Consider the following 121896-nt stretch of genomic DNA (forward strand, 5'->3'; position numbering starts at 1 on the left):
AATAGTCAAGAACAGATAGGTACTGTAAGTAGAGATACAAATATTTTAAGGAAGAAGCCAAAAGAAACAAACTAGAGTAAAAATATTATCTCGTTTGGTGGGCTCATTAGCGAGCAGGATATAGTTAATAAAATAATCTCTGTGCTTGAGATTTTATCAATGCAAATTCCAAATCCAAAAAGCAAAGAAAAAGTAATTGAAAAAGTTTGAACACAATATCTAAAGAAAAGATTAGACATAATACCCTGTGACGCCATCGGCTAGATCCCACCATATACAAAAGGCAATTACGGGTAGATTAAAGGTGAAATATGAAAGGAAAAGACTTCCGGGCAAAAATAAAACTAAGCATTTTTGATATCAAGTTTGTGTAGGTTTCTTAAGAGAAATAAATATAAATGTAAAGGAAACGATGAATATGTTCAATATCAAGACAATAGAAAACATTCCCATCAAAATAGGTCATAAAAATAAAAATAAGTCAAAAATTGCAAAAAATAATTATCAGAAATGACTGTAATTAACCAAAGACTACCATTAACTAGTAATGCAATAGTAAAAGACAAATAACCTCAAACAAAAACGGGCAAAATACTTACTATGCACTGCACAAAAGTGGGAAGCATAGCCAATAACTTTTAAAAAGATGCTCCACTCTATTAAAAAATCAGAGGAATAGTCTAGGAGTTTGGCCTAGTGGTAGAGTGCTTGCCTAGCATGCACGAAGACCAGGGTTCAATTCCTCAGTACCACATACATAGAAAAATGCCGGAACTGGTACTGAGGCTCACTGGTGCACTGTCCTTCAGAAAGTCCAAGGATAGTGCTCAGGCCCTGAGTTCAAGCCCAGGAATGAACATTAGATCATAACACATATTTACCACCAGCATATTCACACAGGTGAAAATGTTTGATAAACCAATTCTTGTTGAGTGTATGAGTCTACAAAGACAGCTATAACACAATATTATAGAGTAGGAGAGAGTGACATGTATTTGTTTTAGTTCTAGATGCTAAACACAAGATATTTATATTTTCCATAAAGTTATTTACATCTCTCTAAAATTTAATATCAAGTGCCCTGTATTTTATTTGACATTTCTAAAAACTCATGTGTATGTGCACAGAAACATGTATTGGATTAGAAAAAACCAAACACACGGGAATCAACAGACATTTATCAAATGGAGAGGGAGCAAATCCTCTGTGTGATAATTAGAAGTCAACTCTTATGCAGCCCTTGTTATATGTGTGCTTTGAGACAAGTATCATAAATGTGACACTGAGAGGAAATACACAAACCTCACATTTGGAGTGACTCATATGTAACAGATATAAATAACATACGTACACATGGAACTTCAAAATGACCAGAAAGTAAAGAATTTATTTTCAAATATTTGCAACAAAGCAAAGGGAAGATGAGTGGAAAATTCAGCAGTGCTTACTTTGTTGGCAAAAAGTACATGCTGGGGAAAAACAAAGTAAGCATTACTTTGGATATCTTATTTCTCTGGTTAAATGAGTTTTTGTAATTTAAAGTTTATATTGTATTATTTACAATGTATATTTGTACATATAAATATGTATAGTCACATCATTATGTATGAGTGTAACATACACAGACTTTTCAAAGTTTGAAACAATTTTACAGTAAGAGACCCATGAGATTCTGTTTAACCAGAGCTGGAAAAAAATGATTCATATTTAGCATATTTTACTCCATTTTATTTTGACATATGTATTACAGACCATTTCCTATGATTCATCATATTCCATCTGAGCAGCCACCTTCTCAATTGGCATTACTTTTGTAGCCTTAGTGTGTGTGTGTGTGTGTGTGTGTTATTGAAGGAAATTCTGTGAGAACTGGATGTCACGGTTGTGTATCTCTGAGGGTCAAGCTCATTGTCACAGGCAGCATAATCAATAAATTGTGAGTCCAGCATTAACCTTCACTATGATTTCAAGTATACAACATCCTGTACATTTTCCTGTGAAAACTCTTCCATTCTAAAGAACAAAATCTTCTTAGAGCACTCCTTGTTACTCCTTGTTAAGTTGATTTTTTTATATTCACAATCATTAAATGTACTATCTTGTGAAGATATAATAAAAAATAGAAAGGAAAACATCAGCGGGCATAGTACATAGTGAAGCTAATTGCTGTTTGTGGAGTTTTTGTTTTCATTTCTATGTATCTGTGTATTTTGCTGTCAAGTGTAAATTTTGCCTTGGGTCGCAGTTAAACAAAAAAGGCTCTGAAACAAGCAGTTTGTTTTTCCTCCTACTTGGACTTTTCCCAATGTCTTCCTATTTGAACTTTAAACAAGTCTAAGAAATATGAATCACAACTGTCCATCACCTTTATACTAACAATAAAGAAATTTAAAAAAAGCAACTTTCTAAAGGGCACATTTGATTGTGTGCTTCTGTGCTTACAACTTTCAATGGTTATCCTTATATTGATAATGGAGCACTAATCCTTTGTAAATAGAATCCAGCACTTTGTCACTTCTCCTGATTTGCTCCCAAAGTACGAACACACATAGTAAAGGTTCAGTCCACCACTGTGCCCTCCTCTATCTGTCCTCTTCATCACTTGCAAACAATACTGGACTAGGAACCTCTGTTTCTTTTTATATTTAATAACAGCCCCCTGCTTTTTTAATGTTTGGGTTTTTTTTACTTTTTAATATCTATTGCCACTTGCTTGAAAGTTATCTGGGGGTAAAAGATGTATTCATTAATGTCAACACCACATAGCTCAGTTTTGCAAAATAATTGATTTGGGGAGGGGTGATTGAAAAAGTATGTAGGCAAATAAGTGCAAAAGACATTACAAACTATTAATTTCGAAGATTTTGGATCAGATCCTCTCTAACTAGTTATGAAAAAACTTATCTCTCTTTAGGTAACTTCCATGAATATGCACCCTTCAGTGGTAACAGCAGTTCTGAAATGGTTCTTAGAAGTATATAAATAAACAACGAAATTACTCAGTAGTAGGTTATTTAATCTTTTTCCAGAATCATACTGATTCCACCAGTAATGGAGAACTTTCTCCATGGTAACATTCCCTTGAATACAAAAGCCCCTCATACTCTGAAAGCAATCAGTCAGGGGCGTTATTCCTGCCAACTCCAAATCCTGATTAGCTAGGAACTTGGAACTGAAAGAGAGCTGATACCACATGTTCTGTTTATTAATGAAATAAAAAGACAATTCAAGCTGACCCTGGACCAGGTCAGTTTAGTCATTGCGTTGTAATCATTGTCACAAAGGCTTACACATGATACTTTCTCCCAGCAAGAAACCAAATATTGACCTTATGTTCTTATGTTTACATAATGAAATAATAGTAGAACCAATTGACTCATGTCCTTTTGCCCATCTGCTTTCAAATAGCCTATGAACTTATAACGTACAAGAATAATAACCCAGAACTATCCAAGCACTAAGCATTGATATAATTATGGAAAGGCAGAAAAACAAGATAGCAATAGTAAGATATTGAAACAAGATAGCAATAGTAAAATATTGCTGCAGTTTTAAGTCACAGAACATGATATGAGACACAGGACAATCCAGCTGAGATGATTAAAACTGATTATTTAAATGTTTGCTTTTAGACATATACAGCTTAGAATTTCTAATTTTAGAGAAATTTACATGCAACCCAAGAATAGCAAATGAATAAATAGAAGGATAGTTTTGACTCTAATTTTCAATGTTTTAGAAATGATTAGCAGAAATCATAACTTTAATTCTCTACCTGTGGAGGGATATCAAATTTTACATTCTTTTTGTCAATTTGGTAAACTGTGAAAATGAAATAAATTGAAATTGTTCATACAGCAAAAATACATTGAGTATAATATTCAGATACTCAAGGTTATTGACATGATCTTGGAAATATAAATATAACTACATAGACATAAAAATCTATGATGGTTTCTATACTCTATAGACATAATGTTACATTATATAGATCGATGTGTATCTATGAAATACTGTCTGGGTCCTGCGTCCCGGGACCTGCTCTACTAATAGGGGGAGGGGAAAAACACACCCCGACCAGGCCAAGCCGCGAGAGGAAGGGGCCCAATGTTCTCCTGCATCTGACCTTCTTATCCCAGAGCACGAACACAGACGCCACGCAGCTTCATCAAGGCAGGAAGATCTGTCTCTCTTTATTCCCTAAGTCCCTCCTCCTTATTTTGGGTGAGGGAGCCTATCAGGATACAAGATGGACAGGACAAAGAGATCCACGTGTTTTATCCCTACTACAAGCCTCAGCAGAAAGTTATTAGACAAGGCCTTACTTGGCCCCCAACAAAATACAAATTCTCAGCTTAATTTTAATTTTGTTCTTAAATTTGTGCCAGTGATTGCATACAGAGATCCCATTCTTGAATATGTATTTCTTAAACGTGACATTTGAATATTACGTAAAAATCAATGTTAATAAAATCTGAAAAAAAGTAAAGTGTAGAAAAAAAATACATTGAGTGCTTTCTGTATATCAAACAATATTGTCACTGTCTTCAACCCAAAGTTCTCAACTCTAGGGAGTATATATTTTAGTAGGGGAGGAAAGGCAGTTAATCCACAAGAAACAAAGGAAGTGAAAATAAGTAGAAGAGTGTAAATCAGGAGAATAGGTGATGGGATAATATTTTGAACAAACTGATTGAGTAGGCTCCATGGAAAATAAGAGGTAAGCGAAAAATAGATGAAGGTAAAGTCAGCCACTCAGACATCCGGAAAGTAGCATTCTGGACAGAGTGAATGGTCATTGTTAGCAATATTATTTTGTTCAGGGAATGAGGACACCAGAATGACCAAGATGGTAATTAGTTTGTTGGTCAGGTGATCAGAATAGAAATTATTTCTGTTGTATAAAGTCCAATGGGAGGGAAGGCAATAACTCTGCTTTATTAAAAAGCCAGGGCTAATGAGAGCTCTGTTATCTTCAACATGCAACTTTTAAAGTCACTTGGACATTGATCTCCAGCCCATGGGAGAAGACAGTGTGAAGAATTAGGAGGTTTTAGTAAGTTGTTAGAGCAACTAAGACTCCCAATTTGGCCAGGAATGAGTGATTGCCCAGTGCATGAGTTTAAACGTAAGCAAACAGGATGGCTGGTCACCATCGGGCAGGTCTATAGTGCATTGTGTTAGGTCACCATTGAACCCTAAATTTTTAAAATACCACCATCAATTAAAAACACTGCTGCCAACTCAGAAAAGCAGGGCAAGGGATCCTTCATTATTGCAGGACTATGCCACACTAGTCAGATAGAATGTAGTACCTTCCTACATAGGGTAAGGGAATTTACACACAGACACTGGCCCAAATGCTAACCAATTATTTTCTCATTGATCTTATTTGGTGCCAGGAGGAAAATTAAAAAAAAAAAACCACATAGTCATATCACACTCAGGGTGGCCAATAGTTTTACACTATATAGTCATCTAGGCAGCCAATGGCTGTGCGGCAACAGTACAAGTGGACCTATCATTGTGAGAGTTAACATTTACACAAACAAGCGGAATTAGTGGTTAAGCGATTACAACAATTCATCTCCTTGATTGACCTTCCCTTCAGCTAGAACTTGTGACTGGTGTAATTGAAATCTTTCTTCTTCAGGACTTTCGGGACTTCCTCTTTTCTCCTTTGCAAAGGTCAACTTGGCCTTGGCTATGCTGCTTAGGTTTCTGCCAGCCCTGTTTCTAGGCTCAGAACATAATTTCAACATAATTTTAGATCTTTCTCATCCTGACAGGGCCTAATGGTAGTGGTGGTGGGGGGGGGGTTGTCCCCACAACATCTCCCAGAACTTTTATATTTTGATAGGGCTTTCTGGGGGGTTCCCACATTCCCTGATCCTGCCTGCAAACAAGCTGGTTCACAGAACTGGAATAGGTGTAGGGCCAGGACAGGCCACATCACCTAATTTGGGGGAAAGGCTGAGGGTCTTTAAAAAAAAAAAAACACTATATCTAAAACTGGGTTCTTACATTCAGGCCATGACCGGAAGTCAGTCACATGACCTCGCACAGGTTGGGTCATGACCTCACACACGATTCAAGGCTTGGACCCTGCAATTGAAGGGAGGGTTGAGCACTCACTCACACGGTGAGAATTACTCTGTAGTCAGAATAGAGAATTGACCACAGGCAAGGGACTGCTGGAACATCTTTGAGTGAGATCAGAAAAAATATTAAAATATTTTAGAGATGAGTGACATTTTAGAGATTTGGCTTTTTAATCTAATGAAACCCCATTAAAAATACTAGGCACTGTGGTAAGCATTCAAAAGTATACATATTTTAGTTCTTACAATAACCTCACAAAATAAGCACCCCTGTTTCTCCCATTTTAGACAGGAGAAGACTGAAGTCTGGTGACTTGTTCAGAGTCATTGAGCTGCAAGGCAATGAAGTTGCCATTCCATCCAGCAAATTCAGCTAAAGCTCCTGTGCTTTTAGCCACTTACAATAATCACTGTGGAGGCCTCACGTTTGACAATAAATACAATGAAGATCAGAATACATTTTATTAGTGTATTTTTACCAGAGAATAACAGAATTAGGATGTATTCATATAATTTATTATATTCATGAGCTTCATGTAACATGAAGTTACAGGTGGCCTTTACTAATCAGGCACAAAAATTTTTTAAATAGGAGTTAATCAATTTGGTTTAATTTCCTTATTTCACAATTGAATTATGAAATGCAATTAAAAATATGTTTTAGCCTAATGTTAGTAGTGTCTCTTGCCTATAAGCCTACCTATTCAAAGACTGGAACCTAGAGGATCATGGTTTAAAGCCAGCGGGGGAAGAAAAACAGAAAAGTCTGCAAGATTCAATCTTTATGTAACCAGCAAAATGCCAGACTGAAGGGACGGCTTGAGTGATAGAGCACCAGCTTTGAGCAAGCAAACCAGGAGAGACCCTGAATACACACCTGAGGACTGACATAAAGACAAAACAATAAATTATGCTTCAAATAATCATCAAAATCCTAATCTCCAGAGTATGTCAGATATTATTTTTGGGAAAATATGATCAGAACTTCTATGAATATTTATTTAAGCCTCTTTCAAATTATTATGTGTATTACATTTCCATATTCAGTAACATGACAGTTTTTGCAGGTAACTTATAAATAATGGAATATTTACATAGTTTAGTAGTTCTTGTACATATTTCACAAATACTGAATACTTGGATTGAGTTCTGAACATTTTTTAACTGATAGTATATAGAATCTAAAAAGTGTGGGCCACAATGTCATGCGATTCTTTTTCTCTTCTGTACCTTGGTCTCTTCCAGTACTTTGGAGAATAAAATCATCATTTATGATGGTTTAGGGAAGTAAAGCATCGTGAAAGGAAGAAGAGAAGAATAGTGGAAGTAGAAAATTTCTGGCTCAATGGGATAATGTAGTTGTGTTTCTTTCTGTATTACATGGTCTTAGTGCTTCAGTGTGTTCCTTCTTCCCTCCTCTGACTCTCATTCTTCCCTAAAGTAATTTTCACTTAGACAAAGGAAACAATTTGTTTCAATTAAGTGTCTACATTAAGTGTAAGTTTTTATTACAGAGTATATGTAGACAACTAGTGGACATTCTCTGGTTTAATGGTTGATGCTACTTCCTGTTCTGGTTTTTGATGGCTTCAGGAGTGGGGAGGGTGGGACAAGATTTCTAGAACTCTCACTAGGATGCCTTTGAAACTCAAATCCTTCTACTCTTAAGCTCTAATTACAGGTGTAAGCCACTAGCACCTAGCTCCAGCTAAGCTTTCAATGATGACATTAAACTCTCAGTCTTTCATAATTAAAAAGCTAGAATTGCAATGAATAGAAAGCATCACTAACTTTAACAAAACACTAATGAAGCACTCTGAATAAGCCTAGCAATTGAACCCATTGTAAAAATCAAACCACTTGATCACGTGTGCACGTGCTACAGGCTCCCAGCATGACCCTGTTCTGTCCTCCCTTTTCCCTGGAGAACATGTTCTAGATGCCAGAAACCACAGGCAGTCCTGAATCGGATATGTAATACACAATGTTTTCTAAAACACTCATTTTTAAGGTAAATTTTCTAAATTCAGTATAGGGAGAGATTAATAAAAATAATAATGAAGTAGATGAATTATAATAATGTACTGCAATAGAAGTTATGAGATTTAGGTACCTCTCTTTCCTGAGCTATGTTGTATGCTGTTTTGTATTTTTGGACTGTGGTGAACTATGCGTGTCACTAGAATATGAAAAGTGAAGCCATGGATAAATTGAGACTACAGTATCTGTCAATCTTAGCTCACCCCAATGGCACTTTTTTATTGTATTTTTTGTTGGGGTAACATTTAGATGGGTTGCAGTTACGTTCGTCAGGTAGTGTGTACATTATCTCTTGAGTGTTGATATCCCTTCCAATGTCTTTCTTAAAAGTGACTTAATTTTTGTGACTTATATTTTTAATCCTAGCAACCTGGGTGGACAAAAATTGAGAAGATTATGACTCAAGGCCAGCCCAAGAACAAATCCCAATGATCTGAGGATCTTTCCACAAATAAAAAGGATGTGGTCGTGTAATCCTGCTATCACATATAATGGCAGTCCAGGCTGGGTCAGTTAAGAAAAGAAAATTTCTTTCCTTGAAATTTAACTGAAATTGACTACAAATTAATCTGAAAATTAACTGAAGCAAAAATGTCTGGAGTCATAGCTCAAGTGGTAGAGCACCTACCTGTCAAGAATAATGCTCTGAGTTCAAATCTTTGTATCAAAAAAAGGGAGTTAATGATAAAAATCAACAACTCTAGATACACTAGCTGGTAAAAACTGAGCAGAGAATCTCTGTGTTGTGTCAGTTTTCAGCCTGATCTACACACAGCAGTAAGGGCTGCTTCCCTTTACTTTTATAATTACTGACCTTTAGGTACAGTAGAACTTCCAGGCCCCTCAAGTTTCGTAGCCTCATTCATAAAAGAGATGATGTTGGTTGAGGTTTTCTGTCCTTCTTTTTCATTTTTATATTTTCAGGTGAGTGGGCTCCTCTTTTTTTCTTTAGTAAGTTGTACTTGGTCTGTCTTCATCCATAAGCTTATTACCAAATGCTCCTTGGACTTCGGTGTAGTAATACTTTGTGTTTGAACTCAGTCTTGAGCTTGCAAGGCACACACTCTACTCTTTGAGTCACATCTCCAGCCTGATTCCCTTTTGTGAACTTTTGGATAGGGTCTCACCTTTTACCTAAATTGAGCTGAATCACAAAGCAGTTATCCTTCCTCTGTATCTAGGATGATAGGTATACAACTGTGTCCAATAGTTTTTTGATCTGGGGGGTCTTTGAAACCTTTTTCCTGGACTTGGCTCAAATGATAATCCACCCTCCCCCCTACCACCTAGTAACAGAGATTATAAAACTTAAGCTGCTATTCCTGGCTATTTGATGGCACTCTTTTCATAGAGCTTATTATTTTGGGAGGATCCAGTGGAAACAGCACAGTGAAGAAGCCACAGTGAATAGAAGGCCACAGAGCCCCACACAATGTATGCTATCTGGCCTAAGTGTATTTTATATTTGCACCTCAAAGCATCTAAATCTAATCTAATCTAAGAGTCTATTTAGTAATGAATTCGGGTCTTAGAAGCCTCCACTCACTGTGAGCAGTGGTAGATGTCAGATAGGATGTGGCAATCATCACAAAGCCTTCCTGTGGAGTGTGTGTGTGTGTGTGTGTGTGTGTGTGTGTGTGTGTGTGTGTGTGTGTGTGTTGTGTGTGTGTGTGTGTGGTGTGCTGGTCCTGGACAGCTCAGTGCCTTCATTATGTTTTTTGTTTTCTGCTTTTTATTTTTCCCTCAGATTAGTACCACTCAAACCACAGCTCTATTTCCAGCTTTGAGTGGTTAGTTGGAGAAAAGTGTCTCATGAATGTCCCTGCTCAGGCTGGCTTCTAATCAAGATCCTCAGATCTTAGCCTCCTAAGTAGGTTGCAGAATCTTTGAATGTAAATATCTCTTGGGAAGGGTAGTTTACAAGGATCTTGTGAAAGAATCGCCCACCCCATGAAGGCAATTTGACAGAAGGTATATTTAAGCCTGTCAAATTTTTACTCTTTTTGCTTATTTCAAGTGTGAAAGTGGTGTTTCTGCATAGTTCTCAACATCAAGGTATTGGCTCACATGCTGACATGCTGACATTTTCATCATTTTATTAATTAGCAATTAATGCTAAGAGTGAGAAGCAGGCATTCACAAAGAGGCCAATTAATTATTACACCGTTGTCAAAATGCCTAAAAGCCATAAATTCAGCAAGCAGGAGAGTTGTGGCAAGCAATATCCCACAGAGTGATTCTTCTTGTTCAAATCCAACAAGAAAATTTGTCAAACAGCCCTGAAAATACTGTTTTTCTAGATTTGATACTGGCAGAATTAATATAATTTCCACCAAGTTCATGTGAAAAAAAGTAAAAAAGCAAAAGCACTTATTATACACATCTGTAGTTCAGTGTAGGCAAAGCTGAGAAAGTTTCTGGACTTGTGATTTAAAAATAGATACAATTTAGATCCAATTAGATGCTCAAAATATATTCTAGCTTTCTATAACATACACTAGTTAATAATGAAATGTTACCAGTTTGTGTGTACATTTTGAATTCAGTAAGACCTAGAATTACATCCCTAGTCTGCTACTTAATGGGTGTACAATATAAGAAAAATACTGTATTTTTAGTTACTCTGAATTCCATTTTGCTATTTAAAATTGAGGTGTGAACCCTTGTTACATTGTGCTGACTTGTAACTTTCCTTGCCTTTTCCTCCTCCTCCCTTGCGGCTATTCTGAGTGGTGGATTCCTTTGACTTAGCTCAGTGAGGTGCTAGGAAAGGTATGAAGCAAATGTAGCCTGTACTCTATCTGGGTTTGATAATTCTGAAACCTAAGGTCATAGAATTTATTGAGGTTTTTTTCCCCATCTTAAATTATCAATATGTAATTGTGCAAAGGAATTGCCATTTAACAAAGTAGTTTATGAAGACAATGCATCTTGATCAGTGTCATTCATTCAACATGCTTACCTATCTTCCATCTGATTCTTTTCATTTTTAAAAGTATACATTGCATTCTTGACTACATTCTTCCTATCCCTTCTCTTCTTAATTCATCTTGCTATATCCGCTTGGCCTTACCCCCACTTGCAAGTACTATTTCTGGTGTTTAGTGTTGGGCTTAACTTTCCATTTCTAAGGAATTACACTGGGTTCTCCTTTGAATCTACTATAATTCACTTAATACACTTGCAATCACTTTCATACTACTCAAGTGTTTATTTATAGTTTTGTGGGGGATTTTTTTTGGCTAGTCTTGGGCTTGAGCTCAGGGCCTGAGCACTGTCCTTGGACTTTCTCAAGGCCAGAGCTCGACCACTTGAGCTGCAGCACCACTTCTGGCTTTTTTCTATGTATATGGTACCAAGGAATTGAACCCGGGTCTTCGTGAATGCTAGACAAGCATTCTACCACTAGGCCAAACTCCCAGCCCTGCAGGTTTATAGGCTAATTCTAGCTACCATATGTGAGAGGAAACCATTCAATCTTTGTCTCTCTATGCCTGACTAACTTCATTTAATATATTTTTATTATTTATTTAATATCATTTTTCTAAGTCTTTCCATTTCTTTACAAATGGTACAATATTGTTCTTTATAATGGATGAATAAAATTCTTATATATATATATATATATAAAACATTTCCTTGATCTATATGTCTACTGAGGGACATTTGAGCTGATTCCCATAACTTAGCTATGGTAAATATAGTACTGCAATGAACATGGTTGTGCTAGTGGCTTTACAGTAGCCTTAAGGGGTTTTATCTGTGTTAGTCCTGGTCCTATGGCTTGAACTCAGGGCCTGGGTACTATCCTTGAGCTTTAGGCTCAGGACTGGTGCTCTACCACTTGAGCTTCAGCTCAGTTTTGAATTAGAGATAAGATTCTCATAGCCTTTCTAGGCTTTGAACTATGATCTTCAATTCTAGACTCATGAGTAGCTAGAATTATATAGGCATGAGACATTAGAGCCCAATACACTTAGAGGTTTCATATGAGGAAGATAAGAAACATAGAAAAAATATGGAAGGAGAAGCTTTCATTTTTCCCTCTACAGAAATATTTTGAGATTGCCAAAGATACCAGGCAATGTTCTCTGGGTTGTATTACCAGATAGTCAGGTTACTTCTTAGATTATATCATTCAGAAAGATTCATTAGTATTGTACTAAATTAATAAGGTAATATTTGTCACTAATTACTGCTGGGAAACTTTTTTTCTGTTTTAGGGTACTAAAACCAAATTTTAACTTTGTTTAATCAACAAATACATTCATTTGTTCATTTGGAAAGCTCAGGAGTGTCCCAGGCAAAGTTATCTATTCATGTCCAATTAATATGCTCATGTCTATTTGATCCTTAGTCACCTCTTCCTTCTCTATCTCTCTCCTGTATTCTTCAGTTCTCGGGCTCCTTCTTTCTGTAGGCAAAGATGACTCAGCTTCAGTTTCACACACTGCTTAGATCTTATAATCTCATGAGTCTCATGTCACATACTATGTGCTCATAATTTCTAAGTATCCTAGGCATGAAATGCTTTGATTGAGATCCTAGATAGTATGTTCACTTTTAGGGGAGATACACATGCCCCCAGTAGAGCCACAATAAATAAGTCCCAGTGGTTGTACAAGGAAGAAGGTGGGTGTCTTCCCAGAAGGGGAAAAATATTGGACAGGCTAAAAACTAATTACGGATTAGAAGTAATGATTTACCATTCAGAATTATCAGCAATTCAGCACTTGAGAAGAAATAATACAGCAGGCTATCTATTAAAGCCAGATCATGACACATTCTTGTGTTCCATCTGCTCATATATGCTTATATTTTATATTTGCCATGCAGAAGAAATGTGACCACACAATCCAGAGCTAGCATGAAGTGCTCAAGCCCTAGCTTGAGTGCTCAAGCCTAGCTTTGAGCATAAAGGCTTAGGAACAGTGCCCAGACTCTGAGTTCAAGCCTCAGGACTGGCCAAAAAAGGCGTTAAAAACAAATAAAAACTCTAGTGGGGATGTTTGGGGTGCATCACTGAAGAATATAGAAAAATAGAAAGCTGATTTTTTTTAAACAGTACTGGGGTTTGAGTTCAGGGCCTTGTGCTTGTTAAGCAGGTACTTGGAAAACTGATCATTCTTGGAACAAGATAATACAGAAAGGAGAGTTTATTATAATATTCTACTTTATTTGTAAATGTTTGAAATTTTCTTAATAAAGGATTACAACTTCACAAAGCAATATAGGTTGTCAGTTAAAAATGAGCAGAGCACACTTGTTCAAGCACAGCTAGAAGTAGTTGAATCCATATATCATCAAACAATGGGCTTGATATGGAAATCAAAAAGGAAATCTGTGTTAGGCTATCACTGCCTATATCCACCTATATATTGGAGTCAAAGAACAGGGTAAAGTTAAAAAGAAGCTCGCAAAGCACTTTCTAATTAATTTCTAAAATTAATTTCTAAGGAATTTACTGAGAAAGTAAATTCCTCTAAAAGACAGAGTTGTGTGCATTCGTTGTCATTGTGGAATTGCCAGGCAGTAGGCTTGAACACTTCCTGGTGAGAATAAGCAATAAGCAAGTCCAGGACTCAATAAGCAAGTCCACAACTGCCATCTTTTAAGAACTGGATGCTAAATTTCAAACAGAATGTATTATGTTATTGGGTTTAACATCTTGGCAATATGCAAGATTTCCTCATATGGAAAAAATAAGGGAGACTATAAACCATAGGATGGAAAGAAGCAAGAGAAAAAAAAAAGAAGTCCTGGTATCAGTTTTCCCACTAGCAGTTCCTGGGTGTTCATGGGATGAGTGCATTTTTCTCCTTATTTAGCTTAAGCATTATAATCTACTACAGTTACCAATGGCCAGATCCAGTAAGGAGTTGAACAAAGTATTCATGGCTTTTAACCTTGGATTATAGAACTGGGAGTATAAATTTCCATGGTGTCAACTAAGAATAATGTAAGCATATCTATGACATTACTCACTAACTGTACCTTATATAGTTACGTTTTCATACTATACCCAGAGGTCAAACTCATTTACTCTGATGAATTTTATTACTAATAAAAAAAAGACTTAAGTCACAAGAGTTTTTGCCACTACATTTCAGTTTTAATAAGCACAAAAAGTTCCTGTTTTTTACATTTTGTATGCCACGTTAATAACTTGATCATGGTACATAAATGTGTGTGTGTTTGTGTGTGTGTGTATGTGTGCGTGTTTGCTGAAAAGAAATGTGGTAAAATAATGCTTAGTAGGATATCAACATGTTACGGGTTTTGTTTTCTCTATTTTATCAGAACCATTTTCCTTCAAATGTTTCTGTTGGTCTGAATTCATCTGTATAAAAGAAATACTATGAAAAAAAGATATGCCATTGTGATTTACCTTTGCTGCCCAACTTTTGTATGAATCCAACAGGGAAAAAAAGACTCAGGAACTGTCCTCTGAATCTTAGCCAGATGGCTGACCTTTCTGCTCATTTTTAATTCTTCCATATTGATTTGGAATCACCACCTTAGAGGAAGAGGTTCTGAGGTATTTATCATTTACTGTCTTACTTCCTTTGTCCTTTGTTTTTGCTGGATAATTGATATGGTTCGTAGGCCCAGGGGAACTTTTGAGCACTGGGCACAGATTTTTCACATCTAAAAATAAGCAGAGGTTCTAGCCAATTCTACTGAGTATAGATGCTCAGTACAGCTAAGTGGGCTGGAGCCACACAATGGGCATGTGCAAAATAGATGAATGTATCTCTGTACTGATGCATTCGCTCTGTGCCACATTTGGCACAAGGCCTTCCCAACTTAGCAATTTTGATTCCTTCCATTAAACTCTCTATGTTCATCTCTTTTGTTTTTCTGACCATCTGTGCTCAGAGTTTTCTACCAAAAATTTTGTAAACATCTTTGCAAAACTGAACAAATCATTTCTTCCTTAAACCAAAGAGACCCTTTTTCCAAGCCCCTCAACCCAATAGAATGAGAGCAAGAGTAGAAAATGTTAATTTATTCCCTTGAATCTATATTGAGTTTCATCAAGTATACATACAAATTTTTAAAATACTAATTCTTACCAATTTCATAGACATTTCTTCCTATACTTTAAAACTTACAAAAAGATTGCAGCTCATTTAGGAACATGAAGAATTTTATGTTCCTAATAGTTCCACAAAGTCAAAGATTAAGTCCTCCTTCCCATTAAAAAAGTATGCATTAGGCAGGCATGGTGGCTTATGCCTGTAATCCTAGGTACTCATGAGGCTGAGATCTGAGGATTGCTGATCAAAGCCAGCCCAGGCAATAAAGTCCATGAGACTCTTCTCTCCAATTAACAGCTAGAGAAATGGAAGTGGCACTGTGGCTCCAGGAGTAGGGTGGTAGCCTTGAGCTGAAAAGCTCAGGGATAGCAGCCAGGCCCAGAGTTCAAGCCCCTCCATGACTGACAAAAAAGAAAGAAATTTACGTATTGAAGACATCTACCAGTAAATTAATTGAATAAATTAGTAAATGAATGTTATACATAACAATGAATTGCTTAACAACACAGGCAGAGAAAGAGAAATAGAGAATGTTAGTGTGATTGCAGAACAATCTTGAGTATGTGTGTAAAATACTACATGGAAACCCCTTTGAAATTTAATGACAGGAATTTAAACCCAGGTCTTATCTTGAGGTAACTATTAAGAGGAGTGGAGAAAGTGAGCAGAGAGGGAGAAGGAGGGTGAATGTGATAGAAATGCTTCATACATATGCACCAAAATAGAATGAAGACATTTGTTGAAATTGTTTTAAGAAAGGGAGAGAGAATGATGGAGAATTTGAATAAGCTATATTGTTTGCATGTAACCCTTTTACAGCTAATTTATGCTGGCAAAATATTAAAAAAAGAAAATTATAAGTGGTAATATTAAAGCTAGAATGTGTGGTAGGCTAGTGAGATATTGTTAAATTTACTTAAAATTAGTCATCTGAACCAAGTATTGGTGGATCACACCTGTCATCCTAGCTTCCCAGAAGGCTGAGATCTGAGGATCACAATTCAAAGTCAAATTTGAATTGAAACAGCCAGAAGGGAAACTGTGGCTCAAAAGTTCTAGCATTGAGCAAACATTCCCAGGGACAGCACCTAGGGCCTGGATCCATGCCCCAGGACTGGAACAAAAATCTATTTATCTGGTTATCAAATTTAGAAGATAAGTGATGAGAAGAAATTTGTATTACTGAAGAAAAACAGTGATCTCTCCAGGTTGAGTTGGAGACATGAAAACACTAAAGTCCACACATATAGGGTGGGAAGACCAGATTGTGTACAATTCTACATTCTCTGACATCACATAAATAGCATGTTTATAACAGAGAAATTGGCAAGTACTGCAAATGTGAGCCTTTCTCCAGTTGTTATCACTTACCAGTACATCACTTGTTGGAGAGGAAGGTCAATGATTAGGTAAGGATGATAGTGGTTGGAGATGGTGAGAGATTTTATTTGCTTAGTTAATGACCCAGCCATTTCAACCTTCAATTATTAATTCCAGCTACCTATGAATCTACCACGATTCACTGACTTAATAGCTTTTGTATATAATTTAACCACTTGAATATTTTTTAATTGCTGGCATTGTATTAATATGACAATATGTTTTCTGTGACATAAGGGTTTTTCCCCCTCTTCTTTGCTACTATAGTTTTCCTAGTTTAAAACTACCATTTTCATTCATGAATCAAAATATCAGAATTAGAATAAGCAAGAAAACAAGAGGAGCTTGGGAAACAATCAGATAACACAGTGTTCGACTTTAAGAATTTTGTGCCCCACTCCAATCTATATATTGAAATTTGAGGGCCAATTCTAATAGCATTATGAGTTTGTACTTTGGGGAAGTAATTAAGTTGTCAAGGCTTCACCCTCATGAAAGGAGAAACTCGCTTACTTTTTTCCTCTTTATCCTTCTGCCATGAGAAGACACAATCCTCTTCAGAGGACATATATATGCCATTTTGGAATCATAGAGCAAGCTCTCACCAGATCATGATCCTTTTAGTAATACCTTGATCTTGAACTTCCAGTTTTCAGAACTGTAACAAAACAAATTTTATGTTAAATATAAATGAAGCAACAAAGAAAGAAGACAGATCTACTCTTGAGCTGCTCTGTTATGTGAGGTAATGCCTTTTCTTCCTCAAAAATTAAAAAAAAATCAATTAAGGCTATTACTAAGTAAATGAAATGAAAAAAAGGAAATGAAAAGAAATAGGAGCTGGTTGTTTGGCTTAGTGGTAAGAGTACTTGCCTAGCATGTGTGAAGACCTGGGTTCGATTCTTCAGTACCACATATGTAGAAAAAAACCTGGAAATGGTTCTGTCACTCCAGTGGTAGAGTGCTAGCCCTGAGAAAGCCCAAGGACAATGCTCAGACCAAGTTGAAGGCCAGGACTGGGGATAGAGCTCAGTGAAAGAGTGTTTGCCAGGCATATGGGGAGCCCTGAGTTAGATCTTCAGTACCGTTAAAAATAGTTTTTAGAAATGCTACTGTTTGAGGTTCAGTGGCCATAATATATGTCCTACTAGTTAGAACAAAGACTAACAGAGAATAGATACTCATTAAATTATTTCATCAATGTATAGAACTTAATATTTACCTTTATAAGTAAACTAGCGAGGTGAGATACTACAGGAGTGGCAGTATTTTATCCTGGTCACTGCAAGGAAACTATACCGAGAAGCCTGGCTGTGTTTACAAGCTCACTAAGAGACAGTGTACTGCCTGTAAGTCTGAAGCGTGCTATCTTCCTAATAAAGATTATGGTGCTAACAGGATTCCAGACATGTAAGCCAGTACTAACCCTGTTAATGTTGGTTTCTCACTTTAGCAGTTCAGGGTGGACATAAAATAAAGCAAACAGAATTCAATTATCCTTAAAGAAAACACACAAACACACTCAATGTTATTAGCACTAAATATCAGCACAGGTTCTATTTCAGGGATTTTAACTATAATCCTAAAATTATGGTGGGAAAATAAGTGAGGGTGTATGAAAGCATTTTTTAATTTGTTGATTTTTAGGCAACTAACCATAAGCATTTTGATGGTGAAGTTCTTTGTTGACCTTTTGGTTTTTTAATTGTATTTTATAGTCAGGATAATGCAAAGAGGGGTTACAGTTACATTCATCAGGTAGTGGGTACATGACTTCTCGAACACTGATACCCCTTCTCATGTTTGTGTCCCCTCCCTCTTCCTACCCCTCCCAAACATCTTGTTTTCCCCCTTCCCTTCCCTATTTCAAATAAATATGCACTATATATCAAGTAACAAAGTCAGATACAGAAACAACATGTGATAAACCATGAGGGAAAAAAAAAAGAGAAAAGAAATAACTTCACATAGCACATTAAGAACAACAATCACAAAGAAAAACCTCTTGTTTCCAGACCCTAGAGTTCATTTCACTTAGTTTCATCCTATATATGGTCATATGTACATAGCTTTTGAGCTATTGTGCTCCTCTGCTAGGAAAATCCTAGATGTGTCTTTTTTAGCATGAGGCATTGTACTGAGAAATTTCAGGAGTCATAACAATGACCATCCCTACAGGGGATAAAAAGCCAGGATGTTATCATATGCATATCAAGTACCTTACTGGTTGCTAGGAAACACACACACACACACACACAGACACGCGCACACACGGACACATGCACACACACACGCACTCACACACACACACACACGCATGCGCACAAATTGGTTGTTAAAGAGTTCTATAATTATGGAGAGAAATCTTTCTAGTGGAAGAAATTAGCAATTATTTTTAAAAATTCAACTTTAGCCATGAAAGAAATAAATCAAAATGACATTGAAGCTTAAACACCAAATGCATGTGTCAGCAAGGATGGCTGGGGTGGGGGGGAAGAAGCTTGTACACGGTTGGAGGGATGTAAATTAGTACAACCAACTTGGAAATCCTCAGTATATAAAACTATGATACCATTCCTGGATTCAAATCAGAAGTAATGTAAATCAGCATATAATCAAGATACCTGTACACTAAATTACATAGCATCACTCTGCACAGTGGCCAAAACTGGGGATCATCCCAACTTCCTATTAGCCAGTGAACAAATAAAAACTATGCCACGTGAACACATAATGGAGTATTATTCCACCATAAAGATGAGTGGAGTTAGAGCATTTGCAGGAAAATGGATGAACTAGAGATCATCAAGTTAAGCAAAATAAGCCACAGTGAGGGTAGATACTACATGGTCCCTTATATGTATAGAACCTAGATCTTAAAACTAAAAGTCAGAAATATAAAATGGGGAACTGTTTAGAGTGGGGGCTAATGGAAAGGGGGAAGGCAAAAGGAGAGGACAGAAATGGGACAGATATGATTAAAGTACTTTATATACCTGTATGAAAATAGAATAATGAAACCTGTGAAAACGTCCAAAAAGAAGGAGAGTGATGGGGCCGGGAGTTTGGCCTAGTGGTAGTGTGCTTGCCTAGCATGCACGAAGACCCGGGTTCAATTCCTCAGTACCACATACATAGAAAAAAAGCCAGAAGTGGTGCTGAGGCTCAAGTGGTAGAGCTCTAGCCTTGAGAAAGTCCAAGGACAGTGCTCAGGCCCTGAGCTCAAGCCCAGGACTGGCAAAAAAAAAAAAAAAAGAAGGAGAGTGATGCGGAAGAGTAGTGTGTGGGTGAATTTAATCAAAACAGGCACATATGGAAATAATCACCATGAAACTCCTTTGTAGAGTTGATACATGCTTGTTAAAACATATATGCATACTTTGTTTTTACAAAGGAATTAGTTTTAATGTCTTTAATTTTTTGATTCAGTATGTCATTATGATACCGAAAAGATTTCTCAAAGAACATTGAAATGACATGTAAAATGAAGCCCAGTTATATATTATATATATTATGTATAGATAACATATATGTACATATATTATAATATATTATATATTATGTATATACATATATAATATATACAGCAAAGATATATTTTGCTCTTAAACTCATGAGCCATGATTCCCTTTTAGTTAAAAGCCAAACCCAGTGGCAACATTGCCTCTGCTCAACAGCAAAATAAATCATTTACTAATCACTTTTTAAATACTTAGGTATGAACTCATGGTAACCCACACTCTGCTAAGCAGGCACTATTCCACTTAAACCACTCCTCCAATCCAGTTTTTGCCTGTTGCTAATTTTTGAGATAGGGCCTTGTTTTAACCGTGGTCTGGCCTGGACATTTGTCTATTTGCATTTCGCCTTGTCCCTGTGATGACAGGCATGTGCCACTGTGTCCAGCCATTGTGTACCACTCTGCTCAGATACTGAGGTAAAGTTTCTTGAACTTTTATGACTAGGCTGCTTTGAGCCATGTCTCCCCCATCTTTACCTACAAGTAGCTAAGACTATAGACTTTAGCCACCATGCCTGGTCCACATGACATTAAATCATTTCCCTTTGCAACTATCTACAAGGCTGTTTTGAAAAAATAAGCAAGATTTTAATTTGCCTGGTACCTCTGAGAACATGAAGTTGAGAGTAATTGAAGCCTCAGAAAGTGGCTGAATATTGACTTCAGTGGCTCTCCTCCTGTGCCATTACTGTGGGACCACTTTGGGGTTTCTGCTGTTCCCTGTAATCCAGACAATTCATGGACATAGATTTTTGCTTTTCTAATATGTCTAGCAGTGGGAGCATTGGGCAATTTTCCCTTTTTGGAAAATTCCTTTTTGGAACACTTTCATTTCATATTTCATTATTTAGAATACTAACCTCCATTTCTAAAGATAGCTTCAGTAGCAAACCTTTAATAAGGATGAAATGGGGAAGAAGAGGCTTTGTTAGGCTTCACACGGGACTGAATGCTCTAAGGGCTGCTTCTGTCCCAATAAACACTTTCATGATTAAGGATTACAATGTCATAAACAACCATATGACAAACTTGTATAAATGAGACTGGAAAAGTGTTCCAACTAAAAAGAAGAGTCTTGATTTATGTAAAAATGCTCTGATGGTTATCATCAATGATGGCAAAAAATACAGGGGAAAACAAGTACATTATGTTTTAACAGGCAATTGGAAAACACTTTTAACAGTTCGTTTGAATTTATGTTAGTGTTCTTTGAAAACTGAAAGAACATTGATTAATAGGGATGTTTAATAAAATTAAATAGTAACCAATTTTGAAAGAACAATATAATATTTTATAGAAAATGATTGCCTATCTTTTCTGCAGTGTGCAACTCTATGTAGGGCCCAAGATTAATGACAAAAGTGTAGAAAGTGGGAACGTGTATCTCACAGAAGGCTGTAAACTATTCAGTCTCACAATTCCTAAAATTAAGGACTAGACATGTATCAAGGATCCAGAGATATGCCTGAGAAATAGTTGTTCTTGATACTATTTATAGGAATGCTGCATACATACATACATCCACTGTTGTATTGACCATAAAAGACAACAATTTAATATCGATGCAGCTTGTCATGTAAGCATTTAAATAAAGGAAATTTTAAGTTCAATCAAGACACTGAATAATAAAATTAATTTTAAAAAATAACCATGTCATATTCTGGGGCATTTTAGACATCACAACCATAACTTTGTTTTCAATGGCACAGTTATCCATTTAGATTCTCCATTAGTCATCACATACTATTTTGAGACTCAACTATCTACAAAAATTCTACACTGGTCAGTATCACAGTGAGCAAGTTAGATATGGTTCTTCTCTGCCCAGTGCTTATATTTTGGTGAAGTAACAACCAAATAACCAAATGAAAAGGAAAAAAAGAGAAATGAGGGTGTAAGTATAGTACATATACTGAGGAAAAATGAAAAATCCTTTGAGAAAGAGACTGAGAGAAAGATTCAATTTTGGATGAGATAATCAATCAGGAGACATGAGTGCTTACACCCAAAGAGGGTCTGGGAGTTAGCAACCATTCCAGGAAGAAGCCATGGTAGGGGAGATGAAAGAAGAGAGGCCAGGAGGAGCAGCTCTTACAGAACGATGTTAACCGTGATGGCTGGAGGGGTATCTGAGGCCAATAGAGTCTTGAATGATTGGCTTGAAAAGGGAGATACTGAAACATATATGCTCAGGGAATGGTCTTAAAGAAATTAAGGATGCAAAAGGATGAACATGTAACAGTGGGAAGCCAGCAAAACCACTCAAGTGATCAGAAAGTGGCAGAGATGTAGGAACTGGGGGAGAGATGGGGTGTGAATTGTATAGTGTTATTGGAAGGAAGACTGGCTGGTCTGCTGGTTTCTCTTGCTCAATGGATTACAGAAGGAGGCCATCAACTGTGAAGAACAAAGAAGGAAAGAAATGTGAAACCACCTGAGCCTCCCAGACAAACAATATATTATCACAGCTTAAGATCCAATGCATAACAGAGCTTCTAACTGCTTAAATGGTACTCTCCTCTGGATCTTGATTGCTCACTTAGCAGCAACTTCAGTGTAGAAACCATGTCATGTTTCCTGATTACAAATTAAGCCCCAAGTCTCTTTCTCTCTTGTACTGGGTTGCTAAACTCTAGAATTTGGTAACTAAAGAGACATAGGAGGCTTGAACAGAATATATTTACTAAGAAATCAGCCTAACTGCTGTGAGCATGACCACTCTGCATTCTTCAACGAAGAAGGGCTCCATTGCATTCCTACAGACTGTGTTAAGATGCACCAGAGAAAATACAAAACTATTGGCACACACACACACACACACACACACACACACACACACGCGCGCGCGCGCGCCTGTCAACGGAGGGGAAAAGGAACTGACTAAATACATCTGAATTTTCCCTAAACTGGGAAGAGAAAAGAAGCCAGAGTTGCAGATCTGAGAATGCTCCTGAGACTCAGACCTCCAAATGGTGGCTCCAGAAGGAAGCTGGTTCTATGATCAAAAGGGAGGAGAGATCACCACAGCATCATGAAGCCACTGAGAGTCTCTGTCAAAAATAGCGACAGCCTAAACTCAGGCAGAGATTGGACACTTTGATCCCGAGATTCCAAGATGGTCTCACTATAGACAGAAAGGAACTCTCAACTGACTGAGCAAGTCCCCAGTCCTTGGTGAAAGGGGAGGGAGCATGAAAGAGTCCACATTTTAGAAAATCCATATAATGTTCTCATTTTTTTTTTTGCCAGTCTTGGGCTTGAGCTCAGGGCCTGAGCACTGACCTTGGACTTTCTCAAGGCTAGAGCTCTATCACTTGAGCCTCAGCACTACTTCCAGCTTTTTTCTATATATGTGGTACCCAGGATTCGAACCCGGGTCTTCATGCATGCTAGGCAAGCACTCTACCACTAGGCCAAATTCTGGCCCAAATGTTCTCATTTTTTAATGGGATGTAGAATGCTACAGAAAACCATCATCTCTCTTGAACAATTAGAACAGATCTTTTCTTATATTCCTTGGTTGGGGTAGCAAATCATACAGAAACCTTTATCCCAGTAAGTGACAATTTTCCAAGAAGAAATGGGATATTCAGTTTCGCACACCAAGTCTCTTACTTATCTGTAGGTGAAGCTGAACTATATACAGACTTTGATCTGCTGGAAATAAGGCCTGCCTTTACTTCTTTGTGTCAGTTAGGAATTGATGAATACCAAGTTGGAATTATAATCCTAGTAATTAGAGAATCCAATTATGTAATAACATCTACCATTTAGGTAGCACAGATTGTGAATTTAAACTCTAAAACAATCCCATGAGAGAGGACCTATTATTATTCTCATTTTATACATGAGAGTCATGAGTCCTTTTCCAGAATTGATGCTCTTATCTACTATCATGTGATCTGCAGAAAGCTATTTATGCACATTTTGATTCATAGGATCTATCTAGCCTGTGAATCAATAGATCCTGATGGATAAAATCTATCAGAATCATGTCTGTGCCTTTTCTGAAGAAATATACACTATCATAAAACCACAGACTTTATAATCTTGTACTACAACTAGCTAGCTCATACAATAAATCACCTAACTGATGCATAAATATTTATTGTGTGCTTGCCAGACACTAGCAAGCATTTGACACTTGATAGGATACAATAGGATCAAATCATGTCTAGTGAAAGAAACAGATACTAATGAACTTATTTTTATAGTTATCTGGTTGAAACTGATTACAATAGCTTGAGAGGAATATTCATGATACATTGACAATAATAATGGGGGTTAGTAGTTTAGAAGGATTTATTTGATAAGGCCAAACATGAGGAAATATATGTAATAGCACAAGATAGAAACCCAGTGTTGAATAACTATTAGCTTACATGACAAGACTATATACAAATCAGAAAAGTTAAATAGTTTAACCTATGAAACCTTTTTTAGTTGAGATTTAGCAAAGCATAAGTTTTCATTTTTGAGATACCTCATGCCACCCGTCTCTTAGAACACAAATTGTGTAGTTGACTTTTCTCTGTCTTTATTAGTCTTGAGATTTCAAGATTGAGAGCAAGATATGTTTTAGGGAACTCCAATTGTGGCTGTTCCACTCTAACAAGTTTATCTTAACATTGACTAGTTTCTCTAGTGCTATTCTTGCTCTTCAAGCTACATGAATCTAGAACTTACAGATGGCTCAAAGCTTCACTGAGAGCTATAGAAGTTTGAAAAAGGTACCTGGTGATATAGGCAGACAGCTTGATAGGAGGAGTACAGGATGATTTCAGTGAATTTATCAACACAAGGAATAAATAGGTCATTGGCCTTGCTGATCCAGACAATATTACTGGAGTCCTAGAAATATAACTTATTAATGGACAATGAGATTTTAGGGTTTCTTTCTCTTTTTTTTTTTTTGCCAGTATGAGAGCTTGGAATCAAGGCCTTGTTTACTTTCAGATTTCTTGCTCCTGGATGTTGCTCTGTCACTTGAGCCATACTAGAAATAGCCCTGCTCTTTGGTAGTTATTTTAGAATGGAGTTTTTTAGAATTTTCTGGACTTTTTTGTCTTATCTGGCTTCAAACCATCAAACTGGACTGGTGGCCTGAGCCATTGGCACCCAGCTAATAAGTTTTATGATCTAAATACAGTAGTTACCTAGACCTGAGTATTTTCATTTGATAAGAACTATATAATCTGTGGATGGGGATGGGAGAAGAAAACTTAGAGAGAATGAGGGAAGGGGTGAGAGTGTTCAAAAAGAAATGTACTCTGTCTGACATATATATATATAACTATAACTCCTCTGTACAACACTTTTACAATTACAATAAACTGAAAAATAAAATATGTAAAGAAAAAATTAAGAAACCAAAATTTAACATGATAATAAAGAACATGATAGAAAAGCACAGAGATGCAAGAAGTTAAATATTCACATGATATTGAACTTAAAGCTTCCATTTTGCACTGCATGGCACATCGATTTTACATGCCACTGGCCAGAATAAGTTGGATGGGGGAAGGGCAAAGTCAAGAACCAGTGGGATAGGAAAGCATATTTCTCTTACCATTTTTAACAATAATAACATTGCACAATTGCTTATCTAAGCACCACTTTAGAACATTTTAATTCAGAAATGTTCTTAGCCTGTCAAAGTCATAATATAATTTTGTTTTATGTGTATGCCATTTTAGGTTTAAAATATTTGCTTTATAGTACATTTCTTATAATTATATTTAAAAGCTATATAATATTGCACTAAATTAAAGAATCATAGATACTCCATAATTTGATCATTTATATTTCTCCCAGTCTTTTGTTCTTTATAATAACCATTACTGGTATTATGAAAACCTTTGTAAATTTCTTTCTGGACATAAAATTCTTTCTTTTGACTAGATGCCCAGAAGAATAATAACTGGGTCAAAGAGTGAGAATATTTTTAGAGTTCTTTAAATAATTTGACAAATTGCTTTTCAAAAGGGTGGTAACAATTTTGACTCCTATTTGCAATATGTAAGAAGGCTCATTTGTACCAAATTCTTACTGAAGGTGGCATTATAAATGATAGGAAATATTTCTGAGACAACTTCTTGTCCAGGTATATTTACCTTCCTTTTGTTTTTTTTTAAATTTCTTTTCTCTATCTGAGTCTGATTTGACTCAAATAGTCCCTGCCAGGGTCTGACATCTTACAGAGTACAGGGATTCTGAATATCTAGTAACTAAATTCCTTATTTTCTACATGCCTACTTAGTAAAGGAGACATGAGAAAACCATCCACTGAGGAAGTAGATAAATAAATTCATATGGGATTTAATATTTATTTCTTTGATTTGTTCAAGGTGAATCATTTGTTATATTGGTATAAACTAGGTGTGTTTTCACCTCTGTTACTTGAGCTTTCTTGCCCTTGGCTCATTTGCCTATCTTGACACAGTACTTTTCTTATCAAAGTAGGTTAACTCTTGGGGCTAGGGCTATAAATCACAGGTACAGCTCATGCTTATTATTTGTGGTGGAGCTTGGTTTGACCCCCCAGGACTGAAAGAGAATAAAAGGGTTAAACATCAACTGCTAATGTAACAAAAACAATATTCCTTTTTGGTATAACCAATATCTATCTATCTCCAATATACTGTTTGACTTCTAAGTACTATTAAATTGTGACTTTGGGACATTTACACTATTTTCTAATGTAAATCTGTCAGTTTCCGCAAGTTCTCTTCCTCGGTAAAATGGTGAGCTGATTGTTTTTCCTAAATAGTTGATGAATTTGTTTCCTCTAGAATTCATAAGCTCCTGTGTTAGGTGATTCTGAATGAAGCTTCTTTCTAATGAACAAATTCAAACAGGTATTATGTATTTTATATCTAAAATTACTTAAACTCTTACCATTTCATGTATGATTCCAGGGTCACTTAACAAAGGTAAATTGCCCTTTGTTCTTTTTGATCATTACACTATATTCTCCACCTCAATTTAGTCTAATTATTTTTCTGTTGAGTGCAAAAGAAACTATATAGATTAGGATAAATCAATCATTCCAAACAGGAAAACAACTCTTAGAAAGTGCCCCGGTCTCAATGAATAAGGAGAGCCAACTTCATAACTGAAGGAAATGTTTAGCTCAGAATTACGTAATTCAAGCCCACTGTAATTTGACTTGCTAGGGTCGTGGCCAGATGGCACACAGCATATATGAGGTAACTGGTTACTGTGGATGAAACATTATTCTTAAGGGCCACGCTGGGGTCATTAACCTCTACCTCTTCAGGATGACTTCACCTAGCAAACAAAGAAAAGCCGGCTTGGTGACAAATGGCTGATTCAGAAACACAGCAGTGGCCTTTTCATGGCTAGTAGGTCAATCTGGCCTCTACAGGGAAGAAGACAATACCCTTCAAGAAATCGCTATAAAATCTGACACAGGACATTGTTAACAATATTACATTTTTTAGTGGATGGATCTCATGTTACTTACTCTTACCACAGTAAAAGAAATTTTAAAAAAAATCTAAGAATCAAGAGGAAACTTCTGGAGGCATGTTTGCTACTTTGATAGCTGTGATGATTTCACAGATACTTGCATATATCAGATTTATCAAAGTGTATCACTTAAATGTGTGTGTGTGTGTGTGTGTGTGTGTGTGTGTGTGTGTGAGTCTTACTTTAGTAAAATTGAGTTTTGCTCTTTTACTGGTCCTAGAGGTTGAACTTAGGACATGGTGCTGTCCCTAAGCTTTTTCCCTCAAGACTAGGTCTCTATCACTTGAGACACAGCTTCACTTCTGGCTTTTTTGGTGGTTAGTTGGAGACTAATTAGTGTCCAGCTAATTTTATCATTAAAAAAATAATTGATCCCCAGTTTGCTGGTGGTTCACACCTGTAATGCTAGCTACTCAGGAGGCTGAGATCTGAGGATCAGGATTCAAAGGTAGTTCAGTCAGGAAAGTCTGTGAAACTCATCTCTAATTATTTACCAAAAAAGGGAAAAGTGGAGCTGTATGTCAAGTAGTAGAGCTCAAGCCTTGGGGTAATGCTTAGGCCCCAACTTGGGTACACATACACACACGCACGCACACATACACACGCACAAAGGATCCTTGCAAACTGTTGAATGCTTCTAGAAAGAAGCATCCCAGGTGAGTGTTAGGACTGCTCAGTGGAAATGGCCCTTTCCCTGTGGACCCTAGAAGTCCCGGGGCCAGCACTGTAACTCAGGCAATGATGTGGCTGGGCTAGCGGGAGGTCCGCCAAGCTCTCATTTCCCTCTCCCCTCCGGTCACCACCCCATCTGCTCTGGCCACACCCCCCTCCACATGCCCCCACCTTGTGCGGGTGGGTGGCCGTTTGGCTTCTCCCTCTCCATAAACCGTCCTCCCCGGATCCGCGTGGAAGTTTTCTTTTGGAAACCCTTACATGTGGTGCCATGAGGAGTGGATCAGCAGTCGCTGGATCGCTTTCCTAGGGCCAGTCTGCCCCCCATCCCCTGGCCCCTGCTCCCCTGGACCCAAACTGCTGAGGGAAGGAGGAACCCCACTCAGTTCCTCTGCCTTTACCACTGCTGGCTGCGCAGTTGCTATGCTGTTCCCTGTCTGCTCCTGGTGAGTGACCCCCACTACAAGCCCTCCCCCTGTCTCTTTTGACTTCTTCCCTTCTGGTGAGAGACTCCTTACCTATAGACCCTCCTGTCTATCTCTTTCAAATCCTCCCAACCCCTCTATAGGCTCTAGTCAGACTGGATCCCTTCCCCCACCCCACCCCAGTCCCGTCCTCTGCCCTCCACTCCACTCAACTGCTTTAGGTCCTCACTGACCCCACCCTCCCTTCATCACTGGCTCTGCCCCCCACCCCCACCATCCTCACTGACTCCAACCCCCATCCCCTGTCCTCACTGACTCTACCCCAATATGTCTTCTCTGGCTCCACCCCTCGCCTCTATTGGCTCCACCCCCCACATCATCATCTCCAGACTTCTTATTCCAATGGGGTCTCATCAGCCTCACCTCTCCCCAGTCAGCATACCCCTTTGGGATGTCTTCTATACTCTTTAGCTATTTTTTTACTCAAGGATTGCATAAAGCCCAAACACCTTATCCTTACTGCAATTGAATCTGGCCACAGTATAAGCTAGATAGTCAATCTCAACAGCCCCAAATAGGACTTTTGATTATAATATTCTCAGGAATATGGACAACTTCTGTCAATGCAATGGTAAATGATCAGAGGTTCTATCCCTGTTTGTCCTTCTCTGCCAATCCTGCCCAACATTCCTATCCTCCTGGACTAGAGAGGCACCCTGCCCTGGTCAAATCACCTAAAAGCCTGGAGCCTCTTCCTGTATTTGAAGGACCCAGTCCCCTATTCAACATTGAGAACTCTGCTCCTCCTCCCAATGCTAAACCTTCTGTGCCTTCTCCTTTTCAGTCACCTCCCATGGCACACACCCAATCTCATACTCCAGTATGGGATTGGCCTCCCCCTTATATCCTCTGCAGAAGGTGGCAGAAGCAAAGGGAATTTTTCATGCTCATGCCCCCTTCTCAATGAGAGATCCATTCCAGATCAAGAAGTCACTGGGATCCGATGCCCAAGCCCCTAATAATTATAAGAGTTTAAAATACCTTGTTCAGATGTATGACTTCACTTGGCATGAATTATAAGCTCGTGAGCTTAGGTTAAGCTTTCCAGTCTGTGGCGATTTGAAGGTGACTGTAATACCTTGGTGGTTTATTACTAGGAAAGCCATGAAGCATTTACAAGTGTGAAAGTATTATCCTATCCAGAAAAAAATAATATTGTTTAAACCAGTCAATAAATATTTAGTACCTGTTATGCATGAAAGTACTGCGACTACAGCTGTGAACAAAATAGTCACAGCTATCCCTCTCATTTTGTTCATAGCCTAAGGGAGAGACATCACACCAGTGGGTGTAAATAAGAAACTGAACAATCACAGTAAACGAAGTCATCTTTATGCACTGGAGACTGGTTCAGATGCCTCTTCTTTTCTGGGTGTTTTCAGTTTGTCCTTTCCTGACAATGTTGGCCAGTGCGGGGTGCTCTTTTGTTTGACTTCTTGAAAAACAGAAAGAAATTCAGCCTAATAACTTTCTTTCTTAAATCTTCAGTTTCAAGCTATTCTACCCAAGTTTCCTGAACTTCCCATACATGGCACATAGAAAAGTGGCTATCAAAATTTCCAGGTCCTAATTCCCAGACCTGTGATGACATGATGTGATGGTTCTCTAGGTCCTGCACTGTAGATGAAATTAAGTTTTCTAAGTAGCTGGCTTTAACATGCAGAGATAAGTCTGGGATGTCCAGGTGGGTCAAACATAGCCATGAAGTTTGAAAGGGGGACGCAGAAAATTTAGCATCTGTAGCATATAGTATAAGGAAGATTCATCCAAATTAGTGGCTTTTAAGATGAAGAAATAATCAAATCATCACCCCAGACCTATAAACTCAAGAAGTTGGAAAAGGCAAACTGATATGACCTATGTCACTTTCACCCAGAAAATTGAGATTTCCTCTGCTGCCCTCCCTTCCCTTCCTCTCCTTTTTACCTCTCTTCCCCTCCCCTCCCCTCCCCCATTCTCTCTCTCTCTCTCTCTCTCTCTCTCTCTCTCTCTCTCTCTCTCTCTCTCTCTCTCTCTGTCTCTCTCTCCCTCTGTCTCTCTCTCTCTCTGCCTCTCTCTCTCTCTCTCTGGCTCTCTCTCTCTCTGGCTCTTTATCTCTGTCTCTCTGTCTTTGTCTCTGTCTCTGTCTGTGTCTCTCTCTCCATTTAAAAACCAGTGGAATTTTAAGAAAATTGAGTAAATAATGGAAGGATGAGTTTATGAAACTGTAGTAGGAGCTTTTATATTGAGTAGCTAGGTTTAGACTTGAGCCACGAGTTCCCAGCTTCTTCATGAAACTCTATACTTTTCTTCCCTGGAGGAGTAAGACAGGCTGACACACAGCTAGCATGGTGAAGAAATTTGGATCACATTACTTCCAAAGGCCTTTCAAATTGGCATCATTATGAATCTGTTATTCTCCTAACTTTCCTGGACTGTTGTAAATGCATTAGAGTTACATAAAATTGATGATCATATTACATAACCCTTGAAAGTAAGAAATATAATCTACTATACTTAAATGTAATGAAAATATGTACAAAATATTAGTGAATTAGAAAGATAACCCATGTTGATGAATAATGTTTGGCTGCTGAGTTAAAAGTATCTGCTAAATGTCATCAAGGAAGAGATCATTTAGTTAATATGCATACAGGCTAATTTAGTATTTCAAAAGTACCCAGTTTTTCCTATTTATACTTTGTATAAAATCTTACAGAAGGGGCCAGGAGTTTGGCCTAGTGGTAGAGTGCTTGCCTAGCATGCACGAAGACCAGGGTTTGATTCCTCAGCACCACATACATAGGAAAAAAAAAGCCAGAAGTGGTGCTGAAGCTCAGGTGGTAGAGCTCTAGCCTTGAGAAAGTCCAAGGACAGTGCTCAGGCCCAGGACTGGCAAAAAAAAAACTTGACCCTTTGGACTGGGAGTTTGGCCTAGTGGTAAGAGTGCTTGCCTAGCATGCATGAAGACCTGGGTTTGATTCCTTGGTACCACATATATAGAAAAAGCCAGAAATGGTGCTGTGGCTTACGTGGTAGAGCACTAGTCCTGAGAAAGCCCAGGGACAATGCTCAAACCCTGAGTTCAAGCCCCAGGACTGGCAAAATAGAAAAAAAATATCTTGCAGAAGGAATTCCTAGTACCAAGGTGATTTTTAGTAGGTCTAACCCTTTACAAAGCAAGCTGAGTCTGTCATATACTGTCAGTTCTCTATCCAGGAAAATTTTGAAGAAGGACAAATAATAATAACATACACAATAGAAATATTTCTAAAGGTATCAATTCCTGTAATATTTATGAGACATCTATTTTTATGTAAGAGTTTCATGAGGCATTGAAGCTGCAAGTCAGTAAGACTCCTGGGATTACAATGGATGAGAGGTTGTCCTTGATAAAGAGCCAAGAGTTTAAAGTTGTAAGGCAGATCTTTTTGCAACTGTGTCTGATTCTCACCTAATTCTGCAACTTACATGCTGGCACATGTATTCCATATACATTCATCAGACAGAATAAACTTTGTCCTCTACTACCCAAACTCACTCAGCAAAAAATATTGCAAGAAATGAGAATAGTTTCCATATCAAAAATTGGTCTGAGAATTTCTCAGTTGCTTTATATAAGAAATTCTGTGTATTCCCTGTTCTGTTAAACTGGTACTGAACAAAGGAAGCAATAAGGCCATAGCTTGAAATGCATATCTAAATATTGTTTTTCAAAAAAATATTGTAAAGGTGATATACAGAGGGGCTACAGTTACATAGTAAGGTAATTAGTACATTTCTTTTTGAACAGAGTTAACCCCCTTCATTTTCTTACACTCCCCTCTAACTCTCATCCCCCACACTGAAATCAAGTCCACTTCCAAGATAGGGTCTTTTTTTAATCATTGTTACATTAGTTCACACTTTGTCCCTCTGTTTCTATGAATCCCCTTCTGTTCCCCAAATCAGATAAGCTTATAGACAAGACAATGGATACAGAAATCAAAAATAGTATCAACAGGGAATAAACCAAAGCGGTGTGGGGAAGAGAAAGAAAAAAAAGAAAACTGCAAACAGCAAACTATTTTTTTAAAAAAAAAAACCTCCTAGTTTCATTTCTTGGAGCTCATTTCAATAAGCATCATTTCATATGGTCATATGCACATAGATATTCAGCCATTGTGATCCTCTGCTAAAATATCTTATTTTGAACTGGAGAAACCATGCAGCCTATGTTTCTTTGGATCTGGCCAACTCTGCTTAATATAGCCTTTTCCAAGTCTTTCTATTTCCTTACAAATAGGGCAACATCATTCTTTCTGATAGAAACATAATGTTCCAGTGTGTATATAGATGAAACGGTCACATCTTAAGTCATTCAGCATAAGATCTATTTCATTGAGGTCTCTCCTCCTTCTAGGAATGTATTTCAATCCTAAGAGTGCCCAACAAAGAAACAGAATTACTCATTGGTACTGGGTGCTGATGTGTTGTGGGAAAGTTAAGGAGGGGCTTTAGGGAATTCGGGGAGCTGTGATTACAAAGGGTTCCTGTGTGATGGTGGCATTGCTGACATAACAAGCAGGGTCACTGGAGTATCCTGCAAGATAGTTCACACAGTCATGTCCACTGATTTCAATACAATGCCAGCTTTCTTGGTTTTATTATCAGATTTATGATGATCTCAGGGATTCATCTGACAATAGAGTATAAAGGAAATAGAATCTAAAGGGCATTGGCAAGGCTGTGGTTCTGTTTTTGTTCATGCACATCACAAATCGATGTCTCTGGAACTCATCTACGTGCTCAAGTGATACATTATGAAACCATCCAGATTTAAGGCTTGCTGAGGCTTAGTCACCTGAGCACATTATCCCACATCTTTTTTTTCCTATGTAGAGGAGTATTCTTTATGTGGAAAGGTGACACAGACCATAGGTGGCTCATGTCTGTAATCCTAACTACTCAAGAGGCTGAGATCTGAGGATCGCAGTTCAAAGTCAACCCAGGCATAAAAGTCCTTGAGACCCTTATCTCCAGTTAACCACCAGAAAACTGGAAGTGGCACTATGGCTCAAGTGGTAGAAGGCTAGCCTTGAGCTGAAGAGCTCAGGAACAGTGCCCAGGCCCACAGTTCAAGCCCCCCTGACCAACTGACAAATAAAAAGGTGACAACATTCATCATTTTCAAAGGTGTAGCCTCAGTCAAGACCAAAGTTACTTTTTCTGTTACAGGTTGGAATATTTCCTTTTGTAGGGATCTTATTTCTTGCATGCAAGAGCCTTTACTAAAAAAAAAAAAAAACATTTTGTGTCAGTCATAGAGCTTGAAACCAGGGATATTGTCCCTGAGCTTTTTCACTCAACTGTGATAATCAGATCTGTTTCTTGCATAGCTGCATAGCTAGAATTATAGACAAGAGTCACCAGTGTCCAGATATCTTCACAATTTGAGCTTCTGATTGGCTTTTTAATTGCTCGGTTCTCTTAAACTCTTGAATGTTTCCAAGTGTGCTATGATCATATCTGTGAACATGAGACCTACATAAAGCATAGCAGGTCGTTAAGACATTACCTCTTGTAGTTCTCTGAGTACTTATAGTACTGAGAGACTCAAACCTGTGGCTACAGCTAGACTGTAGACATGTTTATCCAACAGATACATTTATTACCATTGTTTTGAAGATTGTTCAGATAGCCACTTCCTCTTTTATTTTGAAATGTTGTTCTTTTACAGTTATGTTGAGATATGATTTTTAAGACCTTCATATATTTAATGAATACAATTAGATGCATTTGTACTTATAAATGTACCTGTGATACTATCTCTGGCCTTTTGTTGTGGTTGTTTTCCTTCTCCTACTCCTCTGCCTCTTCCTCCTCCTGCTCCTCCTCCTCCTCTTCCTTCTCCTACTCTTCCTAATGTCCCCCTTTATTCTTGTTTATCGTGATAAGAATGGTTTGAAGGAGATATGTCATCTTAATAAAATGTTAGTTTTATTATGAGTTATAAGCACACTGTGTTTTACACCATATCTACGGAACTTACTCATCTTGTGAAATTATAGCTGTATATCTATTGAACAAAATATCCCACTCTTTAATTCCTAGCCAATAACTCTTCTATTTTCTGCTTCTGTAAGCTTGACCATTTTAACTACTTTATACAAGTAGAATATAGAATCATGATCACATGTTAATATATACTAAGACACAGAGAAACAGAAACTCTTTCAAGCACTCGTGGGAATGTACAACAATATGTCAGCAAGAGGAGCCTAAAAAAATATAAAACCAGGACTATATGATGTAGTTATTCTACTCTGGTATGCATCTAAAAGAAAAAAACATAGATCTTGAAGAGAAATCTAAACTCCCATGCTCATTTCAGCATTATTAACAATAAGCAAGAAGTATAGACAACATAAACGCTCCTGGACAGATCAGTGGGCAGATAGAATGTGATATACAGCAAGCTGACTCATTCACAGATATATTGCATGGGTTTTCTCTAAATATTGTCAAACAAAAAGATATTTGAAAAACAAAAATATTTAACTTCCACATATGAATTAAGTACCCCAGTTGCTGTGGAGAAACTTCTGGTACCAAGTAATTGTGTTTGCGTTCAATCCTGGTGCTGGGAAGGTGAACACAGACATAATTCACTGCATAGATGTGAAAACGGAACTAGGAAAATCAAGGAGATGGTGGAGCTGGAAGAGACGGAGGCGAATGATGAAAGTGACATTGATCAAGAAGCATTGTACTCATAAACTGACAAGTTGAACTGAAGTCCCTTTGTACAAGTACTTAAAGGAAATATAAATATAAGTAAACTAAACTTGTATTCAAGGAAAAATAAATCACTGATGCACCTGCTGAGTGTTTTTCTTCTCCCTCTCCCCCTGACTTTTTGGGGAACCTGTGCCTTTCCCATGGCAAATAGTAGTCAAAAGTCAAGGAAAATGTGAATATGGCTAACTTAAATGATGAAAATTTGAAATTGTTTAAAGGAGAAATGGCATGCCTTTAGAACAAGCTGGGCCGTGTAAAAAAATAAGTATCTACAGCACAGGACTGTACAATGCATTCCAAGCACTTGTAGATTTTTCTCTACGGTGATCTCCTTGGTGATATCAGCAAATAGTAGCAAACACCAAAGGTCAACTGTCTACAGGCAATGAGATAGTTCACCAATTCAAAAAATAAATAAAAGAGGAGCACCAGTGACTCATGCTTTTAATCCTAGCTACTCAGATCTGGGGATTGTAATTTAAAGGCATCCTGGGCAGAAAAGTCTATGAGACCCAGTCACCATCATAAAGCTGGAATTTGAGCTGTGGCATAACTGGTAGAGCACTAGCCTTGAGCAAAAGAGTTAAAGAACCTAGACCCTGAGCTAAAAAAAAAATCCTGTGCCTGAAAACCTAGATGGACCTGGAACACATTTTCTAAGTGAATTATGCCAGGAAAGAACCAACACACAGCTTTTTAAATTTGGAAGAATATTTTAAAGATAAGCATATTTATGAAAATCTACATTGCTGGTTTCTCTCAGTCCAAACTTTTTATTAAAAATTTTTGAATGCAATATTTCCGTGCCCTGCCTCCCTGGCCTTTCTCATTCTCTCCTTCCTTCTCTTCTGTTTTCTTTTTGGTAGTGCTGGAGTTTGAATTCAGGACTTCATATTGGCTAGAAAGGTGATGTATCTCTTGAGCCTCACCGCCAGTCATTTTTTCTGTTAGTTATTTTCAAAATAGGGTCTCATTTTATGCCCTGCCTTGACAGGACTGTGTTCTTCCTATTTTGCTTCCTTTTTTAAGTTTTTAAATATGTTTTTATTTTTATTTTTTCTGCCATTCCTGCACTTGGGCTCAGGGCCCGAGCACTGTTATTGGGTTTTCTCAAGGCTAGAGCTCTACCACTTGAGCCACAGCACCACTTTTAGCTTTTTTCTACATATGTGGTACCGAGGAATCAAACCCAAGTTTTCATTCAAGCTAGGCAAGCGCTCTACCACTCAGCCAAACTCCTGGCTCTTGCTTCCTTTTTTTTCTGAAATGATGGGTATGTGACATCCTACCCAGCCATTTGATTGAGATGGAGTCTTGTGAACTTTTTCTTCCAAGACTAGCATTGAACCATGATCCCCAGTAACCACGTTGCTATGATTCTAGGCTTGAGCTACCATACTTGACTCTAGTCCAGTTTCTATTTCCAGCTTAACATAGTTTGTCTTATAAATAGCACATGAAGAACCTATGCAAGGGAATCTCTGAAGTCTTATGTGGCTAATTCTGATAGTTGTCTTTGTCACAGATCTACATTTCATGTGTTTTCGTTTTTTGTTTGTTTGTTTTTCCTTCTGGGAGATGTTGCCACTCCTGCAGGTGATCACTTAGTCAATCTACCCATCACCTACTAAGGGGCTCAGCACGTATTTCAGAGGAGCGAGCCCTGGGATATATACCACTTGCAATGTTAAAATGACCTTTGGAAGTAAACTAGAAAGTAGGTACAATTGGTAGTCTTTTACTCTGTCTTGGTCTGTGTTACTTTATAGCAAATAGCTCATCCAGAAACAGGTAGAATTTAAATGAATTAAAAAAATCTCATATGTCATAAATTCTAAAGTTAAAGTGGTGCAATCAGCATCAGTGGTGTAGCTCCTGAAGAAAATTTAGCTGTGAGAGCCCTTAGGAAATCTGATTGTACTGAATCCCAGTAAATCAGCTCCACTTAGGATGATCATTCAAGGGCTTTCTGTCAGTTTCACCTGCTAATCAGTTGAAAAGAGGAATGTAAGTGGCAGAAAATGAATGAAGTCCAGCTGCCAAAAGACCACATTATAACATATTTTCCCAGCAGCAAATAAAGGAAAACTATATCTTAGACCTCAATCTCACTTCCCCCTAGAACCATACAAAGGCTTTTTTTTTGACAGTTCTGTGGCTTCAACTCAGGGCCTGAACACTGTCCCTGAGTCTTTTTGAGTTCAAGGCTAGCACTCTATCACTTGAGCTGTAGCACTACTCGCAGCCTTTTCTGCATAGTTTATTGGAAATAAGAGTCTCACAGACTTGCCTGCCCAGGCTAACTCTCAACAGTGATCATTAGATCTAAGCCTCTTGAATAGCTAGGATTATAAGAATGAGCTACTGACCCTTTGCCTCAAAGATAGGCTTTTGTGATAGGTTCCTGTGATATCTAAGTTTCCAGTGCTAATAAGTGATAGTTAATTCAGCTTTATTTATACAATCCCCACCCTCACCTTCGCATTACATTTAATATTCAGGTTCTTTGTGATAATATTCTGCTTTGCTGCCCACATATTTATTTTGCAAGGTAATGTCTAAGCCAGTGTCTGGTAGAGTTCCTCATGGGCTATAGACACTAGGGAAAATGACTCAATAGGGGTCAGAAGGGTTGTTGTAATCATTGAAATATAGCATAAAATTGAAGCAATGATCCAGCCTCTGGGGGAGAAAACACTACAAACACAAGCTAACTTTCTATAACTGATTTGGAATGACTCAAGTTTTAATCAGTTTATAACACACAGAATGAATACACAATAAACAATAGACTATGGTACCACAAGGAGCTGTAGATATTCACTACTTACTACTAGAGTAGCAGAGGAGTTGGTGTTATTCAAAAGTTTATACACATAAGCAGATAGTATATAGCAAAATCCCTGTCTTGCTTGTGTCTTCCTATTTGTTATTAACCAGAGGTTTTGATGGAAACTGCATTTTATCAAAATGAAAGGGCAAAGACTTGTTTTGAAGCTGAACACTTCTCAAGCATTAATTGCATGCCCAGAAAAAAATTTTTTATTAAGCAATCATGATGGGTGAGAACACAAGAGAATTAGTGTTTGAGAGAAGGAAAATATGTATGACATCTAGTCTTCTGTGGAACAGCATTGTTGACACTCTACATCTTCTGGACAAAGAAAATATGATAGTGAATCATACTTTAAGGAAATGATTTATTTTATCAAAAGATTGTAGGGAAGATATCATTAGATAAGGGCAATCTTATTTTGTAAGAGCTATGCCAGTCGCATAGGGACCTGATGCAGAAAGACTCATTTCTCATCTCTTTTGCTATCCCTTGGTTATCTCATATTGTTACAATATTTCACCCTGTTATCTGATATATTTTATATATGCTTAATTGGTTATTTGGAATTGGATAGGGAAGGGAGGAAATCAAGATGAGCGGGGGGGAGGGAAATGGGGACCATGGCATGAGAAAGGGTATCAGTGTTTGTGAAGTAATGCACCTTCTATCTGGTGAATATAATGTAACCTTTCTATTAATTACAATAAAAATATACAGAAAAAAGAAAGACTCAGCAATTGTATCTACTGTCACTGTTTTGAAATTCTTGACAAGTTTTGAATATGAGACTGCATTTTATTTTGCTGTGGATTCCGTTAGTGATAGAGCCAGACCTGTCTTTATTAAATAAGACTGATTTACACTTGCAAAGTAAACCACTACAAAAGTGATCGTATGTACCCTTCTTAGGCTTTTGGTTTAATTTGTTTTCCTTGTGGTGGAATGTTGTAATTAATTTCCTCATAATCTTCTTATTCTCCTTTATGACTATTAGATATAGATGGGAGTTATCTTCCAAACAGTTGATCCAAAGCAGTTCCTTTTCAAGGTTAACTCTGCTCAGATATGCACTGCTTCTTTCTACATTAAAAAAAGGTAAAATGTAACTATCACAATTAAAACTCAGCTTTTGTGGAGAAAGATATAGGAATATCTGTCAACTGGGAGAGAGCGAGGGGAGGGCTGACATTGTCCAAAAAGGAATGTACTCTTTACATGACTTATGTAACTGTGACCCCTCTGAACATCACCTTTATAATAATAAAGACATTTAGAGACATGTACTGTCAATTCATCTGTCTATTCATCTACCGATTTCCTGATTTATTCAACCTAATACACATATACTTGTAATGAAAGAACCTAGGATTCAAGGACAAGATGAGTGGGTAGAGTTTCTTACAGCCACAGTGACTCAAAGTATAATCATTAAGCTTGATTTACAGTATAAGCAAAGCAATGCACTGCAACAGAGAACTAAACAATGGTAATTATTTCAATCAAATGTCAAATCAGCTGTTTTCTTACAAGTCCCTGCTAGTTACACCAGCATTATTCATCGTGGATGGGGCTCTCCATGTGACTCTCTGACCTATGACTAAAGATATGAATGTAGAACGCAGCGGGATAGCATACGATTGTAGGGGAGTAACATTTTCTCTGAGTATTGATCCCTTTGCTTGAGTGTTTGAGACCAGAAAGAAGTTTGTAGAAGAAGCATTTGCAAGGGCCCAGAAGCAGGATTTTGCTCTGCATTAACCATCCTAGAGCAGCCCTGACTTTGGCACATAATTGTCTGCACTGAGAAAGGCCTGAAGTGAAGCATAAACAGTATGCATTTTATGCTACAGTAAACTGTTTGTACACAACAGTGTGGCAGCTTCTATTTCTGATTTGCTTTCACGTGTAGAAGAAATTAGATGGTTTAAAACAATCCTACTAGGCACAGCATCTGGTATAATTATGTCTATTAGTTTGGTTGTACGAGCAGAGAGTCAAGCCATATGAACTCTCTCATCTTTACAACAGGCACATAGCAGTAAGTATCTCTCAAGACAAATGCCTGAAAAGTATTCCCTGTGAAAACCAAGTATTACTCTCTGCAGAATGCTATAATCCTTTAGAATGATGGGTTATTTTACTCATACACTTTCTAAGTTAAAGTGTTGCAAGCACAATGCCTTGTCAGAAATACAACCTCTTTTGCTACTGTCTCAAACATATCTAAACACACACACACACACACACACACACACACACACACACACACACACACACAGTACTTATATACAGTCCAAGAATTCTTAGGTCTTAGGTTACTGTTCCTCTCCATTCAGTTCTTGCTAGAATTTTCTTTTCCCACTTAATTTTCAGCCTCTTGTGTTTCTGTTTCTGCTTGTAGCTGATCTTTCCTCTGACCCAAAATGTCCATAATATGCAATAAAGATTATTCTGCTTTTTTATTTCTTTAAAAATAGCTTTATGTAGGTGCCAGGAGTATGGCCTAGTAACAGAATGCTTGCCTAGCATGCACAAAGCCCTGGGTTCGATTCCTCAGAACCACATAAACTGTAAAGGCCAGAAGTATTGCTGTGGCTCAAGTGGTAGAGAACTAGCCTTGAGAAAGCCAAAGGACAGTGCCCAGACCCTTAGATCAAGCCCCAGGACTGGCAAAAAAAGAAAAAGAAAAGAAAGAAAGAAAAGAAAAAAAGCTTTATGTAACAGTTTTATAAATAGGCATGTGGGTATCTGAGACAGTTACAGCATAGGCCCAAACTTCAAAACAGGTGTTAATGGTATCTGATAATAGCTCAAACCCTAGATACATAAGGCCATATAGGATGAGGCCAAATTAATGGACCTCCAGGACATGGAAACAAAGCTTAATTACAAGTGACCATTATTCTTTGTGTATTATATTTCTCTCCCTTCTCTTGTATTGCCCTTTGGTTAATTTCATATTGTTACAGTACCCCCACTTTATTACCTGGTATATTATATAGATGTTTACTTTTTTATTTGAAAAAGGAGGGGAAAATGAGGGGAGGGGTTAAGGGGAGGGGAATGGGGACAAAAAACATAAGAAGAGTTATCAATGTGTGAGAAGTAATGCACCCTCTATTTGGTGAATATAACTGTAACCCCTCTATACATCGTAATAAAAAATTAATCTAAAAAAAGAATGCAATTATACCAATACTCAAAAAAAATCCTTTCTTGAACCCTCCATCATTCATTTCCTATGTTTGTCTTCCCATGATCCTTGTCTATTCTAGTTTCTTGGGACTTTCACTTCTTTCATTGCTTTGAACTCTTCTCTTCCTAGGAGTATTGGAAATGTCAAGTCTCTACATGATTATGAAAAGACATAAAAGGTTCATGGTGACTATATACATTCAAAGACAATTTAAGTAGATTAAGAAAAGATCTGAACAAACCTAAATCAAATTCCTACCAAGTACTTGCCCAGATCTGAAATCTCTTCCTTTCCTGTCCAAATCCTCCAGCAGACTGTGAGTAAAATGGAGGCCAGTGATTCATTTCCCTGACAATGTAACTCATACTATCCCTGACTGAGTGGCAAGGAGGCTTGGCCATCTAGTTAGAAGATGCATCATGGACCCTCACACTCCTCCTGTTGGAGAATATTGATGTGCCATTGCCAACCTGGAGCAAAACTGGCACTAGGCAGCAGCTCTGCAGGTTCAGGTTATGAACCAAGCACATCAGTGAAATGCAGACACAAAAATAATATGTTAGCACTTAAAAAGCAATCAGACATAGAGATATCCCCTTCTTGAATACTTGTTTGCCAAACACGTCATTTGAAATACAATGTAAACATCAATGTTAATAAATTCTTTAATAAAAAAGCAATCAGACAGAAAACTTGGATTTGAAGAAATAAATGCAAATACAAATTCAGAAATTTCAGAGAGGAAGGGGAATTAAAGGTCTATTCTACCAAAATCAAATAGTATGTTCCATAAGAAATATACTCACTGTCTTATGTATGTAACTGTAACCCCTCTGTACATCACCTTGGCCATGAAATAAAATTTTAAAAAGGATCTGTTGTGACCCAGAAGACCTGGAAATAAGAAACTGATCAGAATATGGCCATTAAGAAATAAAAATGATGACTTTGAATAGACCTAAGTGGGAGAAGCAGAAGTTCAGTCTGCATGAGGTCCCGAGTTTGTGCCTAGAAGGACCAGAAAGAAAAAGGGAAAAAAACAATAAAACACTTTATATAACTTGTATATAAGATGGCTAAGCTAATGAAGTTCCATAGAATTTGTTAATATGTGGTGGTTTTAGTGCTTTAATTTTAAAGTTTTTTTGGTATAAGTGTGATTAATATATGATTGCTGTGAATTGTACAGTAGTACCAACAGTCTAACAGTATTCAGCAATTCAGCAGTCTAACAATTCTAATTTTCTTTTCTTTGCTTAGCATGCATGAAGCCCCTAGTTCAATTCCTTGGTACCACATACATAGAAAAAGCCAAAAGTGGTGCTATGGCTCAAGTGGTAGAGTTCCAGCCTTAAGAAAGCCCAAGGACAGTGTTCAGGCCCTGAACTCAAGCCCAGGACTGGCCAAAAAAAAAAAAAAAGCTTCTAACACTATGTCACCCGTAAGCATGTAAGCTCTCTAGTTTCATTTGAATCACTAGAGATTGAATTCAGGGCCTTGATGTGAAGAAATGTTTTCTGGAGAAATGTTTTCTTATTTATTCATGTGACAATGTTGTTGAGAGATGAGGGTGGGGTTATATGAATGAAATTGTCAGTTGAAGGTTATTATAAATATTTATCTGATGGATATGCTTTATGTGGAAATGCAAAGAGTTAAATATAAATACCCTTCATTTCTTTTAGCTTTTAAGTAAATTTGTTATGGACACATTTCTGATGAGATTTATGAAGTGTAATTTACTTACCTGAGGCAATCTCTGGCATTTCATTCACAAATCATTAGAGAGTTCCTAGCTAATATACTGATTTATCCAGCAAAGTTATATTGACTGCCTACTAGATGTCAGGGAGGCACAAAGGAGGAACACAATTCTTATGAGACTCATGATTTAACTTGGGGAAAGAAAGGTAAAAATGAGAAACCTAAGTCAACTTCCTTTGCTTTTGAAGGTAGTAGGTGTTTGTAGAAAAATAAATTATTAAGCATGATATAGGGATGAGAATGTGGATGATATTGTAACTTCAGATCAGAAATTAGAGCCTCCTTGAAAATGGGGACCATTTTCAACTTCTATGTGGAGAATATAATGTAACCCTTCTATTAATTACAATAAAAATGTATGAAAAATTCACCTAAAAAACAAATCAAATAAACCAAAGTTTTTTAAATAGATAAATGTATTGTTTTATAGTTTAGTAGAGTGCTTGCCTAGCATGCACGAAGACCCGAGTTCGATTCCTCGGTACCATGTACATAGAAAAAAAAGGCCAGAAGTGATGCGGTGGTTCAAGTGGTAGAGCCCAAGGACAGTGCTCAGGCCCTGAATTCAAGCCAACTGACTGGCAAAAAAAGGCTAGGTACAGAGGGCTTACAACAAGTGCTTTGAAGGAGAATCTGTTATAAACTTTCTGATAATATGACAAACCCTTACAATGAATTTGTTTTCAAAATAATAAAAGATCCTTTTGAAAGTTAAAAACAAAAAAAGAAATTCAAGCTTCCTTGAGAAGATTAGATGAAAGCCAAACTTAAAGTGAGAGAAGATTTGGAAGGGAGGGATATGTGGTGTTTGAGTGCTCTAGGTAGCTGCTCTGTGGCAAGAGGGCAAACGGGCATGCCAAGAAAAGTCAAGTGGTTTGTGGGAAAGAGGAAGCGACTCAGGGCTTCTCTTCATTTTTTCTAGGTATAAGGGACGGGAGAGAGAGAGGCAAGAGGTAAATAAAGCAAGGAAAAGAATTTTATAAAGAGAAATAAGGAAAGACTATAGACAAAATTGAGAAGCAGGACTTCCTAGGTGCCTTTTGAAGGGCTCTAACTTGACTGAGGAAAGCAGGACCATTGCAGGGATTGGTGTGTGTGGTGCGGGGCAGTACTGTGACTTGAATTCAGTGTCTCTTGCTCTTGCTTGGCTTTTGCACTGAAGGTGTTCTACTATTTAAGCCACACTTCCATGTCTTCTCCTGACTCTTGTTGCTCAGGAAAGACCCCTACAGAGGGAGGAGCTTCTACATGACAAACAAGAACTTCTGTGAGAAGCTCTCTAGAAGCTCCCCATTCTTTGTTATCTTGGCTTCCAGGTTCACTTGAGACTCATGAGAAAATTAAAGGGAGACTATCCCCGAAATAACTTGAGCAAATTGGGAAACACTTTCCCTAATTGGTCATCTGGCATCAGATGACATCTAGGGATGTTCTGGGAAAGACTAGAATGAGTGTTTTGAGAAAAGTTTTGCATCGGTTCTTAAAATGATCTCTTTTAGGAAAAGTATCCATTGTTTCTGGTCTCAAGTATTTCCACTGTGTTGCTCTTCAGTCTTGTGACTCCCTAGAGGGTTGCAATTGGAAGTGGAAGGCTTTCCTAGGGAAAGAAATGGTGGCTCCTTCCCAGATTAGCTCCCTGGCTGCAATTCTTGTGTGTTTCTCTTTCTGGAAAGAATCTTTTGACTTGTTTTACTTATTGACCTATGCCATCACGAGGCAATGTCATAGACTTAGATGAAGGGCTTGTCAGCGCTGGGAAAGCTTTGGGGCAGTAAATGCTTCACAGGCCCCATCATTTACTGAAGAATTCTCTAGACACTGACTTTCTAAACACATGCAATCCCAACCTATAAGTTTGGCTTCTAAGTCTGAGTCTGTCCTGAAACACTAAAGCAGCTCTCTGCTTTCCTCAATTTGAAGTAATGACTTGTCCAAAAAAGCACTTTGACAGTATCCATGAGAACAGTGCCTCATCCATAAATTGAGGAAGCACAAACACGAAAGGTTTAAAATCCCATTAAGAATCCCCTGAGTCACCCATCTTCCTGCATTCTGTTCATCTGCATGGTGCAACCTTAGCTTAGTGGGTTTTCTAAATTGTTCTGTTAAATTTAGCTGTTTTCCAGATAGATATCCATATTCTAGGTGAATCATCAGGAAAACTGAGAAGAAAAATATCACACTGTTTTATTGTGACACTTAATCAGCTTTTTATGGAGAAAAAAGGCAAGATACCTTGCCATTACATTGGTGGTTTTAGAAAACACATATGTATGTATTGTGTATGCATATGTATATATAAGCACAGTGTTTTAGTCAGCCTCAGATAACAACAACAAAAATATCTGTGACAGAATGCTAATGAAGAGAGGTTTATTTTGGCTCATGGTTCTGGAGAATGAGATTGCATTGCTATAATTCTCATGGCTAGTCCCCAGTGACCTAAGGATTTCCAAAAACACTCGCCTTGTAAAGGTCACGGCACCTCTCATTAGCAATACTCTGGGGACTGAGCCTTTAACTCAGAGCTTTTGGAGGCATTAAATATATTCAAAATGTACGCTATACACCCATTTATAAATCTATAAGCACATACACACCATGTATCCATACATATGTGCATAACTATGTTAGTCCAATATATTCCTTTCCCATAGTTTAGCATGCTCTTCTCTCAGGCAACACTACTCCCATTTGGTACAGGTGCAGTAAATAATTGGCCTCCTCCCCAATTCATCTTGAGATGGCACTCCTTTGGGGCAGTTTCAACCATAGAATCAAAAAGATCCCCTTAGTGACCTTCAGTCTGGCCAGCTACAGACTTCTTATCTGCCATTTGGGCAGTAGCCATAAATCCTAGCCTGCCATGATGAAGTCTCTGGCTTATGTGTCCACACCTAGAGCCCCACCTCCTCATCTCCTAGGTTATATAGGTCACCTGAGACAATAGCCACTGATTCTTCTGTGTGAGAAAGGGCCTTGCCTGTCCCTTTGCTCACAATCAACCTTTCTTTGTTCTTTGTGCCTCGATGTCTGCATGGTTTTCTGGCAGGGACTACCACTAAGCACATGCCTGAAGTACATGTGCTACTAACTGACGATGAAAAACAAATTCACTTCTCTTTGTACATATTTCTCTTTTCTGGGTCTCTATAGTTTTACAGTCAAATGCAGTCAGGAAGGGAACATGACATATTTGACTGTTCAGAAAAGGACCTATTATGCAATTTGCTCATCTTCTTGATTTGATCTATGACCATTTCTAGTACAAATGAGAGAGAATTGTATACTGTCAAGACGTAAATATGATTAATTGTAGACAAAAAGAAAAGGTTTACTCGGTAGATCCTTACCAGGCTTTACAACAAGGACAAACACTGCCTTATTTGTTATCTGAGATATCAGCTTCCTGATATTCTGGAGATTTATTGTTTTTAGATTAAGAAATCTGTTTTGCAACCTGTTATTAAAGCAAACATTTTCCCCACATTGTGATTACAAAGGGCCACATTTTCCTATCCTCACCTCCACAGCATTCTGCCTTCAACGCAATTTGAACAATAAATCTACATTTTTCTCTCCCAAAGAATTCACAGCCAGACTTCAAATGTGAAAAAAAGTTTTGTTCAACTTGAGATAGAGCAGAGTTCACAGAGTATGTCCTGTCGTCATTGGTCCAAGCAATGAACAAATTTGTCACTCTTCTTTCTCAGAAAATCGTATCTCTCCAGTTAGATGGGAAATTTGATCTTAAAGTCTTAGACAAATTATTATCTATGTATCCTGTTATGTACCTCTGTATTTCCTTTTGTAACATTTATTTGAAAAAAAGGAACTAAATGAATAAACCAAATGGGTTAAACTCTTGTATTCGTGAACACAGAATTTCTTCCCATAGGACTATAGATAATTATAAGTATCCCTCATGAACCTAAGTGCAAATATTCTCAAAAATTATACCCAAATAAAATCCAATAATATATGAATAAAATTATATATCACAGACAAGTAGGCTTTGGAACCAATTTTGAAAAATCAACTTACTATTTATATCAATGAGAAATATTGGGTTATCAAAGGGTGCAGGAAAACTTGCGTCAGGCAGCATGATGCAACAATTATTCATTGTAAAAATTCTCACAAAGTTATAGAGTACAATTGAATCAACTATACCAAAAAGTGTTTGCAAGAAGCGATACCTAAGAACTAGTACTGCATGTTGATTGAGAAACTAGCAATTTTTCTAATACTCAAACTTCAACCTTATAAGCTGGGATTCCTAAACAGCCCACTGACTTAGGTCAGACCTTGATTATGACGTTAGGAGTGTGTCCTGGTGCAAAGTAAGTAAACAAAAGAACAAGAAAGAAAGAGGGAAAGGAAGGAAGGAGGGCAGAAATGTAGGAGGGAAGAGGAGCCAAGGATTACTTCCTCAATGTGTAAAGCAGAAATCTAATCTTTGCTTCATTGTTTTGTAGGTTTAAAGTTAAATGTTTCCTTCTTATTCTTAGGTAAACACTCTTCTTCCCTCTCTCTGTCTTGTCCCACATCTAAAATAACATGCTTAATGCTTTTTTTAACACTAAAACTATTGTTAAATTTTTAAATGTGAAAAATATCTACTTTTTTCCATTTGTTATGTTCTAGGTATTTGGGATTGGATGCTAGGTAGGATTGCATTTACTTAACACATAATGTAGTTCATTTTGTTTGGCTCTTTTTCAGATACATCTCATATCTGCCCAGGGAAAATCCGTGTAGTTGGGGTGCCACATAGGACACACCACGACTGACTCATTTATTGAGGTAGAGACTTGATTTTTACCAGGGCTGGCTTTAACCACCATCCAGTGAATATCTTCAACCTACCAGGATACTGTTATAAACATGGACATTGTATTTAGTTTTTTCTCTTTTACAAAAGACATGAATTTCAAAGGGCAAATCCATAAAATTCTTCATAGAGTGAATTAAATCTTGAAAAGGGACACATTTTAGCTTCAAAAAGATTGTTATAAGCTTGACCATAAGCAGTTGTTTGCGAAGGTGTATGAGGTTTAGATCAATGCTTCTACAATGAAGTGCCTAGCTAAAAGTTAGAATAGATTCATCAAATGCTTGCATGTAAAAGACACTGTGTAATTCAACTTCTATGTCCGCGTCTAATTTGGGAACCAAGGCTAGACCCTAAGTACAGTCACCATACTCAGGTGTGCATGGCAATATTGAAGTACTGATTGTGTTGAGGGGCAATTTTGATTTTCCAGTTGTTCTATGACTCTGAGGGAGAACTACTAGCTTCTTGCCCGTGTGAGTTGCATGGTGCATTCTCAACCCAGGGCCTGTGTCACACACGGGAATCCCACCCAACCCCACCCACTCCAGGAAGACCCCATGACCGCTCAGTCAGGACTGTAGTGCCCAGGAAAGAGGGCTATTGAGCAAATGTGCCTTTCAAGCATAGACTCGGGTGAGCCTCCAACATCTCATTTGCACTTGAGATTTTCCTCTTCATCTCAGTTGAAAGAAAGCTACAATAGATTTATATTCTCACTTAAATATCTTGGGAAACTCATATGACATCTGCCTTCAATAGCATTCATTTCACCACCAGTGGTGTGCTGGGATTTTCTTTGGGGAAGGGCGTCTCTTTTCCTCTTTGATTTCCATTTCTGTATGTTTTCTTTCTTTTTTTATGAAGGGATTTTGATGTGAAAATCCACACATGTGTAGGATGAATTTCACACAACGATCCTCTCATTATAGGGCTTCCCTTTTCCTCTGATTTTCCCTCTTAAAATAACAGTTGGGGAATTTACTAAGAAACAACACTGTGGATGACTGGTTGAGAAAATCAAAGGAGGGAATGTTGTGAAAACTTCAGCTTTATTAGAAACTTCCAAATTTTTGTTACAATTTGTTTTCTAAAAATCACCAGGCAAACCATGGCCCTGTATGCTACAAGCAGTAAAAATCTCCTACTGCTGGATAAAATCCACTGCACTTTGAAAAATGTCAGTTCATGACTCCTCTCATGGAATTAAGTATAACCATGTAAGATTATAATTTATTTTGATATCCTGATATAACTAATTCAAACTTCCAAGAAATCAGAGTTCATTTGTAAGCATGTGCTCCTCTGACAACTCTTCCCTGAGTCCCATGTCATGTCTCCACCTCTTTCAGTAGGTACCTTCACCTTGCTTTCCCAGTTTTCACTGGTCTTGAAAGAATGCTGTAGGCACCCTATTCCGAGATGCATGAAATAAGATGCAGCCCCAAGAGGACAGCCTGCTCTGCAAACTGATCCTAGTGCAAACAGAAGACAGGAGCTGATCTGGGCAAGATCCCTCCTTCAGTGTCAGCCTTACCCAACTTTCAGGAGCAAAAACATTTGCACCCCATTGAATGCAGGACTGCCCCGGTGGATAAACTCTCACGTGACCATGAGCCCATCTGTACAAAGGCCATGAAATACTATGGCCTAGTAGACCTTAGGCAGAGTGTCAGATCTAGGGAGAGAAGCCCACCCCTCCAGAGAGGCAGTGTGCTCACTGCAAAGTCACCCCGTGACCCCAGCCCTTCTCCTTCAACACAAGTGAAGCAAGTCTGTTTCAGTTCTTGCCAAGATGGCACAGAGTCTGTACAGGTTAAGCCAGGGTCAGATGTTGCCAGGGCACTGAAAAAAAGGAAAATGGGAAGGAACGATAGGAAGAAGAGGGCAGGGAGAGAGTGAAGGGTCAGGGGTGGAGAGAGATGGGGTGACAGGATGTGGGGAATGGCAGAGCCTTCGCCCCATTTCTGTTTGCTTGAGCAATGTCGCATTTAGGTGGCCAGGATGTCTAGCTGGTCATCCTTAGCAGGCCGGTAGAAAAAAGGAATGCAGTGGCTGCCCGAGCCTGCCTCTTCCTCCTCCTCCTTCCGCATTTGGTTGAAGTCAGGCAGCACTGGCTCTATGCGCTGCACGGGGGACTTGTCCAGGGCTGAAGGCCCCCATGTCCCTCTTCCCACAGGCTCCTCCTCAGTGTTGAGGTTTACTTCTTCAAATTCCTCCTCACAGGCAGACTCAGAGTCCAGGGGCTCCCTGGAGCCTGACGTGGGCTTCGCCGGTGGGCTCTGAGAGGCTGCCTGGACCTTGCCCTGCTCAAGCTCCCAAAGGAGACCCTGCAGCTCCAGCAGCATGCACTGCGAGTGCTGCTCCAGCTGGGCGATGTGTTCCTCCTTCTCCCTCTGCCTCTTCTCCAGCAGCAGCAGTTGCTCTGCACAGAAAGCAGTGTCGTCCCCCATGCTGTCCACCTCTCCCCCTAGCTGCATGAAGAGGAGTTCCAGGTCTTCCATGCGCTCCTTCAAAAATACCTTCACCTGAAGGTCTTCCTTGAAGAGCCCACTTAGCTTGTCCAGGTGCTGCAGAATGCCTTGTATTTCCTGAGAAATACAATCTCCCCCACTGGGTGGGGCCAGGCCCTCCTGCTCAGGCCTGGTGTGGTTGAAGGCTGCCAGTTGAGCCAGGTACTGGCAGCATAGTTTCTGGTGTCGGAGTTGCTGGCCCAGCTGCACCTTCTCTGCAACAGCCGAGGACTGAGCCGCAGAAAAGAAGGCCAGCATGTCTTCTCGGCTCTCAACATTCTCTGGGATGGCGAGGGGGAGCCTGGCCGCCTCACCCTCCCTGTTCTCTTCTATTGGGCTGCCTCCAGGGACAGCCAGCAGACCCATCTGAGCCTGCAACTGCTGGTTCTGCTGCCTTGTGGCGATGAGCTGCTCCTGGGTCTGCTGCAAGTTCTGGTGCACTGTGTGGATGTCCCTCCTGCCCTGCAGTACCTCCTGCTGCAGCTGCTCCAGCTGCTTTGCCAGGTGGTCCTTGGTGCTCTGCTCTGCCTGCAAGGTGCTGCTCAGCTCCTGGTTGTTCCTGCTGAGCTGGTCAAAGCCATCCTGCAGCTCAGCCAGCTGCCTCCTCAGGTGCTGGTTCTCTCCTAGAGCATCTCCGATGTTGTTTTGACTATGTGCCAGGGTCTCTAACAGTTGATCCAGGTGGGCTTCCACCTGCTCCTTGCACATCCTGGAGGCCTGCTCTATGGCCAGCAGCTGCTCCTCCTGCTGGAGGTGTTGTTGGCTTAAGGTCTCATTGACTTGCAGCTGTGCCTGCAGCTGTCCAGCCACCTTCTCCAGCTCCTCCTTCAGTGTCCCCACTTCGGCCTCCAGTTCTTCCCTGTCTTCAGTGGACTGTTGTCCCTCCTGAGGACTAAATGAACACTGGACTTGGAGTAGGTTTGATGGTGCTAGCTTCTTTCGAAGCTCCTCCATGCCATGTTCCAAGTTGGCTTTCTCCAGCAGGACAATTTGGAGATGTTCTTCCAGTCTGGAGTTGAACTCCTGTAGTTCTTCCATGCTTTTGTGGGTTCTCCCCAGCTCCATCTTGAGGCTGTCTCTCTCTCCTATCAGCCCCCTGATGTGCTCCTTTTCCTCCTCCTGCTGGCTGGAGATGACAGCCAGCACAGCCTCTAGCTCTGCCACTCTCAGTTGGGAAGACTGCAGGCTGGTGGTGAGACCCTGCATCTCCCCTGACTTGTGGTTCACAGCCTGCCTCAGGTGGGCCAGGTCTGTGTACAGATCGTTCTTTTGGGATACCAGACTTTCGATGGTTTCTTTATGGAGCTGCAGGTCTTTCCTTAGCTCCTCCTTTTCCTCCAGTAACTTCTGTCTGCACTCCTTCTCTGTCTCTAATTCCTTCAGAGACTCTCCGTTTTGTTGTTCCAAAACCCTCACCTTCTTGGCCAGCTGCAAGTTTGTCTTGCAGCAGATATCCAGGGCTTCTGCCAGCCCTTCATACAGACCTTCCAGATCGTCCATGAGGTCAGCACATGGCATGTTCTCCCTGTCTGGCTTGAGTGTGGTGTCAGACACTAAGCTGGTGAGCTTTTCAGAAAGGTGTTTCAGGCTCTCCAGGTTGGCCATGCTGTTCAGGCCAATGTCAGCATCCTGGTGTTCAACTGGTGCTGTGTGAATTGTCTCAGCAGGAGGGGAAGGGACACAGAGAGGGAAGGGAGGGTTGTCTGCAGGCTCAGGAGCACTGCCTCCTTTGCGGGCCTCTTCAGGTGACTTACCCACAGTGGTGGTCTCCGGTTTACTGTGGCTTTTAGGTGGTTTCTTCTTGGCTCCTGCAGGACCCGCGAGGCTGTTTCTTTCACGATATTGCCGCAGTTTTTTCTTGGCGGCGGCCAGTTGTTGTTGCCTCTGCTTTTCAGACATGGCAGGGGTGGGACAGGGAAGGTGTGGGGGGCACTTTACAACGATTCTCTCCAAAATAGTCTCTGATCAGTCACCACGCACTACTCCTCCAACCACTGCTCGCTGTGGTGTGAGCCAGAGACAGAATTCCAGGGCAGTACAAGGTGGCAGAGAATGTGGGTGTGGCCAGGATCGCTCATCCCATTGGCCAGCGAGAACAATGCTAGACAGGGGCGTGGCCTCCTTTCCACTTGCCTGGAGGATGTCCCAGGGAGGCCTGTTGCCAAGACTTATCCTTTGCTCATCCTTTGGTGCTTATGCATGTTTATATTCAATGTGGCATTCTCTATCACATGTAGATGGGGCCTAAGATCTATTTTTACTGATCCCTTCCCCTTGAGGAATTGGGTGAGGTAAGCAGGCAGGGGACAGTTCACCATTTTCAGTCCTTTTCCTGGTGCCTTCCAACTTTGCCTTGTGTTTTCACTTGTTAGCAATCACTTACTGCTTTTCCTCTTATCTCACTTAATGCAATTGTTTCTCACAACTTCACATCCCCACCTCCTAGAGGGTCCTTAATCCTGGTTGCTCATCTGACTTTCTTCCAACCACTGGCATCCAAGTTTGAAGCTGCTTCACTTCCACCAGCCTCAGATGGGGTAATTTCACTGTTTCTCTCAGACCTGCACTAGGACCAATTAGCCTTTCTCTTCAGATTGCTCTCCAGATCTGAAGTTTCCTCTGCACCTTCTGAGCCCTGTACGTCTGTGCTTGTGTTCCTCCCCACTCTCCATTCCACCCCTTCATCCATCTTCAAAGTGGATTAGATTTGAGAAATTCAGAGTTAGCAATGTGTGTGTGTGTGTGTGTGTGTGTGTGTGTTGTGTCTGTGTGTCTGTGTGTGCCTGTCCTGGTAATTGAATCAGAGCCTGGCTGCTCTCCTAGATCTTTATGTTTAAGGACCGCACTCTACCACATGAGCCACAGGTTTTGTAAGAGCTTGTTCCTCCTTTTTCCCATGGTTAATTTGGGTATGTGTCTCATAGACTGGCCTGGTTTTGAACCAGCATTCTCAAATTTCAGCATCCTGAGTAACCAGTACTACAGTGCAAGCCACTTTGGCCTAAGGTCCTCATTTTAAAACCTCAATCTTCCCTTAGCAGTTCCGATCTCCACTTTTTCAAAAAGTATTGTTCTAACTTCAAGCTCTTGCTTCATCAGGTGTCTTCACCTTTTTCCCCTTCCAGCCACATTGTTCCTTAATTGTATTAATTTCGTCCCCTTTTATTTCTTTTTTCATGTATTTTTATTGTAATTAATAGAAGGCTTACATTATATTTGCCAGATAGAGGGTGCATTAATTCCCATATATTGATACCCTTTCTCATGTCTTGGTCCCCATTTCCCTCTCCCTTACTCCCACCCCTCCTCTTGTTTTCCCCCCTTCCCTATCCAATTTCAAATAACCAAATACAAATATATCCGATATATCAGGTAACAAAGTGAGATACTGTAACAATATGAGAAAACCAAGGGACAGTACCAGGCATGAGAGATAACATAATACCTTAAGAACAACAATCATTCATTCTATGGCTTATGTTTCTATATCCTTGAGATCCTTTCCTTAAGTGTCCTACTATATGGCCTTTTGTATCAAGGTTTTGTTCTATTGCAAATCTCTGCTAGGAAGAGCCCAAGATTTCTACTGATTATGACAAATGAGGGAAACCATTGAGCCTAAGTTCCTTTGAGTCTGGCTTACTTCACTTAATATGATTTTTTCTAAGTCTTTCCATTTCCTAACAAATGGGGCGATGTCATTCTTTCTGACAGCAGCATAGAATTCCATTCTGTACAAATACCCCATCTTGTTGTTCCACTCATCAACTGAGGGACATCTAGGTTGGTTCCAAATCTTTGCTATGGTAAATAGTGCTGCAATGAACATTGTTTTGCTGGTGGATTTCGTATGTCTTTGTTTCTGGATGATTGGGTAAATGCCAAGTAGTGGGATTTCTGGGTCATAGGGGAGCTCTATGTTTAGCCTTTTGAGGCACTGCCATACTGCTTTCCATAGTAGTTGAATGAGTTTGCACTTCCAACCAACAGTGTAGTAGTGATCCCTCCTGGCCATATCCCCTCCAGCATCTGTTGTTATTCGTTTTCCTGATCCTGGCCATTCTAACTGGAGTGAGGTGGAATCTTAGAGTTGTTTTGATTTGCATTTCTTTTAAGACCAGAGATGTTGAGCATTTCTTCATGTGTCTATAGGCCATTTTTGTTTCTTCTTCAGAGAAGACGCTCTTTAAGTCTTTGGCCCATTTTTTAATGGGATGGTTGTTACTTTGGAGGTTAGTTTTGGAGTGATTCAATTTTTTGAGTTGTTGATATATTTTAGATATGAGGCCTCTGTCTGTTGTTTGGTTGGTGAAGATCTTCTCCCACTCTGTAGGCTTCCTAATTAGTTTACTAGCTATGGCCTTTGCCATACAAAAGCTCTGTCGTTTAATGCAGTCCCATTTATCCAGCCTTTCTCTGATTTGTTGTGATTCTTGGTCCTTATTAAGAAAGTTTCAACCTGTGCCAAGGAGGTCTAGTCTATCTCCTATTGCTTCTTATATGGTTTTCAGAGTGTCGGCTTTTACCTGCAGGTCTTTGATCCATTTGGAGTTAATTCTAATACAGGGTAACAAAGAAGGATCCAACTTTAGTTTTCTGCATGTGCTTAACCAGTTCTTCCAGCACAACTTGTTGAAGAGGCTATCATTCCTTTTTTAAAATTTTTTATTGTAATTAATAAAAGGGTTATCTGATATTTGCCATATAGAAGGTACATTAATTCACATACATTGATACCCTTTCACATGTCTTGGTACCCTTCACCCTCCCACCCACCGCCCCCCATCTTGGTTTCCCCCCCTTCCCTATCAAATTTCAAATAACCAAATACCAAAAATTCAATATATTAGCTAACAAAGTGAGGTACTGTAACAATATGAGATAACCAAGGGACAGCAAAGGAGATGAGAGATAGCATAGTACATTAAGGACAACAGTCATTCATTATATGGCTTTTGTTGCTATATCCTGGAGGTCCTTTCAATTAGCTTCATACTATATGGCCTTATGTATCAAGGTTTTGCTTTATTGCACATCCCTGCTATTAGAGCCCAAGGTTTCTATTGATTATGACAAATGAGGTAAACCATTGAGCCTAAGTTCCTTTGAGTCTAGCTTCCTTCACTTAATAGGCTTTTTTCTAAGACTTTTCATTTCCTAACAAATGGGTCGATGTCGTTTTTTCTGACAGTAGCATAGAATTCCATTGTGTACAAATACTACAACTTGTTGATCCACTCATCAACTGAGGGACATCTAGGTTGGTTCCATATCTTTGCTATGGTGAATAATGCTGCAATGAACATTGTTGTGCTAGTGGATTTAGTATGCCCTAGATTCTGGATGGTTGGGTAAATGCCAAGTAGTGGAATGGCTGGGTCATAGGGGAGCTCTATGTTTAGCCTTTTGAGGCACTGCCACACTGCTTTCCATAGTGGTTGAATGAGTTTGCACTCCCACCAACAGTGTAGTAGTGATCCCTCCTGGCCACATCCTTTCCAGCATCTGTTGCTATTCGTTTTCCTGATCTTGACCATACTAACTGTTATGAGGTGGAATCTTAGAGTTGTTTTGATTTGCATTTCTTTTATGACCACAGATGTTGAGCATTTCTTCATGTGTCTATAGGCCATTTTTGTTTCTTCTTCAGAGAAGACTCTCTTTAAGTCTTTGGCCCATTTTTTAATGGGATTCTTGTTACTTTGGAGATTAGTTTTGGAGTGATTCAATTCTTTGAGTTGTTGATATATTTTAGATATGATGCCTTTGTCCGTTGTTTGGGTAGTGAGGCTATCTTTCTTACATTCTATTTTTTTTTACTCCCTTGTCAAAGATTAGGTGGCCATAGGTCTGTGGTTTATATCTGGGTCTATTCCATTGGTCTTCAGGCCTGTTCTTGTGCCAGTACCAAGTTGTTTTGATAATTATAGCTCTGTAATAGAGTCTAAAGTTTGGTATTGAAATTCTTCCTGCGCTGTTCTTTCTGCTAAGAAGTGTTTTTGCTATACGGGGTCTTTTTATTATTCCATATGAAATTTTGGATTGCCTCTTCTATTTCTTTAAAGAATGACATTGGGTTATTGATGGGTATTGCGTTGAATTTGTAGATAGCCCTTGACAAGATTGTCATTTTCACGATAATGATTCTTCCCATCCAAGAGCATGGGAGGTTTTTCCATTTCCTCAGTTTTGCTTTAATTTCCTATTTAAGCTAATTCCTAGGTACTTTGTTTTCTTTGAGGCTATTGCGAAAGGAGTTGCTTTCCTGATTATTGCCTCATTCCTCCTCGTTGGCGTAGAGGAAGGCAGTTGATTTTTGACGGTTAATTTTATAGCCTGCTACACTTCCAAAGTTTTGAATCAGCTCAAGGACCTTGGGAGTAGAGTCAATAGGATTCTTTAAATGCAGGATCATGTCATCTGCAAAGAGGGCAAGTTTTACTTCCTCTTTCCATATTTGGATCCCCTTTATGCTTTCTTCTTCCCTTCTTGCACTGACTAGGAATTCTAATACTATGTTAAAGAGGAGTGGAGAGAGTGGGCATCCTTGTCTTGTTCCTGATTTTAGAGGGAATGGCTTTAGCTTTTCACCATTAAGTGTAATACTAGCTGTGGGTTTGTCATACACAGCCTTTATTATATTGAGGAATGTTCCATGGATTCCTAGTTTCTCCAGAGCTTTTAAAATAAAGGGCTGTTGGATCTTGTCAAATGCCTTTTCTGCATCTATTGAGACAATCATGTGATTTTTTGTCCCTGCTCCTGTTGATGTGTTGAATTATATTAATTGATTTGCGTATGTTGAACCAGCTTTGCCTCCCTGTGATGAAACCTGTTTGATCATTGTGTATAATTTTTTTGATGAGTTGTTGTAGATGGTTGGCCAGTATTTTGTTGAGACGTTTTGCATCGATGTTCATCAAAGAAATAGGTCTATATTTCTCTTTCTTTGATGAATCTCTGTCTGGTTTGGGGATGAGGGTTATACTGGCTTCATAGAATGAGTTTGGTAAAGAACCTTCATTTTCAATGTCGTTGAAGAGCTTGAGGAGTATTGTTGTGAGCTCTGCTTTGAAGACCTTATAGATTTCAGTTGTGAATCCATCTGGCCCTGGGCTTCTCTTAGGTGGAAGTTCTCTTATTGCCATTTCTATTTCAGTGCTTGAAATAGGCTTATTTTGTTGGGTTAGTTCTTCTTGGTTCAGTGTGGGTATGTTAATATTGTTGGTGTAAGTTTTGAGAAGTATTCCCTCATGACACTGTGGATCTTGGTAGTTTCTGTCGTGATATTACCATTTTCGTCTGTGATTTTTTTTTTGCCAGTCTTGGGCTTGAGCTCAGGGCCTGAGCACTGTCCTTGGACTTTCTCAAGGTTAGAGCTCTACCACTTGAGCCTCAGCACCATTTCTGGCTTTTTTCTATGTATGTGGTACCGAAATCGAACCCGGGTCTTCGTGTATGTTAGGCAAGCACTCTAGCACTAGGCCCAACTCCTGGCCCCTGTGATTTTGTTTATTTCGGAATGCCCCCTTCTTTTTTTGTTAAGATTTGCTAAGAGTTCGTCAATTTTCTTAATTCTTTCAAAGAACCAACTCCTTGTTTTGTTGATTTTTTCTATGTTTTTTTGGGGGGGATTCCAATTCATTTCTTTCTGCTTTGATTTTAATAATTTATTCCTTCTAGTGGGATTAGGGTTGATTTGTGCTTTTTTTTTCAGGAGCTTCAGGTGACACATTAAATTGTTTTTTACGATATTTCCAATTTGTTATTGTAGGCACTCAGAGCTATAAATTTTCCTGTGAGTACTGCCTTTGCCGTGTCCCAAAGGAGCTGGAATTTTGTGTGCTCCTTTTTGTTAAATTTCATAAACTGTTGGATTTCTGTTCTGAGCTCTTTGATGACCCACTGGTGATTCAAAAATCTGTTGTTCAGTCTCCATGAGTTACAGGGTTTTCGTTGGTGGAGTTGTGTGTTCACTTCCAATTTGATGCCCTTGTGGTCTGAGAGAGTACAGGGAATAATTTCAGTGTTTCTGACTCTGTCCAGGTTTGTTTTATGGCCTAAGATGTGGTCTATTTTGGAAAAGATTCCATGTGCTGCTGTGAAAAACGTATAGTGTTTTGTTGCTGGGTGGAATAATCTGCAGATGTCTGTTAGATCTAGTTGGTCTATATAGTTGTTCAATTCTAAGGTTTCTCTGTTGAGTGTTTGCCTTGTTGATCTGTCCAAAGGTGAGAGTGGTGTGTTAAAGTCACCAACAATCACTGTGTTTCGATCTATGTATGGTTCAGTGAAAGTAAAGTTTGCCTGATGAAGTTTGGAGCTCCGGGATTGGGTGTGTAGATATTTAGGATCGTTATGTCCTCCTGGAGGAAAGATCCCTTTAGTAGTATGTAGTAACCTTCTTTGTTTTTTCTCACTAACTTTAGTTTGAAATCTACTTTATCTGATATGAGGATGGCAACTCCAACCTGTTTATGCGGGCCGTTAGCTTGATTGAGTTTATTCCAACCTCTCATTTTCAAAAGGTGTTTGTTTTTATGGGTAAGATGTGTCTCTTGAAGACAGCAGAACGATGGGTCCTGTTTTTTGATCCCATTAGATAATCTATGCCATTTAATTGGAGAGTTAAGTCCATTGATATTGAGAGTTAGTATTGAGAAATATTTATTAGTTCCTGCCATTTTAACAAGCTTTCATTAGGGCCTGGGTCTTGATAGTTTTGGGGGTACTTAGATGTTATGAGTTTTAGGTGCCATGTCTTTCTGTGTATTACATTTGTGTTGGTTTTCCATGTGTAGAACACCTTTGAAAATTTTCTATAGCGTTGTTTTTGTTGTTACATAATGTTGAAGCTTTTCCTGGAAGGAATGTTTCTATTGTTCCCTCAGTTATGAGTGAGAGCTTACCTGGTAGTTATTTGACTTCAGTGCATGGTATATATCGTTCCAATCTCTTCTTGCTTGCATGGTCTTTGCTGAGAAATCTGGGGTTATTCTGATTGGTTTGCCTTTATAGGTGATTGTTCTGTTCTCCCTGACTGCTTTTAGGATCCTATCTTTTGCCTCCATTGATCCAATTAGGATTACAATGTGGCAGTGGGATGTCCTTTTCTGGTCAGGCCGGTTTGGGGTTCTAAAAGCTTCTTGTATCTGGATGGGCCTGCCCTTCTGGATATTTGGGAAGTTCTCTGAGATGATTCCCTGAAGTATATTTCCAATACCATTGACCTCTTTCTCTAGACCCTCCTCAATACCAATTAGCGTTAAATTAGGCTTCCTAATTGTATCTTGGACCTCCTGTAGCATTTTCTCATATTTCCTAGATTTGGTTTGACTCATTTTCTGTTCTTTTTCTATAACAACTAAATTATCTCCAACCCCGGAAATTCTCTCTTCTGCATTGTCTAACCTGCTATCAAAGCTATCTACTTTATTCTTCATCTCCCTTGCTTCTAATTGCTCATTTTTGATGCCTTGCATCTCTTCTTTTAGATCATGTATGCATTTCTTTAACTCCTTGATTTCCATTTGAGTGGTTAGCTCAGCAGCTTTATTCTCTTTGGACATTTGTTGGAGTTCAGTCACCTTTTTGTTTGTGGATTCTATGAATTCGTCCATTTTTCTTTGAAAAACCTTTTTGTGGCCTCCTTTATGGCTTCGCCATTTTCACATATCACCTTGTTTATGGTTTCCTCTTGTTTAACTGTGGCTTCCTCCCTTATCTCTTTCTTTGTTTTCACATTTTTCATTAATGATGTTTATCAATTGCATTTGTAGAGCACTTGGAAGGCTCTCCTCTAGATTTGCCACTGACTGCTCCATTGCCTGTTTATGTTGGGTGGGAGATGCTATTCCTTGATTTGACATTTTTCTTGAGTTTCTTGTTCTGCCCATTTGAGAATGTGAGCAAGATTAATACTAAACAAGATTACAGTTTTTCAGATATAACCAACCTAGACCTTTTTAGTTGGCTGACAATAGATATTAGCTCTTTTAGATTGGTAATAACACTCTCTCTTTCTTTTTGTACACTTACATACAAATCTAATACAATCACAGATGGCCAATTTATGACCAAAACAATAAGCCCCTCAATCCAATCTCTATTGTATTTAAGTCCCTCCGGACCTAGAGTATAATTGAATACCTAGATACACAGCATTGCTCAACAACCATCAAATGTAGATCCAGGCATTATAAGAGTTGAAGGATGAACAGAGGACCAGAGATAGAAAAATAATATGAAAGATGACAAGGGAGGTAGGAAAAGAATAATACAGAAGTGTAAGAATATTATAGTAATGAAGAAAGGGTATCGTGTAAGGATAACTGACCTAAGGTGATAGACAGGTAGAGTATTTGTGTAGAAAGTTTAGATGAACTTACATAAAACTTATCAAAATAAGAAGAGGAAAAGGAAGATTATATAGAGAGAAAAGAGAGGTTAATATAGATTTCAATGATACATATTTAAGAAAGAAAAGAAACAAAGAAACAAAACAGCAACAAAATAAAAGAAAATAGAACACACACACAAAATGAAAAGAAAAACAAAAAAAGAGAAAAGAAAAAAAAGAAAAAAGAAAAAAAAAGGGGGGGAGATTCCTCACTGTTCTGAGTTCTTACCCAAGAGATACTACGGTTGAGAACCCAGAGTTTAAAAAGCAGATGACTGTGTCAATATGGATATCGTTTTTGTTCAAACTGTACCCAGAACTGTCATTGTGCTTCTAGGAACAACCACAATGACAGCAGGATTGCGGGAAAAAAGAGGAGAAAAAAAGAAAAAAAAAGGAATGAATCATAACATTAGAAAAAAAGGTGTAGGTTAAATGGCAAAGAGAAAAATAAGAACCTTTAAAAATTCAAATGAAATGGGGTAAAAAAAGATAAAAAAGGGTATTTTTCAGTTTGTTTTTATTTTTTTTTTTTGGTGGGGTGGAGAGGTTAGGAAATTTGTGTCTCCACTAAATTTGGGATCTGAACACTTCACAAAGTCTTTTTCTCTTTTCTTTGGCTTTGTGGTTTTTCAGATGAGATTGCTTGTTTGGTAAAACAAAGCTCAAAGATCCGCGGGTGGCTTTGTTTACCAGGTCTGCGGGAGGTGCAGGGGATAGACTTCAGCAGCCCTGTGGCCAGATTTCTGGCTAAGGGATCTCTGGGATTTCCTTTGCCAGTTAGGAAGATGGCGCTGTCAGCAACACCTCTCTGGCTCCAATTGCTTTGGCCTGGGTCGTTGCCAGCAGTCAAGATGGCGCTGCTCTCAGCTGGTGGGGGCGGGCTCCCTCCCCCCTCCCAATGCCTTTCCAGGGTAGAAGTGCAAACTTCTCAGAGATGCTCACAAATTGCTGGATTCTCCAGTTCCGTGAAGCTGGCAGCTCTGTGCACCACCAAGTGTCGGCTCTGGGCTCGCGCAGGCTCTGTGTGGCTCTGTCTGCAGCTGGTAGGACTGCGCTGCTGTGGAGCGCTGTCTCTGCTCTGATTCAGAAGGGCCTTTCTCTCCCAGGCCTCTCCACAGCAGAGCTCTACATTCTCTTCTCGAGCCAGTATTCTGCCTTTTTTTCCTCTCTGCCTGAGTTCTCTGTGGTCCCAAAGCTTACTTAGAATCAATTTCTGATAGAGGGCTGTCTCCTGCACTGCCAGAACATGAATCTTGGCAGGAGCTCAGTACGTCTCACCCTGAATCGCCTGTAACAATATGAGATAACCAAGGGACAGCAAAGAGATGAGAGATAACATACTACCTTAAGAAAAACAATCATTCATCATATGGCTTATGTTTCAAATCCTGGAGGTCCTTTCAATTAGCTTCATATTATATGGCCTGATGTATCAAGGTTTTCATTTATTGCAGATCTCGGCTAGTAGAGCCCAAGGTTTCTACTGATTATGACAAATGAGGGAAACCATTGAGCCTAAGTTCCTTTGAGTCTGGCTTACTTCACTTAATAAGGTTTTTCCAAGTCTTTCCATTTCCTAACAAATGGGTCGATGTCGTTTTTTCTGACAGTAGCATAGAATTCCATTGTGTACAAATACCACATCTTGTGGATCCACTCATTACCTGAAGGACATGTAGGTTGGTTCCATATCTTTGCTATGGTGAATAATGCTGCAATGAACATTGTTGTGCTAGTGGATTTAGTATGCCCTATGTTCTGGATGGTTGGGTAAATATCAAGTAGTGGAATGGCTGGGTCATAGGGGAGCTCTATGTTTAGCCTTTTGAGGCACTGCCACACTGCTTTCCATAGTGGTTGGAATGAGTATGCACTCCCACCAACAGTATAGTAGTAATCCCTCCTGGCCACATCTCCTCCAGCATCTGTTGCTATTCGTTTTCCTGATCCTGGCCATTCTAACTGGAATGAGGTGGAATCTTAGAGTTGTTTTGATTTGCATTTCTTTTATGACCACAGATGTTGAGCATTTCTTCATGTGTCTATAGGCCATTTTTGTTTCTTCTTCAGAGAAGACTCTCTTTAAGTCTTGGCCCATTTTTTAATGGGATTCTTGTTACTCTGGAGATTAGTTTTGGAGTGATTCAATTTTTTGTGTTGTTGATATATTTTAGATATGAGGCCTTTGTCCGTTTTTTGGTTGGTGAGGCTATCTTTCTTCCATTCTACTTTTTTTTTTGGCTGCCTTGTCAAAGAATAGGTGGCCATAGGTCTGTGGTTTATATCTGGGTTATTCCATTGGTCTTCAGGCCTGTTCTTTTGCCAGTACCAAGTTGTTTTGTTAATTATAGCTCTATAATAGAGTCTAAAGTTTGGTATTGAAATTCCTCCTGCGCTGTTCTTTCTCCTAAGAAGTGTTTTTGCTATACGGGGTCATTTATTATTCCATATGAAATTTTGGATTGCCTCTTCTATTTCTTTAAAGAATGACATTGGGTTATTGATGGGTATTGCGTTGAATTTGTAGATAGCCCTTGGCAAGATTGTCATTTTCACGATATTGATTCTTCCAATCCAAGAGCATGGGAGGTTTTTCCATTTCCTCAGTTTTGCTTTAATTTCCTTTTTCAGGGTTTTAAAGTTTTCATCAAAAAGGTCCTGTACATTCCTATTTAAGCTAATTCCTAGGTACTTTGTTTTCTTTGAGGCTATTGCGAAAGGAGTTGCTTTCCTGATTATTGCCTCGTTCCTCTCACTGTTGGCGTAGAGGAAGGCAGTTGATTTTTGAGGGTTAATTTTATAGCCTGCTACACTTCCAAAGTTTTGAATCAGCTCAAGGGCCTTGGCAGTAGAGTCAATAGAATCCTTAAATGCAGGATCATGTCATCTGCAAAGGGAAAGTTTTACTTCCTCATTCCCTATTTGGATCCCCTTTATGCTTTCTTCTTGCCTTCTTGCATTGACTGGGAATTTTAATACTATGTTAAAGAGGAGTGGAGAGAGTGGGCATCCTTGTCTTGTTGCTGATTTTAGAGGGAATGGCTTTAGCTTTTCACCATTAAGTGTAATACTAGCTGTGGGTTTGTCATACACAGCCTTTATTATATTGAGGAATGTTCCATGGATTCCTAGTTTCTCCAGAGCTTTTAAAATAAAGAGCTGTTGGATCTTGTCAAATGCCTTTTCTGCATCTATTGAGACAATCATGTGATTTTTTGTCCCTGCTCCTGTTGATGTGTTGAATTATATTAATTGATTTGCGTATGTTGAACCAGCTTTGCCTCCCTGTGGTGAAACCTGTTTGATCATAGTGTATAATTTTTTTGATGAGTTGTTGTAGATGGTTGGCCAGTATTTTGTTGAGAAGTTTTGTATCGATGTTCATCAAAGAAATAGGTCTATAGTTCTCTTTCTTTGATGAATCTCTGCCTGGTTTGGGGATGGATGAGGGTTATACTGGCTTCATAGAATGAGTTTGGTAAAGAACCTTCATTTTCAATGTCGTTGAAGAGCTTGAGGAGTATTGTTGTGAGCTCTGCTTTGAAGACCTTATAGATTTCAGCTGTGAATCCATCTGGCCCTGGGCTTTTCTTAGGTGGAAGTTCTCTTATTGCCATTTCTATTTCAGTGCTTGAAATAGGCTTGTTTTGTTGGGGTAGTTCTTCTTGGTTCAGTGTGGGTACGTTAATATTGTTGGCCAAAGGTTTGAGAAGTATTCCCTCATGATACTCTGGATCTTGGTAATTTCTGTAGTGATATTACCATTTTCGCCTGAGATTTTTTTCTTGCCAGTCTTGGGCTAGAGCTCAGGGCCTGAGCACTGTCCTTGGACTTTCTCAAGGTTAGAGCTCTACCACTTGAGCCTCAGCACCATTTCTGGCTTTTTTCTATGTATGTGGTACCGAGGAATCGAACCCGGGTCTTCGTGCATGCTAGGCAAGCACTCTACCACTAAGCCAAACTCCCTGCCCCATTGATTTTGTTTATTTCGGTATGTTCCCTTCTTTTTTTGTTAAGAATTGCTAAGGGTTTGTCAATTTTCTTAATTCTTTCAAAGAACCAACTCCTTGTTTTGTTGATTCTTTCTATGGTTTTTTTTGTTGTTGTTTTGTTATTTTTGCCAGTCCTGCGCTTGGGCTCAGGGCCTGAGCACTGTCCTTGGACTTTCTCAAGGCTAGAGCTCTACCACTTGAGCCTCAGCACCACTTCTGGCTTTTTTCTATGTATGTGGTACCGAGGAATCGAACCCGGGTCTTCATGCATGCTAGGCTAGCACTCTAACCACTAGGCAAAACTCCCGGTCCCATTTTCTATGTTTTTTTTTTTTTTGGATTCCAATTCATTTGATTCTGCTTCGATTTTAATAATTTGCTTCCTTCTAGTGGGATTAGGGTTGGTTTGTTGGTTTGTATTTTTTTTTCAAGAGCTTAAGGTGATACATTAAATTGCTGGTTTGTGATATTTCCAATTTGTTATTGTAGGCATTCAGAGCTATAAATTTTCCTCTGAGTACTGCCTTTGCCGTGTCCCAAAGGAGCTGGTATTTTGTGTGCTCCATTTTGTTAAATTTCATAAACTGTTGGATTTCTGTTCTGAGCTCTTTGTTGACCCATTGGTGATTCAACAATGTGTTGTTCAATCTCCATGAGTTACGGGGTTTTCGTTGGTGGAGTTGTGTGTTCAGTTCCAATTTGATGACCTTGTTGTCTCAGAGAGTGCAGGGAATAATTTCCGTATATCTGACTCTGTCCAGGTTTCTATTAAGGCCTAAGATGTGGTCTATTTTGGAAAAGGTTCCATGTGCTGCTAAGAAAAACGTATATTGTGTTGTTGCTGGGTGGAATAATCTGCAGATGTCTGTTAGATCTAGTTGGTCTATATAGTTGTTCAATTCTAAGGTTTTTCTGTTGAGTGTTTGCCTTGTTGATCTGTCCAAAGGTGAGAGTGGTGTGTTAAAGTCACCAACAATCACTGTGTTTCGATCTGTGTATGGTTTCAGTGAAAGTAAAGTTTGCCTGATGAAGTTTGGAGCTCCGGGATTGGGTGTGTAGATATTTAGGATCGTTATGTCCTCCTGGAGGAAAGATCCCTTTAGTAGTATGTAGTAACCTTCTTTGTCTTTTCTCACTAACTTTAGTTTGAAATCTATTTTATTTGATATGAGGATGGCAACTACAACCTGTTTATGGGGGCCGTTAGCTTGATTGAGTTTATTCCAACCTCTCATTTTCAAAAGGTGTTTGTTTTTATGGGTAAGATGTGTCTCTTGAAGACAGCAGAACGATGGGTCCTGTTTTTTGATCCCATTAGATAATCTATGCCGTTTAATTTGAGAGTTAAGTCCATTGATATTGAGAGTTAGTATTGAGAAATATTTATTAGTTCCTGCCATTTTAACAAGCTTTCATTAGGGCCTGGGTCTTGATAGTTTTTGGGTAACATAGATGTTATGAGTTTTAGGTGACATGTCTTTCTGTGTATTACATTTGTGTTGGTTTTCCATGTGTAGAACACCTTTGAAAATTTTCTGTAGTGTTGGTTTTGTTGTTACACAATGTTGAAGCTTTTCCTGGAAGGAATGTTTCTATTGTTCCCTCAGTTATGAGTGAGAGCTTAGCTAGGTACAGTATTCTTGGCTGGTAGTTATTTGACTTCAGTGCATGGCATATATCGTTCCAATCTCTTCTTGCTTGCATGGTCTTTGCTGAGAAATCTGGGGTTATTCTGATTGGTTTCCCTTTATAGATGATTGTTCTGTTCTCCCTGACTGCTTTTAGGATCCTATCTTTGGCCTCCATTGATCCAGTTTGGATTATAATGTGGCAGTGGGATGTTCTTTTCTGGTCAAGTCTGTTTGGGGTTCTAAAAGCTTCTTGTATCTGGATGGGCCTGCCCTTCTGGATATTTGGGAAGTTCTCTGAGATGATTCTCTGAAGTATATTTCCAATACCATTGACCTCTTTCTCTAGACCCTCCTCAATACCAATTAGCGTTAAATTAGGCTTCCTAATTGTATCTTGGACCTCCTGTAGCGTTTTCTCATATTACCTAGATTTGGTTTGACTCATTTTCTGTTCTTTTTCTATAACAACTAAATTATCTTCAACCCCGGAAATTCTCTCTTCTACATTGTCTAACCTGCTGTCAAAGCTATCTACTTTATTCTTCATCTCCCTTGCTTCTAATTGCTCATTTTTGATGCCTAGCATCTCTTCTTTTAGATCATGTATGCATGATCTAAATGAAATGGGGTAAAAAAAAAGATAAAAAAGGGTATTTTTCAGTTTGTTTTTTTTTGGTGGGGTAGACAGGTTAGGAAACCTGTGTCTCCACTAAATTCTGGATCCAAACACTTCACAAAGTCTTTTTCTGTTTTCTTTGGCTTTGTGGTTTTTCAGATGAGATTGCTTGTTTGGTAAAACAAAGCTGAAAGATCCATGGGCGGCTTTGTTTACCAGGTCTGCAGGCGGTGCAGGGGGATGGACTTCAGCAGAGCTGGGGCCAGATTCCTGGCTAAGGGATCTCTGGGATTTCCTTTGCCAGTTAGGAAGATGGCGCTGTCAGCAACACCTCTCTGGCTCCAATTGCTTTGGCCTGGGTCGTTGCCAGCAGTCAAGATGGCGCTGCTCTCACCTGGTGGGGGAGGTGCTCTCTCCCAATGCCGTTCCAGGAGCAGAAGTGGAATCTTCTCCTCGGATCTACTCACAAATTGCTGGATTGTCTGGTTCCAGGAAACTGGCAGCTCTGTGCACGGCCAGGTGTCGGCTTCAGGCTCGCGCAGGCTCTGTGTGGCTCTGTCTGCAGATGGTAGGACTGCGCTGCTGTGGAGCGCTTTCTCCGCTCTGATTCAGAAGAGCCTTTGTCTCCCATGCCTCTCCACAGCAGAGCTCCACATTCTCTTCTCGAGCCAGTATTCTGCCTTTTTTCCCTCTCTGCCTGAGTTCTCTGTGGTCCTAAAGCTTACTTAGAATCAATTTCTGATAGAGGACTGTCTCCTGGAATGCCAGATCATGAATCTTGGCAGGAGCTCAGTATGTCTCACCCTGAACCGCCGCCATCTTCCCCCGAATGTCGTCTTGTGTTGACTTCTATGCATTAATTCATATGTGCCTTCTTATATTTCCTTTAATGATATAGCTGTGTTTTCATTAAATTCATTTGAATTCACTTGGACTTCATTTATTTTTTTCCAAACTGTGTACCCCTTGTAGTTTTTAGTTTCTCTGTTATCCTCACTGTGTTCAAGAACTTTCATATAGATGTCTTCTTTCATTTCATTGAACGTTTGTCAATAAGTTTTTGAGCCCAGTGTAAAAGGTTTTCAATACCTCACTATTATACCACCTTGTTATATGGTTGTTGTCCTCTGAGGTTTATTTTCCCTGTTTGATATAATTCTTGCACTTCTGTGTTGGGCTTTCCTCATTTGAAGACCTTTTGTCAGTGTCCTTTACATTCCTAAAGTGTTCCTAATGGGCTGTGACTCAATCAGCTATTTCCCACAGCTGGTGTGGAGGGTATCTCAACTCTAATGTTTTCCACAAGTAAGGATGCAGTTCATCTTTACGTATAGGATGTAACCATGGATAGTTTTAAGTAGACGTCCAGTTGTGCCATTTGTACCGGGGCTAGATTTTTGTGTATTAACATAGCAATTAAAATTAAGCTATTCCAAGCAGGCAGGATGAGGGCAAAGTTGTGGAATAAAGAAGATGATAAGGCAGAAAATGGGATATTCTCAGAGTAGATACAAAGTACACTTGTGGAGGAGTTATGGTCATAGGATATTAGGTGTTAACTGGAAAAGGTGAGGGTACTGGGGTAAGAGAAATGTGAGGAGGAGTAGGTTAGAACAATGGAGGAAAAAGATTGAAAGGAAAAGAGATTAAAAATAGAAAAGAAGCAAAAAGCAATCAACTCAAATAAACAAAAAAGGTAAAAGAAGCAGCTGAGAAAAATAAAAGCAACTAAAAATATAAAAATTAAAAAAGCAATAAAACCTCAGGAAAATAAAAGCAACTCAGAGCAAACCAAAATAATCACACGCACACACACACTCACAAAAGTAGTATTCAGGCAGTCGTTGTTCTGTATTTTGGGGGTTATAAATTGTTGCCCACTAAGTTCCCCTTTAAGATAAGTTCCCCTCCTAGTAGGAGAGTGGGCTTTGTCTCTCTCCTGAGATTACCGGCTGGGGGTGCTGGATGTCCTGGCAGAGACTCAGGATAAAGGGAAGTACAGAAAGTCCCTGTGGGTGCTGTGTGCTGAGGAAACCAATGCTTCTGCTGCATGGTTTGTTTCCCAATCAGCCTGCTCTCAGTCCACCCTCTCCCTCAGGGGTGAGTAGCCCTTGCCACTGCCTGAAATTGCCCAATGTACTGGTGCACTAGGACCCTCGTGGGAAGTGTGGGCAGGAGACACAACTTCCTTGGGCAGTGACGGCCACAAAGACCCACTTTGTGCAGGGTAGGTTACAAGCACACGTGGCAGTGATGGAAACAGGTGCTGGGACCTGGCATGGAATAGTCAGCTGCCTTTTTCCTTGCTCATGAGGAATTTGGGGACCAAGTCACCCACCGTGGATGACAGCAAGGTCTCTTTTCTGCATTTCTGTGGTGTCACGGCTGTTCCGTGGGGTGGAACAGCTTATGTGGGCAGTGTGGAGTTCATGTTTACTGTTTTCTTGGGGTAGAAGAAAATGATTGGCACTGCTTGCACATAATAATTTGAAAGAGGCTTAAATAAATATTCATAGAAGTTCTGATCATATTTTCCCAAAAATAATATCTGACATACTCTGGAGATTAGGATTTTGATGATTATTTGAAGCATAATTTATTGTTTTGTCTTTATGTCAGTCCTCAGGTGTGTATTCAGGGTCTCTCCTGGTTTGCTTGCTCAAACCTGGTGCTCTATCACTCAAGCCGTCCTTCAGTCTGGCATTTTGCTGGTTACATAAAGATTGAATCTTGCAGACTTTTCTGTTTTTCTTCCCCCGCTGGCTTTAAACCATGATCCTCTAGGTTCCAGTCTTTGAATAGGTAGGCTTATAGGCAAGAGTCACTACTAACATTAGGCTAAAACATATTTTTAATTGTGTTTCATAATTCAATTGTGAAATAAGGAAATTAAACCAAATTGATTAACTCCTATTTAAAAAATTTTTGTGCCTGATTAGTAAAGGCCACCTGTAACTTCATGTTACATGGGGGGAGATTCCTCACTGTTCTGAGTTCTTACCCAAGAGATACTACGGTTGAGAACCCAGAGTTTAAAAAGCAAGTGACTGTATCAATATGGATATCATTTTTGTTCAAACTGTACCCAGAACTGTCACTGTACTTCTAGGAACAACCACAGTGACAGCAGGATTGCGGGAAAAAAGAGGAGAAAAAAAGAAAAAAAAAGGAATGAATCATAACATTAGAAAAAAAGGTGTAGGTTAAATGGCAAAGAGAAAAATAAGAACCTTTAAAAATTCAAATGAAATGGGGTAAAAAAGATAAAATAGGGTTTTTCTTTTCATTTTGTGTGTGTGTGTATGTGTGTGTGTTCTATTTTCTTTTATTTTGTTGCTGTTTTGTTTCTTTGTTTCTTTTCTTTCTTAAATATCTATCATTGAAATCTATATTAACCTCTCTTTTTTCTCTATATAATCTTCCTTTTACTCTTCTTATTTTGATAAGTTTCATGTAAGTTCATCTAAACTTTCTACACAAATACTCCACCTGTCTATCACCTTAGGTCAGTTATCCTTATACGATACCCTTTCTTCATTACTATAATATTCTTACACTTCTGTTTTATTCTTTTCCTACCTCCCTTCAAAATCGATTGTTTAACTCAGTTGGTTTTGATGGTAAGATCTTACTGTGGCCTCCCATGGACCCCTAAGCCCTGGGCTTGATCCCTTGGTATCACCTACACAGAAAAAGCTAGAAGTACTGTGACTCCAGTGGTAGAGCTCTAACCTTGAGACAGCTCAAGGGCAATGCCCAGGACCTAAGTTCAAGGCCCAGAACTGACAAAAGAAAGAAAGAAGAATAAAGAGTGCACCAAGGATCGGTTAGGTTCCTCAGATACAAATCTTTTGCAACACCATATTGGGGTTCACCATTTTTTTTTGTGGGTCATGGGGCTTGAACTCAGTTTGGATGCTGCCCCTGAGCTCTTTAGCTCAAGGCTACCGCCTTACCCTTGAGCCAATCCCCACTTCCCATTTTCTAGAGGTTAATTGGAGATAAGAGTCTCAGTCCTTTTGTGCCCAAGCTGGCTTTAAACCTTGATCCTCAGATCTCAGCCTCCTGAGTAACTAGGATTACAGGTCTGATCCACCATGCCCAGCTTTCACCATTTTTAAGTTCAACATTTCTCTCATTCTAGTGATCCCCTACTTCTCTTTCCCCGTTTATTTCTTTCTTGCTCCTTCTGTCACACATCCATACAAATACACAATGCTTGTTTCTTACAACTGTTCAAATATTTTAAAAGTGAAAAACATTTTCCTTATTTTACAATTTTCCTTGTGTTTGGGATCGACTTCGGCATCCTATGGATGCTAGGTAGGATTTCATCCACTTGACACACAATCCAGAATCTTTTTTTTAAAGCTTCTTTTAAAGATATAACCAGGGGGGAAAAAAAAAACCCGTAGCTGCGATTTCACATTGGAAGCAATGTGGTTGAGATAGTGTCTTGCTTTTGCAGACCCTGTCTTTGAACCACAGTCTTCTGGTTATCTACCTAGTTAGTATTACAGTTATCACTGTGCATTGATACTTAGACTTTTTGTTTTTTTGCCAGTCCTGGGCTTGAGCTCAGGGCCTGAGGACTGTCCTTGGATTTTTCTCAAGGCTAGAACTGTACCACTAGAGCCTCAGCACCATTTCTGGCTTTTTCTAAGTATGTGGTACCAAGGAATTGAATCTGGGTCTTTGTGCAAGCTAGGCAAGCACTCTACCATTAGGCCAAACTCCCGGCCCATACTTCGCCTTTTTGTAAAAGACAAAATTTCAAATACTAAATTAAGAACTTGAGAAAAATGACACAACTTAGTGTCAACAAGCTTGATCTAAGCTTGACCATAAGATTTCTGGGATTGTGCTACATTGTTAACATCAATATCTTCTCTGAAGTGTATAATTTTAAGACGAGATTCCTCTAATATTTTCACGTGCCAAAGAAACTGCATGATTCAACTTCTCATTCCAAATCAAATTTAGGGGTCAAGACCCCAAAGTATTGTGACCATATTGAAGTGTTTTAGTTTTAAATCATAATTCTAAACTACTGATTGTATTGAGGTGACATTTTCATTTTCCAATTTTTCTTGCCAAATATGAGAATCACAGGATTATTGCTCCTTGGCCATGTGAACTCAGCTTGCAAATACTCTGATCACAAATCCTGGCTCACCCACAATCTTTCCAGCCCCAGCCTGGCCCATTAAAAGGTCCCATTTTTGAACTCAGTCAAGACGTACGCAGAAGAAAGTTACTAAGCAAATGTGTCTTTCATGCTGAGATGCAGATAAGTTTCCAGCACCTCCTTTGGACTTGGGATTTTTCTCCTTTAAATCTATAATATGGAAAACACAACAGATTTATATTACCTACATAAAGACTTTTAGTTTACATGAAAATACAAAATTGTCAAATAATAAATTGTGGGACTAATTCATACTTTGAAAGCAGAATTCATGCTTTCACAATACACCTAACTTCATTAGAATTTACTCAACATGTGGTAGGTACAGTGGCAGACTTGTAGGGTGGAATTCTTTACTTCCCTTCACCTGTTGGTTTTAAGAATTTAGGAAAAGGACTAGGGGATTTCATATGAAATCTCATGTGTATAGAACATTTGGCACAGAGATATGAACCATTATGTGGCCTCAACTTTCCCCTGATACCCACTTTTCTTTCTTTCTTTTATTTGTAGGTCATGGGACTTGAAATCTGGGCCTAGGAGCTATCCCTGAGTATTTTTTTACTCAAAACTACCACTCTACAGTATGATCCACAGCCCCACTTCCAGTTTTCTACTGATTAATTGGAGTTAAGTGTCTCACAGACTAGTGATCAGGCTGGTTTTGTACCTCAATCCTCAGATCTCAGCCCCCTGAGTAGCTATAATTACAGGTGTGAGCCACCAGACCCAGCACTTACCCTTTTCTAAAAAGAACAGAGGTTTTATTATACAATCACTGAAAAAAATGGATAAGAAAGAAAAGCAGTAAACTTTTATCTAATTTTCAGCTTTATTAAGAACATTTTTTTTGTTATACAACTGTTTCCTCACCTTACCAGCCCAATGTGACACTTTATATTCCAAGCAGTAAAATCTCCTACTGCTGCTTAAAATCCAATGGACTTTGAAAAATACTGAATTGTTACTACTATCATGCAACTCAGTGTAACCCCATAAGTATGTAATCTAAAATAAAACAAATATGCTGATATAACTAATTCAAACTTCCAAAAAGCCCGTTAATTTGTAAATATTTGCTCCTCTAATAACCCTTCCCTGGGCCTCTCCTATGCAAAGTCATTTCTTTTGATATTTTATATCCTCTTCCCTGTAGGTACTTCCTCTTGCTTCCCCAGTTTTCACTGGTCCTAAAAGAATGCTGTGGGCAAACTATCGAAGATGAATGCAATAAGATGCAGCCCCAGGAGGACAGCCTGCTCTGCAAACTGTTCCTGGTACAAACAGAAGACAGGAGCTGATCTGGGCAAGATCCCTCCTTCAGTGTCAGCCTTACCCAACTTTCAGGAGCAAAAACATTTGCACCCCATTGAATGCAGGACTGCCCCGGTGGATAAACTCTCACGTGGCCATGAGCCCATCTATACAAAGGGCATGAAATTCTATGGCCTAGTACACCTTAGGCAGAGTGTCAGATCTAGGGAGAGAAGCCCACCCCCCCAGAGGCAGTGTTCTCACTGCAAAGTCACCCCGTGACCCCAGCCCTTCTCCTTCAACACAAGTGAAGCAAGTCTGTTTCAGTTCTTGCCAAGATGGCACAGAGTCTGTACAGGTTAAGCCAGGGTCAGATCTTGCTAAGGCACTGAAAAAAAGGAAAATGGGAAGGAACGATAGGAAGAAGAGGGCAGGGAGAGAGTGAAGGGTCAGGGGTGGAGAGAGATGGGGTGACAGGATGTGGGGAATGGCAGAGCCTTCGCCCCATTTCTGTTTGCTTGAGCAATGTCGCATTTAGATGGCCAGGATGTCTAGCTGGTCATCCTTAGCAGGCCGGTAGAAAAAAGGGATGCAGTGGCTGCCCGAGCCTGCCTCTTCCTCCTCCTCCTTCCGCATTTGGTTGAAGTCAGGCAGCACTGGCTCTGTGCTTGTGTTCCTCCCCACTCTCCATCCCACCCCTTCATCCATCTTCAAAGTGGATTAGATTTGAGAAATTGAGAGTTAGCAATGTGTGTGTGTGTGTGTGTGTGTGTGTGTGTGTGTTGTGTCTGTGTGTCTGTGTGTGCCTGTCCTGGTAATTGAATCAGGGCCTGGCTGCTCTCCTAGATCTTTATGTTTAAGGACCGCACTCTACCACATGAGCCACAGGTTTTGTAAGAGCTTGTTCCTCCTTTGTCCCATGGTTAATTTGGGTATGTGTCTCATAGACTGGCCTGGTTTTGAGCCAGCATTCTCAGATTTCAGCATCCTGAGTAACCAGTACTACAGTGCAAGCCACTTTGGCCTAAGGTCCTCATTTTAAAACCTCAATCTTCCCTTAGGAGTTCCGATCTCCACTTTTTCAAAAAGTATTGTTCTAACTTCAAGCTCTTGCTTCATCAGGTGTCTTCACCTTTTTCCCCTTCCAGCCACATTGTTCCTTAATTGTATTAATTTTGTCCCCTTTTATTTCTTTTTTCATGTATTTTTATTGTAATTAATAGAAGGCTTACATTATATTTGCCAGATAGAGGGTGCATTAATTCCCATATATTGATACCCTTTCTCATGTCTTGGTCCCCATTTCCCTCCCCCTTACTCCCACCCTCCTCTTGTTTTCCCCCCTTCCCTATCCAATTTCAAATAACTAAATACAAATATATCCGATATATCAGGTAACAAAGTGAGATACTGTAACAATATGAGATAACCAAGGGACAGTACCAGGCATGAGAGATAACATAATACCTTAAGAACAACGATCATTCATTATATGGCTTATGTTTCTATATCCTTGAGATCCTTTCCTTAAGTGTCCTACTATATGGCCTTTTGTATCAAGGTTTTGTTTTATTGCAAATCTCTGCTTGGAAGAGCCCAAGATTTCTACTGATTATGACAAATGAGGGAAACCATTGAGCCTAAGTTCCTTTGAGTCTGGCTTACTTCACTTAATATGATTTTTTCTAAGTCTTTCCATTTCCTAACAAATGGGGCGATGTCATTCTTTCTGACAGCAGCATAGAATTCCATTCTGTACAAATACCACATCTTGTTGCTCCACTCATCAACTAAGGGACATCTAGGTTGGTTCTAAATCTTTGCTATGGTAAATAGTGCTGCAATGAACATTGCTGTGCTGGTGGATTTCGTATGTCTTTGTTTCTGGATGGTTGGGTAAATGCCAAGTAGTGGAATGGCTGGGTCATAGGGGAGCTCTATGTTTAGCCTTTTGAGGCACTGCCACACTGCTTTCCATAGTGGTTGAATGAGTTTGCACTCCCACCAACAGTGTAGTAGTGATCCCTCCTGGCCACATCCCTTCCAGCATCTGTTGCTATTCGTTTTTCTGATCTTGGCCATATTAACTGGAATGAGGTGGAATCTTAGAGTTGTTTTGATTTGCATTTCTTTTATGACCAGAGATGTTGAGCATTTCTTCATGTGTCTATAGGCCATTTTTGTTTCTTCTTCAGAGAAGGCTCTCTGTAAGTCTTTAGCCCGTCTTTTAATGGTAGGGTTGTTACTTTTGATATTAATTTTGGATTGATTCAATTTTTTGAGCTGTTGATATGTTTTAGATATGAAGACTTTCTCCATTGGATGGTTGGTGAAGATCTTCTCCCACTCTGTAGGCTTCCTAATTAGTTTACTAGCTATGGCCTTTGCCATTCCTAGTTTCTCCAGAGCTTTTAAAATAAAGGGCTGTTGGATCTTGTCAAATGCCTTTTCTGCATCTATGGAGACAATCATATGATTTTTGTCCCTGCTCCTGTTGATGTGTTGAATTATATTAATTGATTTGCGTATGTTGAACCAGCTTTGCCTCCTTGTGATGAAACCTGTTTGATCATAGTGTAAAATTTTTTTGATGAGATGTTGTAGATGGTTGGCCAGTATTTTGTTGAGACGTTTTGCATCGATGTTCATCGAAGAAATAGGTCTATAGTTCTCTTTCTTTGATGAATCTCTGTCTGGTTTGGGGATGAGGGTTATACTGGCTTCATAGAATGAGTTTGGTAAAGAACCTTCATTTTCAATTTCGTTGAAGAGCTTGAGGAGTATTGTTGTGAGCTCTGCTTTGAAGACCTTATAGATTTGAGCTGTGAATCCATCTGGCCCTGGGCTTCTCTTAGGTGGAAGTTCTCTTATTGCCATTTCTATTTCAGTGCTTGAAATAGGCTTATTTTGTTGGGTTAGTTCTTCTTGGTTCAGTGTGGGTATGTTAATATTGTTGGTGTAAGTTTTGAGAAGTATTCCCTCATGATACTGTGGATCTTGGTAGTTTCTGTCGTGATATTACCATTTTCGTCTGTGATTTTTTTTTGCCAGTCTTGGGCTTGAGCTCAGGGCCTGAGCACTGTCCTTGGACTTTCTCAAGGTTAGAGCTCTACCACTTGAGCCTCAGCACCATTTCTGGCTTTTTTCTATATATATGGTACCGAGGAATTGAACCCGGATCTTCGTGCATGCTATGCAAGCACTCTACCACTAGGCCCAACTCCCGGCCCCTGTGATTTTGTTTATTTCGGTATGCCCCCTTCTTCTTTTGTTAAGATTTGCTAAGGGCTTGTCAATTTTCTTAATTCTTTCAAAGACCCAAGTCCTTGTTTTGTTGATTTTTTCTATGTTTTTTGGGGGGGGATTTCAATTCATTTGTTTCTGCTTTGATTTTAATAATTTGCTTTCTTCTAGTGGGATTAGGGTTGATTTGTGTTTTTTTTTTCAGGAGCTTAAGGTGACACATTAAATTGTTTTTTACAATATTTCCAATTTGTTATTGTAGGCACTCAGAGCTATAAATTATCCTCTGAGTACTGCCTTTGCCGTGTCCCAAAGGAGCTGGTATTGTGTGTGCTCCTTTTTGTTAAATTTTATACACTCTTGGATTTCTGTTCTGAGCTCTTTGATGACCCATTGGTGATTCAAAAATGTGTTGTTCAATCTCCATGAGTTACATGGTTTTCGTTGATGGAGTTGTGTGTTCAGTTACAATTTGATGCCCCTGTGGTCTGAGAGAGTACAGGGAATAATTTCAGTGTTTCTGACTCTGTCCAGGTTTGTTGTATGGCCTAAGATGTGGTCTATTTTCGAAAATGTTCCATGTGCTGCTGTGAAAAACGTATAGTGTTTTGTTGCTGGGTGGAATAATCTGCAGATGTCTGTTAGATCTAGTTGGTCTATATAGTTGTTCAATTCTAAGGTTTCTCTGTTGAGTGTTTGCCTTGTTGATCTGTCCAAAGGTGAGAGTGGTGTGTTAAAGTCACCAACAATCATTGTGTTTCGATCTATGTATGGTTTCAGTGAAAGTAAAGTTTGCCTGATGAAGTTTGGAGCTCCGGGATTGGGTGTGTAGATATTTAGGATCATTATGTCCTCCTGGAGGAAAGATCCCTTTAGTAGTATGTAGTAACCTTCTTTGTCTTTTCTCACTAACTTTAGTTTGAAATCTATTTTATCTGATATGAGGATGGCAACTACAACCTGTTTATGGGGGCCGTTAGCTTGATTGAGTTTATTCCAACCTCTCATTTTCAAAAGGTGTTTGTTTTTATGGGTAAGATGTGTCTCTTGAAGACAGCAGAACGATGGGTCCTGTTTTTGGATCCCATTAGATACTCTATGCCGTTTAATTTGAGAGTTAAGTCCATTGATATTGAGAGTTAGTATTGAGAAATATTTATTAGTTCTTGCCATTTTTTCAAGCTTTCATTAGGGCCTGGGTCTTGATAGTTTTTGGGTAACATAGATGTTATGAGTTTTAGGTGCCATGTCTTTCTGTGTATTACATTTGTGTTGGTTTTCCATGTGTAGAACACCTTTGAAAATTTTCTGTAGTGTTGGTTTTGTTGTTACACAATGTTGAAGCTTTTCCTGGAAGGAATGTTTCTATTGTTCCCTCAGTTATGAGTGAGAGCTTAGCTAGGTACAGTATTCTTGGCTGGTAGTTATTTAACTTCAGTGCATGGTATATATCGTTCCAATCTCTTCTTGCTTGCATGGTCTTTGCTGAGAAATCTGGGGTTATTCTGATTGGTTTGCCTTTATAGATGATTGTTCTGTTCTCCCTGACTGCTTTTAGGATCCTATCTTTGGCCTCCATTGATCCAGTACGGATTATAATGTGGCGGTGGGATGTCCTTTTCTGGTCAGGTCTGTTTGGGGTTCTAAAAGCTTCTTGTATCTGGATGGGCCTGCCCTTCTGGATATTTGGGAAGTTCTCTGAGTTGATTCCCTGAAGTATATTTCCAATACCATTGACCTCTTTCTCTAGACCGTCCTCAATACCAATTAGCATTAAATTTGGCTTCCTAATTGTATCTTGGACTTCCTGTAGCATTTTCTCATATTTCCTAGATTTGGTTTGACTCATTTTCTGTTCTTTTTCTATAACAACTAAATTATCTTCAACCCCGGAAATTCTCTCTTCTACATTGTCTAACCTGCTGTCAAAGCTATCTACTTTATTCTTCATCTCCCTTGCTTCTAATTGCTCATTTTTGATGCCTTGCATCTCTTCTTTTAGATCATGTATGCATTTCTTTAGCTCCTTGATTTCCATTTGAGTGGTTAGCTCAGCAGCTTCATTTTCTTTGGACATTTGTTGGAGTTCAGTCACCTTTTTGTTTGTGGATTCTATGAATTCGTCCATTTTTCTTGAAAAACCTTTCTTATGGCTTCCGTTATGGCTTCCCCTTTTTCACATATCACCTTGTTTATGGTTTCCTCTTGTGTAGCTGTGGCTTCCTCCCTTATCTCTTTCTTTATGTTTTCACATTTTTCATTAATTATGTTTATCAATTGCATTTGTAGAGCACTTGGAAGGCTCTCCTCTAGATTTGCCACTGACTGCTCCATTGCCTGTTTATGTTGGGTGGGAGATGCTATTCCTTGATTTGACATTTTTCTTGCGTTTCTTGTTCTGCCCATTTGAGGATAGGAGCAAGATTAATACTAAACAAGATTATAAATTTTCAGATATAACCAACCTAGACCTTTTTAGTTGGCTGACAATAGATATTAGCTCTTTTAGATTGGTAATAACACTCTCTCTTTCTTTTTGTACACTTACATACAAATCTAATACAATCACAGATGGCCAATTTATGACCAAAAAAATAAGCCCCTCAATCCAATCTCTATTGTATTTAAGTCCCTCCGGACCTAGAGTATAACTGAACACCTAGATACACAGCATTGCTCAACAACCATCAAATGTAGATCCATGCATTATAAGAGTTGAAGGATGAACAGAGGATCAGAGATAGAAAAATAATATGAAAGATGTCAAGGGAGGTAGGAAAAGAATAATACATAAGTGTAAGAATATTATAGTAATGAAGAAAGCGTATCGTGTAAGGATAACTGACCTAAGGTGATAGACAGGTAGAGTATTTGTGTAGAAAGTTTAGATGAACTTAGATAAAACTTATCAAAATAAGAAGAGTAATAAGAATATATAGAGAAAAGAGAGAGGTTGATATAGGAGATTTCAATGATACCAATTTAAGAAAGAAAAGAAAAAAACAAATCAGCAACAAAATAAAAGAAAATAGAACACACACACACACACACACACACACACACACACACACACACAAAATGGAAACAAAAACAAAAAAAAAAAAGAAAAGAAAGTGAAAAGAAAAAAAAAAGGTGGGGGGAGATTCCTCACTGTTCTGAGTTCTTACCCAAGAGATACTAGGGTTGAGAACCCAGAGTTTAAAAAGCAGGTGACTGTATCAATATGACTATCGTTTTTGTTCAAACTGTACCCAGAACTATCACTGTGTTTCTAGGAACAACCAGAGTGACAGCAGGATTGCGGGACACTTTCTGTACTCTGATTCAGAAGGGCCTGTCTCCCAGGCCTCTCCGCAGCAGAGCTCCACATTCTCTTCTCGAGCCAGTATTCTGCCTTTTTTCCCTCTCTGCCTGAGTTCTCTGTGGTCCTAAAGCTTACTTAGAATCAATTTCTGATAGAGGACTGTCTCCTGCACTGCCAGTACATGAATCTTGGCAGGAGCTCAGTATGTCTCACCCTGAACCGCCACCATCTTCCCCCAAATGTCGTCTTGTGTTGACTTCTATGCATTAATTCATATGTGCCTTCTTATATCTCCTTTAATGATATAGTTGTGTTTTCATTAAATTCATTTGAATTCACTTGGACTTCATTTAGTTTTTTTCAAACTGTGTACCCCTTGTAGTTTTTACTTTCTCTGTTATCCTCACTGTGTTCAAGAACTTTCATATAGATGTCTTCTTTCATTTCATTGAACGTTTGTCAATAAGTTTTTGAGCCCAGTGTAAAAGGTTTTCAATACCTCACTATTATACCACCTTGTTACATGGTGGTTGTCCTCTGAGGTTTATTTTCCCTGTTTGATATAATTCTTGCACTTCTGTGTTGGGCTTTCCTCATTTGAAGACCTTTTGTCAGTGTCCTTTACATTCCTAAAGTGTTCCTAATGGGCTGTGACTCAATCAGCTATTTCCCACAGCTGGTGTGGAGGGTATCTCAACTCTAATGTTTTCCACAAATAAGGATGCAGTTCATCTTTACGTATAGGATGTAACCATGGATAGTTTTAAGTAGACGTCAAGTTGTGCCATATGTACCGGGGCTAGATTTTTGTGTATTAACATAGCAATTAAAATTAAGCTATTCCAAGCAGGCAGGATGAGGGAAAGTTGTTTAATAAAGAAGATGATAAGGCAGAAAATGGGATATTCTCAGAGAAGATACAAAGTTCACTTGTGGAGGAGTGATGGTCATAGGATTTTAGGTGTTAAGTAGAAAAGGTGAGGGTACTAGGGTAAGAGAAATGTGAGGTGGAGTAGGTTAGAACAATGGAGGAAAAAGATTGAAAGGAAAAGAGATTAAAAATAGAAAAGAAGCAAAAAGCAATCAACTCAAATAAACAAAAAAAGGTAAAAGAAGCAGCTGAGAAAAATAAAAGCAACTAAAAATATAAAAAAAAAGCAATAAAATCTCAGGAAAATAAAAGCAACTCAGAGCAAACCAAAATAATCACACACACACACACACACACACACACACACATACACACACTCACAAAAGGAGTATTCAGGCAGTCGTTGTTCTGTATTTTGGGGGTTATAAAATGTTGCCCACTAAGTTCCCCTTTAAGATAAGTTCCCCTCCTAGTAGGAGAGTGGGCTTTGTCTCTCTCCTGAGATTACCGGCTGGGGGTGCTGGATGTCCTGGCAGAGACTCAGGATAAAGGGAAGTACAGAAAGTCCCTGTGGGTGCTGTGTGCAGAGGAAACCAATGTTTCTGCTGCATGGTTTGTTTCCCAATCAGCTCCATGACTTTTAGGCCTGCTCTCAGTCCACCCTCTCCCTCAGGGGTGAGTAGCCCTTGCCACTGCCTGAAATTGCCCAATGTACTGGTGCACTAGGACCCTCGTGGGAAGTGTGGGCAGGAGACACAACTTCCTTGGGCAGTGACGGCCACAAAGACCCACTTTGTGCAGGGTAGGTTACAAGCACACGTGGCAGTGATGGAAACAGGTGCTGGGACCTGGCATGGAATAGTCAGCTGCCTTTTTCCTTGCTCATGAGGAATTTGGGGACCAAGTCACCCACCGTGGATGACAGCAAGGTCTCTTTTCTGCATTTCTGTGGTGTCACGGCTGTTCCGTGGGGTGGAACAGCTTATGTGGGCAGTGTGGAGTTCATGTTTACTGTTTTCTTGGGGTAGAAGAAAATGATTGGCACTGCTTGCACATAATAATTTGAAAGAGGCTTAAATAAATATTCATAGAAGTTCTGATCATATTTTCCCAAAAATAATATCTGACATACTCTGGAGATTAGGATTTTGATGATTATTTGAAGCATAATTTATTGTTTTGTCTTTATGTCAGTCCTCAGGTGTGTATTCAGGGTCTCTCCTGGTTTGCTTGCTCAAACCTGGTGCTCTATCACTCAAGCCGTCCTTCAGTCTGGCATTTTGCTGGTTACATAAAGATTGAATCTTGCAGACTTTTCTGTTTTTCTTCCCCCGCTGGCTTTAAACCATGATCCTCTAGGTTCCAGTCTTTGAATAGGTAGGCTTATAGGCAAGAGTCACTACTAACATTAGGCTAAAACATATTTTTAATTGTGTTTCATAATTCAATTGTGAAATAAGGAAATTAAACCAAATTGATTAACTCCTATTTAAAAAATTTTTGTGCCTGATTAGTAAAGGCCACCTGTAACTTCATGTTACATGGGGGGAGATTCCTCACTGTTCTGAGTTCTTACCCAAGAGATACTACGGTTGAGAACCCAGAGTTTAAAAAGCAAGTGACTGTATCAATATGGATATCATTTTTGTTCAAACTGTACCCAGAACTGTCACTGTACTTCTAGGAACAACCACAGTGACAGCAGGATTGCGGGAAAAAAGAGGAGAAAAAAACAAAAAAAAAAGGAATGAATCAAAACATTAGAAAAAAAGGCTGTTTTTGTTTTTTGCCAGTCCTGGGCTTGAGCTCAGGGCCTGACGACTGTCCTTGGATTTTTCTCAAGGCTAGAACTTTGGGGTCAAGACCCCAAAGTATTGTGACCATACTGAAGTGTTTTACTTTTAAATCATAATTCTAAACTACTGATTGTATTGAGGTGACATTTTCATTTTCCAATTTTTCTTGCCAAATATGAGAATCACAGGATTATTGCTCCTTGGCCATGTGAACTCAGCTTGCAAATACTCTGATCACAAATCCTGGCTCACCCACAATCTTTCCAGCCCCAGCCTGGCCCATTAAGGTCCCATTTTTGTACTCAGTCAAGACGTACGCAGAAGAAAGTCACTAAGCAAATGTGTCTTTCATGCTGAGACGCAGATAAGTTTCCAGCACCTCCTTTGGACTTGGGATTTTCTCCTTTAAATCTATAATATGGAAAACACAACAGATTTATATTACCTACATAAAGACTTTTAGTTTACATGAAAATACAAAATTGTCAAATAATAAATTGTGGGACTAATTCATACTTTGAAAGCAGAATTCATGCTTTCACAATACACCTAACTTCATTAGAATTTACTCAACATGTGGTAGGTACAGTGGCACACTTGTAGGGTAGAATTCTTTACTTCCCTTCACCTGTTGGTTTTAAGAATTTAGGAAAAGGACTAGGGGATTTCATATGAAATCTCATGTGTATAGAACATTTGGCACAGGGATATGAACCATTATATGGCCTCAACTTTCCCCTGATACCCACTTTTCTTTCTTTTATTTGTAGGTCATGGGACTTGAACTCTGGGCCTAGGAGCTGTCCCTGAGTATTTTTTTAGCTCAAAACTACCACTCTACAGTATGATCCACAGCCCCACTTCCAGTTTTCTACTGATTAATTGGAGTTAAGTGTCCCACAGACTAGTGATCAGGCTGGTTTTGAACCTCAATCCTCAGATCTCAGCCTGCTGAGTAGCTAGAATTACAGGTGTGAGCCACAGACCCAGCACTTACCCTTTTCTAAAAAGAATAATTAGAGGTTTTATTATACAATCACTGAAAAAATGGATAAGAAAGAAAAGCAGTAAACTTTTATATAATTTTCAGCTTTATTAAGAACATTTTATTTTTTTTGTTTTACCTCTATGTTTCCTCACCTTACCAGCCCAAATGTGATACATTATATTCCAAGCAGTAAAATCTCCTACTGCTGCTTAAAATCCAGTGGACTTTGAAAAATACTGAATTGTTACTACTATCATGCAACTCAGTGTAACCCCACAAGTATGTAATCTAAAATAAAACAAATATGCTGATATAACTAATTCAAACTTCCAAAAAGCCCGTTAATTTGTAAATATTTGCTCCTCTAATAACCCTTCCCTGGGCCCCTCCTATGCAAAGTCATTTCTTTTGATATTTTATATCCTCTTCCCTGTAGGTACTTCCTCTTGCTTCCCCAGTTTTCACTGGTCCTAAAAGAATGCTGTGGGCAAACTATCGAAGATGAATGCAGTAAGATGCAGCCCCAGGAGGACAGCCTGCTCTGCAAACTGTTCCTGGTACAAACAGAAGACAGGAGCTGATCTGGGCAAGATCCCTCCTTCAGTGTCAGCCTTACCCAACTTTCAGGAGCAAAAAGATGTGCGCCCCATTGAATGCAGGACTGCCCCGGTGGATAAACTCTCACATGGCCATGAGCCCATCTGTACAAAGGCCATGAAATTCTATGGCCTAGTACACCTTAGGCAGAGTGTCAGATCTAGGGAGAGAAGCCCACACCTCCAGAGAGGCAGTGTGCTCACTGCAAGTCACCCCGTGACCCCAGCCCTTCTCCTTCAACACAAGTGAAGCAAGTCTGTTTCAGTTCTTGCCAAGATGGCACAGAGTCTGTACAGGTTAAGCCAGGGTCAGATCTTGCTAAGGCACTGAAAAAAAGGAAAATGGGAAGGAACGATAGGAAGAAGAGGGCAGGGAGAGAGTGAAGGGTCAGGGGTGGAGAGAGATGGGGTGACAGGATGTGGGGAATGGCAGAGCCTTCGCCCCATTTCTGTTTGCTTGAGCAATGTCGCATTTAGATGGCCAGGATGTCTAGCTGGTCATCCTTAGCAGGCCGGTAGAAAAAAGGGATGCAGTGGCTGCCCGAGCCTGCCTCTTCCTCCTCCTCCTTCCGCATTTGGTTGAAGTCAGGCAGCACTGGCTCTATGCGCTGCACGGGGGACTTGTCCGGGGCTGAAGGCCCCCATGTCCCTCTTCCCACAGGCTCCTCCTCAGTGTTGAGGTTTACTTCTTCAAATTCCTCCTCACAGGCAGACTCAGAATCCAGGGGCTCCCTGGAGCCTGACGTGGGCTTCGCCGGTGGGCTCTGAGAGGCTGCCTGGACCTTGCCCTGCTCAAGCTCCCAAAGGAGACCCTGCAGCTGCAGCAGCATGCACTGCGAGTGCTGCTCCAGCTGGGCGATGTGTTCCTCCTTCTCCCTCTGCCTCTTCTCCAGCAGCAGCAGTTGCTCTGCACAGAAAGCAGTGTCGTCCCCCATGCTGTCCACCTCTCCCCCTAGCTGCATGAAGAGGAGTTCCAGGTCTTCCACGCGCTCCTTCAAAAATACCTTCACCTGAAGGTCTTCCTTGAAGAGCCCACTTAGCTTGTCCAGGTGCTGCAGAATGCCTTGTATTTCCTGAGAAATACAATCTCCCCCACTGGGTGGGGCCAGGCCCTCCTGCTCAGGCCTGGTGTGGTTGAAGGCTGCCAGTTGAGCCAGGTACTGGCAGCATAGTTTCTGGTGTCGGAGTTGCTGGCCCAGCTGCACCTTCTCTGCAACAGCCGAGGACTGAGCCGCAGAAAAGAAGGCCAGCATGTCTTCTCGGCTCTCAACATTCTCTGGGATGGCGAGGGGGAGCCTGGCCGCCTCACCCTCCCTGTTCTCTTCTATTGGGCTGCCTCCAGGGACAGCCAGCAGACCCATCTGAGCCTGCAACTGCTGGTTCTGCTGCCTTGTGGCGATGAGCTGCTCCTGGGTCTGCTGCAAGTTCTGGTGCACTGTGTGGATGTCCCTCCTGCCCTGCAGTACCTCCTGCTGCAGCTGCTCCAGCTGCTTTGCCAGGTGGTCCTTGGTACTCTGCTCTGCCTGCAAGGTGCTGCTCAGCTCCTGGTTGTTCCTGCTGAGCTGGTCAAAGCCATCCTGCAGCTCAGCCAGCTGCCTCCTCAGGTGCTGGTTCTCTCCTAGAGCATCTCCGATGTTGTTTTGACTATGTGCCAGGGTCTCTAACAGTTGATCCAGGTGGGCTTCCACCTGCTCCTTGCACATCCTGGAGGCCTGCTCTATGGCCAGCAGCTGCTCCTCCTGCTGGAGGTGTTGTTGGCTTAAGGTCTCATTGACTTGCAGCTGTGCCTGCAGCTGTCCAGCCACCTTCTCCAGCTCCTCCTTCAGTGTCCCCACTTCGGCCTCCAGTTCTTCCCTGTCTTCAGTGGACTGTTGTCCCTCCTGAGGACTAAATGAACACTGGACTTGGAGTAGGTTTGATGGTGCTAGCTTCTTTCGAAGCTCCTCCATGCCATGTTCCAAGTTGGCTTTCTCCAGCAGGACAATTTGGAGATGTTCTTCCAGTCTGGAGTTGAACTCCTGTAGTTCTTCCATGCTTTTGTGGGTTCTCCCCAGCTCCATCTTGAGGCTGTCTCTCTCTCCTATCAGCCCCCTGATGTGCTCCTTTTCCTCCTCCTGCTGGCTGGAGATGACAGCCAGCACAGCCTCTAGCTCTGCCACTCTCAGTTGGGAAGACTGCAGGCTGGTGGTGAGACCCTACATCTCCCCTGACTTGTGGTTCACAGCCTGCCTCAGGTGGTCCAGGTCTGTGTACAGATCGTTCTTTTGGGATACTAGACTTTCGATGGTTTCTTTGTGGAGCTGCAGGTCTTTCCTTAGCTCCTCCTTTTCCTCCAGTAACTTCTGTCTGCACTCCTTCTCTGTCTCTAATTCCTTCAGAGACTCTCCGTTTTGTTGTTCCAAAACCCTCACCTTCTTGGCCAGCTGCAAGTTTGTCTTGCAGCAGATATCCAGGGCTTCTGCCAGCCCTTCATACAGACCTTCCAGATCGTCCATGAGGTCAGCACATGGCATGTTCTCCCTGTCTGGCTTGAGTGTGGTGTCAGACACTAAGCTGGTGAGCTTTTCAGAAAGGTGTTTCAGGCTCTCCAGGTTGGCCATGCTGTTCAGGCCAATGTCAGCACCCTGGTGTTCAACTGGTGCTGTGTGAATTGTCTCAGCAGGAGGGGAAGGGACACAGAGAGGGAAGGGAGGGTTGTCTGCAGGCTCAGGAGCACTGCCTCCTTTGCGGGCCTCTTCAGGTGACTTACCCACAATGGTGGTCTCCGGTTTACTGTGGCTTTTAGGTGGTTTCTTCTTGGCTCCTGCAGGACCCGCGAGGCTGTTTCTTTCACGATATTGCCGCAGTTTTTTCTTGGCGGCGGCCAGTTGTTGTTGCCTCTGCTTTTCAGACATGGCAGGGGTGGGACAGGGAAGGTGTGGGGGGCACTTTACAACGATTCTCTCCAAAATAGTCTCTGATCAGTCACCACGCACTACTCCTCCAACCACTGCTCGCTGTGGTGTGAGCCAGAGACAGAATTCCAGGGCAGTACAAGGTGGCAGAGAATGTGGGTGTGGCCAGGATCGCTCATCCCATTGGCCAGCGAGAGCAATGCTAGACAGGGGCGTGGCCTCCTTTCCACTTGCCTGGAGGATGTCCCAGGGAGGCCCGTTGCCAAGACTTATCCTTTGCTCATCCTTTGGTGCTTATGCATGTTTATATTCAATGTGGCATTCTCTATCACATGTAGATGGGGCCTAAGATCTGTTTTTACTGATCCCTTCCCCTTGAGGAACTGGTGAGGTAAGCAGGCAGGGGACAGTTCACCATTTTCAGTCCTTTTCCTGGTGCCTTCCAACTTTGCCTTGTGTTTTCACTTGTTAGCAATCACTTACTGCTTATCCTCTTATCTCACTTAATGCAATTGTTTCTCACAACTTCACATCCCCACCTCCTAGAGGGTCCTTAATCCTCTTTGCTCATCTGACTTTCTTCCAACCACTGGCATCCAAGTTTGAAGCTGCTTCACTTCCACCAGCCTCAGATGGGGTAATTTCACTGTTTCTCTCAGACCTGCACTAGGACCAATGAACATTTCTCCTCAGATTGCTCTCCAGATCTGAAGTTTCCTCTGCACCTTCTGAGCCCTGTACGTGTGTGCTTGTGTTCCTCCCCACTCTCCATCCCACCCCTTCATCCATCTTCAAAGTGGATTAGATTTGAGAAATTCAGAGTTATCAATGTGTGTGTGTGTGTGTGTGTGTGTGTGTGTTTGTGTGTGTTGTGTCTGTGTGTCTGTGTGTGCCTGTCCTGGTAATTGAATCAGGGCCTGGCTGCTCTCCTAGATCTTTATGTTTAAGAACTGCACTCTACCACATGAGCCACAGGTTTTCTAAGAGCTTGACTCTCCTTCTTCCCACGGTTAATTTGGGTATGTGTCTCACAGACTGGCCTGGTTTTGAGCCAGCATTCTCAGATTTCAGCATCCTGAGTAACTAATATTACAGTGCAAGCTACTTTGGCCTAAGGTCCTAATTTTAAAACCTCAATCTTCCCTTAGCAGTTCCGATCTCCACTTTTTCAAAAAGTATTGTTCTGTCTTCAAGCTCCTGGTTCTTCAGGTGTCTTCACCTTTTTCCCCTTCCAGCCGCATTGTTCCTTAATTTTAGTAATTTCGTCCACTGCTATTTCTTTTTTCATGTATTTTTATTGTAATTAATAGAAGGGTTACATTATTTTTGCCAGATAGAGGGTGCATTAATTCACATACATTGATACCCTTTCTCATGTCTTGGTCCCCATTTCCCTCCCCCCTACCCCTACCCCTCCTCTTGTTTTCCCCCCTTCCCTATCCAATTTCAGATAACCAAATACAAATATATCCAATATATCAGGTAACAAAGTGAGATACTGTAACAATATGAGATAACCAAGGGACAGTACCAGGGATGAGAGATAACATAGTACCTTAAGAACAACAATCATTCATTATATGGGTTATGTTTCTATATCTCAGAGATCCTTTCCTTAAGTGTCCTACTTTATGGCCCTTTGTATCAAGGTTTTATTCTATTGCAAATCTCTGCTTGGAGAGCCCAAGGTTTCTACTGATTTTGACAAATGAGGGAAACCATTGAGCCTAAGTTCCTTTGAGTCTGGCTTACTTCACTTAATATGATCTTTTCCAAGTCTTTCCATTTCCTAACAAATGGGGCGATGTCATTCTTTCTGACAGCAGCATAGAATTACATTGGGTACAAATACCACATCTTGTTGATCCACTCATCAACTGAGGGACATCTAGGTTGGTTCCATATCTTTGCTATGGTAAATAGTGCTGCAATGAACGTTGCTGTGCTCCCCCGTCCCGTGGGTTCAGCTATTCATCAGGCTCGAGGAGGCACCTCCTAAAAGAAGAAAACCAATGGGGGAAAGAGAGGAAGGAGACCAGGCCCATAAAGAAAGACAGAGACAATCTGAGTCGCGTCAAAGTCTCATTTATTAAAAGTAAAGCAGGGTTTATATACCCTGAGTGTAAGGAAGGGAGTATAGAGGGGGGGGGGATGGAGAGTTTTTGCGATAACAAGAACAGGAAATCTCAAGGTTAGGGGTGGGTCAGGCTGTTCTTTTGGCCATTGTGCTAACCCAAGCAACAACCTGAGGTTATTCCGAGAAGTATTTTGTGCAGATGACTCAACCAGATGCGATTTGCTCAAGGCTAGAGGGTCTTTGCTTTGTTCCGTTTAACTCCTTGGTCTCTGACAATTCCCCCTTTCCTTTAAAGAACAAGGTCTCTATAGGTGGAGAGAACACCCTGTCTTAGGCTATATGGAGGGACCCTTACTCCTGGCAACATGCCTTGTTGAGCCGGCCTCGACGGCCTCTGTATGTTGTGCCACCCAGGGTAAGCTCCATAATAATCCCGTCATTGAATGCTCTCTAGCCACTTGGGGTTTATCGGCCAAGAAGTGTATGAAACTGGAGCCCTCTTTTGGGAGTGCTTGTTTCGGACCCTACAGGGTCATCCTGAGCCTCTAAGCGATGATAATGCACCGAGACTAAGTTTTTGGAAAAGGCAGAATCAATTTGATTTTTTATAAATCGCGTAAGGCGCTGAAAAGCCCAAGGGCCAAAAGAAATTAGGAGGAGAAGTCCCACAAGGGGGCCCAAGAGGGAGGGTAAAAGAGTTGATAGCCAGGGAGATGTGGAGAACCAATTTTGATACCAAGATTCTTATTTTTCCCTTTCTCTTTTTCACTTTTCTAGGCTAGCTGTAATTTTTTCTAAGCTATCCTTAACAAGTCCTGTTCTGTCATGCGGAGTGATGACGGGGAAGGCCTCATCATCATGGTTGTTGACCTGTAAAAGAAAAATATTTTTGTTCTCAGGCGCCACCCTGGAATTAATTATATGGCTTTATTGTTTATTATATGGTTTTATTAATCTTTCAGGCAACCATCTAGCTCCCCCTTCTTTAGAATTATAAATGCAAGCTGATCCTTTTCCCCAGATAATGACTGGGTCAGGGCCATTCCATATTCAGTGGGTCTTTCCATAGGGTCTGGGCGTAGTCTGTTTGTGTGGTGGGATGCCAAAGGCATTCTGCGGCAGATTTGCCATTAGCGTCAAGGGTTAAAAAGTTTAAAACAAGGAGAGCATGTAATAGCAAAGTCTTATAGTTTCCTTTAAGGGAATATAATGTTTCTTGTGAGGCAAGTTTAATGAGGGTATTTTTTAAAGTCTGATGAGCCCTTTCCACTATTCCTTGTCCTTGGGGGTTGTAGGGGATTCCAGTAATATGTTTTATGCTCATTTGGGAGCAAAATTGTTTGAACTTTTGACTGGTATATCCAGGTCCATTGTCCGTCTTTATACCTTGGGGTTGTCCCATGACAGAAAAAACATATAGGAGATGGTTTATAACATCTTTTGTGGCCTCCCCTAAATGAGCAGAGGCACAAATAAATCCACTAAAGGTATCAATGGTAACATGTACATCTTTTAACCTTCCAAAGGAGGGGATATGAGTAACATCCATTTGCCAAAGTTGTCCAGGTATGAGCCCTCTAGGGTTTACACCTACATGGGGTTCAGGGAGCAGGGTTAGGCAATTTTTGCAGTTTTTAACAATTTGTCTTGCCTGTTCTCTAGTAATTTTAAATTTTAAGTGCAGGGTATGAGCATTAAGGTGGTGAACAGCATGGGCCTCTTGTGCAAGGGTCACCGGATTAACTGTTTGAGATAAGGTAACTATTTGGGTTGCCAAATCAGCTAATTCATTGCCCCGGGTTAGTGGCCCAGGTAGGCCAGAATGAGCACGAATATGTCCTACAAAGAAGGGGTACGAACGTTGTCTAATAAGTTTTTGCAATTCAAAAAATAATTGAAAAGTAGGTGTAGTAGGCTGAATAACCGGAACCATTTCTAAAACTTGTAAAGCTCTAACAACATAATGGCTATCCGAAAACAGATTAAAAGGGTGGGTCTTTAATAACCGAAAAACACAAAGCGCAGCAAATAATTCTACTAACTGAGCAGATTTAAAGGAAGTATTTACAAAGTGGGAAACATTATTAATAACATATGAAGCTTTTCCATTTTTCGAACCATCAATAAAGATGCTCAAAGAATTGGGGATGGGCTTTATCAAGGTATTTTTTAGAAAAACGAAAGGAGTGATATTAAGGAATTGAATAAGTCTGTCGCTGGGCATGTGAGTATCAAAGCTACCCTGGAACCCAGTGCATAAAACAGCCCAATCATCTTGTCTTTGTTGTAACCAATTAATTTGTTCCTTAGAGTAAGGGGTGATTATGATATCAGGATCCTTGCCAAAATATCTGACAGAAGTCTTGAGCCCCAGAAAAATAAGTTGGGAGACCAAAGAGGGGTAGGAGGGGAGTACCTTGGAATGAGAGGCGGAGGCATGAATCCATAACAGGGGCACGGTTTTTTGCCACAATAAACCGGTGGGTGTAAATTCTGTGGCAAAAAATGATTAAATAAAGGGTCAAGGAGGGGTTGAAGTAACCTATATTTTGTTGTGTAATGGCCTCCTCTAACTTTATTAGGGCTTTTTCAGCTTCGGGCGTAAGTTTTCTGGGGGAGGAAGGGTCAGAATCTCCCTGTAGAATATTAAACAGGGGTTTGAGATCTCCTGTTGTTAATTTAAGGTGAGGACGTAGCCAATTAATGTCTCCAAGGAGTTTTTGAAAATCATTTAGACAATTTAGCTTATTCCTTTTGATTTGAATTTTTTGAGCATATATTAAAGAGGGTTCTAATTGAAAACCCAGGAACAAGAAGGGATAGCAAGTTTGAATTTTTTCTGGGGAGATAAAAAGTCCTCTGTCTTGTAAAGCAATAACTATTTTTTGAGTCACTTGATGTGCCTCCAGTTCTAGTTTGGCAGCAATTAATAGGTCATCCATATAATGTATAATATATATATGAGGGTATTGAACACGAATTGGGTCTATGGATTGAGCCACAAATTTTTGACTAAGAGTGGGAGAATTAGCCATACCCTGTGGCAACACTCGCCATTGAAAGCGGGGATTAGGGCCCTTATGGTTTATCACGGGTATGGAAAAGGCAAATCTTTTACAATCTCCAGGATCGAGGGGAATGGAGAAAAAACAGTCTTTTATATCTATTACAATTTTAAAAAATTCTTTAGGGATAGCTGTGGGAGAGGGCAGTCCAAGTTGTAGGGCTCCCATGGGTGCCATGTTTTATTAATTTCCCTTAGATCCTGCAGTAACCTCCAACTCCCATTTTTCTTTTTTATAACAAATATGGGAGTATTCCAGGGAGAGGTAGAAGGTTCAAGATGTCCCTGCTCTAATTGTTCCTGCACCAACTGAAGAGCAGCCTGAACCTTTTCTTAAGGCATGGACCACTGGTCTATCCAAACCGGATTGTCAGATTTCCAAGTTATTTTATCGGCTTGGAGTGCAGGGGGAGCAGTGGTCTTTAGGAAAAAAGGTCGGTCCCAAGACCTTTTCTATCCTATTTAGGGGTGGGTATAATTGGGTGACTAATTCCTTGCTCATGCTTTCCCAGCCCTTTTCCTGGCAAATATCCAGACTTGAGCATCATGTTAGTCACAGTCTCATTAGAACTGAACATGATAACTCCCATTTGGGTCATTATATCTCTCCCCCATAGATTTACAGGGAGTCCGTCCACCACAAAAGGTTTAACTGTCCCAATGTTTCCCTCTGGGTCTGTCCATGTTAATATTTTAGAACTCTGGAGTGTATTTTGAGTCTGCCCAATACCTTTTAAATGGGTAGCGGTGGGTTCCAGAGGCCAAGAGATAGGCCAATGTTGTTTTGCAATGACAGTAGCATCGGCCCCTGTATCTAAAAGACCCAGGAATTGTTTTCCTTCCAAAAAAAGTTTTAAAGTTGGTCGAGATTCTGTCAATTGATGTACCCAAAATATATCTGTTGATCCTGGGGTAGAATTGCCACGCTGGGGATGCTTATATGGGAACTGTCCTGTTACGGGCAGAGGGAGGGCTTGTGCAATGCGTTGGCCTGCCGATATGGCAAGAGGGCCTTGAGAGGCATGAACTAAAATTTTTAATTCACCTGAATAATCGGTGTCAACCACCGAGGGAATGACAGAGAGTCCTTGCAGTGAGCTTGAAGCTCGGCCTATAATAAGAAAAAACATTCCTGGCGGGGGAGGCCCGAACCTTCCAGAGTTTATAACAACTGTTCCTTCCTCTGGAGTTATAATTCTGGTGGTGGAGGAACAGAGGTCCAGTCCTGCGCTGCCTGCAGTGGCTCGGAACAAGTCTGAGTCAGCGATGTTTGCAGCAGAGGCAGATTTTGGGCGGGAGGGGTCATTGGTTGTCGTGGTGGGTAGGTAGGGCCCCCTACTGGGGCCCGAAGCCCATTTCCCGAGACCGCAGATAAAGGCTGGCCATTTATATCGGTCTTGGACCGGCACTCTCTAGCCCAGTGACGGCCTCTTTTGCATTTAGGACAAAGGCCAGAGGGAAGGGGGAGGGGAATCGTCCCAGGAATGTTGGGTTGTTTAAGAGTTCCAGGGCATTCTCTAGCAAAATGTCCAATTTGTCCACATTTAAAACAATTTTTAGGGCTAGATATTTGTCCTAGTTTTCCTGAAGGTGGAGTCTGGTTTTGGAGTATGGCTCCAATGGCCAAATTAATAGATTTAGACATTTTATGTTCAAAGGAATCCACCTCATTGCAAATTTTAATCATACCATTTAAATCTAGGGTCTTTGTTTTGCCTCTTAAAGCAGCTTTACAGGCTGCATTAGCATTTTCTATGGCCAACTGTCTAACTATAATATCATCTGTATCTACCTCACCTAATATTCTTTTGGCTGCTTCCAACAGTCTGGCAACAAATTGAGAATATGGTTCATTATTGCCTTGTACTACCCTGGAAAGAGAGGTAGTAACCGCTCCTGCAGCGGGCACGGCTCTCCAGGCGGCCAGGGCAGCCTGAGCAGTCTGGGTTAATATTCCTGCAGGGAGTTTTTGTTGTTTTTCCTCCGAGGCAAATTTGCCCCTCCCTGAAATTTTATCAGAAGACCATGAAGCCATTTGTGTGTGTTTTTTATTGGTAATAGCTTGATTTTCTGCCTTATCTATAAACGTTAATTTCGTATATGTAATTTGAGAATGTCTCCTTGCCTCCTCCTGATCACCCCCTTCCTCCTCGGAGGCAGAGGAATCTAGGTTTTGCCCCTCCTCCTGCCTTCTGTTGGTGTCCGCCTCCTCCTCTCCCGCTTCTCCCTCCCTCTCTTGTTCCCGAGGTTGAGTGTTAGAGCAAGTAATTACGGGGAAGGAGAGGGAAACAGTTTGCGCCCCGGATCTGAGTCTATTATTGCGGCTCTTTGAGGCCGAGGGTGTTTTAGCGGGCTTGTTACCCGAGGCATGGGGGGTAGTCACGGCTTCCCCAACAAGATCCATTTGTAAATCATGAATTTGCAAAGTGAGGTCCCTTAACTCTCTTTTTAAATGAAGCACGTTTTTTAATTCTGTCACTTGTTTCAAGAGAGAGTCTTTGGATTTAAGGAGACCTTGCACCTCCGGAGGAACAGAAAATGATCTCAACATTTCCTGTGGTGGGGCTGACGGGAGAGAGGTGTCTGGATAGGGGGGAGGGGTGGGCCAGTGAAGGGCCCTTATCTCTGGAGTCTGTGTAGCTGCAGAAACTTGGGGAAGAGGAAAAGGGCCATATCTTTCTTCCTCATAATGCGCTGCCTCCTCCTCTAGCTCCACCTCAGAGGGGGGGTTGAGCCTGCCATTATCAGGAGAAGTCTTAGGAATAATAGGATAAATATTTTTATAAGGTTTTAGTGACATATTTTTCTTTTTAGTATTGTTCTTGATGCTGTCTTCTAAAGGGGGTTGGACTTGTTCCTCTTTTTCGGGGATTAAAGGTGGCGCCAAGCGGCGTCCTGAGGGCACAGGCTCATCAATCACAGAGGGAGTGCTCGAGCCAGGCCGAAGGCCAGTGACCATAGGTTTTTCAATGTCACTTTCGCTTTTGCGAGACGGGCAACGTGACTCCATTAGGTAATCCTCTGTTAAAGCTAGTAAGCGAGCACTGTCACCTCCCTCCTCTGCTTCCTTTAAAATATCTCTAATAACCCCATAGAAGCTAAAGAAGGCCTCAGGGATTTCCTCTCCCTGAAAGAGTAAATCATTGATATTTTTTCCTACCTTATTCCAGGTAAGGGGATGGATGTCTGGTCCGTGCAAGACCAACCACGGACACTTTTCTCCAACAAAACAAAAGAATTTTACCAAATCTTTCTTTTTAACTCTTATTCTTCCCTCCCTAAGTGATCCTTTCATTTCTTTTATAAATAAAACCTCTTTTAATAACGCTTTGCCCATGGTTGATGGGACGGCAAAACTTACCTCAAGACTCTCCCACGGTGCACGAGCGATGCGGTGTGGGCGTCTCTACCTTAATATAATCGGGGTCCCCTGCTCTCCACGCCGTCCAGTAGGTCACCGTGCCTCGAGCCCCACGTTGGGCGCCACTTCCCCCGTCCCGCGGGTTCAGCTATTCATCAGGCTCGAGGAGGCACCTCCTAAAAGAAGAAAACCAATGGGGGAAAGAGAGGAAGGAGACCAGGCCCATAAAGAAAGACAGAGACAATCTGAGTCATGTCAAGGTCTCATTTATTAAAAGTAAAGCAGGGTTTATATACCCTGAGTGTAAGGAAGGGAGTATAGAGGGGGGGATGGAGAGTTTTTGCGATAACAAGAACAGGAAATCTCAAGGTTAGGGGTGGGTCAGGCTGTTCTTTTGGCCATTGTGCTAACCCAAGCAACAACCTGAGGTTATTCCGAGAAGTATTTTGTGCAGATGACTCAACCAGATGCGATTTGCTCAAGGCTAGAGGGTCTTTGCTTTGTTCCGTTTAACTCCTTGGTCTCTGACACTGTGCTGGTGGATTTCGTATGTCTTTGTTTCTCGATGATTGGGTAAATGCCAAGTAGTGGGATTGCTGGGTCATAGGGGAGCTCTATGTTTACCCTTTTGAGGCACTGCCATACTGCTTTCCATAGTGGTTGAATGAGTTTGCACTCCTACCAACAGTGTAGTAGTGATCCCTCCTGGCCACATCCTCTCCAGCATCTCTTGTTATTCGTTTTCCTGATCCTGGCCATTCTAACTGGAGTGAGGTGGAATCTTAGAGTTGTTTTGATTTGCATTTCTTTTATGACCAGAGATGTTGAGCATTTCTTCATGTGTCTATAGGCCATTTTTGTTTCTTCTTCAGAGAAGACGCTCTTTAAGTCTTTGGCCCGTCTTTTAATGGTAGGGTTGTTACTTTTGAGATTAGTTTTGGATTGATTCAATTTTTTGAGCTGTTGATATGTTTTAGATATGAAGACTTTGTCCATTGTATGGTTGGTGAAGATCTTCTCCCACTCTGTAGGCTTCCTAATTAGTTTACTAGCTATGTCCTTTGCCATACAAAAGCTCTGTAATTTAATGCAGTCCCATTTATCCAGCCTTTCTCTGATTTGTTGTGATTCTTGGTCCTTATTAAGAAAGTTTCAACCTGTGCCAAGGAGGTCTAGTCTATCTCCTATTGCTTCTTATAAAGTTTTCAGAGTGTCGGCTTTTACCTGCAGGTCTTTGATCCATTTGGATTTAATTCTAATACAGGGTAACAAAGAAGGATCCAACTTTAGTTTTCTGCATGTGCTTAACCAGTTCTGCCAACACAACTAGTTGAAGAGGCTATCATTCCTTTTTTTAAATTTTTTATTGTAATTAATAAAAGGGTTACATGATATTTGCCAGATAGAGGGTGCATTAATTCACATACATTGATACCCTTTCACATGTCTTGGTACCCTTTACCCTCCCACCCACTGCCCACACATCTTGGTTTTCCCCCCTTCCCTATCGAATTTCAAATAACCAAATACCAAAAATTCAATATATTAGCTAACAAAGTGAGGTACTGTAACAATATGAGATAACCAAGGGACAGCAAAGGAGATGAGAGACAACATAGTACATTAAGGACAACAATCATTCGTTATATGGCTTTTGTTTCAATATCCTGGAGGTCCTTTCAATTAGCTTCATACTATATGGCCTTATGTATCAAGGTTTTGCTTTATTGCAGATCTCTGCTATTAGAGCCCAAGGTTTCTACTGATTATGACAAATGAGGGAAACCATTGAGCCTAAGTTCCTTTGAGTCTGGCTTACTTCACTTAATATGATTTTTTCTAAGTCTTTCCATTTCCTAACAAATAGGTCGATGTCATTTTTTTCTCACAGCAGCATAGAATTCCATTGTGTACAAATACCACAACGTGTTGATCCACTCATCAACACAGGGACATGTAGGTTGGTTCCATATCTTTGCTATGGTGAATAGTGCTGCAGTGAACATTGTTGTGCTAGTGGGTTTAGTATATCCTTGTTTGTGGATGGTTGGGTAAATGCCAAGTAGTGGAATTGCTGGGTCATAGGGGAGTTCTATGTTTAGCCTTTTGAGGCACTGCCACACTGCTTTCCATAGTGGTTGAACGAGTTTGCACTCCCACCAACAGTGTAGTAGTGATCCCTCCTGGCCACATCCCCTCCAGCATCTGTTGTCATTCGTTTTCCTGATCCTGGCCATTCTAACTGGAGTGAGGTGGAATCTTAGAGTTGTTTTGATTTGCATTTCTTTTATGACCAGAGATGTTGAGCATTTCTTCATGTGTCTATAGAACATTTTTGTTTCTTCTTCAGAGAAGACTGTCTTTAAGTCTTTGGCCCATTTTTTAATTGGATGGTGGTTACTTTGGAGGTTAGTTTTGGAGTGATTCAATTTTTTGAGTTGTTGATATATTTTACATATGAGGCCTTTGTCCGTTGTTTGGTTGGTGAAGATCTTCTCCCATTCTGTAGGCTTCCTGATTAGTTTACTAGCTATGTCCTTTGCCATACAAAAGCTCTGCAGTTTAATGCAGTCCCATTTATCCAGCCTTTCTCTAATTTGTTGTGATTCTTGGTCCTTATTAAGAAAGTTTCGACCTGTGCCAAGGAGGCCTAGTGTATCTCCTATTCCTTCCTGTAAAGTTTTCAGTGTGTCAGCTTTTACCTCCAGGTCTTTGATCCATTTGGAGTTAATTCTAGTGCAAGGTGACAAAGAAGGATCCAGCTTTAGTTTTCTGCAGGTGCTTAACCAGTTCTGCCAGCACAACTTGTTGAAGAGGCTGTCTTTCTTCAATTCTATTTTTTTGGCTCCCTTGTCAAAGATTAGGTGGCCATAGGTCTGTGGTTTAATATCTGGGTCCTCAGTTCTATTCCATTGGTCTTCAGGCCTGTTCCTGTGCCAGTACCAAGCTATTTGAGAATTATAGCTCTGCAATAGAGTCTAAAGTTTGGAATTGAAATTCCTCCAGGCTGTTCTTTCTGCTAAGAAGTGTTTTTGCTATATGGTGCCTTTTATTATTCCATATGAAATTTTGGATTGCCTCTTCTATTTCTTTAAAGAATGACATTGGGATGTTGATGGGTATTGCATTGAATTTGTAGATAGCTCTTGGCAAGAGTGTCATTTTCACAATGTTGATTCTTCCAATCCAGGAGCATGGGAGGTTTTTCCATTTCCTTAGTTCTGCTTTAATTTCCTTTTTTAGGGTTTTAAAGTTTTCGTCAAAAAGGTCCTTTACATTCTTAGTTAAGCTAATTCCTAGGTACTTTGTTTTCTTTGAGGCTATTGTGAAAGGAGTTTCTTTCCTGATTATTGCCTCGTTCCTCTCACTGTTGGCGTAAAGGAAGGCAGTTGGTTTTTGAGGGTTGATTTATAGCCTGCTACCCTTCCAAAGTTTTGAATCAGCTCAAGGAACTTGGGAGTAGAGTCTATAGGATTCTTTAAATACAGAAGCATATCATCTGCAAAGAGGGATAGTTTTATTTCCTCTTTCCCTACTTGGGTCCCCTTTATGCTTGCTTCTTGCCTTATTGCACTGGCTAGGAATTCTAGTACTATGTTAAAGAGGAGTGGAGAGAGTGGGCATCCTTGTCTTGTTCCTGATTTTAGAGGGAATGGCTTTAGCTTTTCACCATTAAGTGTAATACTAGCAGTAGGTTTCTCATACACAGCCTTTATTATATTGAGGAATGTTCCATGGATTCCTAGTTTCTCCAGAGCTTTTAACATAAAGGGGTGTTGGATCTTTTCAAATGCCTTTTCCGCGTCTATTGAGACAATCATGTGATTTTTGTCCTTGCTCCTGTTGATGTGTTGAATTATATTAATTGATTTGCGTATGTTTAACCAGCTTTTCCTCCCTGTGATAAAACCTGTTTGATCATACTGTATAATTTTTTTGATGAGTTGTTGTACATGGTTGGCCAGTATTTTGTTGAGATGTTTTGCATCGATGTTCATTGAAGAAATAGGTCTATAGTTCTCTTTCTTTGATGAATCTCTCTCTGGTTTGGGGATGAGGGTTATACTGGCTTCATAGAATGAGTTTGGTAAAGAACCTTCATTTTCAATTTCGTTGAAGAGCTTGAGGAGTATTGTTGTGAGCTCTGCTTTGAAGACCTTATAGATTTCAGCTGTGAATCCATCTGGCCCTGGGCTTTTCTTAGGTGGAAGTTCTCTTATTGCCATTTCTATTTCAGTGCTTGAAATAGGCTTGTTTTGTTGGGGTAGTTCTTCTTGGTTAAGTGTGGGTATGTTAATATTGTTGGCATAAAGGTTTGAGAAGTATTCCCTCATGATACTCTGGATCTTGGTAATTTCTGTCGTGATATTACCATTTTCGTCTGTGATTTTTTTTTTGCCAGTCTTGGACTTGAGCTCAGGGCCTGAGCACTGTCCTTGGACTTTCTCAAGGTTAGAGTTCTACCACTTGAGCCTCAGCACCATTTCTGGCTTTTTTCTATGTATGTGGTACCGAGGAATCGAACCCAGGTCTCAATGCATGCTAGGCAAGCACTCTACCACTAGGCCCAACTCCCGGCCCCTGTGATTTTGTTTATTTCAGTATGCTCCCTTCTTTTTTTGGTAGGATTTGCGAAGGGTTTGTCGATTTTCTTAATTCTTTCAAAGAACCAACTCCTTGTTTTGTTGACTCTTTCTATGGTTTTTTTTGGATTCCAATTCATTTGATTCTACTTTGATTTTAATAATTTGCTTCATTCTAGTGGGACTAGGGTTGGTTTGTGTTTTTATTTTTCAGGAGCTTAAGGTGACACATTAAATTGTTGGTTTGCAATATTTCCAATTTGTTATTGTAGGCACCCAGAGCTATAAATTTTCCTCTGAGTACTGCCTTTGCCGTGTCCCAAAGGAGCTGGTATTTTGTGTGCTCCTTTTTGTTAAATTTCATAAACCGTTGGATTTCTGTTCTGAGCTCTTTGATGACCCATTGATGATTCAACAATGTGTTGTTCAATCTCCATGAGTTACAGGGTTTTCGTTGGTGGAGTTTTGTGTTCAGTTACAATTTGATGCCCTTGTTGTCTGAGAGAGTGCACGGAATAATTTCCGTGTTTCTGAATCTGTCCAGGTTTGTTTTATGGCCTAAAATGTGGTCTATTTTGGAAAATGTTCCATGTGCTGCTGAGAAAAACGTATATTGTGTTGTTGCTGGGTGGAATAATCTGCAGATGTCTGTTAGATCTAGTTGGTCTATATAGTTGTTCAATTCTAAGTTTTCTCTGTTGAGTGTTTGCCTTGTTGACCTGTCCAAAGGTGAGAGTGGTGTGTTAAAGTCGCCAACAATCACTGTGTTTCAATCTATGTATGGTTTCAGTGAAAGTAAAGTTTGCCTGATGAAGTTTGGAGCTCCGGGATTGGGTGTGTAGATATTTAGGATCGTTATGTCCTCCTGGAGGAAAGATCCCTTTAATAGTATGTAGTAACCTTCTTTGTCTTTTCTCACTAACTTTAGTTTGAAATCTATTTTTCTGATATGAGGATGGCAACTCCAACCTGTTTATGCGGGCCGTTAGCGTGATAGAGTTTATTCCAACCTCTCATTTTCAAAAGGTGTTTGTTTTTATGGGTAAGATGTGTCTCTTGAAGACAGCAGAACGATGGGTCCTGTTTTTTGATCCGATTAGATAATCTATGCTGTTTAATTGAAGAGTTAAGTCCATTGATATTGAGAGTTAGTATTGAGAAATATTTATTAGTTCCTGACATTTTTACAAGCTTTCATTAGGGCCTGGGTCTTGATAGTTATTTGGTACTTAGATGTTATGAGTTTTAGGTACCATGTCTTTCTCTATATTACATTTGTGTTGGTTTTCCATATGTAGAACACCTTTGAGAATTTTCTGTAGTGTTGGTTTTGTTTGTAGATAATGTTGAAGCTTTTCCTTAGAATGGAATGTTTTTATTGTTCCCTCAGTTATGAGTGAGAGCTTAGCTACGTACAGTATTCTTGGCTGGTAGTTATTTGACTTCAGTGCATGGTATATATCGTTCCAATCTCTTCTTGCTTGCATGGGCTTTGCTGAGAAATCTGGGGTTATTCTGATTGGTTTGCCTTTATAGGTGATTGTTCTGTTCTCCCTGACTGCTTTTAGGATCCTATCTTTTGCCTCCATTGATCCAGTTCAGATTATAATGTGGCGGTGGGATGTCCTTTTCTGGTCAGGTCTGTTTGGGGTTCTAAAAGCTTCTTGTATCTGGATGGGCCTGCCCTTTTGGATATTTGGGAAGTTCTCTGAGATGATTCCCTGAAGTATATTTCCAATACCATTGACCTCTTTCTCTAGACCCTCCTCAATACCAATTAGGCTTCCTAATTGTATCTTGGACCTCCTGTAGCATTTTCTCATATTTCCTAGATTTGGTTTGACTCATTTTCTGTTCTTTTTCTATAACAACTAAATTATCTTCAACCCCAGAAATTCTCTCTTCTACATTGTCTAACTTGCTATCAAAGCTATCTACTTTATTCTTCATCTCCCTTGCTTCTAATTGCTCATTTTTGATGCCTTGCATCTCTTGTTTTAGATCATGTATGCATTTCTTTAGCTCCTTGATTTCTAATTGAGTGGTTAGCTCAGCAGCTTTATTCTCTTTGGACATTTGTTGGAGTTTAGTCACCTTTTTGTTTGTGGATTCTATGAATTCATCCATTTTTCTTTGAAAAACCTTTATTGTGGCCTCCTTTATGGCTTCCCCTTTTTCACATATCACCTTGTTTATGGTTTCCTCTTGTGTAGCTGTGGCTTCCTCCCTTATCTCTTTCTTTATGTCTTCACATTTTTCATTAATGTTTATCAATTGCATTTTAGAGCACTTGGAAGGCTCTCCTCTAGATTTGCCACTGACTGCTCCATTGCCTGTTTATGTTGGGTGGGAGATGCTATTCCTTGATTTGACATTTTTCTTGCATTTCTTGTTCTGCCCATTTGAGGATGGGAGCAAGATTAATACTAAACAAGATTATAAATTTTCAGATATAACCAACCTAGACCTTTTTAGTTGGCTGACAATAGATATTAGCTCTTTTAGATTGGTAATAACACTCTCTCTTTCTTTTTGTACACTTACATACAAATCTAATACAATCACAGATGGCCAATTTATGACCAAAAAAATAAGCCCCTCAATCCAATCTCTATTGTATTTAAGTCCCTCCGGACCTAGAGTATAATTGAACACCTAGATACACAGCATTGCTCAACAACCATCAAATATAGATCCAGGCATTATAAGAGTTGAAGGATGAACAGAGGATCAGAGATAGAAAAATAATATGAAAGATGACAAGGGAGGTACGAAAAGAATAATACAGAAGTGTAAGAATATTATAATAATGAAGAAAGGGTATCGTGTAAGGATAACTGACCTAAGGTGATAGTCAGGTAGAGTATTTGTGTAGAAAGTTTAGATGAACTTAGATAAAACTTATCAAAATAAGAAGAGTAATAAGAAGAATCTATAGAGAAAAGAGAGAGGTTGATATAGGAGATTTCAATGATACCAATTTAAGAGAGAAAAGAAAAAAAACAAATCAGCAACAAAATAAAAGAAAATAGAACACACACACACACAAAAAACGAAAACAAAAACAAAAAAAGAGAAAAGAAAAAAAAAGTGAAAGAAAAAAAAAAGGTAGGGGGAGATTTCTCACTATTCTGAGTTCTTACCCAAGAGATACTAGGGTTGAGAACCCAGATTTTAAAAAGCAGGTGACTGTATCAATATGGATATCATTTTTGTTCAAACTGTACCCAGAGCTGTCATCGTGTTTCTAGGAACAACCACAGTGACAGCAGGATTGCGGGAAAAGAGAGGAGAAAAAAGAAAATAAAAGGAATGAACCTTAACATTAGAAAAAAAGGTATAGGTTAAATGGCAAAGACAAAAATAAGAACATTTAAAAATGCAAATGAAATGGGGTAAAAAAAGAAAAAAGTATTTTTCAGTTTGGTTTTTTTTTGTTGTGGTGAAGAGGTTAGGAAATTTGTGTCTCCACTAAATTTGGGATCTAAACACTTCACAAAGTCTTTTTATCTTTTCTTTGGCTTTGTGGTTTTTCAGATGAGATTGCTTGTTTGGTAAAACAAAGCTGAAAGATCCATGGGCGGCTTTGTTTACCAGGTCTGCAAGCGGTGTAGGGGGATGGACTTCAGCAGCACTGGAGCCGGATTTCTGTCTAAGGGATCTCTGGGAAATCCTTTGCCAGTTAGGAAGATGGCGCTGTCAGCAACACCTCTCTGGCTCCAATTGCTTTGTCCTGGGTTGTTGCCAGCTGTCAAGATGGCGCTGCTCTCAGCTGGTGGGGGAGGGGCTCTCTCCCAATGCCGTTCCAGGAGCAGAAGTGGAATCTTCTCCTTGGATCTACTCACAAATTGCTGGATTCTCTGGTTCCGGGAAGCTGGCAGCTCCGTGCACGGCCAGGTGTCGGCTCTGGGCTCGCGCAGGCTCTGTGTGGCTCTGTCTGCTGCCGGCGGGTCTGCGCTGCTGTGGACACTTTCTGTACTCTGATTCAGAAGGGCCTGTCTCCCAGGCCTCTCCGCAGCAGAGCTCCACATTCTCTTCTTGCGCCAGTATTCTGCCTTTTTTTCCTCTCTGCCTGAGTTTTCTGTGGTTCTAAAGCTTACTTAGAATCAATTTCTGATAGAGGACTGTCTCCTGCACTGCCAGAACATGACTCTTGGCAGGAGCTCAGTATGTCTCACCCTGAACCGCCACCATCTTCCCCCAAATGTCGTCTTGTGTTGACTTCTATGCATTAATTCATATGTGCCTTCTTATATCTCCTTTAATGATATAGTTGTGTTTTCATTAAATTCATTTGAATTCACTTGGACTTCATTTAGTTTTTTTCAAACTGTGTACCCCTTGTAGTTTTTACTTTCTCTGTTATCCTCACTGTGTTCAAGAACTTTCATATAGATGTCTTCTTTCATTTCATTGAACGTTTGTCAATAAGATTTTGAGCCCGGTGTAAAAGGTTTTCAATACCTCACTATTATACCGCCTTGTTACATGGTTGTTGTCCTCTGAGGTTTATTTTCCCTGTTTGATATAATTCTTGCACTTCTATGTTGGGCTTTCCTCATTTGAAGACCTTTTGTCAGTGTCCTTTACATTCCTAAAGTCTTCCTAATGGGCTGTGACTCAATCAGCTATTTCCCACAGCTGGTGTAGAGGGTATCTCAACTCTAATGTTTTCCACAAATAAGGATGCAGTTCATCTTTACGTATAGGATGTAACCACGGATAGTTTTAAGTAGAGGTCCAGTTGTGGTATATGTACCGGGGCTAGATTTTTGTGTATTAACATAGCAATTAAAATTAAGCTATTCCAAGCAGGCAGGATGAGGGCAAAGTTGTGGAATAAAGAAGATGATAAGGCAGAAAATGGTATATTCTCGTAGTAGATACAAAGTACACATGTGGAGGAGTGATGGTCATAGGATATTAGGTGTTAACTAGAAAAGGTGAGGGTACTAGAGTAAGATAAATGTGAGGTGGAGTAGGTTAGAACAATGGAGGAAAAAGATTGAAATGAAAAGAGATTAAAATTAGAAAAGAAGCAAAAAGCAATCAACTCAAATAAGCAAAAAAATGTAAAAGAAGCAGCTGAGAAAAATAAAAGCAACTAAAAATATAAAAATTAAAAAAGCAATAAAACCTCAGGAAAATAAAAGCAACTCAGAGCAAACCAAAATAATCACACGCACACACACACACACACACACACACACACACACTCACACTCACAAAAGGAGTATTCAGGCATTTGTTCTGTATTTTGGGGATTATAAATTGTTGCCCACTAAGTTCTCCCTTTAAGATAAGTTCCCCTCCTAGTAGGAGAGTGGATTTTGTGTCTCTCCTGAGATTACCGGCTGGGGGTGCTGGATGTCCTGGCAGAGACTCAGGATAAAGGGAAGTACAGAAAGTCCCTGTGGGTGCTGTGTGCAGAGGAAACCAATGTTTCTGCTGCATGGTTTGTTTCCCAATCAGCTCCATGACTTTTAGGCCTGCTGTCAGTCCACCCTCTCCCTCAGGGGTGAGTAGCCCTTGCCACTGCCTGAAATTGCCCAAAGTACTGATGCACTAGGACCCTCGTGGAAAGTGTGGGCAGGAGACACAACTTCCTTGGGCAGTGACGGCCACGAAGACCCACTTTGTGCAGGGTAGGTTACAACCACACGTGGCAGTGATGGAAACAGGTGCTGGGACCTGGCATGGAATAGTCAGCTGCCTTTTTCCTTCCTCATGAGGAATTTGGGGACCAAGTCACCCACCGTGGATGACAGCAAGGTCTCTTTTCTGCATTTCTGTGGTGTCACGGCTGTTCCGTGGGGTGGAACAGCTTATGTGGGCAGTGTGGAGTTCCTGTTTACTGTTTCCTTGGGGTAGAAGAAAATGATTAGCACTGCTTGCACCACTGTGTGAGCACTGGTTTTTGGTTTCTTTTTATTTGTCTTTTATTTTTTCCAAATCCATAAACCTTCAAAATCGATTGTTTAGCTCAGTTGGTTTTGATGGTAAGGTCTTACTGTGGCCTCCCATGGACCCCTAAGCCCTGGGCTTGATCCCTTGGTATTACCTACACAGAAAAAGCTAGAAGTACTGTGGCTCCAGTGGTAGAGCTCTAACCTTGAGACAGCTCAAGGGCAGTGCCCAGGACGTAAGTTCAAGGCCCAGAACTGGCAAAAGACAGAAAGAAGAAGAAAGAGTGCACCAAGGATCGGTTAGGTTCCTCAGATACAAATCTTTTACAACACCATATTGGGGTTCACCATTTTTTTTTGTGGGTCATGGGGCTTGAACTCAGTTTGGATGCTGCCCCTGAGCTCTTTAGCTCAAGGCTACCGCCTTACCCTTGAGCCAATCCCCACTTCCCATTTTCTAGAGGTTAATTGGAGATAAGAGTCTCAGTCCTTTTGTGCCCAAGCTGGCTTTAAACCTTGATCCTCAGATCTCAGCCTCCTGAGTAACTAGGATTACAGGTCTGATCCACCATGCCCAGCTTTCACCATTTTTAAGTTCAACATTTCTCTCATTCTAGTGATCCCCTACTTCTCTTTCCCCGTTTATTTCTTTCTTGCTCCTTCTGTCACACATCCATACAAATACACAATGCTTGTTTCTTACAACTGTTCAAATATTTTAAAAGTGAAAAACATTTCCCTTATTTTACAATGTTCCTTGTGTTTGGGATCGACTTCGGCATCCTATGGATGCTAGTAGGATTTCATCCACTTGACACACAATCCAGAATCTTTTTTTTAAAGCTTCTTTTAAAGATATAACCAGGGGGAAAAAAAAACCCATAGCTGCGATTTCACATTGGAAGCAATGTGGTTGAGATAGTGTCTTGCTTTTGCAGACCCTGTCTTTGAACCACAGTCTTCTGGTTATCTACCTAGTTAGTATTACAGTTATCACTGTGCATTGATACTTAGCCTTTTTGTTTTTTTGTTTTTTTGCCAGTCCTGGGCTTGAGCTCAGGGCCTGACGACTGTCCTTGGATTTTTCTCAAGGCTAGAACTTTGGGGTCAAGACCCCAAAGTATTGTGACCATACTGAAGTGTTTTACTTTTAAATCATAATTCTAAACTACTGATTGTATTGAGGTGACATTTTCATTTTCCAATTTTTCTTGCCAAATATGAGAATCACAGGATTATTGCTCCTTGGCCATGTGAACTCAGCTTGCAAATACTCTGATCACAAATCCTGGCTCACCCACAATCTTTCCAGCCCTAGCCTGGCCCATTAAGGTCCCATTTTTGTACTCAGTCAAGACGTACGCAGAAGAAAGTCACTAAGCAAATGTGTCTTTCATGCTGAGACGCAGATAAGTTTCCAGCACCTCCTTTGGACTTGGGATTTTCTCCTTTAAATCTATAATATGGAAAACACAACAGATTTATATTACCTACATAAAGACTTTTAGTTTACATGAAAATACAAAATTGTCAAATAATAAATTGTGGGACTAATTCATACTTTGAAAGCAGAATTCATGCTTTCACAATACACCTAACTTCATTAGAATTTACTCAACATGTGGTAGGTACAGTGGCACACTTGTAGGGTAGAATTCTTTACTTCCCTTCACCTGTTGGTTTTAAGAATTTAGGAAAAGGACTAGGGGATTTCATATGAAATCTCATGTGTATAGAACATTTGGCACAGGGATATGAACCATTATATGGCCTCAACTTTCCCCTGATACCCACTTTTCTTTCTTTTATTTGTAGGTCATGGGACTTGAACTCTGGGCCTAGGAGCTGTCCCTGAGTATTTTTTTAGCTCAAAACTACCACTCTACAGTATGATCCACAGCCCCACTTCCAGTTTTCTACTGATTAATTGGAGTTAAGTGTCCCACAGACTAGTGATCAGGCTGGTTTTGAACCTCAATCCTCAGATCTCAGCCTGCTGAGTAGCTAGAATTACAGGTGTGAGCCACAGACCCAGCACTTACCCTTTTCTAAAAAGAATAATTAGAGGTTTTATTATACAATCACTGAAAAAATGGATAAGAAAGAAAAGCAGTAAACTTTTATCTAATTTTCAGCTTTATTAAGAACATTTTATTTTTTTTGTTTTACCTCTATGTTTCCTCACCTTACCAGCCCAAATGTGACACATTATATTCCAAGCAGTAAAATCTCCTACTGCTGCTTAAAATCCAGTGGACTTTGAAAAATACTGAATTGTTACTACTATCATGCAACTCAGTGTAACCCCACAAGTATGTAATCTAAAATAAAACAAATATGCTGATATAACTAATTCAAACTTCCAAAAAGCCCGTTAATTTGTAAATATTTGCTCCTCTAATAACCCTTCCCTGGGCCCCTCCTATGCAAAGTCATTTCTTTTGATATTTTATATCCTCTTCCCTGTAGGTACTTCCTCTTGCTTCCCCAGTTTTCACTGGTCCTAAAAGAATGCTGTGGGCAAACTATCGAAGATGAATGCAATACGATGCAGCCCCAGGAGGACAGCCTGCTCTGCAACCTGTTCCTGGTACAAACAGAAGACAGGAGCTGATCTGGGCAAGATCCCTCCTTCAGTGTCAGCCTTACCCAACTTTCAGGAGCAAAAAGATGTGCGCCCCATTGAATGCAGGACTGCCCCGGTGGATAAACTCTCACGTGGCCATGAGCCCATCTGTACAAAGGCCATGAAATTCTATGGCCTAGTAGACCTTAGGCAGAGTGTCAGATCTAGGGAGAGAAGCCCACACCTCCAGAGAGGCAGTGTGCTCACTGCAAAGTCACCCCGTGACCCCAGCCCTTCTCCTTCAACACAAGTGAAGCAAGTCTGTTTCAGTTCTTGCCAAGATGGCACAGAGTCTGTACGGGTTAAGCCAGGGTCAGATCTTGCTAAGGCACTGAAAAAAAGGAAAATGGGAAGGAACGATAGGAAGAAGAGGGCAGGGAGAGAGTGAAGGGTCAGGGGTGGAGAGAGATGGGGTGACAGGATGTGGGGAATGGCAGAGCCTTCGCCCCATTTCTGTTTGCTTGAGCAATGTCGCATTTAGATGGCCAGGATGTCTAGCTGGTCATCCTTAGCAGGCCGGTAGAAAAAAGGGATGCAGTGGCTGCCCGAGCCTGCCTCTTCCTCCTCCTCCTTCCGCATTTGGTTGAAGTCAGGCAGCACTGGCTCTATGCGCTGCACGGGGGACTTGTCCGGGGGTGAAGGCCCCCATGTCCCTCTTCCCACAGGCTCCTCCTCAGTGTTGAGGTTTACTTCTTCAAATTCCTCCTCACAGGCAGACTCAGAATCCAGGGGCTCCCTGGAGCCTGACGTGGGCTTCGCCGGTGGGCTCTGAGAGGCTGCCTGGACCTTGCCCTGCTCAAGCTCCCAAAGGAGACCCTGCAGCTCCAGCAGCATGCACTGCGAGTGCTGCTCCAGCTGGGCGATGTGTTCCTCCTTCTCCCTCTGCCTCTTCTCCAGCAGCAGCAGTTGCTCTGCACAGAAAGCAGTGTCGTCCCCCATGCTGTCCACCTCTCCCCCTAGCTGCATGAAGAGGAGTTCCAGGTCTTCCATGCGCTCCTTCAAAAATACCTTCACCTGAAGGTCTTCCTTGAAGAGCCCACTTAGCTTGTCCAGGTGCTGCAGAATGCCTTGTATTTCCTGAGAAATACAATCTCCCCCACTGGGTGGGGCCAGGCCCTCCTGCTCAGGCCTGGTGTGGTTGAAGGCTGCCAGTTGAGCCAGGTACTGGCAGCATAGTTTCTGGTGTCGGAGTTGCTGTCCCAGCTGCACCTTCTCTGCAACAGCCGAGGACTGAGCCGCAGAAAAGAAGGCCAGCATGTCTTCTCGGCTCTCAACATTCTCTGGGATGGCGAGGGGGAGCCTGGCCGCCTCACCCTCCCTGTTCTCTTCTATTGGGCTGCCTCCAGGGACAGCCAGCAGACCCATCTGAGCCTGCAACTGCTGGTTCTGCTGCCTTGTGGCGATGAGCTGCTCCTGGGTCTGCTGCAAGTTCTGGTGCACTGTGTGGATGTCCCTCCTGCCCTGCAGTACCTCCTGCTGCAGCTGCTCCAGCTGCTTTGCCAGGTGGTCCTTGGTGCTCTGCTCTGCCTGCAAGGTGCTGCTCAGCTCCTGGTTGTTCCTGCTGAGCTGGTCAAAGCCATCCTGCAGCTCAGCCAGCTGCCTCCTCAGGTGCTGGTTCTCTCCTAGAGCATCTCCGATGTTGTTTTGACTATGTGCCAGGGTCTCTAACAGTTGATCCAGGTGGGCTTCCACCTGCTCCTTGCACATCCTGGAGGCCTGCTCTATGGCCAGCAACTGCTCCTCCTGCTGGAGGTGTTGTTGGCTTAAGGTCTCATTGACTTGCAGCTGTGCCTGCAGCTGTCCAGCCACCTTCTCCAGCTCCTCCTTCAGTGTCCCCACTTCGGCCTCCAGTTCTTCCCTGTCTTCAATGGCCTGTTGTCCCTCCTGAGGACTAAATGAACACTGGACCTGGAGTAGGTTTGATGGTGCTAGCTTCTTTCGAAGCTCCTCCATGCCATGTTCCAAGTTGGCTTTCTCCAGCAGGACAATTTGGAGATGTTCTTCCAGTCTGGAGTTGAACTCCTGTAGTTCTTCCATGCTTTTGTGGGTTCTCCCCAGCTCCATCTTGAGGCTGTCTCTCTCTCCTATCAGCCCCCTGATGTGCTCCTTTTCCTCCTCCTGCTGGCTGGAGATGACAGCCAGCACAGCCTCTAGCTCTGCCACTCTCAGTTGGGAAGACTGCAGGCTGGTGGTGAGACCCTGCATCTCCCCTGACTTGTGGTTCACAGCCTGCCTCAGGTGGGCCAGGTCTGTGTACAGATCGTTCTTTTGGGATACCAGACTTTCGATGGTTTCTTTATGGAGCTGCAGGTCTTTCCTTAGCTCCTCCTTTTCCTCCAGTAACTTCTGTCTGCACTCCTTCTCTGTCTCTAATTCCTTCAGAGACTCTCCGTTTTGTTGTTCCAAAACCCTCACCTTCTTGGCCAGCTGCAAGTTTGTCTTGCAGCAGATATCCAGGGCTTCTGCCAGCCCTTCATACAGACCTTCCAGATCGTCCATGAGGTCAGCACATGGCATGTTCTCCCTGTCTGGCTTGAGTGTGGTGTCAGACACTAAGCTGGTGAGCTTTTCAGAAAGGTGTTTCAGGCTCTCCAGGTTGGCCATGCTGTTCAGGCCAATGTCAGCATCCTGGTGTTCAACTGGTGCTGTGTGAATTGTCTCAGCAGGAGGGGAAGGGACACAGAGAGGGAAGGGAGGGTTGTCTGCAGGCTCAGGAGCACTGCCTCCTTTGCGGGCCTCTTCAGGTGACTTACCCACAGTGGTGGTCTCCGGTTTACTGTGGCTTTTAGGTGGTTTCTTCTTGGCTCCTGCAGGACCCGCGAGGCTGTTTCTTTCACGATATTGCCGCAGTTTTTTCTTGGCGGCGGCCAGTTGTTGTTGCCTCTGCTTTTCAGACATGGCAGGGGTGGGACAGGGAAGGTGTGGGGGGCACTTTACAACGATTCTCTCCAAAATAGTCTCTGATCAGTCACCACGCACTACTCCTCCAACCTCTGCTCGCTGTGGTGTGAGCAGAGACAGAATTCCAGGGCAGTACAAGGTGGCAGAGAATGTGGGTGTGGCCAGGATCGCTCATCCCATTGGCCAGGGAGAACAATGCTAGACAAGGGCGTGGCCTCCTTTCCACTTGCCTGGAGGATGTCCCAGGGAGGCCTGTGGAAAACCCTTGGCCCAAATTAGCTCTCCTCGGGTTATGGTTGGTACTCTGGGCACGAATGCTGCTTTACATCCAATGAAATATGAGAAATATCGTTCCCTAGCAGCACTGAAGTGTTTGCTCTCCTGCTGGTGTTGCAGTCCTCCCTGTGACATAGACCTCTGGTATTTTCCTAGAGTTCTTTCTTCCATGCCTGTGGTTGGGGATGAGGATGGACTTCATGATACTCACAGTTTTCACTTATTTTCCTGACCCCTCAAACTCTGCTCCCTTGGTCCATTAGAAATCACCTGCAAGGCATCACTCACAGCATTCCATGCTATCCTTTTTCCGATGTCCTCTCTTTACTTTCTCCAATGCCCTGGTCCTGTTTGCTGATGGGATTCTGTCCTCTCCTGCCTGGATTTAATCTTGTCTCTGAGCTTCTACCCTCTTCCTGTACTCTGCCAGCTCCCAATTCAGTCATTTCTGCTTCTGCAGTTTGCCCTATTCCACTCAAACATCGCGACATTTAGTCAGCTTTTCTTGACGGCTCTCCAGAAGAGAGCCGTTGTCTCTGGACCTTCTGAACCCTAGTGAGTATTGCTGTGTACCGCCTCTGTCCTTCCCACCCAACTCAGCCCTCTTCAAAGCAGACCACTTATACCTGTTAATTGTTAGTGTGGCTTATTTTACTAAATATTCAGATTTATTGCTTGGGTTGTTTTCTATTTTATTTTCACTGCCTGTTAAGACTATAATGTCAGTTTTCTTTGTTTTTGTTCCTTTCATTGTACATTGTTGTTTCCTGTTGTGCCTGGGCTGGTTTTGAACTTTGATGCTCATATCTCAGCTCCTTGAGTAGCTAGGATTATATGCATGAGCCACCGTACTGGCCTTGTGTGTGTGTGGAGATATGTCTCATGGTTGTTAGTGCCCCCACTGACTTTGTACTGCTACCCTCAGATCTCATCCTCATGAGTAACCACCGTCCCTGGCTAATGTCTGTGTATTCTTATGTGGGCTTGTACGATTGCTTAAATTTAAGATCAGGCCATGAGCTCAGCTTTTTATTTTTGCTCATGTCTCATGTGCTTCCATTTGACACATAGCCACAGACCATATTTGGCTGGTATTTTTTTTGCAGGTAAAGTCTTTTGCTGGCTTTATGCTACTATCTTCCATGTGTCAGCCTTTTAAAGTATCTGGTAATACTAGTGTGTATCATTATTGGTTAGTTTGTCTTTTTCTTATTTCTTGACATTTTTTGATGTCCCATTTGACATTCTCAACCTTCTCTCTATTGGGTGTACTCTGTCTATTGGAGATAAGAGTCTCAGGTCTTTTTGTGCCCTGGCTGGCTTGATCCTCAGATCTCAGCCTCCTGAGTAGCTAGGATTACAGGAGTGAGCTACCGCACCCATCAGGCTCATCATATTACTTTATGAGTACAAAACATCTTATTTGAGAGTACTACTCCCATGGTCCTCTTTGATCTCCCCAACCCCAAACATGTGTAGACTAAATATATGGACCTATATACCTATATTTCCTCTCTCTATTCATCTGAAATTCTTCCCTTTAACCCTTCTTTCTTCCAGCAACACATTTCAACGTCCTGGTATTTATTTTGTTAAACTTTCAGTTGTCTGAGAGTTACCCATTATAACCCTCATCTGCATATAAAACATTTTAGATTATCTTATCTCTATGTACATATCACTTTGTATACATTATCATATATGTGCATACTTTTTATCTAAATTCTACTATAAAAGAAGAAAGTGTGTGTTGTCTGAGTCTGATTTACTTCACATAATATTTCAGGTCTATTTGTTTCTCTGCAAATGATATAAAATTCTGCCTGAAGGATAAATAAAATTCTATTACATATCACATCGTCTGGGACCTCTGTTTGTATGTAGCCAAATATCGCACTGTGGTAAAAGAGGTGTCCTAAATGGCATATAATCCTAAAATTCATTCTCTACATAGTATTACCCAGAAATGCTCAGCCTTGTCAAATTCAAATAGTTTAATATAAAACTTCATATATAGCCTAGATCCCCAGGTACAGTAAATGGATACAAAAATGTGTGCATGTATATAGTGGAATTCTACACAGCCACAAGACAAGACAAAATAATGTCATTCACTAGGAAGTGAATGAAATTAGAGCAAATCATGTTGAGTGAGATAAGCCAAGACCAAAGGAACCAAAGGCGCATGGTCTCCTTCATATGTGGATATTAGAACCAAACAGTACAAGCACGTGACTCAATACAAAGGTACTCCAAATCATGAATTTGCAGGTATAACTATATCTACATAGACATATAAGTCTATAATGGGGCATATATTCTATAGACATATATTGATATATATGTCAATATGTATGACATACAAAGACTCAGCTTAATTTTATGTTCTTAAATTTATGTGCCAGTGATTGCATATAGATTCCTTTCTTGAATACTTGTTTGTAGAACATGACATTTGAAATGTGATGTAAAAGCTCAGTGTTAATAAAAAAAAACTTTTTTTTTTTGTGGGTCATGGGCTTGAATTTGGCCTTGGCGTTGTCCCTGAGCTCTTCCTTTCAAAAATACTGCTTTACCCTTCAGCCAAGCCCCACTTCCTGTTTTCTAGAGGCTAATTGGAGATAAGAGTCTCAGGTCCTTTTGTTCCCAGGCTCCTTTTGAACCTTGATCCTCAGATCTCAGCCTCCTGATTAGCTAGGATTACAGGCATGATAAAAACTTTTAATAAAGAAAATAAACAATAAAAAACTTCATATACCAAACAAAGAAAGTTGATTTTGTTGTATTTTGGGGTTTTCTTTTCAATAATATTTTTATTTTGTTATGAAGTAATGTATGGAGGGGTTACAGTTATATAAGTCAGCGGATGAGTATATTTCTTTCAGGATAATATCACCCCTTTCCTCACATTTGTCCCCTCTATATTTTAGTCTTAAGGGAACAGAAACAGAGGAAAATGGAAAATACTGGCGAATGCAATTCCATTATTAAATATATATATGAAGAGAGAAATAAACAAGTAAATTAGCTTTTGGCCTTAATAATAGGTTTCAGTTCTGAGAGTAGGAAAACTTCAAACAAATTTTTTTTTCATTTATGTTTATGGCTCTCAGTTTTACTAATGAAGAAGGAAACCTGTAGTTAAAAATACTATTGCATTGAGCCAGTTGTGGTGGCTCACGCCTGTAATCCTAGCTACTCAGGAGGCTGAGATTTGAGGATCAAGGTTCAAAGCCAGCCCGGGCACAAAAGGACCTGAGACTCTCATCTCCAATTAGCCTCTAGAAAACAGGAAGTGGGGTTTGGCTCAAGGGTAAAGCGGTAGCCTTGAAAGGAAGAGCTCAGGGACAGCACCCACGCTGAGTTCAAGTCCCATGACCCACAAACAAAAAGAAAATACTATTGCCCTGGAATTTAAATAGAGATGTTCAATAAACAAGTTTGAAATCTGCACCTCTGAAATATACAGAGGAAAAAAATTCTGATATTCTGGCAAGCTTTTTTTTTTACATAGCTAGCTGTTAGTGATAGAAACTTACTTATATATATATATGTTATATTTTATAATATTTACACAATCCACAGTCATTCCCTGGTGAGCTCATCCACTTTCACAAGTTTAAATACCCTCTTCCTTCTGATAGCTTCCAAAGTTGTGTCTAGCTCACACTTCTCTAAACACCAGATTCATATATCCAATTGCATCTTAACATCTCCATGTATATATTAAACAAACAACCCAAGCTTAACTAGTCCCAAACTTCCTGTCTCCTCAAGCCTCCTGCATTTGCTCACTCAAATATTTTTAATATTATCTTCACATTTCTCGTAATTTTTTCCACTCACATGCCCTAACCCATCTTCAGGAAATCAGTTTTCTTTCCTTTTAAAGAACACATTCAGAAACCAGAATGTGTACTTTTCCCTTCTGCCCTAGGCCAACTCTATCATCTCTGACCTAGATCTTGCCATGTTTTCCTGTGATCTCTTGCAATCTAATTCTCAACTAGCCACAAGAAAGATCCTTAAAAAAAAACAAACAGACAAACAACAAAAAAAACTTGCTACATCCTGCCATTTTTTTTTCCATTCCAAATCCTGCAATTTCTCTCCTCCTTATTCTAAGTAAAAGACACTCCATTACCTACCTCTATGATCTGGCCAGCAATCTTCAACCAAGCTGATATCCTTGCTCTCCTTGAGCACAGCAGAGTAGGTGCCTGTCAAGCTCTAGCAACACTCTGCTAGAACAAAATCCCCTTTTGCCAAACTCCCTCTGTCCCCCACAGGTCTTTCGTTAGGTACCACAGGCCTTCTTCAACCATGGGTGTTCACCTGGATCAAACAAGAAGTAGATACAAGAGCAGTTAAGGGTATAGGGATTTATCAGAAGAACCTGGGAGAGAACATCAGAAAAATAACTGGAATCATCTCAATCTATCCATGAGGGGAGAAGACATGGAGGGAAAAAAGATAGGCTAGAAGTATCCTGCATTGATATGTTGTCTGAGCCACACTGGCCTGTGTCCTTGTAGAAGACCTAGCTTTTTCTCACCCACAATGCAGTATTGTCCCGTGCCTGGAAGAATTTTTCCCTGTGCTACGTATCATTTTCTTTCAATTTAATCTTATTTTATAAAGAATTTTTTTCTGGTCCTCCATCTGAAGTGATTTTCTTTGTGTGACCCTCATTTTTATCTTTATTTTTATTCGGAAATATTTCTCATATTTAATAATTTCATTTATTTATGTGCTTGACTAATTTTATCAACCCTCTTAGCCAGTCACTGTCCCTTGCCCTAGAGCAGGGCTGTAGAATTACCACAAAGAGGGAGGTCTTCTTTAAAGATATTCCCATTGCGTCTTGATACTCTTGACATTCATGTGTCAGACTTTCATTGGATCACCATTCACATAACTTCATCTTCATGTTTCTAGAAATAAGGTCTTCAGCCTGCCCATAACTATGTCCTATCATTTAGAGATTCACCTGTCAGTCCACAGAAGATAGAAGAGAGAAAGACACTTGCTGGCAGCTTCACTAACTTTTAGTCCTTCTCTAAGATAGGACTATAACTGAGTCATCTGACCAGCCAACAAGATTCTGTTGGCACTGTTCTTTTGATAATTTATATGTATACCCCTCTATAGATATATAAGGTATACATGCACATACACGTATGTGCATGTACATGCATGTGTAGTCTGCCACAGCACATCTGTTGGTGCTAAGGCATGTCTGTAGATTGCCACCAATGAAATCTTCAGTTATATGTTTGGTATCTGTGCCCCAGCTATCAACTAGCATAGTAACCTCCCCAGTCACTGCTCTTTGGTAGCACAAGACCCAAATGCCCATCTTACTATCTCTTACCTTCGAGCCCCTTTTTTGTCCCAGTCTGCTAAGAGGAATTAAATTTCTATGGATTCTATTAGGAAAAATTCCTATAATGCTAATCTGACCAGAGTGAAGGGAAGAGGTAAATGAGTGAGAGCATCTTAGACTTAGGAGGCTAAAGAAAGTGCCACAGAGACTTTCAAAAGCCCTCATACAAAACCTGGCTAATAGAGGAGTGTTCCTGCTGTCCTCAGTCAATGGATTGAGGAGTGTATTGGAAACAATGCCTCAGTACAAATTCAGTGATTTTTGGTAGTTAAGAGTAGCTCCAGCTCATCGTCAGCAAGGATATGAGAACTTCAGTTCCACAATCCTTTAGTTCTTTTATCCCTGCATTTTGCTTTCCATACTATTTATCACTTTCTAATAGTCTGTATAACTTATTATCTTACTGTATTATTGCCTGTTTTCCTCCACATAAAGTTTCATTCTTTGTGTTCACTATTAACAATTTTTTTCACATTAGATATAAATTGTACCTAAAACACAATGAAATACTTTTGAAAATTGAATGAGTGAGTGAACATAAATTCTGTTACTTTTTTGTGTGAGTTAGACTTTAGTATGTACATTTAAAATGCTTTTGGAAGCATGGGATATGGGTAGATTGAGCAGCTCAAGAATAACAGGAAATAAAATGGGGTAAAAATGGGTCTCAGTACTGCTGAATTGCTGCCTTCCTACCTAGAACAGCAATCTATCTGATAGGCCTGGTCACACTGATTAGCTCTTAGTTCCAAGGGACACCTAGCCACAAATCTTCTGACTCGTGGATTGTGAATGATATAAAGACTCATCACTCTGTAGATATCCTGGAGCCATGCACTTAGTAAAAGAAAGCTGATAAACTATGACTTTAAACTATACAGTTTATAAAACATATCAACAACTGATTATTCTAAGAATAGTACTCACCTGAGGTCCCAGTGATTTATCTTTATCTTAAAGATAAATGGAAACCGGGCACAGTGCCTCATGCGTGTAAGCCTCACTACTCAGGAGACTGAGATATGAGGATCACGGTTCAAAGTCAGACCAGGCAGGAAAGTCTATGAGTTTCTTATCTCCAAGTAACTACCAGAAAACTGGAAATGGCACTGTGGCTGAAAGTGGTAGAGTGTTAACCTTGAGCTGAAGATCTTAGGGATAGCACCCATGACCAGAGTTCAATCCCCATGACCAAGAGAAAAAAAAAAAATAAGATAAATGGAGCCCAATGTCATGTAACTTTGAGGAAGCAGAACCCATGCTAAAATTAATGAATTTAAGTCTATGTGGCAGTGGTTGGTTATAATACTTGGTCATTTTAGGAGATTTGAAAAATTGAGAAAAATAGAGAACAGGAAGAATATTGTCTCAAATACCACTTTCCAGAATTACCATCTAAAATGTTTTAGCATATACATCTCAATTTACCTATGTAGTATTATTTTTACAAAATGAAATTTTATGAGAAAAAAATATCTTTTCTTTTTTGGTAATGGAGATCAAACCCAGGACATTGCACTTGCTAGGCAAGTGCTATGCCACTGAACTACATCCCAGCCCCAAAATTAAGTTTAAAAAAATTCTACCTCCTCAGATTCACCTCAGAGCCAATAACTTTCAAATATGATACATCCTTCAAATCAATATTTTATTTTTTTTCATGTGTCTGTGTGTGTCATTGCCTCACAGAGCATGTTGAAACTTAAATACCATCATAATAATATGGGATTAAATTATGATAATGGGATATTTAATGCCATTAATGGATTAATGCTATTGTGGAATGGGTTAGCTATGAAGGCCACAAGTTTATTATAAAAGAATCATCTTGTTCTCTCAACCATTCTCTTCTCCTTTCCCCATTCTCATTTCTTTCTTTCTTCTCCCCTTTTCTATTCTTCATTCTTCAAGCTCTCTCGTTCTTTCTCCCCTCCCTCTCCCTCTCATACATACACACACACACACACACACACACACACACACACACACACACACACTCACACTTTGGCTCTTTCTCTCTCATCATATTGTACCTCTATGTTACAAGGACCCACAAAAGTCCCATGAAATACAAATGTTGCATGTTTTTTGGCATTCCAGGCTTTGGAACTGTGAGTAATGTACTTTTTTTCTTTCTAAATTTCCCATTCAGGCATTTTGTTACAGTAGCAAGAAACAAACTAAGATGGTATTGGTATGTATTAATATTTTATGCTTTAAATTTTTGTGTTTTAAAGGTTTCCCTTCAGCCTAATATTTTGATTTGTCCAAGTTGTAAAAAATGAATATATTGTTTAGGAATGTTAACTGCTATCTAATATTTCATGATATGATTAAATCACAGTTAAGTTTCCTCTTGAATAACATTTTGTTCTTTTCAATATTTTGTCATATTCAAAAACACTAAAATGGATATTCTTAAAATATGACTTCCTGGAACACATTTGCAAAGAGTTTCTCTGGACAGTATTTTCAGAAGAGAAATTTCTGAATCATAAAGTATGGACAATTTTAACATCACTTGATTTTGCCAATTGTAATTTTGCCAATTTATATTATTATCAGAAATCTGAGTTATTGTCTCCAAGCACCTATTGACATTATACACACATGTACCTATGTATTTATGTGTGCATATATGTATATATAAATGCATGTATACCTAATATATGTGCCAATGTGTGCCAAATATAGAATGCATTGAATATGTCTTGGTGTTCATTCATACATTTCATAAACCTAAATTAGACCTATAAAACTTTAACCATAACTTGAAGAAAATAAATGTATTTAAATAAAGTTTAAATCCCTTGTCATTCTGAACCCTAATAAATAACTCAGGTACTGATCCAATTACTTTGGTGTATGATATAGACAAATTATAGTACACTGGGCAATGATTAAACTACTCAATAAATGGTACTGGATGTAGAGCACACATCTATATGTACCTTTTTTTGTTTAGCAGTCCTGGAGCTTGAATTCAGGGTCTAGGCTGTCCCTATGCTTCTTCTGCTCAAGCTAGTGCTCTACCACCACTTGAGCCACAGTGCCACTTCAGTCTTTTCTGAGTAGATTTTTTTAGAGATGAGAGTCTCATGGACTTTCTTGTCCTGGCTGGCTTCCAACCATAATCCTCAGATCTCTGCCTCCTGAATAGCTAGGATTACAGAGAAGAGTGCCCAATTTAGATACATGTTTTATTTTTGTTTTGTTTAGTTTTTGTCAGCTTGTGGGACTTGAACTCTAGGCCTGGGCATTGTCCCTGAGCTCTTCACCTCAAGTCTACCACTACCTCTTAAGCCACAGTTCCATTTTCTATGTTTTTGTTTATATGTTTTAAATACCTTCTTTTGAGTATTTCCTTTGCATTTTAAACTAGATTATTAAACTAGTTTTGCTTTTAATGATAGTAAATTTTACTGATCTTCTGTAAGAGTTGTATTCTTCTGTGTCATCTAAAAGAAATGTCTTGACATTCCATCTTTGTGTTGGGTACTGACATCTCAGATCTATGTTCCATTTTTCTGCTATGAATTCTGCTGTGAAAATCCAATCTTCATAGTCTTTGTCACTGGGCTCTGGGTTCCAGTTTGGCCATCGGTTACATCTGCAGGAGATCAACGGTCAAGACAGAAAAAAAAATCAAGGTACTTACATTTGATTTACTCCCCTAGTTTCTTAAGAGTTTGAGGATGAGGCCATTCTTCTATCTAGGGTCATGGCTCATACTGAGGGGTCCTTCCTGCAGCTCTAAGTCTACCAGCTCCCAGCTCTACTCCTTTGGTCTTTCCTCTGCCTTCAAGCACAGGGATTGTAACCATGAGGACTTTTTCCATTCCCAGCTTCAGAATGCTTCCTTATACAAATTTGTTTCTTTAATTATTTCCTTATCTTTGCAAATATTTTAGTCATTAAATTTTCTTCAATTAATATTTGTGAGTGATGAGAGTTTCCTGGATAGATCCTATTCAATAGAGTCATGAATATAGACTATTTATTCTTCTAATAATTTCAATGTTTGCTGATAATGATATGAGCGCAGAAACTCTCTTTTTTTTTTTACCACAAGGAGCCATGTGCTCAGCACCATTTGTTGAGTAGTCAAGGATTTGCCCACTGCTTTATAATGCTAGTTCTATAATTGGGTCCTTTCCGTGTTAGTCATTAAGGGCCAAGAGTGAGGCATTTAAACCCTATGATAGAAATTTATTTTTGTAATTCTGGAAGCTCAGAAGTCCAAGGTCAGGTACTAGTCAATTTGTTTCTTTTCCTCATGCAGATGAGGAAAAAGAGAAAGAGAGACAACT

At 40.1% G+C, this 121896-nt stretch overlaps 1 long non-coding RNA gene across 2 annotated transcripts; it reads left to right on the forward strand.

Moving 5' to 3' along the window:
• The first annotated feature begins 28436 nt into the window (after positions 1-28436).
• Positions 28437-121236, forward strand: LOC150058867 (uncharacterized). Of its 2 annotated transcripts, none has more exons than XR_016536655.1 (3): positions 28437-28690; positions 119739-119780; positions 121152-121236. It is a non-coding gene; the product is annotated as an uncharacterized LOC150058867 (long non-coding RNA). The 2 variants fall into 2 exon arrangements; XR_016536654.1 differs by lacking the exon at positions 28437-28690 and adding an exon at positions 84356-84473.
• Positions 121237-121896: the final 660 nt, after the last annotated feature.

The sequence above is a fragment of the Megascapheus bottae genome, chromosome 9, assembly GCF_031878675.1.
Source record: "Megascapheus bottae isolate mThoBot1 chromosome 9, mThoBot2.hap1, whole genome shotgun sequence".
NCBI lineage: Eukaryota > Metazoa > Chordata > Mammalia > Rodentia > Geomyidae > Megascapheus > Megascapheus bottae.